At 44.1% G+C, this 139,894-nt stretch overlaps 1 protein-coding gene across 1 annotated transcript; it reads right to left on the reverse strand.

The window, feature by feature from the left end:
- Nucleotides 1–14,405: 14,405 nt before the first annotated feature.
- LOC137616455 (zinc finger protein Xfin-like) lies at nucleotides 14,406–120,545 on the reverse strand. Its single transcript, XM_068346233.1, has 8 exons — nucleotides 120,392–120,545; nucleotides 95,649–97,255; nucleotides 72,472–72,541; nucleotides 67,924–68,110; nucleotides 41,222–41,370; nucleotides 34,032–34,319; nucleotides 30,728–30,763; nucleotides 14,406–23,260 (listed from the first exon to the last, which is right to left on the reverse strand). Exons 1-8 carry the CDS (start codon nucleotides 120,441–120,443, stop codon nucleotides 19,251–19,253), a joined length of 6,399 nt encoding a protein of 2,132 aa, XP_068202334.1. The 5' UTR covers nucleotides 120,444–120,545; the 3' UTR covers nucleotides 14,406–19,250.
- Nucleotides 120,546–139,894: the final 19,349 nt, after the last annotated feature.

A 139,894-nucleotide genomic window follows, 5' to 3' on the forward strand; every position in this document is an offset into this window, starting at 1 on the left:
ACTCTGCAACAAATAAGGACCCTTCTGCCTCAAGGGGCCTACACGGTCTCCATAGACCTGGCGGATGCTTACTGGCACGTTCCAATGAATCATTACGCTTCCTCCTACCTAGGATTTCGACTCCAAAGGAAAAGTTACGCCTTCAGGGCTATGTCCTTCGGGCTCAACGTGGCTCCACGGATCTTCACCAAGCTGGCAGACGCCATCATCCAACAACTCCGTCTTCAGGGCGTCCAAGTGATGGCCTACCTAGACGACTGGCTAGTCTGGGCGACATCGCCCGAAGATTGTGTAAGAGCCTGCAACAAAGTCACCCAGTTCCTAGAGCATCTGGGATTCAAGATAAACACCGAGAAATCTCGCCTCTCTCCAGCTCAGAAGTTCCAATGGTTGGGAATCCATTGGGATCTTCAGTCACACCGCCTTTCCATTCCACAGAAGAAAAGGAAGGAAATAGCAGGGTCTGTCAGAAGACTTCTGAAATCCAAAAGGATCTCAAGATGACAGCAGGAACAAGTTCTCGGCTCTCTACAGTTCGCCTCTGTGACAAACCCAGTGCTTCGCGCACAGCTAAAGGATGCCGCGGGAGTCTGGAGACGTTTCGCATCCATCGCTCGAAGAAACCTCAAGAGACGGCTTCCAAACAGACTTCGCTCACTATTACAGCCGTGGTCGAAAGCAAAGGCCCTGAAAAGGTCCATTCCTCTTCAACACCCACCTCCATCGATCAACATCCACACGGACGCTTCACTGGAGGGTTGGGGAGGTCACTCCCACCAACGATAGGTTCAAGGAACATGGTCTCCCCTATTCAAGACGTTTCACATCAACATCTTGGAGGCCATGGCGGTTCTTCTCACCCTGAAGAAACTCTTCCCGCCTCCCTCGATCCACATCCGTCTGACTCTGGACAACTCGGTGGTAGTCAGATGTCTCAATCGTCAGGGCTCGAGATCGCCCCAGATAAATCAGGTACTTCTTCCGATCTTTCGTTTGGCAGAAAAGAAGAAATGGCACCTGTCTGCAGTTCACCTACAAGGATTCCGCAACGTGACGGTGGACGCTCTATCACGGACAAGCCCAATAGAGTCGGAATGGTCTCTAAACGGAAGGTCATTCTCCTTCATCTCTCACCAAGTCCTGGAACTTCAGATCGATCTCTTCGCAACGAGCGACAACAATCAACTTCCTCGATATGTGGCCCCGTACGAGGACCCCAAGGCAGAAGCAGTGGATGCCATGTCACTGGATTGGAACAGATGGTCCAGGATATACCTGTTCCCTCCCCCCAACCTTCTGCTGAAAGTCCTCTCCAAACTGAGAACCTTCAAAGGGACAGCGGCCCTAGTGGCCCCGGAGCAATTGGTACCCTCTGGTCCTGGAGCTGCAGCCCACGCTGATCCCCCTACCGGGCCCAGTTCTCTCTCAACAAGTACAGAAGTCGACTGTCTTCGCTTCATCACTGTAAGTCAGGGACCTTCATCTCATGATTTTCTCTCCTTAGCCGCAAAGAAAAGGTTTGGAATCTCGAAGAAAAGTCTAGACTTCCTCGAGGAATACAAGACTGAATCCACACGACGGCAATACGAATCTTCCTGGAGAAAGTGGGTCTCGTTCGTCAAGGCAAAAAATCCTACGGAAATCACCATTGATTTTTGCATGTCCTTTTTGATTCACCTTCATGGACAAGGCTTAGAAGCCAACACGATTTCCACCTGCAAATCGGCATTGACTAGACCACTAATGTACGCCTTCCAGATTGATCTGTCCAGCGATATCTTCAATAAATTACCAAAGGCATGCGCTAGACTACGCCCAGCACCTCCACCAAAACCTATCTCCTGGTCCCTGGACAAGGTGCTCCATTTTGCCTCTAACCTGGACAACGATTCGTGCCCTCTAAAAGACTTGACTCAAAAAGTTATCTTCCTTTTTGCTCTCGCCTCGGGAGCCCGAGTCAGTGAAATAGTGACATTGTCAAGAGAAGAGGGTCATATCCTGTTCGCAGATACAGGAGAGCTTACCCTCTTCCCTGATCCGACGTTTCTCGCTAAGAATGAACTACCCACCAAGAGATGGGGCCCTTGGAGAATCTGCCCCCTGTAAGAAGATGTCTCTCTATGCCCAGTGGAGAGTCTTAAGGTCTATCTTCGAAGAACTTCAGACTTCGGTGGAGGGCAATTCTTTAAAGGAGAAACATCGGGTAGTGACTTGTCACTGAAACAAATAAGAGTGAAAATCACCTACTTCATTCGGAGAGCGGATCCTGACAGTACACCCGCAGGTCATGATCCTAGAAAAGTCGCGTCTTCTCTGAACTTCTTCCAGAGCATGGATTTCGAAAGCCTCAAGAGCTTCACAGGTTGGAAATCGTCGCGCGTTTTCTTCAAGCACTACGCGAAGCAAGTGCATGAAGTTAAACATTTCATGGTAGCCGCAGGTAGTGTTATGAAACCTGCCGTTTAACTCTGCATAGAACAGTGAGTTACTTGGGACTTTAACTCTACGGGTGCCTGTGTTGACCCTTGTGTGATACATAGTGATTTCATGGACACTTAGTGTTTCTAATAGACTATTCTTACCAAGGTGAAATGTCATAGACTTCACATGAGTGCCACATGTCCTAGGGCATGATGTGTTTTCTTTGAAAAAGACTGACGTTCCTCTGGAACTTGTGTTTCTAAAAGTGAAATTTCTTTTCAGATTCAAGATTGAAGTCTTTTATTTTCTATGTACATTATTCTTTATTATTGTAAATAAACTTTACATTTATTATTGCAATTGTTATCACAATAATCTGCAATTTATGAAATAAAATGTCTATTTTATTACATGAGCGTCTCTCTCCGCTCCTATTATTTATTATGAAATATATGATTGTCATAGTTTCATTTACCCCTTTCCTTCTGAAAGAGAAGAATAATATAGATATACCTGTATTATATACTCACTTATGCTTTGGTAATATTCCTACCTGAATACTTACCTTCGTCCTGCCTTCGAGACCAGATTGATCTCTCCTCCAGGGAGTGTAGTAAATCTTAATCACTTACCTATGCTTGATAATATTCCTACCCGAATATTAACCTTATGTCTTTTGTCCGAGTCCTGCACGAACTCTCCGCAGGGTGAGTAGCTCTTCAATGATCGCTTCGAGATATTAGTATGGTTCTTCTCGGAACCTCTAGTAAGGACATGTTACATACCTCTATTCGAAGCCCTTGGCACTTGCATAAAAAAGGGGAAAATTTCCACGATACATTAATTCTCTGGTACACTTCCATCAGGACGTCATGGCTTGAGCCCTAAAAACGGACGCGAAAAATCTATTTTTGGGGGAGATAGCCATGACTCCTGATGGACCCTCCCGTCTATTCTAGTCCAGCCTTTCAGGCCCCGCACTGTCCTGCTGTATCATGGAGATTAGCAAGAAGCTGGCCTCAGGATGAGGACGGACGTGACGTCATTTAGCAATACCGCCCGTTTGTTTACGTTTCGAGTACCAAAAGCAGCCACGGATCAGTGTAACTGTGGAACGGCTCCCCAGTTATTCTCCACCTTTCCATATCGAAGTGTTAACTCTATATGGGGTGCAGATAGCTATGTGGTGTGTTAATACATGCGTCCCCTGTTGATATACGATATCCTAGAGGGAAACCTTTAGGGTACTCGCACCAGAAGTTAGAATTCTGTGATAACCTTTAGTTTAATTCTCTGGGAATATCCCTTTAGTTAAATATACCCTAGGAAGCTACTGAAGGAACCTTCCATCAGGACGTCATGGCTATCTCACCCAAAAATAGATTTTTCGCTTCGCTCAAAATCCGTTATATATAAATGCCAGGTAAGTATTCATAAAACTTTGTTTTATTATAAAAACTCCATTTTTGGGTGAGATAGTCATGTCGTCCTGATGGACCCGCCCTTCCTTTCATAAAAAGGGCTAAAGGCCCCCTCCCAATGGTACAGTATCTGTAGCACCTCGCTTATTTCTACAAGGAATAAACATGGCGCCGTTGATGACGTCATGTACGGACTCGGAGCGGGGAGGAGAGGTACCTTAATAACGGCTCCCCTTTTGTTTCTTGCCTCTTTCCCTTCTCGAAGCGTTAACGCTATTCGGGGTGAAGATAGCTATGTGGCGTGTCAAGAATATGTCCTCTTATATTATGCGATACAGTATCCCTATAAGAGTAAATTAGGGATATTCGCTCCAGGAGTTAGAATTCTGGGTACCTTAAGGTAAAATTCTCTGGGAATATCACTGTAGTTAAATATACCCTAGGAAGCTACTTTAAAGGAACTTCCATCAGGACGACATGGCTATCTCACCCAATCATAGATTTTTCGCTTTGCTCAAAATCGGTTATTTGGGCTCAGGCCATGTCGTCCTGATGGAAGGGTTCCTTTAGGTAGCCTTCTAAGGGATATTTGCTACAGTGATACTCCCAGAGAATTAAACCGAAGGTCTCCAGGATTCTAGCTCCTGGCGTGAGTATCCAATAAAGGATATAGCATAATATCAGGGGACGTATTCTAGATACGACGCATGGCAATCTCTCCCCGAATAGATTTAACTCTTTGATGTAAGGGGGAAGAGTGGCAAAAGAAGGGGGTGCCATTCTAGGTACCTGGTGGACTTCCTTCCCTAATACTACCGCGACGCCATTCCTTTTCTAGTAGCCTGCTAAGCGTGTTGTGCTCCCCATTAGCCCGGTGTTTTGTTACTAGTTTTTGGAATTTAATCATGCAATCTCCAGCATCTTCATCTTCTGGAAAGTCGAGTATTAATTCTTTCCTGTGTATAATTTTAGTCACCCTTTTCACTGTTAAATTCCAATAATTTAAGTGTGTTTGGGTGAGCGTTTCCGAGACCGGAGGCAGCCATTTTACGACTGCTGTCGCCCGTTACATTCGCATTGTATTTAGTCAGTAGGGCGACACTTCCCGGTTTTAAGCTATAATGTTAGCTAGTTAGGCAAATTATACAAGCTGTGATATTGCATACATGAAAATTGTTCCTCTTCCTATTATATGGCTTTACTTATCGTATGCGGCGGGAACCCCGGTGGTACCAACTACCTTGGCCAGGGCTCCTACCAGAGCTAGGCTACTCTTGTTCATATATACGTTAGTAAAGTAATTCCCCATGTTTAGCCTCACCCTATCGTTCCTTCTCGATTCGTATGAGAGTTTACATTCTCTAGAATCTTTAGACAAGTTACGATTTTCATTCTCTCTCAGAGAGAAGAGGCTAAACCCTTCCTCCCTCCCCAAGTGTAGCCGCCGTTATAGGCGGCAGCCACTGTGTCTCTTCATCGCCGTCGAGTAGAACAAAGTTCTTACCGCCTCCAACTTTGATTTAGATAGTGACTAACTCAGGGTGCCCTTGTCTTGCCGACGACGATGTCGTCAGCACAGGAAGCTATGCTTCCTCAGTTCATTGTTTGAGGGAGGCGGCATACTTGCCGCCACCCTTGATATCAATGAACTACAAGACCCTCAACCCTTCCCCCTCTGTCCTTTAGTGACGTCATGCCGTCACAACATCCTTCACCGGTATCCTGACAGTCATCCCTGCTAGGGTGACTGCGTTACCGGCTGGTACCCTGCCGGTAGCAGTTGATTCAGCCGTCTCTGCCACCTTCCCCCTTACTCTCTTCCTTCACAGGAAGTGAATAATATTGGGGAAGATTGAGACGGCTCCTGACGGCTGCCGGTGAGAAACCTAATACACTTTGGAAAGTCCTCAGCTCTCCCTTGAGCTGCCATCCACATTCATTGCCGGCAACAGGCCTTCTGTGGATGGGTGTCAGCCAGAATCTGATAGATTCTTTCCCCTTCCATTGGAACTTTCATTCCGGCAAGGAGACAGTAGGCGGTCTGATAGTCCTCCTACACTTCCAACTGTTATGTTTATTCATAATAGTAGGAAACTCTCCTTCCTTAATCTTTCTCTCTCTATCAGTTAGTACCGCCAGCTACTAACCTAACACCAGCAATGCCGCCGGAAAACTACTGTATACAACTATACAGTAGTACACATGCTATCTAACATACTCTGTGTTTCCTATCACAGACAATTGTTGGGACCATGATACTGTATTCTGTTGAGGTTGAATACTTTCTCAACACCCCGATGGTTTTCCTTGATCATCAGGGACTTAAAATACCCAATTGGTATTAATATATACTTCAGGTGGATAATGTTAGTATAAGACATTTACTAACTCTAACTCTAGTTCCTAGAGTTTCTCTACCTTATATCCTCCCTATCAGGGAAACTGAATATTAATACTGACGGAGATCTCAGCAATGGCCTGGGAGAGGAAATACAGATATGTGTCTTTTCTACTTCCTTTCAAACTTTCTATCCTTAGCTACCCTAAACAATAGTGATTACTATTGTTATTAAAAAACTGTATGCTTTTATATCACTGTTATAAAAAACATAGAATACTCATTGGCCTTTTTCCTTTACAGGAGCTGATGGAGAAGTGCGCAGCGTTGTTCTGCCACCACAAAGGGAAAGATTTTTGTGGTCACATGAAGTGCAGGACCCATGCCCCCTGCTGCATCGTGTCAGGAGTCCTAAGGTATTGGGACCCAAAGGGCTGCCCCACCTGCTCAACCCTGCTGGCTAACGGCTTTGGCGAAGCCCCCCTAGTTACTATAGAGACTAGGGACACAGTGAGGGACACCCTTCGCAAATGGGTAAGGGTAAGAGGGTTCCAAAAGAACTCTCCAGGACCATACTTACCCAACGACTCCCTAAGGTGCCTATTGTTCCCCAAGGCCCTGCCGAGTGCGGTGGTGCCTCAGGAACAGCTCTGGTCCCCCTTCATACAACTGAAGATCAACTCGGACATTAATAAGGCGCTAGAAGGCATGAACATCCACCAAGAGAGGATGTCAGAAGTGTCCACTGACACTGAACAGGACCTACTGCAAGGTGGCCCTGAAGAAAACGTGGACCCTCCACGAGCGGAGGAAGAAGGATCCGTATCAACAGCAACAGAAGACCCCCAGTTCGCCATGACGGTATACCAACCTATGCCGTCAACATCCTCGGCCCCAACTCCACAACCAGTTGCTCAGGTCGACAAAAAGGAAGAGATTCTAACATCTATTCAACGGATGATGGAATTGTTCCAAAGAGAACAAGAGACGATGCGGGAATCGCTCAAGCAGCAGCAAAAACTGTTGCAGGAGGGGATGGACCGATCCGGATCCACCAAGGGCACTGCTAAGAAGCTTCTTAGTGTTGGATCTCCCTCACTGCTCCAAAACTAATCCCTGGAGGTATGCGGAGTATATGCCTATGATGAATGGGAAACTGTTCGTCTCTGAGAAGTTGGGGGCCAGGCTGATTTAAGACCTTGAGTTCTGGCCTAACTTTTCGGCCTATCCAGAGTGCTACGTGAGACTGCGGGATGAAAACGCAGCCTGAGAGGAAACGGTACCTAAAGAGGTCATTGTTTTCAAATATGAGAAGGTGCAAGCCATCCTCCTGAAGGCCTTGAAAGGAGCCGGGTACACCAACTCTAAAGTCTCAGCACTGAACAAGAAACACCCACCTTTCTTGCCCCTTCCTCCATCTCTTTCCCCTTTTCCGAGAAAGCACTAGACTTTGCTGTCAAGGCAGTCGACGAGGGAAAACCCTGCCCAACCCTAGAGGAATGCAAGCCATTCTCTCTAGCACTGGATCCAGAGATAGCAGGCCAACAGTTCAATGAGAACCTTCCGAAGTTGCCAGACCATCTTCTGAGGAAGGAACAGGAGTTGAAGGAGAGACTTGTGGCTTCCCTCTCTCATCAGAACTGTCTGGAAATGAGTGCAGGTCAACATAATGCCCCAGAAATGTTCATCTTCCTGGTTAAGTCTCACATAGGTACCCTTGTGAAAGACATATATGCTTTCCTCAGAGCGAGGAGAGCCTATAAAGACTTCGTCTTGGCCTCAGCAACCATCAGACACAAACCAAGGAAGCTGATTACCTCGAGCATCTGGGGTAAAGATCTTTTCCCACAGGAACTGGTCCAAGAGATCATTGCCAGAGCAGCCATGGAGAACAGGAACCTTCTCCAAAAGTGGGGCATGACCCCGAAAAGGAAATCTTCTTCGGAGGGAGGTCCCCAGCCCAAGAATAAAAAGGCAAGGAGACCATGTAGACCTGCACAACTCCCCGCCATGACTATGACCACGATGCCTTAGACCACCTTCCAGATGGTCCCTCAACAACTGGTAGCCCAGTCACCAGTGTTTAACCCTACCTTTGAGAGGCAGTCGACTTCCTTTCGCCCCAGTCAGAAAGGAAAAGGCCCAAAGAGAAGTTCTCCAGGAGGAAACTTCTCTCGGGGCCGAGGAGGACGTGGTCGTGGAAACAAATCCGCAGGACCCCCAAGCAATGAGGGGTTCCAGTTGGGGTAGACTGCATCACTTTCGGGATCGCTGGACCTTCAATCCCTGGGCCCACAGCCTAATCACGAATGGACTCGGGTGGAAATGGAGCAGAACTCTAGCCTGTTTTCCAGAATTCTTCCAACACTCCACCCCCTTGTTGGAAGAATATACCTCGGAACTCTTGAACAAGAAGGTGATAAGGAAAGCAAGGTCCATCAAGTTCCAGGGAAGAAGAAGTTTGTCTTCAGAGCAATGCCCTTTGGACTGAACACAGCCCCAAGGATATTCACGAAGCTAGCAGACACAATCGTCCAACAGTTACGCACCGAAGGAGTTCAAGTGGTAGCATATCTAGACGATTGGTTGGTATGGGCAGCATAAAAGACTACTTGTCTGCAAGCAGCCAACAAGGTGATCCAGTTTCTGGAACACCTGGGCTTCAAGATCAATCGCAAGAAGTCTCGTCTCTCTTCAGCTCAACAGTTCCAGTGGCTAGGAATCCAATGGAACTTAAAGTCACACCACCTCTCCATTCCATCCAAGAAGAGGAGAGAAATAGCAGGATCTGTCTGGAGACTAATCCGTCACAAGAGGATTTCAAGACGCCAACAAGAAAGAGTACTGGGCTCTTTCCAGTTTGCAGCAGTGACAGACCCTGTGCTAAAAGCACATCTGAAAGATGCATCAGGAGTCTGGAGGAAATACGCATCAAACGCACGAAGAGATCAACTAAGGTTGACCCTGACCTTGTTACGCACACAGTTAAGGCCATGGTCAACAGCCAAGAGCCTAGCACGGACAATTCCCCTACAACCACCGCAACCATCAGTGGTGATAGACCCAGATGCCTCCTTGGAAGGACGGGGAGGCCATTCTCACGACAAAAAAGTGCAAGGGAATTGATCGCACCAGTTCAAAACCTTTCATATCAACATTTTGGAAGCTATGGCATTTTTCCTGACGTTGAAGAAACTATCCCCTCGCAGATCAATCCACATCAGATTGGTCCTGGACAACGAGGTGATAGTAAAATGTCTAAATCAACAAGGCTCGAGATCACCCCACATCAACCATGTGATGTTAGCTATCTTCTACTTGGCAAGGAAGAGATGGCACTTATCAGCAGTTCACTTACAAGGGATCCGCAATGTGACGGCGGACGCTCTATCCAGGCGAAAGCCCATAGAGACAGAATGGTCCCTAGACGCATTCTCCTTCATCTTGTGAAAAGTCCCAGAACTGCAGATCGACCTCTTTGCAACGAGCGACAAGAAACTATCTCGTTACGTAGCCCCTTACCTGGACCCTCAAGCAGAAGCGATGGATGCCATGTCCCTAGACTGGAACAAGTGGAATCGTATTTACCTGTTTCCACCAACCAATTTCTGCTAAGAGTCCTCGACTAGCTAAGATCCTTCAGAGGGACAGCAGCGGTAGTAGCCCCCAAGTGGCCTAAGAGCAATTGGTTTCCTCTAGTCCTAGAGTTGAATCTGAAGCTGTTTCCAGTGTCGAATCCGGTGCTGTCTCAACTGGTCCAGAAGTCGACTGTCTACACTTCATCCTCGAGAACCTGCAACCTACATCTCATGATTTTCTCGCCTTAGCGGCGAGCAAAAAGTTCGGAATCTCAAAGGATAAAGTTGACTTCATCGAGGAGCGCAAGTCACGTTCGACTAGGAGACAATACGAATCGTCATGGAAGAAATGGGTGACCTTTGTGACAGCAAGGAAACCAACAGAGATATCGATAGATTTCTGTCTTGCATTCTTCATACACCTCCACAACCAAGGCCTGGCCTCTACTACAATTACTTCTGGTAAATTGGCCCTGGCTAGACCACTTCTGTATGCTTTTGAGGTGGACCTCTCAGGTGAAATCTTTAATAAGATCCCGAAAGCATGCGCTAGACTCAAGCCAGCAGCCCCACCAAAGCCCATCACGTGGTCTTTGGAACTGGATAATGAGAACTGTACTCTAAAGGATTTAACACGGAAAGTCATTTTTCTGTTTGCAATAGCCTCAGGGGAGTGAAATAGTAGCCTTGTCTAGAAACGAAGGCCATATTCAGTTCCTGGACTCAGGAGAACTGAACCTGTTTCCCGATCCTGCTTTTCTTGCCAAGAATGAGCTACCCACCAAGAGGTGGAGTCCTTGGAGAATCTGCCCATTGAAGGAAGATGCCTTTCTGTGCCCAGTAGAGTGTCTTAAGGTCTATCTTCAAAGAACTTTAAACTTCAAAGGAGGACAGCTCTTCAGAGGCGAAACTTCAGGATCGAACCTATCTTTAAGACAACTGAGAGCGAAGCTCACCTACTTTATTTGCAGAGCGGATCCTGACACTACACCCGCGGGTCATGATCCAAGGAAAGTTGCTTCTTCGTTGAACTTCTTTCAACATATGGACTTTGAGAGACTCCGCTCGTACACTGGGTGGAAATCATCCAGAGTCTTCTACAAACATTACATTAAGCAAGTACAACAGATAAAACACTTTGTGGTGGCGGCGGGTAGTGTGATTAAACCCGTCGTCTAGTTCTGCGATGAACAGTGGACTGTTTTGGGACTTTACAGTGCATCGGGTGCATGGGTATACGTACCCACTTGTGCAGATCACAACTATGGTTGACACACTGTTCTATTGAGTGGCGTTATTCTGATAATGTATTTGTATATTTTTTCTACACGAGAAAATATGTGTTTTTGTGTGTTGTAATGCTGGATCAGATACATCCTTTATTGTAACTACATTTGATGATTTAGTTGCATAGTAAAATACTTAACCAGATTTGTGTCTTATTACTGCTCCCTCAGTTATAAGCTAATAAAGTATGTTAGAGTTTTACTAAAACCACTTTATGGTGTTCAGATTCTTGAAATCACAATAATGTTTTCTAAAGGAATAACCTTACATTCTTAATGTATGTAAAAATGTGTTTCAACTCTTTCCTTTTTGTTCCAATGGGAAATACAAACCTTGAATCCTTATTGTCGACATCGACATTTCCCTGCTGGGGGCCAGGAGGCACTAAACCAGCTGCAGGGTTAGTGGACGTGACAGATCTCTGGAATTTCACATATAGGTCTAGTAGACCAGATAAGGAAATCTATTCAAGGTAGAAGGCACATACACAAACCCACAGCTAATAGTAATGTCAAGACAATTCTCTAGTATACTTCCATCAGCACGACATGGCTTGAGCCCAAAAAACAGATTTTGATCAAAGTGAAAAATCTATTTTTGGGTGAGAGGGCCATGTCGTCCTGATGGAACCCACCCTTTTGCTGATCCCTCCCAAAATTACTTTATCTGTGGCCATTTCCGCTTAACGGCAAGAATAGGAATGGCATTGCGTTAGTAGTAGGGAAGGAGATCCACAGGGTACCTAGAACGGCACCCCTTCCTTTTTGCCACTCTTCCCCCTTGCATCGAAGCGTTAAATCTATTCGGGGTGAAGATTGCCATGTGTCGTATCTAGAATACTTCCCGATATTATACGATATCCTTTATCGGATACTCGTGCCAGGAGTTGGAATCCTGGAGACCTTTAGTTTAATTCTCTGGGAGTATCACTGTAGCAAATATCCCTTAGAAGGCTACCTATAGGAACCCTTCCATCAGGACATCATGGCCCTCTCACCCAAAAATAAATTTTTCACTTTGATCAAAATCCGTTTTAACAGTAAAAATACGTGATATGAAATTTTAAATACTCTGAACGAACAAGGTAAAACGACAGTGGAGGTCCTGTAGAGAGTAGGATTCCCCTGCTGTATGGGACCCGAAAAGCAGCCGTCAAAGTAAAGTAACCAATTTCAGAGGACAATGTTCCTTAGATATGGAGGAGGAGAAGAAGAAGCTTATGACTAGTCTAAGGCTGCAGCTAAGGTGGCAGAGGGAATGTCCTCATAGCTAACACACATCCAATGGTAGAAGAACTCAAGCTGACAAGACCAAAAGCAGTGACAGAAGGCGACACTTCTGCCAAGATAGACTAACCAAGCAAAGGAGTCAAGACTCCGCAGCAACAGGTACATAGCTTAGGATGAAAAGCTGCAGGCAACTACTAAGGCAGCAGAGGAGAACCCTAAGGGGTACCAACTCTCCGCCTGGATAGAGTTAGGCCATAGGAAAAAACTGTGCCAGCAAGCCTAGCCCAGCTAGCAGGTGAGGAAAAAACTCAAATGCTAAGGTAAGATGAATAGACAAGAGGAACTGTAGGTCCCAGTACAGTAAGGTTATGGCCTAATCAGGAAGAGGAAGGGGCAGAGAAACCTCCAAAAAGTGGTCTCTAAGGCGGCACTAAGGCGGCAGAGAGAATTAATTCAGGGAGGGGAAAATCTCATCCATAAAGGCCCAGGCTAGATAGCCTACAAGTTATCCCGTCCAAAAGTGGCAACGAAGAGTACTTCAGTTGCCATGGAACTAGACAAGGAGGGGTTCCACAGCAATTGCACGCACTAGTAGGCGCAAGGGAGAGGGGGTGGTGATGGGAGGCTCAGAAATTGGTAAGGCAACAGGACAGGAAGGCCTGACTGCCACGTTACAACAAGAATGGTGTTCCAAGGGATCTCCCGTGATAGGGCACAGAGGAACAAGTCCTCACAACCAATCGTTAGCCTACCAAAAACTAAGAAGAAGCCTAAGAATCTAAGAATGGGTAAGGCGGCACAAACGGGGTCTACCTGTCACCATTAGAACAGGGGGTAATGAGTTCCAATGGGAAGAAAAGAATTACACACAGGGAACAAGTTCCCAAGACCTGTGCCGTCTTGCCAAACATGCAGGCTAAGTGGAAATTGAAGGCGTTTGCCCTAGGACAACTGTAAAACCCTATCCAACTCCCAGAGGGACCTTCAGGACCGCAGCTCCCTGCTATGACGAATCAACAGCATGGGAGGATGAGCAGTCTCACGAAACTAGTAAGGTTTGGTGAAAGAAAGGGATGGTGCACAAGTGCATATTCACCAGTCATGGCTGCCGGCGAGGGTAGTTACCTTAAGTCAAGACTGATAAAAAACGCAAATGCAAACGCTAGTAATAAAGGGGAGGTACCCCGTAATCATACCACAATTGTATAAGAATATAAAACACATTCTTACAATAATAAGACTAAATAACTAAGAATTTTGGAGCGATTTGGATACATGATGCGCCGGTGCCGACCGTGCGCAGCCACAGGCAATAAAAGGCATGCACATCGAATGAAAAACTGGGTGAAGATGCAAAATTGTTCAACACACAAGAAAAGGGTACTCAACTTAGTCGATGAAGAAGAAGCTAAAGCATCCATGATCGCTAAATCACTAAAAAGGCTATGAAAACAAGCAGAAAAAACTCCAAGCAACTGTAATATGGCATCTGCAAAAAGGAATGGTTTTACAGGAAACGTGTTAACTGTAGCACACTGGGATCGTGAGTTGTAACGGCTCTCGCGCCCACGTATCCAATCCTATCCCATATCCTTTGAGACAAGGTTAACTCTATTCGAGGAAGGATAGGTATGGCTTATTTTAAACACGTCCCTGGTGTATATAAGATATCTCTCGGGATATTCGCTCTGGAGGTGAGAACTCCATGATACCTCTTCAGGTAAAATTTTCTAGTATATCACTCGCTGAAATATCCCAAGTAGAAAGCTGCCTTATGAGGAACTTCCATCAGGACGACATGGCTTAAGCCTAAAAAAGGGTATTATTACCTTATATAATTATTCTTCGTGCGGATACAAGTCGCCTATCAGTATTGATTTTCTGTGAAGTAAACAATTTTGTTTCACACAAGTTTCACAAAAGAATATACAGGCTGAGAACTGATGAGTAACTCCCATACTTTTAGCAGATGGGAAATCAATGCAGATGACAATTTGAATTCAGGACAGCCTGAGTTGTTGCTTGTAACCCTTGGATTAAAGTTAAAGTAGTATGTATAATAAAACAAGTCATTACAAAAATATATGTATTCTTTCAATCAAAAATCATTACAGAATATGGAATCTTTGAAGAATACATTTTCACATCAATAGAAAAAAATTTACTAGGATACAAATCAAATAGTAATAATAATAATAATTATAATGCATCACTAAGCAATGCATGTGCTGTATGTACATTTAAATACAAATGTACTCTTTTAAGCTATAGAGCAAAGTTACATCTCCTGATATATGTCATGAAAAAAATTTGAATTAGCCAAACCTTAATGATGGCACATTCAAACTAAATACCACTAAGAATTGTAAAAATAATAATTATTTATTAAAATTAACACAATTCTATAACCTATACAGACTTCGTAGTAGTTATTTACAGCACTGTATTTCATGAATTATTTTAACTTCAAAAGCTTCATATTACACATTTGTGATAGAGTTACTGTATATTTCATACAAGGAGAAAATGTACAGTAGACAGCAACCATACAATAGGTTGCATTGTAGCTATTGAATACGAAGTCAATGCCCTATTACAGTTACCTAGAAGCAGGATAGTTTGGCACAATTTACAGTGGTAATACACAAACTTGTTCTTAATTTTCATGACCTTTAGCACTCATTTTTACAAAACAAACATTTCGGGGAAAGCATGACCGGCTTTGTTCAGTCCCTAATGATTTTTGTCTTTGTTTTATCCTTTTTAGAAAACAATGGAAAAAAAAAATTCTAAAAATAGACGGTGCTTCGGAAAATTTCATAAAATCTTTAGTTGAATATAAAGTTATACACAACTTAAAAAAGGATTTTTACATGTAACAATAATTTTGCGGCAATATTAATTTGTTTGGTTACAGTGTACATAAAACATTGTTAAGATGCTGTATACTGTATAATAAGCTTGTTTCGAATAATCATCCTAAAATACAAAACACATTTTTTATGATTTTATCAATAAGTCTTAGGTGGCTAGTGATTAGAAGAGATCCTTGTACATTCATCTTCCATTTTTTCTGAAGAATATCTATATTAAAAACCAAGAAATATAATTTAGTTCATTATATAACCATACATATCTCATCACATAACATGCACTGCAGCTACAGCAAGTTTGAAAATCCCTCAGTCTGAAGGCAACAACACCTATCCATTTGATAAATACACCTCATGAAATTTAGTGCAGTATATAAAATGGTAAAAGAATATTCATATTTAATTATTAAGTTGAAAGAGACTTTTTTTTTTTTTTTACTATCTAGTGCAATTAATGAAAAAAAAACTAAATATTTCAATACAGTACATACTGTATATCACTTGTAGCTGATTCAAAACCAAACATTTTGATCATAGCTCATTTTTGGAAATTAAGCTGTGTACATTAGATTGGATTTTCACATCAAACTATCATCATCTTAACTAATGTCAGTGAAGTTTGAAATGTTTTAGAAGAGATTTATGATTTGTATAAACAAATCATCTTAAATCACTTTACTCTCCATTTTGAAGTCTTAAGACTAGATACTTTACTTAGAAAATGAATAAGTCCTCCCATTAGCCCAGAAAGTGAGAGATTACCCCACTGAAAAGAGGAAACACATTTATCCGACTTAATGAAAAGCTTGGCACTATATAGTGGCAGCATGAGTATACATGTTCGGAAGAAAAGCTGACTAAAGGCAATGGTTTGTTCAGTACAGTATGTACCAAATATGTTTAAAAAAAAAAAAAAACTATTAATGTACTTGTATTAAACATATTGAACTTCAAAAATTGTTACTAGAAGGGAGAGGAAGTAAGGAGAAGAAAAGTATTAGCCTGGGTAAAATACAATAGAAGGAAATTGCTGATCTGGAGAATAAGATAACTTTAATAAACAGAGCAAATAGATACTGATTCGGGGATATAATGTATTTTTGCTGATTATCTATTGAAGATGGCTTTATTTGAAGGGATAAATGACTTTTAATCGCATAACATGTACTGTACATTGAAATGACAGAGGTCAGGGCCTTACTAGCGGTAAAATCTTCAGCCACCTAAGTTTACTGAAGTGCAAGTACATAATATATCAGTGCATATTATGGACTGAAGCACAATTGTACAAGGGTATGGTTTGTTTAATACAAACTTTTTTTAAATGAAAAATATTTTCCTCTATGAGTGCTTACTTGAACAGTGCTATGAATTTGGTAAAATAAGCCTGACAATTTTTAACATACTTCATTTAAGGTAAAATCATAAAATTGAAGGATAATCAATCTAAGTGAATGGTTAACTATTTGAGATTCCAGTGATGTCAATAAAAAAATAATGTAGAAAAAAAAAATTACATGTCGACAAAATACAGTAAGGGTTTTACTTAGAATAGCATGGAAATTGTTTCTATATTTTCCATAAGTTTATGTATATGTAATAATAGGCATAAATAACAGTAATATACATTATACAACACATAATTTTTGTTAATAAAAATCTTGTAAATCTCTTTTGCTTAAAAGTAAACAAAGCAATTAAAGAAAAATATCTCTATAAGCTCATAAAAGGAACCCAGAAATAAGAGTTAAAACCACACATCAGTTTTGAACACCACAGGAATCTCTGTTAAATGGACCATATGCTTGATGTATTGTACGCCTAGGCTATATTCATGGATATGTTTACAATGACTAAGCGTCTTGGATCATAAAACCTGAATTTCAAATCCTTACATATTTTTTGTGGCTTGCTATTTTCCATTTGTGTCTTGTACTAGGGAAAGTTTATAAAAATAAAGTACAGTTTGACTAACAACTAAAGATAAACTACAAAACACTGTGTATTTTCTGATAGCACAACACAAAGCAATACCTTATTTTTAAGGCATATGTTTATATTTTAATACAGTATGCCATACTCATTAAAACATTTTATAGTCCTTGTATTAGTGAAATAACTAACTGGCTGCACACAGGAAAAGTGAGCTACATTTAAGTTTTAGATTATTTTCTGCTATTTTGGCACCTAGTTTAAAGTAAGATGACAAACACTATGTATTTAATTTTTTGTGAACAGATCACTGTTGCAACACTACAGACCTTTAAATTTAGTTATATGATTTTCATGATATACATTACAGTGGAACCTTGTAGAGTTTAAAAATTTCTTAATTGGAGCAATTAATTCTTCCTCAAAACTATTCTATTTTTTACTGTTATTTTTAGAGGTCAAACAAGAATAGAGACTCGTTGGAACTTGCACAAGGCAAGGCGCGTATCGCCAACAGCATGATGCCACTCAAACACGCAAAGCTACTGTGTTATATACTCAGTTTAAATGTAGATGTCTCCTAGAGCACACCCACAAAACTTTCTTGTTAAGTTTTCAAAAAATGTGTTTTGTTTGTTTTGGTACAGTATACAGTACTGTATGTAAATGCATAAAAAATAGTGCTAATGAAGGTTAGTGATAGTAATAAGGCAAAAACTATACCGTAGTTGTTATAACCACCATAATATTGAAACAAAAGATATAATTTCAAAGTCAAAGAATGGTATGGGTAGAGTGAGCTTGAAAGTTCATTCATTTCATTTACTGTATCATGTTTTATGTATGATTTTATGCAAGTATGTACTGTAAACTACACAAACACTTCACAATGAGAGTGATTTTTGTTGCCTTGAGCGCAGTACTGTACAGTAATCCAATAATGTACATGTTAATTATTTTATGAAAATATAACGATGTTTGAACATACTGTATTGTATCTGTGTTTGAATAGCCATCTTCAATAAACTAATTTTGATATCTACAATTCTACTGTACTGAATTAAGTGCTCCTTATACATTCATCTCATATTGCATTGGCAATTTATTACAATATTAAATAAAGATAAAAAAGAAGTTCAGAGCATATATTTTTATGTACATTAAAAGAGCCACTCCAATTTCCTATCTCCTTTGTACATGTTCTATTACTGCTGTTGTTATTGTGCAAAGATTTCAGTCAATTTGAGTTGCATTTGAAAAACCTTTGAAGCTTATCAAATATGTCTGTCATTTTATTTACTCTTATACAATTACAGCCAAAAATCTAACCATTTTGTCAAAACCTCATTGTAAAAATCAAAACTGTTCTAAGGTTTATAAGCTATCAGGTATTTTTTTCATCAAAAGATGAACATATTAGGCTTTAGATTTGAACTTCTTTACTATGGAACCTGTAACAATGAAATAAAGTTCTTGATCTGTTATATCAATATCAGGTCTTAGAAGTTCTCTAACCTAAGATTTGGGATACTGTAAAATAAACCTACTCTCTTTCTCTCTCAAAGTTCATGATGTAAGAAAAGAACTTTTTTGTTTACCTCCTAAGTGTGATATTTGTCATAATACTTACATTAAACAAACTAGATTGCATGGTTTTACAAAAGCATCTTAATTGAACTGGGTAGGAAACATTTATATTTCTTTGGTACTGTTCTGCATTATTCAAAGGATTTCCTTAATTCAAGAAATGTAAAACTGGTGCCAGTTAAGTACACAATATCTAAAACATTTACTGTAATTTTGGAGAAAAATCAATATGTAAGTCTTTGATGACATCTTTTCTAGCATAACTGCTTTTCAAAGTCTTAATATATGAATACTAAGCAGAATTCAATTCATATCTTGCACCACATACAAAAACAAATGAACATGAAATTAGTTTACAGATAACATTTTACTTGGAAAGTAAGGCTCTGTACATACTTCTAGAGCATTTATGAAAATTAAAAAAGAAATTCCACAAACAAAAGTCTTCAGTGTTTTAGTTTAAAAACCTCGTGTACAACATTTCATAAATAAACTATGAATATTTAAAGGCATAAAATACAGTACAGTATACTTGTATTTAAATTGTACAAAAGTACATACTTTGGCCATGTATTATTAAAAACTTAATCATCCATTGTGGACACATGGACAATCTGTGCATCAGATATAGTTTCACCATCATCACCTGCACCACGTCCTTGAAGAATAGACTGGAAGAGTTTTGGGTCCATTTCATGAGTAGCAACTACCTGCTGTCCGGCTAAGAAGTCTTTTAGGTAGTCAGGATGGACTTCTACAACAGAATATGCAGCTTGCTGGTCATCTGAGTTCAGTAAGTCTGCATCCATAGCAATGGCAGCAGCAGCTTGCTCTGCCTCTTCAACTCCAGCACGGCCACCATTTCTTCCATCTAGAGTAGCTTCTGGTACAGACAGCACTGACTCGTCTTCGCCTTCATCTATACTTTCCATGTTTTCAACTGCCTCTTCATTTTCAAGTGAGTTTACAGTGTCTAATTGATTAGGATCTTCAATATCGTGGTGCTTGGATAAATGCTTTATGAGATTTGTACGCTGAGTATAACCTCTATGACACAATGCACATTTATAGGGATGAGAACCTGTGTGGAGACTAACATGACGTTCAAGCTGTAGCTGAGTTGAAAATCCTTTACGGCAAACGGAACAAAGGAAAGGATATTCTCCAGTGTGACGCATTTTATGATTTAATAGGTTGACTTTGCTTCTAAAAGGTTTACGGCATATATCACACTGATAAGGACGTTCACCGGTATGTTTTATCTTGTGAACTGCCACCTCAAACTTCTGAGCAAATCTTTTGCCACATATATCACATGGATGTGGTTTAACCTCTCTGTGTCTGTATTTATGTTTGGTCAAGTACTGCTTTTTGGCAAATGATTTAGTACAAACTTCACATTTAAAGGGTTTCTCTATTACACGTTCTTCCTCCTCTTCTTGCTGTTCATCTTTCATTTCCTGCACCATTACCACTTCAGCTAATGGCAATGAATCTGATGTTACTGGTTCAGGATCTTGATCAGCTGATTCTGGTAATTCTGAATATGGGGTATTTGTTGGTTCTGGGAACACTAAGAGTGGTTGTGAACTGTCAACTAAAAACTGCTGTTGGTTATCAACTAAAAGTTGTTGGGTAGATTCCATGGCTTCACTTACTTCACCTACTGTCTCAAACACATATAAATGAGGAGAATTATCTGATGCTGATACACCATCAACACTTGGATTCATCATCATCATGCCTTGCATATGGTTGGCTTTATGTTGATTCAGAAGATCGGGACTGTAAAATGTTTCATCACAAACATCGCATCGCAATGCATCTTGAGTGACGTGTGTTCGTACATGCCTTTTCAGATTAGAGGAACTGCGGAACTCTTTTTCACAAAAATCACACTTGTAAGGCATTTCACCTGTATGTATTAGATTGTGATTTTTCAGAGCAAGCCGAGATGCTAATTGTTTACCACAGTATGTACAAGGGAAGTTTCGCTGGCGTGAATGAACATTATGATGTGTGTATAAATATTTCTTTTTATCAAACACTCTCCCACATATTTCACACATATAAAGATGAGCTTCAACATTGGTATCAGAATCTAAACCCATACTAACATTCTGATACTGCTGTTGCAAGTGATGAAATTGCCGATGCTTTGCAAGATGATGCTCCCTTCTAAACTTATGATTACACATATCACACTTGAACATTTCCTCTCTAATATGATCTCTCATATGCTGATTAAGACTACTGTTGTTGATGAATGTTTTACCGCAATTACCGCATTTGAAAGGACGTTCACCTGTGTGTATGCGCATGTGTATTTTCACTGATTCAGCATTAGCAAAATATTTCCCACAAATATCACATTGGTAAGGTTTTTCTCCTGTATGCATTCGTTTGTGTTTTAATAGTCTTCCACTCTGTGAACACTTGTAATCACATACATCACATTTGTATGGTTTCTCACCACTATGAATACGTCGGTGTGTATTGTAATTACCACTGGTAGAAAAGCTTTTTCCACACTCACACTTGAAAGGTTTTTCATCGATATGCTTTTTTTTGTGCATGATAAACAAAGACCTTTTATGAAAATTACGGCCACAAACATCACAAGTAAACATGAATGAATGCATTACTTTATGTCGTATAATATCACTCTTATGAACAAATAGTTTACTGCACAATCCACATTTCAAAAGTGGTGTGCCTGAATGAAGCAATTTATGGCGTACAAAATGACTTTTGTGAGCAAAGTCAATACCACATTCATCACACTTAAGAACTGCAGGTAGAGTGCTGCCACTGATTCCCTCGCCATTTTCTTCCTCCTCTTCTGGAATATACGGCAATTCCGGACCTGGTCTTAGTGCTTCTCGCAAATGTACATGAGAATGTCTGATTAATGTAAGTTTAGTTGCAAATGCTTTCTTACAGATGTCACACTTCCAACTCTTAACACCTTTATGAGTTAGTTTATGTTTCTGCAAATATCTTTTCTCACGAAACGTTCTGTGACATAAATCACATTTGTAAGATGCTGAAAGTTTATGAGTTAACTTGTGAGTCAGAAGGGCTACGTATGACTGGAAGCTCTCGCTGCAATATTCACACCTATGACCACTGTCCTCACTGATGTCTTTAATACCAGAACTATGTTGTTGCTCAGACTGCAATTCTTCAGCAGTAGAATCTATATTTTCTGCTGCCTCTGCTAGCCGTGATTTCACAGTTTCACCTGCATCGCCATGACTATCCAGATGATAAGTTAGAAGGGCAGGAGTGAAAAAGGTTTTCCCACACAGTTCACATTTGTTTTGATTCTTTAACCGGTGAGTCCATAATTTATGTCTGACTAAAGCTGCACTCTGGCGAAAACTCTTCAGACAAACATCACATTTAAATGGTCGTTCTCCAGTGTGAACTAATACATGCTTATCTAAAGCAGATTTTAAGGGGAACCCAGCACCACATAGCTCGCACTTGTAGTTTCTATCCTGGGAGTGAACTCTTCGATGGCGAATCAATTCTTGTTGTTTTCTGAAGCTCTTTCCACAAACATTACAAACAAATGGATATTCATCAGTGGGTGTTGTCTGGATTATAGATTGTTCCTCTTCAATAATATGCAGCTGTTTATGCTGGTCTAATTGTTGATCTGTTGCACAACCTACACTGCAAATGTCACAGTAAACTTCTTGTTCACCTGTATGACAGTTTGTATAATGATCGCATAGGATATCAACATCTGTGAATGATTCTTCACAAATACCGCATTTGAAAGGATTTGTTGGGTATCTGCTTTCTAATGTCTCTGACTGTTTAGGTTCATCATACAATTCAGATGTTTTTGGAGCATATCCCTCATTAAGTTGTTCTTGGAGTTGCTCGACAATTGATCCCTCTTCTTCTTGATATCCTTTAGTACTATCAGATTCATTCTCCTCTTTAATAAGAGTACCATCACCGTGTACCATATTCAAATGTTTAGTCAGTGTTCTTTTGAATGTAAAACTTGCTTGACATACACCACATTTAAGTTCATCCACCACATTATGAACAGGATCTGTAGATCTTTTATGAACTTTTCTATGGCGATTCAAACCACTGCTAGTCACAAAACCTAAACTACAAATATCACATATAAAAGGTCTATTTGAAGTGTGAGTTTTCATATGCGTGTACAAAGTGTCTCTATGAGCAAATGAACGATTACAAACAGAACATCTGAACTGGTGAGTTTCCTCATGAATAGCTAAATGTTTTTTAAGCTGAGAGGCTTGAACAAAAGTTTTGAAGCACTGTTGGCACTTGTGAGGCCGCTCTCCAGTATGTGTCAGAATGTGTGTTTTCAAGTGTGATGGGTCTACAAAGCCCTTGCCACAGTAGTCACATCTGTGTGGCCTTTCTAAACCATGCATTTTGTGATGGGAATCAAGAGCCGCATATGATGTAAATGTCTTGCCACACTGCTCACATTCAAAAGGTCGTAGGTCATGTTTCTGTTTTAAGTGTCGGATATAGTCTCTCTTGAACTGGATAATTTCTCCACATTCCTCACATTTATGGCCATTAATTCCCAAGTCATCTGAAATTAAGTATGATTTATAAGTTTTATATCATAACATGTTTTGTTGAAAACATTGTACTAGATTGAGTATTTTTTAATATACTATACTGTATAGGTGGAAGTCACACCTCATGTTAATTTATTATTTTTTTGTTGAGTCCTTTTTCATGTTGCTTTTTGTTGGAAAATAACAGAAAACTAAATGTGGAATTTTCACATTCCTAACAACTGAAATGAAAAAAGTTATTAGACAGTAAAAAGTTAAACCATCAAATGACTTTTTGACTTGGCAGTTATAAGGTTGCTTGTGACAGTTTACAGGGTGTCCATGTTGTTTTCAAAAGGGATAATTTGTGGTAAGTCCCTTCTTGTGTTTGATTGCAAGTCTTGGAACTAATTAAAAACTTAACATGAGCTATGACTTGCAAAGGCAAAAAATTCATCATTAATTAAGTTTTATAAAGATAATTTTACAACCTATTTCTTTCCTTAAGAACTGTAAATTAAAATGCAAACCAAGTTTCTGAAATATGTTATTTTTATTAATAAAATAAATTTATGAGTATACTTACCCGGTGATCATATAAGCTGTCAGCTCTGCTGCTCGACAGAAAAACCTAAGGACAAAATACGCCAGCGATCGCTATACAGGTGGGGGTGTACATCAACAGCGCCATCTGTCGAGCAGGTACTCAAGTACTCCATGTAAACACAGAACCAATTTTCTCCTCGGTCCACTGGGTCTCTATTGGGGAGGAAGGGAGGGTCCTTTAATATATGATCACCGGGTAAGTATATTCAAAAATTTATTTTATTAATAAAAATAACATTTTTCAATATTAAACTTAGCCGGTGATCATATAAGCTGATTCACACCCAGGGGGGTGGGTAGAGACCAGCATTACATGTTTACATTATTAAGAGCTAAGTATTTTGTATTTCATTTTAGCAGTTATTCAAAATAACAAACATAAAATAAATAAGTACCTGGTAAGGAAGTCGACTTGAACAATTACTCTGCCTTTTTTAAGTACGTCTTCCTTACTGAGCCTCGCGATCCTCATAGGATGCTGTGCGACTCCTAGGAGCTGAAGTATCAAGGGTTGCAACCCATACTAAAGGACCTCATCAAAACCTCTAATCTAGGCGCTTCTCAAGAAAAGAATTTGACCACCCGCCAAATCAACCAGGATGCGAAAGGCTTCTTAGCCTTCCGGACAACCCAAAAACAACAATAAAAAACATTTCAAGAGAAAGATTAAAAAAGGTTATGGAATTAGGGGAATGTAGTGGTTGAGCCCTCACCCACTACTGCACTCGCTGCTACGAATGGTCCCAGGGTGTAGCAGTTCTCGTAAAGAGACTGGACATCTTTAAGATAAAAAGACGCGAACACTGACTTGCTTCTCCAATAGGTTGCGTCCATTATACTCTGCAGAGATCTGTTTTGTTTGAAGGCCACTGAAGTTGCGACAGCTCTAACTTCATGTGTCCTTACCTTCAGCAAAGCATGGTCTTCCTCATTCAGATGGGAATGAGCTTCTCGTATCAACAGTCTAATATAATAGGAAACTGCATTCTTCGACATAGGTAAAGAAGGTTTCTTAATAGCACACCATAAAGCTTCTGACTGTCCTCGTAAAGGTTTAGTTCGTTTTAAATAGAACTTAAGAGCTCTAACAGGGCACAAGACTCTTTCTAGTTCATTTCCAACCAAATTAGAAAGGCTTGGAATATCGAACGATTTCGGCCAAGGACGAGAAGGTAGTTCGTTTTTGGCTAGAAAACCAAGCTGCAAAGAACATGTAGCCGTTTCAGATGAAAATCCGATGTTCCTGCTGAAGGCGTGTATCTCACTGACTCTTTTAGCTGTAGCTAAGCAGACGAGGAAAAGAGTCTTTAAAGTGAGATCTTTAAAGGAGGCTGATTGTAGCGGCTCGAACCTTTCTGACATAAGGAATCTTAGTACCACGTCTAAATTCCAACCTGGTGTGGCCAAACGACGCTCCTTCGAGGTCTCAAAAGACTTAAGGAGGTCCTGTAGATCTTTGTTGTTGGAAAGATCTAAGCCTCTGTGACGGAAGACTGCTGCCAACATGCTTCTGTAACCCTTGATCGTGGGAGCTGAAAGAGATCTTTCCTTCCTCAGATATAAAAGGAAGTCAGCTATTTGAGTTACAGAGGTACTGGTTGAGGATACTGATACCGACTTGCACCAGCTTCGGAAGACTTCCCACTTCGACTGGTAGACTCTAAGAGTGGATGTCCTCCTTGCTCTAGCAATCGCCCTGGCTGCCTCCTTCGAAAAGCCTCTAGCTCTCGAGAGTCTTTCGATAGTCTGAAGGCAGTCAGACGAAGAGCGTGGAGGCTTGGGTGTACCTTCTTTACGTGTGGCTGACGTAGAAGGTCCACTCTTAGCGGAAGTGTTCTGGGAACGTCCACTAGCCATTGCAGTACCTCGGTGAACCATTCTCTCGCGGGCCAGAGGGGAGCAACCAACGTCAACCTTGTCCCTTCGTGAGAGGCGAACTTCTGCAGTACCTTGTTGACAATCTTGAACGGGGGGAATGCATAAAGGTCTAGATGGGACCAATCCAGTAGAAAGGCATCTATATGAACTGCTGCTGGGTCCGGGATTGGCGAGCAATAATTTGGGAGCCTCTTGGTCATTGAGGTTGCAAAGAGATCTATGGTAGGTTGGCCCCATGTGGCCCAAAGTCTCTTGCATACATTCTTGTGAAGGGTCCATTCTGTTGGGATGATTTGACCCTTCCGACTGAGGCGGTCCGCCATGACATTCATGTTGCCTTGAATGAACCTCGTTACTAGAGACAGGTTTAGATCTCTTGACCAGGTGAGGAGGTCCCTTGCGATCTCGTACAACTTCAGAGAATGGGTCCCTCCTTGCTTGGAGATGTACGCCAAGGCCGTGGTGTTGTCGGAGTTCACCTCCACCACCTTGCCTAGAAGGAGGGACTTGAAGCTTTTCAAGGCCAGATGAACTGCCAGTAGCTCCTTGCAGTTGATATGTAACGCTCTTTGCTCCGCGTTCCAGGTGCCCGAGCATTCCCGACCGTCTAATGTCGCACCCCAGCCCGTGTCCGATGCGTCCGAGAAGAGAACGTGGTTGGGGGTCTGAACAGTCAGTGGCAGACCCTCTCTGAGGTTGATGTTGTCCTTCCACCAGGTCAGTGATGACTTCATCTTCTCGGAAATAGGGATCGAGACCGCTTCTAGCGTCTTGTCCTTTCTCCAGTGAACAGCCAGGTGAAATTGCAGTCTCCCTAACGCAATGAACTGGTCCAGTGATGAAAGCGTCCCTATCAGACTCATCCACTGTCTGACTGAACATCGGTCCTTCATTAGCATGTTCTGGATGCATCCTTGGGCTTGACTTATTCTGGGGGCCGACGGAAAAGCCCGAAAAGCTTGACTGTGAATCTCCATCCCTAGGTACACTATAGTTTGGGATGGGACCAGTTGGGACTTTTCCATATTGACCAGGAGACCCAATTCCTTGGTCAGATCTTAGAGTCCACTTTAGATTCTCCAGACAGCGACGACTGGACGAAGCTCTTAAAAGCCAGTCGTCCAAATAGAGGGAGGCTCTGATGTCTGCTAAATGCAGGAATTTGGCAATATTCCTCATCAGTTTCGTAAAGACAAGAGGCGCCGTGCTTAGGCCAAAGCACAGGGCTTGAAATTGGTAGACAACCTTCCCGTAAACGAACCTTAGAAAAGGTTGGGAATCTGGGTGGATGGGGACGTGAAAGTAAGCGTCCTTGAGGTCTAAAGAGACCATCCAGTCTTCCTTCCTGACCGCTGCTAGAACAGACTTTGTCGTCTCCATGGCGAACGTCTGCTTGGTGACAAAGACATTCAGAGCACTGACGTCTAGCACCGGTCTCCACCCTCCTGTCTTCTTTACCACTAAGAAGAGACGGTTGTAGAAGCCCGGGGATTGATGGTCCCGGACTTTGACTACCGCTCCCTTTTCTAGTAAGAGAGACACCTCTTGCTTCAAAGCTAGTCGCTTGTCCTCCTCTCTGTACCTGGGAGAGAGGTCGATGGGAGTCGTTGCTAGAGGGGGCTTGCGCAAGAATGGGATGTTGTACCCCTCTCTGAGCAACTTCACAGATTGTGCATCTGCGCCCCTGTTCTCCCAGGACTGCCAGTAGTTCTTGAGTCTGGCTCCCACTGCTGTCTGAAGAATGTGGCAGTCAGACTCTGCCTCTAAAGGACTTGGTACCTTCTTGCTCCCACGTTTCCCTTCGGCACGAGCACCTCCTCTGCTGGAGGCTCTGCCACGAAAGGGCAGAATGAATCTTGACGCTGGAGTATCCATCCTGGGTCTAGACACGGAAGGCAAAGGGGTGGCTTTGCGTGCAGATGACGCAACCAGGTCATGCGTGTCTTTTTGAATCAAGGAGGCAGCAATCTCCTTGATCAACTCCTCTGGGAAAAGGCACTTCGAGAGAGGGGCAAACATAAGCTCCGACCTCTGACATTGAGTTACTCCAGCTGACAAGAAGGAGCAAAGGTTTTCTCGTTTCTTGAGGACCCCGGAAACGAACGAAGCCGCAAGCTCACTGGAACCGTCCCGTATGGCCTTGTCCATGCAGGACATAATGAGCATGGAAGTTTCCTTGTCAGAAGGGGAGGTCTTCCTGCTCAACGCTCCCAAACACCAGTCCAAAAAGTTAAACACTTCGAACGCTCTGAACACTCCTTTCATCAGATGATCTAAATCTGAAGGAGTCCAACAAATCTTGGAGCGTCTCATGGCCAGCCTGCGGGGAGAGTCTACTAGACTTGAGAAGTCGCCCTGGGCAGAGGCAGGAACTCCCAAGCCGAGAACTTCTCCCGTGGCATACCAGACGCTCGATCTGGAAGCGAGTTTCGCAGGGGGAAACAAGAATGCTGTCTTCCCCAGGTGCTTTTTGGACTGCATCCAATCTCCCAACACCCTTAAAGCTCTCTTGGACGAGCGGGCGAGGACGAGCTTCGTAAAGGCAGGCGCGGATGACTGCGTGCCTAAAGCGAACTCAGATGGAGGTGAGCGTGGGGCCGCAGAAACAAACTGATCTGGATACAAGTCCTTGAACAGTGCAAGTACTTTTCTAAAGTCCAGGGAGGGAGGCGTGGTCTTGGGTTCGTCGATGTCCGTGTGCGGGTCGTCAAGGTGTGCAGCGTCGTCATCATCAGAGAGTCCATTGTCTGAATGCTGAAGAGGAAGCGGCAAAGGAGTAGGCATTGGCTGGTCAGCTGAGTCCGGCATCACGGGTGCATGCGTGACTGCACTGGACGCAACGTCATGGAACTGTTGGTCAGTCTGAGAGCAGGCAACAACCATAGCTGCGCGGGGGCGCAAAGCGTCTACTCCCGACTGTATAGTCTGCTGTGGGCGAGTAGGGGTAACCACAGTGGGTTGCGGAGGTTGACGCACCGCGTCAAAACAAAACAACTTAGGTTGTTGTTGTTGTAACTCGCGAACGTCAACGGAGGGTTCCGTGCGTCGGCGAACGTCAACATGCGGCTGGCAGGGTACAGTGCGCATGGGTGGCGGGACTCTCACAGCTGGAGTGCGGGAGAAGGTAGCCTCAGCGTCAACTGGACGCACAACCGTGGTTGGTTGTAGGCTAACGGGTGCAGCGTCAACCTTCTCCGCACGAAAGTCCTGCATTAACGATGACAACTGTGTCTGCATGGTCTGCAGCAAAGCCCACTTAGGGTCTACAGTAGCAGGTGCGGCAACAGACGGTGTTACTGCCTGTTGCGGTACCGCTTTGCCTCTCTTAGGAGGTGTGCAGTCATCTGAAGACTGCAGCGAGTCCGAACTGACCCAGTGGCTACAACTGGGCCGTTGGACTTGCGCGGAAGGGACCTTGCGTTTGAGAGGTCGTGAGACCTTGGTCCATTGTTTCTTCCGAGAAACATCTTCCGCAGACGAGGAATAAATGGGCTCTCTCGTCTTCTTGTGGGTGGGGCGATCTTGGCAAGATACGTCCGAAACCACGGAGGGAACGTCTGTCCGCTGATTAAAGCCTGTCGAACCCTTTGGTCGTACGACATTGCTTCTCCCCTGGGCTTGGGAGCTTGCAAGAGGTCCCGGACTGGGAGGACGACAGGCACGAACAGACGCACCCTCAAGCGCAACACTAACACTTTTCACAACACTTCCACTCACTAGGTCACTACCCACTGCACTCTTACCCTTCAACTCCCTGACGTCTGCCATGAGTTGGTTACGGTCACTCGCCAATGACTCGACTCTCTCACCCAGAGCCTGGATGGCACGCATCATATCTGCCATCGAAGGTTGTTGAGTGCTAGAAGGGGGATCAGGAGCAACCACTACAGGGGAAGGAATAGGTTGTGGGGCATGGGGAGAGGAAAAATCAACTGAGCGAGATGAACTCCTCCTGACTCTATCTCTCTCTAGCCTACGTGAATATTTAAGGAATTCGAGAAAATCGAATTCCGAAAGCCCAACGCATTCCTCACACCGATCTTCCCATTGACAGGATTTACCCCGACAATTGGAACAAATGGTGTGCGGATCGATAGAGGCCTTCGGAAGACGCCTTGAACAGTCCCTAGCACTACACTTCCTGTATTTAGGGACTTGAGAAGGGTCAGCCATCTTGAATTAGTCAAAGGGGAAATTCAAAATCTATCCAAGTCGTCAACAAATAATCCAAAATTCAATCAAAGAATGCAAGGAAGTATTGAAGATAACCTCTGCAAAGCGAAAGCTAATAACTAGAAATGAGTACTTCACCAAAATCTGTGAAAATCAATCCAGTAAGCAACAGCGTATTTAGTAGGTCTTGCCAGTGGCACGACAGAGAGAAAATTGGTTCTGTGTTTACATGGAGTACTTGAGTACCTGCTCGACAGATGGCGCTGTTGATGTACACCCCCACCTGTATAGCGATCGCTGGCGTATTTTGTCCTTAGGTTTTTCTGTCGGGCAGCAGAGCTGACAGCTTATATGATCACCGACTAAGTTTAATATTGAAAAATCTATATTTTTGTGCAAACTCATACAGCTACATCACTATTTATAAAAAAATAACAAGTGGTCAGTGGTAGATTTTCTGAATGACAGGAAATTTTTAACTTTCTGTGAAATAACTTTCTGTGAAATGGAAAGTATTTTGAGGGAGAAAGTACCTTATATAGGTCTCGATCACTCAATCTGGCCATGGGTTTACATCCCAGTAAAAAATGAAGTCAATTATAAAAACATTCAAAAGATAATACTTTCTAATCTTGTTTATGATGTGGAATTCTTTTCTCTGCTCTCGTAAAGTATAGAGAGCAGTAGGGTTCAAGTTAAATAAATTTTGTCTATTAAAAAGACATATACAAACCACTTGTAATTCAAAATTAAGATACCAGATACATTCCATTTCTACACCTTAACATGATTACTAGTTTGTAAAAGCTGCTGTAAAATAATAAACATGAGAAGTCACTTACCTAATGGGAGATCTGTGTCTTCAGTTTGTGTTCCTTCTGAAAGGACAAAAAATATGAAATAATTTTCAAGTATTACTTTTTTAATAAATAATTTCATAAGCATAACATTAATAACCAGCAGCAAGCTAATTGATTTTATTTTCACCCATCACTGGGTTGGAGTTTTGAAGTTCAGTAAAGAATGAAAATCTTAATTTTAGTATATTTCAGTTTAAAAGGTTTGCTGAAGGTAATCATCTACTCCCTAGTTTACAATTTGGTTTTCGTAAAGGCCTTGGAGCATGTGATGCCCTTCTCACAATCTCCAATGCTGTACAGAAATCCCTTGATTGTGGTCGGGAAGTTCGTATGATTGGCCTTGATTTTAGTGCTGCCTTTGACTGTCTTAATCATGAGGCCCTTGTTTTCAAACTGAAACAGTTGGGAGTGGGTGGGTCGTTTCTTAGCATTATTATTGATTTTTTAAGTAATAGATCTCAAAGAGTTGTTGTTGATGGGCACCATAGTGATTATAGGAATGTGATATCCGGTGTTCCACAGGGTAGTGTTCTTGGCCCATTACTTTTCATACTATATACACATGACATGTGGTTTGGCCTAGAAAACAAGCTTGTTGCAGATGATGCTACTCTCTTTGCATCAATTCCATCCCCTGAATGTAGATCTAGGGTTGGTGAATCCCTTAATAGAGATTTAGCTAGAATTAGTGCATGGTGCAAATTATGGGGTATGAAGTTGAATCCTAACAAAACTCAAAGTATGATTGTAAGTAGGTCAAGGACGGTGGCTCCTCAACATCCGGATCTCAGTATTGATAATGTTTCTTTAAATATGTATGACTCTTTCAAAATTTTAGGTGTGATTCTCGACAGTAAATTTACTTTTGAGAAACATATAAGGTCTGTGTCTTCTTCAATTGCACAAAAAATAGGCTTATTGAGAAAGTCTTTCAAGATTTTCGGTGATCAATCTATTCTGAAGAAGTGTTTTAATTCTTTCATTCTACCTTGTTTTGAGTATTGTTCTCCTGTCTGGTTCTCATCTTAATTTGTTGGACAGAAACTTACGGTCTATTAAATTTCTTATTCCTGATCTAGATATTAATCTCTGGCACCGTCGATCAATTAGTTCATTATGCATGTTGCATAAGATTTTTCATAACTCTGACCATCCTTTACATTCAGATCTCCCTGGACAATTCTATCCTGTTCGTAATACTAGGCAGGCAGTTAATTATACTAGCCAGGCCTTCTCCATCACGAGGCTCAATACTACGCAGTACATTACTCTAGAAGTTTTATTCCAGCTGTTACAAAGTTGTGGAATGATCTTCCTAATCGGGTGGTTGAATCAGTAGAATTTCAAAAGTTCAAAGTTGGAGCAAATGCTTTTTTGTTGACCAGGCGGACATGAGTCTTTTTATAGTTTATTTATGACATATTTGTTTTTGATGTTGTTATTAGTTTATATATAACATGTCTGTTTTGACGTTGTTACTTATTTTAGAATGATTTATTGTTAATTTGTTCTCCATTTATTTATTTCCATATTTCCTTTCCTCACTGGGCTATTTTTCCCTGTTGGAGCCCTTGGGCTTATAGCATCTTGCTTTTCCAACTAGGGTTGTAGCTTGGATAGTAATACTGTAATAATAATAATAATATATTTTGAATATAATGAAACTAGGACTTACAACCAGGTACTTAGTTTAAACCCTAAAGAGCATATCTTCACCATGCTCAACTATAGGGTTTTATGTACCAGAAAGAGGGCAGATTTTTTGACGTTATGATGGGAGATACCTCCAGAAGCAAAAAGTCATCCTGAATAAAATTAGGCATATAGGGCTAACCATTCGATACACTAGGGGGAGGCAGGGGAGATCTATGCATTTCTGAATAAAAAGGTACCAAGGATACTGGGACAGGATCTGGCTCAGGGAGCGGAGTGACCGTAGCAAAGGGATCTGTCACAAGCATCGACTCGGGATCACTTAGCACCAATATTTGGTGATAATATATTTATAAAATTATGAACATCAATAATTTAATTATCATTATGGCCGTCATCCTCCGTAACTGGAGCCTCAGAAGACTCAAGACACAAAGAAGCAGGATGGGGGATATCTTTCGATGCAGAAAAGAGCTTACACTTCTTACCATTGCTGGTAGATGAGGAGGGAGAACAATATCTCTCCCACTTGGAGGACATCCACTCCCTACATTACTCACATGGAGATTCCACAGAACATCATTTGCCACGGCATGAGTGGCAGAAAAGATGCAGATCAACATCAAGCAGACTCATGGTGCCACAAGGGTGACCATTATGGCCAGGGCAAGGTCACATGACACTAGATGCACTAGCCATTGGCCAGTACAATCGTAGCAATGATAATGATAAGGACAATTAGTGACAATGATAAAAAAAGACAAAGTACTATTCAGTATCAGGGTAATCCAGTGTGGATGATGTAAGTCGTGATCATAGAGTGAAGAGGGGACACCTATAGTAACAGCGACCAGAATAGAAGTGAGGCTTACCTTGCACCAAAACACAACACTGCCCAGCAGTGGAGTTGTAAGTAATCAGTTATGATGCAACCAAATCCTCTTTTATTATTGTCTGGTCGCAGAAAGAGGTACAGTACTAGGAGTAACCCATATAAATGACTCATTAGTTTGTATCAGCATAGGAATAAACAATTGTTTCAATTTATTTTAATTAATTATGTTCCGATTCATTATTCCAAATACTTTACCATTTTTATGCTAAGAAACACTTCATAGTGGTTACAAAATCCTTAACGGGAAGATTAATGTGATGTGGTAAATATATTAATCTAAAAATAATTATATATCTTTCATTGAATAACACTAAAAATGAAACAAAGTAAACTTTTTGGGTGAGTTCACTCTATTGCTATTTGGAATCAATGGCCCATAATTTGAATGAAGTTTAGCTTGGGAAGAAAATAACATAATTTTTAGACTTTACTCATTTCCCATTCTCCATATATACTTAATTTTCTGCAATATATGATGAATTGTTTACAGTACTGAATCACTTTTTATGTCTATGCTAATGTTTCTGCTGTCTGTTTCATTTTTTTCATTGTTTACCATTGCTTTATGTATCCTATAATATTTAAGTTATTTATTTACTTGCATACTAACAATATTAAGTAAAATATCAGGTATAAACATCATATTAGTATCTTAAATTCAGTTACTCTCATAAGTCCTCATTTACATTTACACTAAAAATACCAGATTATAAAAAATGTACATTACATCACACTTGCCTGTTGTTTGTTCTGGTATTTCCTGCTGGTGTTCAGTCCCAGGAGGAGGTGGCAACATGGTTATCACCATCTCCCCTGTTTCTGGCTTTTGAAAGGAGATCAGAAGATTGTGCTTTTCAGAGCCACTTAAATCAACTCCAGCCATTGTTGTCATGAGATCTTCATGAGCAACATCAGTAATATGTGTAGTTTCCACTGTCCCATCCATGATACTATGCTGTGAAATCCCTGGCTCAAGTTTTATAGATTCCGTAACTACTGGAGCAGGCCAGTTCTTTCTTGGGCGACCTGTTAATTTTTATAGAATATTAGGAAGTACTTAGCAACCAGACTATAGGTAGAAATCCTTATCAATTCAGTCATGCAAAATAATGCAGTGGTATGGCAGGAGTACTGTACAGTACTGTAATAACAGTAAGCACCCATGCATAAGACTTAAGGAAACACTGTCAATATCACCTCTAACCCTAAGAGAGGGAACAAGCTTTGATAAAACTCACAATATAATTTTTTAAGTCAGAAGTCAAGATTTACATATATTTATATATTTTTTCTCAATTTCTAAACATCTGATGGTTCAATTGCCAAATGCAGAACCTAGGAATGTTACAATTATTGTAAAATTTAGAATAAAATGATATTTTGATTATAAAATAAATTTTCGAATATACTTACCTGGTGAATATATAATAGCTGACGTCTCCGACGGCTCGACAGATTCCAAAAACTCGCGAGCGATCGCCGTGAAGGTTGCGGGTGTGACCACCAGCGCCGACTATCGGCTAGATACTGCATATACTTGTCAATTTCTCCAGTTCTTCTCAGTCCGCTGGGTCTCTATCGGGGAGGAAGGGAGGGCCTTTAATTTATATATTCACCGGGTAAGTATATTCAAAAATTTATTTTATAATCAAAATATCATTTTTAAATATTAAACTTAGCCGGTGAATATATAATAGCTGATTCACACCCATGGTGGTGGGTAGAGACCAGTATTAATACAATAAAGGCGTATATGCTCAAGAGTTTTTTGACAATTATTTCATAAAAAACCAACTTAAGTATAGGTACCTGGTAAGGAAGCTGACTCTGATGATTACTTTGCCTCATTAGTCTGCTTTCCTCACGAAGCCCAGCCATCCTCTCAGGATGCTGAAAGACTCCCAGGAGCTGTTATATCCAGGGCGAACACCCCTATAACAGGACCTCATCAATACCCTTAATCTGGGCGCTCTCAAGAAACAACATTTTGACCACCCGCCAAATCAAAAAGATTGCGAAAGACTTCTTAGTCTCCCGTACAACCCAAAATAAGATTAAAAATTTCAAGAGTAGATTAAAAGGATATTGGGATTAAGGGAATGTAGTGGTAGAGCCTTCACCCACTACTGCACTCGCTGCTACGAATGGTCCCAGTGTGTAGCAGTCCTCATAAAGAGTTTGGACATCTTTCAAGTAATATGAAGCGAATACCGACTTGCCTCTCCAAAAGGTCGCGTCCATAATACTTTTAATGGATCTATTTTGCTTAAACGCTACTGAAGTTGCTATCGCTCTGACTTCATGAGCCTTGACTTTAAGTAAATTACAATCCTTCTCACTTAAATGAGAGTGTGCCTCCCGAATCAAAAGTCTAATAAAATAAGACCACGCATTCTTAGACATGGGCAAAGAGGGCTTTTTAACGGAGCACCATAAAGCCTCTGAACAACCTCGTAGCGGTTTAGCTCTGGATAAATAAAATTTAAGAGCTCTAACGGGGCACAGCACTCTTTCAACTTCATTCCCCACAATCTCAGAAAGACTGGGGATATCAAATGATTTAGGCCAAGGACGAGACGGAAGTCCATTCTTGGCCAAAAAACCAAGTTGAAGAGCGCATACTGCTTTATTAGTGGAGAAGCCGATGTTCTTGCTAAAAGCATGTATCTCACTAACCCTTTTAGCCGAAGCCAAGCACACCAAAAAAAAGTGTCTTGAGGGTAAGATCCTTCAGGGAGGCTGAATTTAATGGTTCAAACCTGTTTGACATAAGGAACCGTAGGACCACGTCCAAGTTCCAAGCAGAAGTCGAAATATGACGCTCCTTGGAAGTCTCGAAAGACTTAAGCAGGTCTTGGAGATCTTTGTTATTAGAAAGATCCAAACCCCTATGCCTGAAAACAGAAGCTAACATGCTTCTGTAGCCTTTAATGGTGGATGCAGAGAGGGAGCGACCGTTTCTCAGATAAAGCAGAAAATCCGCAATCTGCGCTACAGAGGCACTTGGAAGAGGAAATAGAGGAGGACTTGCACCAGTCTCTAAATACCTCCCATTTCGACTGATAGATCCTGATGGTAGAGGATCTCCTAGCCCTCGCGATCGCTCTAGCTGCCTCCTTCGAAAACCCTCGAGCTCAAGAGAGTCTTTCGATAGTCTGAAGGCAGTTAGACGAAGCGTGGGGAGGCTTTGATGAAATCTCTTTACGTGAGGCTGTCGCAAGAGATCCATCCGCAACGGCAGACTTCTTGGAACATCTACCAGCCATAGAAGTACCTCTGTGAACCACTCTCTCGCGGGCCAGCGTGGAGCAACCAACATCAACCTGGTCCCTTCGTGAGAGGTGAACTTCTGCAGCACCTTGTTTAGGATCTTGAAAGGTGGAACGGCATAAACGTCCAGGTGAGACCAGTCCAGCAGGAAAGCGTCTATGTGGGCTGCCTCTGGATCTGGAACTGGAAAGCAGTAAGTCGAGAGCCTCTTTGTCAGTGAAGTCGCAAAAAGATCTATGGTGGGTTGACCCCATGTCATCCATAGCTTCTCGCACACAGTCTTGTGCAATGTCCACTCCATGGAGATGACTTGTCCTCTTCTGCTGAGGCAGTCCGCCAAGACATTCATTTTTCCTTGCACAAATCTCGCCAAAGGAGGGATGTTACTTGCCTTAAAAGGAGTTCCTTCTGATCCGTGGACCAAAGACCCGAGCATTCCAGACTGTCCAGTGGAGCTCCCTAACCCAAATCCGATGCATCTGAATACAACACATGGTTTGGGTTCTTGATCGCAAGAGAAAGACCTTCTCGAAGTCTGATGTTGCTGTCCCACCAAGTCAGACATGTCTAGACTGAGTTGGAGATTGGGAAAGAGATACTCTCTAAGCCCTTCTCCTTGTTCCAATGGTTTAGGTGAAATTGGAGAGGGCAAAGGTTGAGTCTCCCCAGAGAGATAAACTACTCCAGCGATGAAAGAGTTCCCACGAGGCTAGTTCAAACTCTTACAGAGCAACTGTTTTTCTCTTGCAAGTGAAGGACTTTTAACAGAGCTTGTTCCATTCTTGTGGGAGACGAAAAGGCCCGAAAAATCCGACACTGTATCTCCATTCCCAAATAAAGAATAGTCTGGGATGGGGTACTGTAAGTTACGACTTCTCTACGTTCACTATGAGACCTAGCTCCTTGGTTAGGTCTAAAGTCCATTAGAGGCTCTCCAGACAGCGATTTAATGACGACGCCCTGATTAGCCAGTCGTCAAAATAAAGGGAGGCTCTGAATCCTCAAAAAATGTAGAAAGCTTGCTACATTTTGCAAGGGCCTTGTAAAAACAAGAGGAGCAGGAATGAGGCCGAAGTACAGTGCTCGAAATTGGTACATTACTTTCCCGTCCACAAACCTCAGATGTTGTTGAAAGTTTGGATGAATCGGGATGTGGAAGTATGCATCCTGAAGGTCGAGAGAGACCATCCAGTCGCCTTCCCTTACTGCTGCCAAGACAGATTTGGTAGTCTTCATCGTGAAGTTTGTCTTGACAATGAACACATTGAGCGCACTTACATCTTAAGTACTCCTGCAGTGAACGTGGCTGACAGATCATTGGAGCCATCCCTGATAGCCTTGTTCCTGCAGTGAACGTGGCTGCCAGATCATTGGAGCCATCCCTGATAGCCTTGTTCATGCATGACATAATTGTACAGCAATACATTGACAGCTGGAGAGACCTTCTTACTTAAGGCTCCCAGGGACCAATCCAACAAACAAAAACTTCAAACGCTCGAAAAAACTCCTAACAGGAGATGGTCTAGCTCTGAAGCCGACCATAAAATCTTGGAGCATCTCATGGCTAGACGACGAGGAGAGTCCACAAGGCTTAAGAAGTCTCCCTGGGCAGAGGCAGGTACTCCCAAGCCGAGAACTTCTCCTCGAGCTTCTCCTGTGTCACACCAGATGCCCGAGCGAGAAGCTAATTAAGAAGGAGGAAAAGCAAAAGCAGACTTTCCTAAACTTCTCCTGGATTCCAACCAGTCTCCCAGTAAGAGCATGGCCCTCTTAGAAGAACAAGAGAGAACTGACTTCGTAAAAGTAGGAGTCGAAGAAAGTCATGCCAAGAGTAAACTCAGACGGCGGAGCAGCCGTTACAAAACGAGTAGGACAAAATTTCACTAAAGAAATTCATAATTAAAATACAAGGGATTGTTGGACCACCCTAGGTTACTCCTCTTCTGAATGACTCCCCAAAGGTACATTAGTTGAAAGGGGGGTCATCAACTTCTTCAGAAGGCACATCATCTGATAAATCTAAAGTCTTGCGAGAAGGAGATTTATATTCAGAATGACGTGAAGGAAAAGCCTGACAGGCTACATCAACTTGTATATGAACAGAAGTTAAAGTTGGAGGGTCGATGTTACGTTGTGACTGCAGAGAATGTTATTCTACTACACGTCGTGACAGAAGTAACTGACGTTCAAACGTCCCGTAGTAACAGCGGTGACTGCTGTTCGATGCTATATCGTGACTACGATGACTGACCCTCGACGTCACGTCATGTCTACGGTGTCTACCGCTCAACGTCACGTCGTGTCTGCGGTGTCTGCATCTCAACGTCACGCTGTGACTGCGGTGGCTGACGTTCAAAGCGATCAAAGTTACATCGAGATTTATGCTCCGCATCTCGTTTAACAGCAAAGCTGTGACTAGAGATAACGTCAGCGTGGCGTAACAAAGCTCGTATAGATGGTTGAAGACCCGAATCACGTATCCCAGAACCGTGACGTACAAAAAGCAAAGGATCCTTTTGCACAGGAACAGGATCGAAAGCTTCTATTGAAGAAGAAAGCTTTAACAGCATATCTTGCAAAACACTTAACTTCGGATCAACCTGTGACTGCGGTGGCTGACGTTCAAACGTCACGTAGTAAACAGCAGTGACTGCTGATCGATACTATATCGAGACTACGTTGACTGACACTCGATGTCACGTTGTGTCTACGGTGTCTACCGCTCAACGTCACGTCGAGTCTGTGGCAGAAACGTCTGTACATGAACGTCATCGCTATGAACGGGACTCTTATTATGACTACAGCTAGGACGTTGAACTTGTTCTGAAGGAACTAATAAACGTTTCAACCGTCTCGAAACTTTACGCCCAGGCTTTTAAAGAGACGAATCATCGGAAGACGAGGAGAAACTTCGTCTCTCATGTCTTATGGCAAGGACGTGCTTGCCGAGCAACGTCTGATACCTTTGAGGGAACGTCTGTTCGTTGGTTTACACTCCTCACTCCCTTAGGTCCTACGACATTCCTTCTCCCTGGTGCAGGGGAGCCTGAAAGAGGTCTCGGACTAGGCAAGTGACAAGCACGAACAAACGAACCCTCCGCAACATAGAACATGTTTTTTTGCACTTACTTCACTGATATCGCATTTTTTAATAATTTCACATTAGACATGAATAAAACTGATTTCTACCTGAAGCACGCAATTCTCCCTTACATCAAAAGGTTAGAATTGCGAAATGAGTCGTATAATGTAAGCACATTAGTACAAAATGAAACACATGCAAAAATCAATAAAAATATACATATATATCGAATAAAACGGAAATATATAAAGTTAAAAAGATCAGTGACTGGGGAGGAGACTAAACACTAGTTCACTAAGGACTACGTTTTCAATCTCTCACCGTACAGTGCCTTGGGACGAGAATAAAAACTAAAACGTTTTATCCTCTCTCCCCGTACAGAGACTTGGGACGAGAGTAAAAAACTGAATCGAGAACAACGTTACTCGCTCCCAAACTCCTTGTACAGAGACTTGGGACGAGAATAAAGATCGGATCGTTCTCTCTTTCTCTCTCTCTCTCTCTTGTCACTCACAAGAGAATGGCCCACTCACCCTTCGTCAATAACAGGTTATTTGACTAAAGGAAAAAACTGAAAGGACTAAGAAATTGAAAATTAACAAGTTCCTTTAAATTAGTATCTAAAACACTTCAGTTTGAAAGAAGAATGAACAAAACGTCAAAATCGATTTACTCTTTCTGCAAAGTGAAACCGTGATTCTCTCTTTCTCTATCGTAACGATAGAGCGCAAACTGCGTAGCATAAATAAACCAAACGTTAGTTCATCTTTGAAAAAACAGCACGAAGACTATTCAAAGAATATATTTCTAAAAAATATTCATCTCATCACTCTTACAGAGCAACTGTTTTAAACTAAACAAAAATAAAAGTTGAATGGGCTCAACATTGTTTAACTTCGTTTTCCAAGTTAGGACCGCCTACAAAGAATAGGTAAAGGCCACATATAAACAAAAAACATACAATTTATCTTGATGTTTAGTATAAATGGAAAGCTAATCGAAGAGGCCTAATAAAGGCGGGTGAGATATAAAATATAAAATATATAGAGGTAAATCTATAAATATCAACAATAATTTATAAAGTGATAAAATAATTACTAAAAGCCTTTAACACACTTCCGTACACTGAGGGAAGGGTCGGCCATCTTCTCTCTATGGAAAAACCAGAGATTAAAAAAAAAGCAAGGGCAAAACACTTCCTCTCCTTTCAAAAGCATTTCTTTTGAAGATAGTATTGAATAATCCAACACGGCGAAAGCAATAAAACCAAAACCAAGTACTTCATCAATTCGGTCGAAAACTCGAGGTCATAAAGCGAGCGGAACCAACTTGTCGACAAGACCGACAGAGAAGAACTGGAGAAATTGACAAGTATATGCGGTATCTGGCCGATAGTCGGCGCTGGTGGTCACACCCGCAACCTTCACGGCGATCGCTCGCGAGTTTTTGGAATCTGTCGAGCCGTCGGAGACGTCAGCTATTATATATTCACCGGCTAAGTTTAATATTTAAAAACAGCCTATACTGTAAAGACAAACATGTTGCTGTTTAGTGATGATACTGGGCTCATGCTTACCCCTTTTACCCGGTCCTGACGTTCCCTTTGCCTTGGGTGGAGGTGGAGCTCTTCGATGTGTTAGATAGTCAGGGGAAAAATCTTCTTCTTCCATTGAAAAATCATCTTCATACTCAGACTTCACGAGGGCTTGAATCATTTTCTCATATCTAGACAATACATAATACAAAAGATATATGTTAAGAGTACAGTAATGCATAAGAATAACCATGCATGAAATCCTATTAACTGTGAGGTTCAAACAGCCAGACTAAAAAAAACATGCGGTCAAGTTTATTGGTAACCTTGAATTAGGTGCACAATTCAATCAGGGGAAGAGCTCCCTCTCAGGTTATTTAGCATTTTCTGTAAAGTTTAAAAAAATGTTATTTTCATTAGTAAAATAAATTTTTGAATATACTTACCCGATGATCATGTAGCTGTCAACTCCGTTGCCCGACAGAAATCTACGGTCGGGATACGCCAGCGATCGCTATCCAGGTGGGGGTGTGCTCAACAGCGCCATCTGTGGTCAGGTACTCAAGTACTTCTTGTCAACAAGACCTCAATTTTCTCCTCGGTCCACTGGTTCTCTATGGGGAGGAAGGGCGGGTCCTTTAAATCATGATCATCGGGTAAGTATATTCAAAAATTTATTTTACTAATGAAAATAACATTTTTCAATATTAATCTTACCCGATGATCATGTAGCTGATTCACACCCAGGGTGGTGGGTGGAGACCAGCATACATGTTAACAAAGAAGCTAAGTATCCCGTATTTCATTTTATTAGTTATTCAAAATAACAAATATAAAATAAATAAGTACCTGGTAAGGAAGTCGACTTGAACCATTACTCTGCCTTTATTAAGTACGTCTTCCTTACTGAGCGTAGCGGTCCTCTTAGGATGCTGAACGACTCTTAGGTGCTGAAGTATAAAGGGCTGCAAACCATACTAAAGGACCTCATCACAACCTCTAACCTAGGCGCTTCTCAAGAAAGAATTGACCACCCGCCAAATCAACCAGGATGCGGAAGGCTTCTTAGCCGACCGTACAACCCAAAACAACAATAAAAAGTATTCAAGAGAAAGGTTAAAAAGGTTATGGGATTATGGGAATGTAGTGGCTGAGCCCTCACCTACTACTGCACTCGCTGCTACGAATGGTCCCAGGGTGTAGCAGTTCTCGTAAAGAGACTGGACATCTTTGAGATAGAATGATGCGAACACTGACTTGCTTCTCCAATAGGTTGCATCCATAACACTCTGCAGAGAACGGTTCAGTTTGAAGGCCACTGAAGTAGCCACAGCTCTCACTTCATGTGTCCTTACCTTCAGCAAAGCAAGGTCTTCTTCCTTCAGATGAGAATGAGCTTCTCTAATCAGAAGCCTGATGTAGTAAGAAACTGCGTTCTTAGACATTGGTAGCGAAGGCTTCTTGACAGCACACCATAAGGCTTCTGATTGTCCTCGTAAAGGTTTTGACCTTCTTAGATAGTACCTAAGAGCTCTGACTGGGCAAAGTACTCTCTCCAGTTCGTTCCCCACCAAGTTGGACAGGCTAGGGATCTCGAACGATTTAGGCCAAGGACGTGAAGGAAGCTCGTTTTTAGCCAAAAAACCGAGCTGCAAGGAACATGTAGCCGTTTCAGATGTGAAACCTATGTTCCTGCTGAAGGCGTGGATCTCACTTACTCTTTTAGCTGTTGCTAGGCATACGAGGAAAAGAGTTTTTAATGTGAGGTCCTTAAAAGAGGCTGATTGGAGCGGTTCAAATCTGGATGACATAAGGAACCTTAGGACCACGTCTAGATTCCAGCCAGGAGTGGACAACCGACGTTCCTTTGAGGTCTCAAAAAACCTAAGGAGGTCCTGTAGATCTTTGTTGGTGGAAAGATCCAAGCCTCTGTGGCGGAAAACCGCTGCCAACATACTTCTGTAACCCTTGATCGTAGGAGCTGATAGGGATCTAACGTTCCTTAGATGTAACAGGAAGTCAGCAATCTGGGTTACAGTGGTACTGGTTGAGGAAACTGCATTGGCCTTGCACCAGTTTCGGAAGACTTCCCATTTAGACTGATAGACTCTGAGAGTGGATGTCCTCCTTGCTCTGGCAATCGCTCTGGCTGCCTCCTTCGAAAAGCCTCTAGCTCTTGAGAGTCTTTCGATAGTCTGAAGGCAGTCAGACGAAGAGCGTGGAGGCTTGGGTGTACCTTCTTTACGTGAGGTTGACGCAGAAGGTCCACTCTTAGAGGAAGAGTCCTGGGAACGTCGACCAGCCATTGCAGTACCTCTGTGAACCATTCTCTCGCGGGCCAGAGGGGAGCAACCAACGTCAGCCGTGTCCCTTTGTGAGAGGCGAACTTCTGAAGTACCCTGTTGACAATCTTGAACGGCGGGAATGCATACAGGTTGAGATGGGACCAATCCAGCAGAAAGGCATCCACGTGAACTGCTGCTGGGTCTGGAATCGGAGAACAATACAATGGGAGCCTCTTGGTCATCGAGGTAGCGAACAGATCTATGGTTGGCTGACCCCACAGGGCCCAAAGTCTGCTGCAAACATTCTTGTGAAGGGTCCACTCTGTGGGGATGACCTGACCCTTCCGGCTGAGGCGATCTGCCATGACATTCATATCGCCCTGAATGAACCTCGTTACCAGCGTGAGCTTTCGATCTTTTGACCAAATGAGGAGGTCCCTTGCGATCTCGAACAACTTCCTCGAATGAGTCCCCCCCTGCTTGGAGATGTAAGCCAAGGCTGTGGTGTTGTCGGAGTTCACCTCCACCACCTTGTTTAGCTGGAGGGACTTGAAGTTTATCAAGGCCAGATGAACCGCCAACAACTCCTTGCAATTGATGTGAAGTGTCCTTTGCTCCTGATTCCATGTTCCCGAGCATTCCTGTCCGTCCAATGTCGCACCCCAGCCCGAGTCTGATGCGTCCGAGAAGAGACGGTGGTCGGGGGTCTGAACAGCTAAAGATAGACCTTCCTTGAGAAGAATGCTGTTCTTCCACCACGTTAGAGTAGACCTCATCTCTTCGGAAACAGGAACTGAGACCGTCTCTAGCGTCATGTCCTTTATCCAGTGAGCAGCTAGATGATACTGAAGGGGGCGGAGGTGGAGTCTCCCTAACTCGATGAACAGGGCCAGCGATGAAAGTGTCCCTGTTAGACTCATCCACTGCCTGACTGAGCATCGGTTCCTTCTCAGCATGCTCTGGATGCACTCTAGGGCTTGGTTGATCCTTGGGGCCGACGGAAAAGCCCGAAAAGCTCGACTCTGAATCTCCATACCCAGGTAAACAATGGTCTGGGATGGGACGAGCTGGGACTTCTCTAAATTGACCAGGAGGCCCAGTTCCTTGGTCAGATCCATAGTCCATCTGAGATTCTCCAGACAGCGACGACTTGTGGGAGCTCTTAAAAGCCAGTCGTCTAAATAAAGGGAGGCTCTGATGTCTGCCAAGTGAAGGAATTTCGCAATATTCCTCATCAGTCTCGTAAACACAAGAGGTGCCGTGCTTAGGCCAAAGCACAGGGCTTGGAACTGGTACACAACCTTTCCAAAGACGAATCTTAGGAAAGGTTGGGAGTCTGGATGGATGGGGACGTGAAAGTATGCGTCTTTCAGGTCTAACGAGACCATCCAGTCCTCCTGCCTGACCGCTGCTAGGACCGACTTCGTCGTCTCCATCGTGAACGTCTGCTTGGTGACATAAGCATTGAGAGCACTGACGTCCAGCACCGGTCTCCAACCTCCTGTCTTCTTGGCTACCAGGAAGAGACGGTTGTAAAAGCCCGGGGATTGGTGATCCCGGACTATGACCACTGCTTCCTTCTGTAGCAAGAGCGACACCTCTTGTTGCAACGCTAGCCTCTTGTCCTTCTCCTTGTAGTTGGGAGAGAGGTTGATGGGAGATGTAGCTAGAGGGGGATTGAGGCAGAACGGAATTCTGTATCCCTCCCTTAGCCACTTCACAGACTGAGCGTCTGCACCTCTGCTCTCCCAAGCTTGCCAGAAGGTCTTGAGTCTGGCACCTACTGCTGTCTGGAGAGAAAGGCAGTCAAAACTTGCCTTTTGCGGACTTGGAACCCTTCTTGGACTTGCCACGGTGACTGTCTGCACGGGTACCTCCTCTGCTGGAGGTTCTGCCACGAAAGGGCGGGATGAACCTAGAAGCAGGTGTATCAACTGCTGTAGGGCGGAAGGGTCTAGGCACGGAAGGTAAGGTTTTAGCCTTACGTGCAGAAGAAGCCATGAAGTCATGAGTATCCTTCTGGATAAGAGAGGCAGCCATCCCCTTAATCAACTCCTCCGGAAACAGACACTTGGAGAGAGGAGCAAACAGCAACTCTGACTTCTGGCAAGGAGTGATACCAGCAGATAAGAAGGAGCACAGATGTTCTCTCTTCTTGAGGACTCCTGATACATAAGAAGCCGCAAGTTCACCAGACCCATCCCGAATTGCCTTGTCCATGCTAGACATGATCAGCATGGCTGAGTCCTTATCTGAAGGGGAAGTCTTCCTGCTTAAGGCTCCCAAACACCAATCGAGGAAGTTGAATATCTCGAAGGCACGAAAGACTCCCTTCAACATATGGTCAAGATCTGAAAAGGACCAGCAGATCTTCGAACGTCTCATAGCCAACCTTCGGGGAGAGTCAACCAGACTTGAGAAGTCGGCCTGGGCAGAGGCAGGAACCCCCAAGCCAGGTTCCTCTCCCGTGGCATACCAGACGCTCGACTTAGAAGCCAGCTTGGGAGGAGGAAACACAAAAGAGGTCCTTCCCAGTTGCTTCTTGGAATGCAACCAGTCCCCCATAACCCTCAAAGCTCTCCTAGATGATCTGGCGAGAACAAGCTTGGTGAAGGCAGGCGCAGCAGACTGCATGCCCAGAGCAAACTCGGAGGGAGGAGAACGAGGGGTTGCAGACACAAAGTGTTCAGGATACAGATCCCTGAACAAAGCAAGGACTTTGCGAAAGTCTAAGGAGGGTGGCGAAGACTTGTGTCCTTCAACATCAGAGTGAGGATCATCCAGATGAGCAGCTTCATCATCCGATACATCATCATCCGAAAGTTGAGTTGTGAGAGGCAAAGGCAGAGCAGCAAGCTGAACGGCTGAATCCTGCAGAACGGGTGCATGCGTACCTGCGGATCCATCATCATGCCTCTGCTGGACAGTCTGCGAGCTGGCAACAACAAAAGCAGAGGGCTGGTGTGTGGGAGGGTCTGCAGTGGGCTGAGGAGCATGCGGTATGGTATGCAGAGCATGCTGTAAGGTATGCGGCTCATGCTGCATGGTATGCGGAGCATGCTGTAAGGTCTGCAGAGCATGCTGCATGGGCTGAGGAGAATGCCGCATAGTGCTGGAACCCGGCAACTCCTGATGCGGCAGCTCACGCATGTTAGCAGATGGTGCAGCAAGAACATGCGTCTGGCAGTGAGGACTGCGCATCGGTGGAGGAGCTCTCACAGGTGGGGTGTGGGAGCAGGCAGCCGCAGTATCTGCTGAGCGCACAACCTCTGAGGGTTGTAGGTTAACAGGAGAGGTGTTAACCTTCTCGGCATGATACTCCTGCATAAAAGCCGCAAGCTGAGACTGCATAGTCTGCAGCATGGACCACTTAGGGTCTACTGTGGTTGGAGCAACAACAGCCGGAGCAGAGGCCTGTTGAGGGACCACTCTACCTCTCTTGGGAGGTGTGCAGTCATCAGATGACTGCGGCGAGTCCGAACTGACCCAGTGGCTACACCTGGGCCGTTGGACTAGCTCGGAAGGGACCTTACGTTTGAGCGGTCGTGAGACCTTGGTCCACCGTTTCCTCCTGGAAACCTCTTCCACAGACGAGGAATGTAAGGGCTCATTCGTCTGTAAGTGGATGGGACGATCCTTAGCAGATACATCCGCAACCACTGAGGATACATCTGTGCGCCGATCAAGGCCTGCCGAACCCTTTGGTCCTTCGACATTGCTTCTCCCCTGGGCTTGGGAGCTTGCAAGAGGTCCCGGACTGGGAGGACGACTGGCACGCACAGATGTACCCTCATGCGCAACACTGACACTGACACTATGCACATCACTAGCACTAACACTTCCCACTGCACTCTTCGCTTTCAGCTCTCTGACATCTGCCAAGAGCTGATTGCGGTCACTAACCAACGACTCCACCTTCTCACCGAGAGCCTGAATGGCACGCAACATATCAGCCATACCAGGCTGAGCACTCATAGCAGGTTCGGGAGTCACCACCACAGGGGAAGGAAAAGGTTGAGGGGCATGGGGAGAGGAAAAATCCACAGAGCGAGAAGAACTCCTCCTATCTCTCTCCTTCTCTAACCTACGTGCATATCTGAGGAATTCATTAAAATCGAATTCCGAAAGCCCAGCACATTCCCCACATCGATCTTCCAATTGACAGGATTTTCCCCTACAATTGGAACATACGGTGTGAGGATCTATAGAGGCCTTCGGAAGACGCCTAGTACAAGTCCTAACACTACACTGCCTGTATTTAGGAACTTGGGAATGGACAGACATCTTGAATTTAGAGGTAGTCAAGGGGGAATTCCAAAATTAAGCAAAGATCGTTAACCAATGAATCAAATTAATTCCAAAAGCTTGCTAAGCTAAGGATAAAGCTTCCTGAACAGCGAAGGCTAAACTTCAGAGCAAATACATCACCAAATCGTGAACAAAAGACTCCAAAATCAACAGCGTATCCATGTAGGTCTTGCCGGCGGCACGACAGAGGAAAAATTGAGGTCTTGTTGACAAGAAGTACTTGAGTACCTGACCACAGATGGCGCTGTTGAGCACACCCCCACCTGGATAGCGATCGCTGGCGTATCCCGACCGTAGATTTCTGTCGGGCAACGGAGTTGACAGCTACATGATCATCGGGTAAGATTAATATTGAAAAAATGTCATACTTTTTGTGTATACAGTATACTGTTGCACCGTATACATTATATACAGTTACAGTAATACCTCACAACACAAAATTAATTGGTCCATAATGGCTTTTGTAACGTAATGTTTTCGTCTTGTTAGTCGCCTTTTACATGTAAATAGCCTAATTCGTTCCAGACCCTACAAAACCAACACATTAAATGATTATAAAAAAGGATACACACCACTAAACAGTACTAAATGTATGACAAGTACTGTATTTGGATCATTCAATAATAAATTAACCATTGGTAACCTGTAAAATAAGTGTATAATTAGAGCAAATAGTAAAATTACAGTAACAAAAATATGGAACCTTACCTTTGGAGTGAGTCGATGTCCGAGAGCAAAGTGTGGGGCGGTAGAGGCGGATGACAAATGGGGGAAAACATTAACAAGTGGCAGAAAACGTAAACTCTTAACTTTACAAAACAGATTTATAAATGACAGAAAACATTAACACTTAATTTTAGGAAGAACATTTACAAATGACAGGAAATATTAACATTTAACTTTACGATAAACCTAACTTTTTTTGCCTTTAGATTTTATGTTTTTATTTTTACTTTACGTTTTGTAATTTCTAAATTTAATTACACTATGTATTTTCTTCATCACTGCCACTTTTCTTTCGTTTTTTATCTGGCGCTTGGTCTGCTTCTACTGAAGGCCGTTTTTTTTTCTTTTTAAATAATCATCCAAAGAAGCTTGTTTCTGCCTGCTTCTTAAAATTTTCCTGAAATAACTCAGGCAAACTTCATTAGAGTACTCAAGCGCACGACCTGTGAGAATTTTTTCTGAGAGTCTCTTTTCTACAAGAGCCACCATTTTAAAGTAGCCATCTAGACCCTCCTTGATTTCTACCATTGTCAGTGGATCATCCTCCTCCCCCACTGTACTCTTCCTGAACAACGTTCACTCGCATGGCCTCCAAACTCCTTCAGGTCATCCATTGTAAGTTCCTCTTGGTGCTCCTTGATAAGCTCATCAGTGTCGGCCTCATCAACTTCCAGACCCATGGACTTCCCGAGTGTAACAATCTCGGTAACTTCAGATTGAGCAACAGGTTCAAGATCCTCAAATTTCCGGAATCAGCTTCAGCTTGGTCTGCGTGGAAGCCCTTGAAATCTTGTACAGAGGCAACATCAGGTCAAAGCTTCTCCCAGGCAGAGTTCAAGGTGCGCCTGGAAACCTACTGCCAAGCTTGATCGATGATTTTGAGGCATATGACAATATTAAAATGCTCCTTCCAAAATTGACGAAGGGTGAGGTTTGTGCTCTCAATGATTGCGAAACATCTCTTGAAAAGATATTTCAAATAAAGCTTCTTAAAATTTGAAATCACTTGCTGGTGATGGGAGAGGGGTGGTGTTCGGTGGAAGATAGAGAACTTTGATGAAGGAATATTCTGCTCTGATATCTTCCTCATGGGCAGGAGGGTAAGCAGGGGCATTGTACAGCACCAGCAGGCATTTCATAGGGAGGGGCTTCTCTTCCAAATACTTTTTCACAATCCAGCCGAAACAAACATTTATCCACTCAATGAACAATTGTCTCGTTACCCAGGCTTTTCCATTAGCCCTCCACAACACATGAAGATTTTCCTTAGTGACTTTGTGTGTCTTGAAGGCTCGAGGAATATCGGAGTGTTACACCAGCAGGGGTTTCACCTTTCAGACCCCACTGGCATTTGCACAGAGTGCAAGGGTAAGCCTGTCCTGCATAGGCTTATGCCCGGGCAGCCTCTTTTTCTTCTGCCGTGATGTACGTTCGACGAGGCATTTTTTTTTTCCAAACAAAGCCCAGCCTCGTCACAATTGAAAACTTGCTGGGGACTGTAACCTTCCCGAACAGTCAACTCGTCAAACGTCTTAATAAAGGCTTTGGCCGCTTCCGTGTCTGAGCTTGCAGCCTCCCCATGACGCACAACCGAATGAATACCAGAGCGTCTCTTAAATTTTTCAAACCACCCACAAGAAGCCTTGAACTCTGGGGGTGCCTGCTTCGATGTTCCTTCTCCTGTGTCGGCTTCGGACTGAGCATGCACGAGATCACCGAAAATAGCACTGGCTTTCTGGCAGATTATCGCTTCGGTGATAGTGTCTCTAGCTATTTCTTTGTCCTTTATCCAGATAAGTGGCAGTATCTCTATCTCATCGTGGACGTGGCTCCTCTTGCTGGAGAAAACAGTCACGCCCTTAGAAGGTGTTCCTGGTTTGATAGCTTCCTTCTGCTTCAGGATTGTTCCTATCATAGACGGTTTTCAGCCATATTCCTTCGCGATCACACTTAACTGCATGCCAGCCTCATATTTCTTGATTATTTCCATCTTCATCTCTATGGAAAGCATCATCCTTTTCTCTCCCTTGACATCAGCGACTTTCTTGGGACCCATGGCTAATAATGTAACGTAATATCACACACGATACAGTACAATTGTTACGAAAGTGAAATCACAAACACTAAGTCATTATGTACGATACTGCAGCCGGAACGAAAAGACATAGGAACGCCAGTGCGTAGATGCATGATGAGATACTGTACAGTAGATGCTGACCAATAGGAGAGCAGGATAATCAATGGGAGCGTGGGAGGATGGTAGCGGGTTTACGGGCTGGCGTCATGGAATTTTAAAAGCTCGAACACGGTCGAGCTTTCGCACCATATCTCCTTTCGTTTTCCGAAACATTTTTCGTGATGCGAGTCGTAAAATTCTTCGCATCTCGTTTCGCAGAGTGAAAATTTCGTAAGCAGATTCTTTCGTATCGAGAGGTCCCACTGTATTCATAAATCACTATTATCATACTCAAAGAATAAATAAAAAACATTATAGATTTTTTTCTCTTTAAATATGTAATAGCATTCATGATTATCTGGCCTTAGTATGATGTAAAATAATTAATTGACATCACTGGATGACTATGAAAAAGCTATAGAAATCAACATGTCGGTACTAAAGCCTAGGTATACCTCGACTTATGTCGTTTCGAGTTAAGTCACTTTCAAATTTACGTCGGTTATCAAAAATAATACATGGAAAAATAAAAATCCAGTTTTGAGTCATTCTGTTTGACTTTCTGTCTGTCCACCACAAGTATCAAAGTCATAATATTACTGGAATACCGTTAAAAGAACACAAAATATGTTACTTTACTATAAATAATAATTAAAGGATATAAAATCACATTAAAATACCTATATTTAACGTAAACATTCGCTTAATTAACATAAATCCTTGCGAAGGAACTATGAAAACAGCTGTGACAGTTTTTATTAGCTTAACTGACGTTTTCTATGCTAGTTCAACTATAAACTATGTATTGTACAATAAATAAGAATAAAAGTATATAAAATCATATGAAAATACATTTTTGTATGTTATTTTCTTAATGTCAAGTGCAACTTAACAATCAACAACTACTTTTTTTTATTTATGGTTGTGATCAGCTGATCTTGAGAGTATCGCAAATAACAAAGAATTATTTTTTAGCTTATTCAATAAAAATACATCAGCACCAATTTGTAATAGAATGTCATAGTTTTCATACATTTCGTTTATAGCTATTATTATAAGTTATCATTTGAATAATAAAGAATTATTTTTTAGATTATTCAATAGAATTACATCAGCACCAATTTGTAATAGAATATCATAGTCTTCATACATTTCATTTATAGCCAAAGTTATATGAATATGTGTTTATACAGTTTGTTTATAGCCATTATTATTAGTTATCATAAGAATCTCTCTCTCTCTCTCTCTCTCTCTCTCTCTCTCTCTCTCTCTCTCTCTCTCTCTCTCTCTCTCTCTAAACAGATTTAACAGAAATCTGTTTCCTTAGAAAGTGCCAGGTAAATACTACGCAAAATAAAAACTTTTACTTTGCATAAATCTATGTTTGATCGTAGACAGGGATTAAAACACCATTCAATTTTATCAGCTGACTTGTGGCTGTAGCTGACAGCATAACATATATGTACTTGAAGATTTCTACAATAATCCTAGTTTTCAATGTTATCTGAACCTTGTTTAGTAGTTTTTGTACTTTTCTATTATCATACAAGATGTATTTTAACAAGCAATTAGCAATTTTTTATTTTGGTTTTGTGTCGGCTGTTTTCAAGGTCACGACGGTATCATGATTATGTTCAAATATAGTTAAGTTTATTGTTGATATGATTTAGCCACATATCATGTAATCCTTGAAAATGAGGAACACTGTTCAACGAACTCTCGACCAGTTTATTGAAATGCGCATCGACCAACAACAAAATATGAATCAGTTGTTGGCGCTGATGATCCGCAGCCATCTACATAGGCTATGTGATGTAAAGAAAGATATTGAATGTAAATATTAATAAATGTAACATCTAAGTTTTTTATTTTGTAACATCTAAATAATTATAACTTAATTTGTTATTTAACCTTACAAAATCCTTCTATTTAATACTATCTTAGAGCAAACCACATTCACAAATAAACAGCCCGTGATGTACTGTAAACATGCTAAATTGAAAATATCTACCTTTACAAGTATAGATTACTTTTTTAGTACTAAATTAAAATCTAAAATCTACTTGTTTGTAAGCTTAAATAGATTTTTATTAGCCATATATTATTCTAATTGCATTTAGAAAATAAAATACAGAACTGGGAATTTTTTTTTTGGAGTTTAGCCTAGTGACAAGTAAATTCATAGAGACAAGTAAATTTAACTTACGTCATTTTTCAACTTGTCGCCTCTCCTGGAATCAATTACTGATGTAAGGTGAGGTATACCTGTACAGTACTGTACTTGGAAGCCATTTTACTATGAAAACTATGCAATGATATAAAACGGATTTTGAGCAAAGCGAAAAATCTATTTTTGGGTGATATGGCCATGTCGTCCTGATGGAAGGTTCCTTTAGGCAGCTTTCTAAGGGATATTTGGCAACAGTGATACTCCCAGAGAATTAACCACAGGTTTCCAGAATTCTAACTCCTGGCGCGAGTATCCTTAATGTAACTTTAAAGGATATCGCATAATATCAGGGGACGTATTTCTTGATACGACACATGGCAATCTTCAGCCCGAATAGATTTTACGCTTTGAGGGGGAAGAGTGGCGAGTGAAGGGGAGCCGTTATCAAGGTTACCCGGTGGATCCCCTCCCAGTACTACTATGGCGTAACTATTCCTTATTGCATTTAAGCATGGATAGCCGCAGATAGAGTAGTTTCGGGTGGGGTCTTTCGTTACATAGTTGTATACCCCTTTTTGAAAGAAAGGAGGGTCCATCAGGACAACATGGCCATATCACCCAAAGTGCCTTTACTTTGAATGAGTTCCTTATATGGTCTCCTAGACCTTTATATATGACATTATGTTATTTGTCATATCCACTAAGCTTAGAACTAGCTTAGGGCTTTCTGCCCCCTGCAGGGAAAGTGTCGACTTCGACTATAAGGATTCAAAGTTTGTATCTCCATAGAGACGGACGGTAAATCTCAGAGATTACCTTTTCCATCCCTTGGAAATCTGTACTCTGATTTCAAGTTGGGCCCTTCTAAGATTTAATTAAAACTCTAGTATGTTTTATTCGTCTGTTACTGAGATAGCAGCAATAAGACACAAAACGGATTTTGAGCGAAGCGAAAAATCTATTTTTGGGTGAGATGGCCATGTCGTCCTGATGAAAGTTCCTATAGGGTAGCTTCCTAGGGTATATTACAACTACGGCGATATTCCCAGAGAATTTACCTTAAGGTACCAGAATTCTAACTCCTGGAGCGAATATCCCTCCTGAAAGGGATATCGCGACATATCAGAGGACGTATTCTTGACACGCCACATGGCAATCTGCATCCTGGACCGAGATTTCGTCTCGTAGGAGGCGATTGGCAAGAAACGAATTCGGGAAAGAAAAAGGGGGAGCCGCTCCCAAGGCTCCCTAACATCCGATTCGTATGCGTGCCTGGCGCCAATCCTGGCGCCATCTGTATTCCTTGTAGCGTACACGAGGTGCTACAGATACTGTATGTAGGGAGGGGTCCTACAGCCCTTTCTTAGAAAGGCAAGGGCGGGTCCATCAGGACGACATGGCCATCTCACCCAAAAATAGATTTTTCGCTTCGCTCAAAATCCGTTTTTTGGGCTCAAGCCATGTCGTCCTGATGGAAGTATACCAGAGCATTACTGTATCTGTGGATTCTCAGAACGTGCCGTACTCCCCGGATGTAATTTTTCCCGGTCGACTAGACCTAGAGACCTAAGATGTTACCGTTATACATCTTTTCAACTAACTATAAACCATGTTAGAGCTTCCTGCCCCCTACAGGGAAGAGTCCTACTAGGCTCTGGAAAAGTCTCGAAGAGTACATATACCTATGTATGAATACCAGGCAAGCTAATATAGTGGTCTCGCCCTATATTAAGTAAAGCATAGTTTGTAAAGAATCACTGCGTCAATATGAAATATCGACCAATTCTCCGCACAATACTTGTATTGGACAAAGGTTTTATATTCGCATAGGAGGAAAACCAATGCAACATAGCTTGCATAAAGGAACAATTCTATTAGAATTATCCCAGATAAGGTACATAGGATGAATGCTCAATTATACCAATAAATTGACACAGGTGAAGGAGACGCAAGGTTCTCAAGAACCAGTTTATTGACAGGCAATAAATAGACAGGTTAACCACAATTATATATATATATATATACATAAGAAGAGGATAACCCAAAGCTTTAAGCATAAGTATGATAGTAAACAGAACTTGTTTGTCTGAAAGAAAAAACATTAAATGCCACTCTTAAGATACCGAGGTATCAAAGTCATAAAAGTCTGTATTACAAATCAATGACATTAGCGTTAGAAACGCTCGGCACACATGTCTGCACTTATGCTAAGTTCACCTTCGGAAATGGAACAGTCTACATGGGCAACACAGTGCCCTCACTTAGTTTGTAGTACAGTATGTAACTACACACTCACCCTGGAATTAATCGTCCCAATTAAGACCACTGTTCCTCGCAGAGTTAAACAGTAGGGTTAACACCGCGACCCACTGCTACCACAGATCTCTTTAGTTCCTCTACTTGCTTCGCATAGTGGCGAAAGAACACTCTGGAAGACTTCCAGACAGTGTATGAACGGAGATGTTCAAAATCCATACAATTAAAGAAATTTAAGGATGAGGCAACTTTCCTCGGATCGTGACCTGCGGGTGTACTGTCAGGATCCGCTCTGCGAATAAAATATGTGATTTTCGCTCCGAGTTGATTCAGAGATAAATTTGAGCCTGATGTTTCTCCCCTGAATAGTTGATCACCCTTGAAGTCTGAAGTTCTATGAAGATAGACCTTTAGGCATTCTACTGGACATAGAGATGCATCTTCTTTCAGAGGGCAGATTCTCCAGGGACCCCACCTGTTGGTGGGTAACTCATTCTTGGCGAGAAACGTAGGATCCGGAAACAGGTTCAGATGCCCCCCATCCAGGAACTGAACACGACCTGCCTCTCTCGAGAGGGCTACAATCTCACTAACCCTGGCCCCGGACGCGAGTGCAAATAGGAAAATAACTTTTTGTGTCAAATCCTTTAACGCACACTCTTCATTGCTCAACAGAGAAGCGAAATGAAGAACTTGTCTAAAGACCATGAAATGGGCTTTGGAGGTGCTGAAGGTCTGAGCTTAGCGCAGGCTTTCGGGACTTTATTAAAGATCTCGTTACCTAGGTCGACCTGGAAGGCATATAGAATGGGTCTTGTCAAAGCAGACTTACACGCTGAAATCGTGTTAGCTGCCAATCCTTGACCATGGAGGTGGAGAAGAAAGATAAGCAGAAGTCTGTCAAGATCTCCTGCGGATTCTTCGCCTTGACAAAAGGCCACCCATTTTCTCCAAGATGACTCATATTGCCTTCAAGTAGATTTGCACTTATATTCCTCAAGGAAGTCTATGCTGGCTTTCGAAATCCCGAAACGCTTTCTCACCGTTAGGGAGAGAAAATCATGAGCTGCAGGGTCCGGGTTTTCTGTAATAAAGCGCAGACAGTTGACTTCTGGACTCGCTGGGTCAGAACTGGATCTGGTAGCGGTACAAACTTCAGCTACAGTTCCAATGCCAGGGGGAACCACACGCTGTTCGGCCACTTGTGGGCCGCTATTGCCGCTACCCCTTGAAGGATCTCAGTTTGTTGAGGACCCTCAACAGAAGGTTGTGAGGAGGGAACAGATAAATCTTGGACCATCTGTTCCAGTCGAGGGACATTGCGTCCACTGCTTCCGCTAAGGGGTCCTCGTACGGGGCACGTACAGGGGCAACTTCTTGTTGTTTTTCGTCGCAAAGAGGTCTATCTGCAGTTCTGGGACTTGATTCAGAATGAAGGAGAATGATCCTGCGTCTAAGGACCATTCCGACTCTATCGGTGTGAACCTGGATAGAGCGTCCGCCGTCACATTGCGGACTCCTTGAAGGTGAACTGCCGACAGGTACCACTTCTTCTTTTCCGCCAATCGGAAGATGGCCAACATCACCTGGTTGAGAGGTGGTGACCTCGATCCTTGTCGATTCAAGTATCTCACAACTACCTCGCTGTCCATCACCAACCTTATGTGGATCGAGTGACGCGGGGATACTTTCTTTAAAGTAAGGAGCACTGCCATAGCTTCTAGAAAGTTTTATGTGAAAGGTCTTGAATAGCTTGGACCAAGTCCCTTGGACTTTTTTCCGATGAGAGTGACCTCCCCATCCCTCCTTCGAGGCGTCTGAGTGAATCGTCACCGACGGGGGAGGTGGCTGAAGAAGAACCGACTTCTTTAGATGTCTGGCTTGGGACCAAGGCCTGAGAAGAGTACTTAGCCGAAGCGGCTGGTCTTCTCAGATCTCTTCGCGCGTTTGATGCATAACTTCTCCAAACTCCGATTGCATCCTTTAGCTGTGCTCTTAGCACTGGGTCTGTCACCGAAGCAAACTGGAGAGAGCCCAGTACCCTCTCCTGCTCGCGTCTTGATATCCTTTCGGAATCTAGAAGTCTCTTGACAGAACCCACTATCTCCTTCCTTTTCTTCGCCGGGATGGAGAAACGGTGTGACAAAAGGTCCCAGTGGATTCCCAGCCACTGGAACTTTTGAGATGGAGAAAGTCGAGACTTTTTTCTGTTGATCTTGAAGCCTAGGTACTCTAGGAACTGGATCACTTGACTGGAAGCTTGCAAGCATTCTGTCTCGGATGCTGCCCACACCAACCAGTCGTCCAGGTAGGCTACTACCTGAATTCCCTTTAGGCGTAATGTTTGAGAGCTACGCTCGCAAGCTTCGTAAAAATCCTTGGGGCTATGTTTAGCCCGAATGGCATGGCTCCGAAGGCGTATAGTCTTCGTTGTAGCCTGAACCCTAGGTAGGGGGAGAGTCGATGGCTGATTGGAATGTGCCAATAGGCGTCTGACAAGTCTATAGAGACGGAATATGCCCTCTTGGGCAGTAAGGTCCTTATGTGTTGCAGTGTTAGCATTTTGAATTTGCAATTCACTATGAACTTGTTGAGTGGCGACAAGTCCAGAATGACTCTGAGCTTTTCCGAGTCTTTCTTGGGAACACAAAACAGCCTCCCTTAGAAATTGATGGGCTTCACCCTTCGGATCACCTTTTTTCTCCAACAGTTCTTGAACGTACTCCTCCATAACGGGGGTGGAGTGTTGGAAAAACCGAAGGCACGGGGGTGGAGTGCTATACCAGCTCCAGCCCAGTCCATTCTTGAGTAGGTTGTGGGCCAGGGATCGAAGGTCCACCGATCCCGAAATTTCAGAAGTCTCCCTCCTACCGGTATCATCTCACTTGGACTGCCGTCCGGAGGTGTTGCCTCCCTGACCACGACCACCCCTGAATCCCCTTCCCTTTGAGGGGCGCCTAGACGAGCCTCTGGCTGCTCCTCTAGGCTTTGCTCGAAAGGAAGTAGACTGCCCTTCGAACGCTGGGGTGAATGCCGTGGACTGTGTCGACACGGCCTGGAGTACCCACTGAAAAGTGGTCGGGGTTTGTGCCACGATCTGGGGCACTGGAGGCAATGGCAATTGCAGTTGCTGTTGCTGTCTAACAGGCTTGGCTGGCCGAGACGGTAGCCTAGTCCTCATAGTCTTCCTCTTTGGTTGAGGACCCTCATCCGGGGAAGACTTTCTTTTGATAGCCAGGCCCCACTTCTGGAGAAGGTTTCTATTCTCCAAGGCGGCCTTATCAACAACTTCTTTGACCAAGTCGGTAGGGAATAGGTCTTTTCCCCAAATGTTGGAGGAGATTAGTTTCCTTGGCTCGTGCCTCACCGTAGCCGAGGTGAACACGAACTCCCTACAAGCTCTCCTTGCCTTGACGAAGCCATAAAGGTCCTTCGTCACTGTGGCCAGATGAGTCTTGGCCACCACCATGAACATTTCATGGACCTTGGGGTCACTTGCCATCGTCTCAAGAGTAGTCTGAAGAGACATTGAGGCAGCCAGTCTTTCTTGTGTCTCGAACTCTCTTCGCAAAAGAAAGTCAGACAGCTTAGGGAGGTCCTCGCCGAACTGACGTCCGGCAATATCAGCCTCCAACTTCCCAACTGAGAACGTAAGATGGACGTCCTTCCAGTCTTTGTAGTCCATAGGCAGGGCAAGCGACAAGGGTTTACACTCCTCCAGGGAGGGGCAAGACTTGCCGGCCTCGACTGCTTTTAGTACAGCCGCAAACCCTTTCTGTAAAAAGGGAAAGGCTCTAGCAGGCGAGGACACAAGGGAAGGGAGCTTCTTGCTCAATGCAGCTACCTTTGAGTTAAAGAAGCCCCTCTCTTTCATCGAGGATGAAAGTAGAGCTTGAGCCTTAGCGTGGTCCATCACTATGACCTCCTTCGGCTCTGTCTCCTCCTTTGAAGCTGGTTCCTTCATCAGCCGGACATAACAGTCCGGATATGATGCCTTGCTGGGCCAGAATTCCACCTCCTCCAGGGGAACTGAGCCCAGCTTATCCGAGATGACGATCTTTCCAGTCGTCATCGGCATGTGCTCAGCATACCTCCATGGGTTAGCATCTGAGCACAAGGGAAGGTCTTTCACATTGAGCTTTTTCTGGGGCCCATGTGATTCTGCAAGGCACTGCATCCGCAGTTCCATTGCAGCCGCCTTCTCCTGATTCTCCTTCTGCATTTGTTGGATCATTCCAACAATAGAAGAGAGGGCCTGTCCCAGCTCTACTGGGAGACCGGCCGATGTTGAGGGAATAGGCTCCGGAATCTGAACCGGAGTAGCCGACACCTCGTCGACCTCTTTCTCTACAACTTCTGGGGCTTGAACTTCATCCTGGGCTTCTGCCAGGAGGTCTTCCTCCAGACGCTCGTCCACATCAGACATCCTGTCATGTAACTGGATGCCTTGCATCGCGACTGCGACTTCAGCATCCACCTGGATCTGAACTTGGGGGATCTCCTCTTGAGGCTGGGGAATCACTGCATCAGCTGATGCCTTAGGGAAAAGATACGCCCTCATCTTCTCACTTGGAAGATAAGGGCCAGAGGTGTTCTTTTGGAAGCCCCTTACCCAGGTACGAAGCTTTCCCCTTGCTATATCCCTTGATTCCGCCGTCCTAGGGGAATCAAAGGCCTCAGTAATCAGGTTAGTGCACACAGTACATACCTGAGGGTCCCAATACCGGAGATCATCCTTGGAGACAGCGCATGCTGCGTGTCTCCTACAAAACTCATGTCCGCAGAGGTTCTTGCTGCGGACGTTGCAGAAAGCACTTCGGAGGGTCCTTCTGTAAAGAGAAGAAATTTCCATGAGTATCAAGTGAACTATGTATCACAGGATATGCAGTGTATAGCATAACAATTCAGAAAGGAAAGACACACACTTGTGTTTCCCTCACAACCCAATGCTGCAGCCTTCCAGATAATAAAATCAAATGGTTAATCTCTTCTAGAGTAACCAATGCAAAGTTTCCAGAGGAAACAGGTGGAGCTCACACCTAATCAATGATTTTAAAATCCTGGATAATAGACAGGAAAGAACTCACTTTCCTATCTGTAGGGCAACAGCAAAGGACTGTGCAAGAAAACACAAAAGTGTTAGAACACACAGTGCTGTACCAAAACCCATACTATAGTTTTCTTCTTACTGTATATGTTATACTGAAGAATACTAGTACAGTATAGGAGGATACGTGCCGGCCGGCACACACCATAACTAGCTTTAAAGTATACTACTTAACAGCTATAAGGCGGCAGAACTCTGGTTCAAATGCATGTGCCGGCCGGCAACAGCCAATGTCGGCCGGCAATGGCTGCCGGCTGGCAACTATACAAGGTAGTACCCAGCTGCCGGCCACACTCTTGGTGACCGGCAGACAAGGGCTGACATTAGCCGGCCGGCAAAGGTACAGGACCGATGCCAGCCGGCAGCAAAAGAACCAGAGGACTAAACCTGCCCGGCTGCCGGCCTCATAGGCCGGCAGCTGGGTCGGGTACAGCACTAGAAGAAAAATAGAATGGATGCCGGGATAAGAGTGTACACTACCTCCAAGCCCGGCAATCCGAAAGAGTGCATATAAGGAAGGGGAGAATCTAATTCAGGCTTCCTGACCAATGCCGTCTGGCTCTACAGGCAGGCATGGATGAGGGACCAAGGGAGGTCCGGGCAGCACTCAAAATATAAGACCCTTGCCGGCCGACAGCTCTGCCGGCCGGCAATGGGCTGTGTCAATTCCACATCCTAACCTATACTAGGTCCAGATGTAGAACGACGTACAGTACTGTAATGGCTAGGCCATTACGGAGATAGAGGGGGAAGGGACAAAGAGGGTCCTACCAACCTTGCTTTAGTGACGGATCACCCGCAGCCAAGAAACTTATCTTAGCCTAAGGGAGATCCAAGGGGGGAGGCCAGCAATACTTGCCAGCTCCCAGAGCACCAAAGCAAGGAAGGTGTTGCCACTCCCAGGGAAAGAAACTTATCCTCCCCCGAGAACAGCAACAAGGACTAGTCTGGTAGATCACAAAAGAAGGAATCATATCCACAGAAACCTTCGGTAGTGACCTAAGGAGGCTAAGCCACCTTTGTCTGTGTCAGGCCAGCGAGGGAGACTCTACCCCAAGCCAGACAAGCACAGACTCAGACTAAAAACTCTGTTGTTCTGTCCCTCTTTGAACCAGACTTACTGGAACAGGAAGGTACAGTAACACCCCAGTATAGTTTTATCGAAAATTAATTCGGAAAAAACCACTTAGGGATAAGCCCAAGGCTTAACCAGAGGGAAAGGGATTGCATACCTTCTCCGAAGAAAAGAAAGCAACCGGGAAGTATGAGAAAGTATACTAAGGCTCCATAAGCAACTTAGCCTAGGCACCAAGAGAATCGATTACCTAAATCACCGAAACTCAGTCGTATACTATCTTGGAAATATTCAACACAATCTTAAATGTATAAAACATAGCCTAAAGCTTCAATAAAATTTTATTACACTCGGAAAAACCAAAATCATGCATGAAGTACTAGGACCAAACGACTAGGCTACATGGCCTAGCGTAGGCCAGAATGGCGAATACTTCGCCAAAATAATACTAAGCACGAAAGGAAATCCTATGTAATGCTAAATAGCTAAAATTTATTAAAGCAAAACAACCGGGAATGTCGCTCTGACTAACTAAACTTATACCTAGCGAGCGACAGCGTCCATGACGCCTCCGGTAGGCTACGGCTCTTGTAACAAAGATTAATCCTATTAATCACTCAAAAATTTACCAAGAGCCTACATTTATACATAAAAGACATGGTACTCAACTTATCAGAGGCCGACGAAGACGGAGAAGCCATGAAAAGTAGAATAAATCCAAGATTTGCGAGAAACACAGGAAAAAAACACCGAGTTGTTAAGCTACGCAAAAAGGAATACAGATGGCGCCAGGATTGGCGCCAGGCACGCATACGAATCGGATGTTAGGGAGCCTTGGGAGCGGCTCCCCCTTTTTCTTTCCCGAATTTGTTTCTTGCCAATCGCCTCCTACGAGACGAAATCTCTGTCCAGGATGCAGATTGCCATGTGGCGTGTCAAGAATACGTCCTCTGATATGTTGCGATATCCCTTTCAGGAGGGATATTCGCTCCAGGAGTTAGAATTCTGGTACCTTAAAATAAATTCTCTGGGAATATCGCCGTAGTTGTAATATACCCTAAGAAGCTACCCTATAGGAACTTCCATCAGGACGACATGGCTTGAGCCCAAAAAATACATTTAGTATTTTACCTTGTAACTAGATTATCAATTGTAGTGACAATCAGGTATGAATCTGATCCGGCATTGAAAACACATCAGGGTCCATATTTTCTCCTGTCGGAAAAATATGTAATTTCATCGAAATGATGCCACTCAATGGAGATATGAAACCAAATCTGACTGATTTGTACAGATTTTGGAAATGCTTGAACACCGTGACACAACGTTCACTCGGCACTGGTATTATCAGTCAGATATGCACCCATTTTGAACATTGTGTTAATCATCGTTGTGATTTGCACACCCATTTTGAACATTGTGTTAATCATCGTTGTGATTTGCACTCAAGGGTAAATGTACCAATGCACCCGATGCACTGGAAAGTTCCAAAGCAGTGCACTGTTCGTCGCAGGCTTAGACGAAGGGTTTTTTAAAACTACCCGCCGCCACCACAACATGTCTTATTTTATGTACTTGCTTTGTATAGTGTTGGAAGAAGTTCTGGGAAGAAGCAATTTTCTTAGGATCATGAACTGCGGGTGAGCTGTCAGGATCCGCTCTGCGAATAAGTAGGTGAGTATTGCTCTGGGTGAGCTGTCAGGATCCGCTCTGCGAATAAGTAGGTGAGTATTGCTCTGGGTGAGCTGTCAGGATCCGCTCTGCGAATAAGTAGGTGAGCATTGCTCTCAGTTATTTTAGGGATAGATTTTGATCCTGAGGTTTCGCCTCGGAAGAGCTGTCCTTCCTTGAAGTCTGAAGTTCTACGAAGATAGACCTTAGCATAGGGAGACATCTTCCTTCAGTGGGCAGATTCTCCAAGGACCCCACCTAGTGGTGGGCAACTCGTTTTTGGCGAGAAAGTAGGATCGGGGAAAGGATTCAGTTCTCCCTCTTCTGTGAACTGAATATGGCCTACATCCCTGATAGGGCCAATATTTCACTAACTCTAGCCCCTGAGGCTATTGCGAACAGAAAATTGGCTTTCTGTGTTAGTTCTTTTACAGTACAATCCTCATTGTTTAGGTTCGAAGCATAGTGCAAGACTTTGACCAACGCCCATGTAATGGGCTTTGGAGGGGTTGCCGGCTTGGGTCTAGTGCATGCTTTGGTACCTTAAAAAAGGTTTCGCTTATGAGGTCCGTCTCAAAGGCGTATAGAAGAGGTCTAGTCAGGGCCGACTTACACATGGTTATCGTAGTGGAAGTCAGGCCTCGTTCAAGTAGGTAAAAGAAGAAAGAGGCAGAAACCTGTTGAAATTTCTGTTGGTCCCCTTGTTTTCACGAGGGTTACCCCTTTCTTCCAAGACAATCCACATTGTCTCCTGGTTGGACTTGACTTGTACTCTACAATGAAGTCGGCCACATTCTTCGAGATCCCAAACTTTTGTTCACTGCAAGGGCGAAAAAATCATGAGATGCAGGGTGTTGGTTCTCGAGGATGAAATGTAACAGCAGACTTCTGCACCAGTTTGGATAAAACTGGGTACGGCAGAGGAAACAGTTACAGTTTCAATTCTAGAACTAGAGGAAACCAATTGTTTTTGGGCCATTTGAGGGCCACTACAGGAGCTGTTCCTCTGCACGATCCTAGCTCTTCGAGGACTTTTAGCAGCAGATTGGTTGGTGGAAACAGATAAATTTGATTCCATCCGTTCCAGTCGAGAGACGTGACGTCTATCGCTTCTGCTTAAGGTTCTCATAAGGGGCTACATAACGAGGTAGTTTCTTGTCGCTCGTTGGGAAGAGGTCGATCTCCAGTCCCGGGACTTTTATCGAAAATAAAGGAGTATGAGTCTGCGTCTAGGGACCATTCTGTCTCTATCGGCTTTCGCCTGGATAGAGCATCCGTCGTCACATCGTGGAACCCTTGAAGGTGAACTGCTTGATAAATGCCATCTTCTCTTTCTTGCCAGGCAGAAGATGGCTAACATCACGTGGTTGATGTGAGGTGAACTCGAGCCTTGTTGATTAGACATATTACTATCACCTCGCTGTTGAGAGCCAATCTGATGTGGACTGTTCTGCGAGGGGATAGTCTCCTCAACGTCAGGAGGACTGTCATAGCCTCCAAGATGTTAATGTGAAAGTTTTTTGAACTGGAATGATCAATTTCTTGCGAATGGCCTCCCCATTCTTTCAGGGAGGCTTCCGTGTGTATCGCCACTGGTGTTTGTGGTAGTTGCAAGAGAATTGTCTGTGCTAGGCTCTTATTCGTTGACCACGGCCTTAATGGCGTGCGCAATTGGCTCTGTGTCAACCTTGTTGATCTCTTTGAGCCTTTGATGTGTATCTTCTCCAGACTCCTGGCGCATCCTTTGGCTGTGCTTCTAGCCCCGGGTCTGTCACTACTGCGAACCGGAGAGAGCCCAGTACTCTTTCCTGTTGGCATTTTGAAATCCTCGTGTTGGATTAGTCTCTTGACAGATGCCGCTATTTCTCTCCTCTTCTTTAATAGAATGGAGAGGTGGTGTGACTGCAAATTCCCATGGATTCCTAACCATTGAAACTTGTAAGCTGGAGAAAGGCGAGACTTCTAGCGATTGATCTTGAGGCCCAGGTGTTCCAGGAACTGGATCACCTTTCCGGCCGCTTGCAGACAAGTAGCCTTGGATGCTGCCCGCACCCGCCAATCGACTAGTTATGCTACTACCTGTACTCCTTCGGAGCGTAGGTGCTGGACGATCGTGTCCATTAGCTTTGTAAATACCTTTGGAGCTATGTTTAGTCCAAAGGGCATGGCTGTGAAGACAAATTTTGTCTTCTGTAGCCTGAATCATAGGTAAGAGGAGAGGGGGCGACTGACTGGTAGATGCCAGTAAGCATCTGCCAGGTCTATTGAGACTGTATACGCCCCTTTTTGGTAAAAGAGTCCTTATGTGTTGCACTGTAAGCATCCGGAACTTCTTGTTCTCAATGAACTTGTCGAGTGAAAACAAGTCTAGAATGACTCTGGGTCAGTCTGAGTCTTTCTTGGGAACACAAAACAGCCTTCCCTGGAATTTTGATGGACTTCGCTTTCCTCATTACCTTCTTGTTCAAGAGTTCTGAGGTATATTCTTCCAATAAGGGGGAAGTGTTGGAAGAATTTTGGAAAGGTGGATTTTTGTTCCATTTCCAACCAAGTCCATTCATAATTTGGCTGTGGACCCAGGGATCGAAGGTCCAATGATCCCGAAAGTGTTAAAGTCTACCTCCTACCTGGAACCTCTCATTGTTTAGAGGTTCCTGAGGACATGTTTCCATGACCACGTCCTCCTCCACCCTTGGGGGATTTCCGGAGGATCCTCTTTTTGGGCCCTTACCTTTGTAGGGCCGAAAGGTGGTCGAGTGCCTTTCAAAGCCTGGATTAAATACAGGTGACTAGCTACCAGCTGATGAGAGACCATCTGGAAGATGGTTTATGGCTGGACTACCATTTGAGGCACCGTGGTCATGGTCACGGTCGGAAATTGTGCAGTTCTAATGATGATTTCCTCTTTGAGGACATGCCCCACTTTTGGAGCAGGTTCCTATTCTCCGTGGTGGCTCTGGTAATGACTTTTTGGACCACTTCCTGTGGGAGAGGGTTTACGCCCCAGATACATGATGAAATCAGTTTTCTGGTTCGTGTTTCACCGTTGTTGCGGCAAACACATGCTCTCTACCGGTCCATTTTTGACCTGAGAAGAGCCTACAAATCCATCACAAGGGTGGGGCGTTATTAAAGTCCTGCACACATTTCTAAGCAGTTCTGATGAGACAGGGAGGCGGCAAAACTATCTTTCGTCTCCTGTTCCTTACTCAAAGGATTGTTTGGCAACTTTGGAAGGTTCTCATTAAACTGCTGGCCTGCTATCTCCGGATCCAACCTCGAGACGGAGAAAGTTAGATGTACCTCTTTCCACTTCTCGCAGGTGGGCATAGCTAGAGATAATGGTTTGCATTTCTCTAGGATTGGGCAGGCTTTCCCCAAAAGGGGGAAGGCTGCGGAGGAAGGAGCAATGAAGGTTGGATGCTTCTTGCTCAATGCTGAGACTTTTAGAGTTAGTATATCCGGCCCCTTTCTGGGTCTTGGTAAGGAAGGCTTGTGCCTTGTCATGTTCGAGGATAATGACTTCCTTCGGTATAGTCTCCTCGCGGGATGTAGGTTCATCTCGCAGTCTCTCTGGGTACGCTGAAAGCTAGGCCAGAATTGAAGCTCTTCAAGGGGATTAGACCCAAACTTCTAGGAGATATCAAGTTTTAGTTTTCCATTCAACATGGGCATGTGTTCCGTCTACCTCCAGGGGTTGGTTCGGAGCAGTGAGGGAGGTCAGATATTTTAAGGGGCTTAGCGGAGCCCCTTCAAGCGCCAGGGCGTTTCCTTCCCTGTACCTCTCTCTTTATTTCTTTGAGATCTTGCTTATTCTCCTCTCGTTCCTTCCGGAACAGTGTTGGCATCTGCTGGATCGACTCTAGGAGCGTTTCACTCCTGCCAATCTGTCTAGCCAGTTGGGGAGTTGGGGCTGAAGAGGTTGACGGCATAAGTTGATATGCCGGCACAGTGAGCTGAGGGACCTCAGTCACCGTCAAAACGGACCCTTCTTCCTCCGTGGGTGGTTGAACCACTCCATATTTAGGGCCTTCTTGCAGTAGGTCCTGTCCGGTGTCAGTGGACACCTCTGACATCCGATCTTGGTGGATGTCCAAGCTTTGCAGTGCCTGTTGATATACCTGTCTACTGTCCGTTGGATAGAGGGATGCTGGATCTGTGCCTGAGGCACAGAGGTATTCGATTGAGCCTTAGGAAACAGTAGGCACTTCAAAGATTTGTAAGGTAGGTAAGGTCCCGGAGAGTTCTCCTGGAAGCCTCATACTCACCTTTGGTGGGTTTCCCTTGCTGTATCCCTTGACACCGTAGTGTCGGATATCTTTTACAAAGCCGTCGGTCAGCAAGGTCAGGCGATTGGAGCCAAAAATTATACACAGAAAAGATTAAATACTCAACTTTACAGAGGATGAAGATGCTGGAGATTACATGGTAATATTCCTTGAAAACATTAAGAACACCGAGAGGAACATGGGAGAACACTGTGCTTAAATGGCTACGTTTAAAGGAATAGATACGCCATAGTAGTACCGGGAGGGGATCCACCGGGTAACCTTGATAACGGCTCCCCTTCAATTTCGCCACTCTTCCCCCTCAAAGCGTAAAATCTATTCGGGGTGAAGATTGCCATGTGTCGTATCAAGAAATACGTCCCCTGATATTATGCGATATCCTTTAAATTTATATTAAGGATACTCACGCCAGGAGTTAGAATTCTGGAAACCTGTGGTTAATTCTCTGGGAGTATCACTGTAGCCAAATATCCTTTAGAAAGCTGCCTAAAGGAACCTTCCATCAGGACGGCATGGCTGAGCCCAAAAAAACTGTAAATATCTTAATCTAGTAAAAACAAGTTGGACTATATATCTAGAATATCAGATTTTAGAGCTTAGGATATAGTGTTTCTAATTAAAAGATTAAAGAGCATTTCTCTATCAAATTAACAAGTACTGTGTAGTAAAGTATAACCTTACCTTGCTCCACGTCTCCTTGGAGGAAGCTTTCTTTTATTGGGATCTATAACATCCTCCTTCCTTGTCTGAATATCGATTGGTTCCTGCTTAAGGTTCCCCATATCTAAGACCTGCATTTCCTCTAACCCATCACTGACATCAATGCCAGCTAATTCAATGGATGTAACATCTGATGGCAACTCATTTCCTACAAGGCAAAAAATTTACTTAAAAGAAAAAATGAACTTCACATAGTCCTGTATTGTCTGTTATAGTAAAGTAAGGAGCTACACAAGACTGCAAAAATGAATTGCCCTGATATATGCTGATGACCTGTTGTTATTATGAAAGGTCTTGAAATTTTTTTTTAAATTGAAGAATTGAAAATAAAAAGAGTAACAAAGCCATGTCTCTGGTGTCTGAAAAGGATTTGTTTAACACTTTATATGCATCATAGTTCTTAAAAAATCACAAAATTGTAGAGTAATTTGTATTTTTCCTTTTTCCTAATAATACAAACCCAAGTTCCAGAAAAGCTGGAATGGCCGTTAAAATCTAACAAGGTAGTTATAACTATCAGCAGGTGACCGGGGAAGCTAGAGGTGGGAGGATTAACTTGAAGGAAAAAGTTATTAAAATACAAATTACTTTATAAATTTTTTGGTGTTGGGATAGAGGAGGGCACACATCTCCTCCGCCAGAATATATGGCTGCTTCGCCTTTACGTTACGGCCAAAGCCACCAACCCAGGTCTTGAGGGTCGTAAGGGAAGCACTATTGATGGCTTGAGAGACCAAAAATAGCCTAAATAAAATTCAATAATCATGCTAAAACACTGTATAAGATGTCTAGAGCCAAATAAATGAGACTACAATTAGTATGAGGAACTAATTGAAAGTCGTAAACAACAAAGAGATCGGGAGGTAGCGACACCAAAATGGCTGCCAAAGATACCTGTAAGGGAAGGCATCACATAAAGCCGCTAAGGCTAAAATTAACAATATTATTAATTTAACGAGTGTGTCTACCTAGAATTATCAAAATAGACAAATATAATACTCAACTTGGGAGCAGGGATCTCCAAAACGTATGACATTCAAAACACAGAAACACAAAAGCTATGAAAACAAACAAGTCTGGATATCAGTGGTGCTAGAAAGGAATTAGGGAAGAAGCGTGGGTAGTGGTAGGGGTGGGGGAGGGTAGTTGTAGTACAAGGCAGTAGACGGATGTAGAACGGCACTTTGTAGTATCGGGGGATATTGAGGAAGGAGAGGACTAATTGGTAAGGGACCTCTGGTAGTGGTTCTAACAAGCACCAGTTATTATACCGACACTGTTAGAGTGAGCGAGCTGGGTTTATTCCTGGCATTCCATGCAACTTTTTTCTCTGGTATATTTAGCAGTATTTATACATTAGAAATGGTGCTATAAGGAGCATTTCACTGGGCGACACAGGTCTCTTTAGCTATGGTAAGCATCTCTTCTAGGAGAAGGACACTCCAAAATCAAACCACTGTTCTCTAGTCTTGGTTAGTGCCATAGCCTCTGTACCATGGCCTTCCACTGTCTTGGGTTAGAGTTCTCTTGCTTGAGGGTACACTCGAGCACACTCTTCTTTCTTATTTCTCTTCCTCTTGTTTTGTTAAAGTTTTTATAGTTTATATAGGAGATATTTATTGTTGTTACTCTTCTTAAGATATTTTATTTTCCTTTTTTCCTTTCCTCACTGAGCTATTTTCCCTGTTGGAGCCTACACACACACTGAATAGTCTGGCCTATTCTTTACATATTCTCCTTTGTCCTCATACACCTGACAACACAGATTACCAAACAATTCTTCTTCACTCAAGGGGTTACTGCACAGTAATTGTTCAGTGGCCACTTTCCTCTTGGTAAGGGTAGAAGAGACTCTTTAGCTATGGTAAGCAGCTCTTCTAGGAGGACACTCCAAAATCAAACCACTGTTCTCTAGTCTTGGTTAGTGCCATAGCCTCTGTACCATGGCCTTCCACTGTCTTGGGTTAGAGTTCTCTTGCTTGAGGGTACACTCGAGCACACTCTTCTTTCTTATTTCTCTTCCTCTTATTTTGTTAAAGTTTTTATAGTTTATATAGGAGATATTTGTTGTTGTTACTCTTCTTAAGATATTTTATTTTCCTTTTTTCCTTTCCTCACTGAGCTATTTTCCCTGTTGGAGCCCCTGGGCTTATAGCATCCTGCTTTTCCAGCTAGGGTTGTAGCTTAGTAAGTAATAATAATAATAATAATTAGGCCCATACTAAGAGTACTGTAAATGGTAATCGGCCAGAAAAGAACCTATATCTTCGTATATGATATGTTGCCTGTTGTATAAACATTAAGAAATGAGTTTGCATATATTCTATCCATCCTCTCCCTTGTCTGGGAGGATGGGGGAGATACTTCTTAACAGACTTTGTGAAAATTGCCCACCCAATCTTGAACTGTTACCCATAGATATATTTTTCTTTGATTTAATATTAATTATTAATTTTCAATTTTAAACAAAGTGATTTTTAGGAAATATGTTTAATGATTTTAATTGTGATATATGCTGAGGAACTATTATAGACCCTGTAATTTCATGGACTACATTGAGTATAAAATACTGTAAATATCCCGATATGTATAATAGATCATGTTAACAGGTAATTATGTTTATTGTAATTTTTAATGTAGAATTTGTGGTTAATAAAGATCTATCTATCTATCTGATAAGGAAGGTTACTCGGTTATGAAGCTCTTCGGTTATGAAGCTAACATGCATCAGATATCAAATCCAACTCAGCAGCCATGACTGCTGCACCCCTAAGAGATGGGGAAGAAAGAGGGGTAGATCAGGCATTTTATCTTTCAATGTACACTAAGGTAAAAACTGCTAACTTTGGCCAAAGTGTAATTTTTTCTTGAGAGATCTATTCTGGTTACATCCTGAAGAGCAGCCACCAAAGAACTAAGGGTAAAGTCACCTCCAGGACTTGAGGTATACTGCCACAAGTAATGGATAGTGAAGGAAATTGTATCAGCAGACTCCTGTCTAAATACCTAAGCCACTAACAGGTTCTTCCTGAGTGCTAAGGACGACCTGATATCACTAAATTTTTAGACCCTTGCCCAAATTGAATCCCCAATTCCTTCGCTGGTGGGTATAAGTAACTAATGAATGGTATCTTTAATATCTTTCTCTTTATCCTGCTGGTGCAAAGAAAAATCTTAGAAGCTCATGGCCACAGTTGAGTCCTCTTCAAGACAGCACCAAAGACAGAGAAGCCATTCACTTTGATGCCCTCTGGATGCCTCCTGAGAAGAGATGGAAAAGGACTCAGCCTGGTATCATGGGCAGCTGGGTCTTGGCCACAAAACAGGAACAAGCAAAAGAGACCCATTCTTCAGAATGACTAGTGACATAAAAGATGTTATAAGCTTGCCAATTCACTTTTCCAAACCTAGGGGCAAAACTGAGTAGAGAATCAGATCTTTGTCTGACGCTCATTTCAAAGGCTTGAATAGAGTAGCCTAAAAAACTTGATGGTCACATGGGACTCCGGCTCCAGAGGAACCGGTGAGGGAAAGACAGCTTGAAGCTCCTCATGAACACAGGCAGTTCCCGTAAGGAGAAAGGTCTAAGCCTATTAGAAGACCTGGCTGAAGGCTGGGAGATACCCTTTTGCCATAGACTGAGAGGAACATTTTTTGGCAAAGGAAGGCAAGAAAAACAGCTATTACATGCAGAAGCTCCGACCAGAGAAGTATCCTTTTTATGATACTAATTGCAAGCGATGGCACCTCAACAAAGAGCATCAGCAAATCTGGATTCCATTAGGTGTGTGGTTACATGGGAGCCACCAGTGTTACCCTGAGACTATTTTTAAAATTACTGAAATAAGGAGAGCCAAATTAACAGAGATTGTGAAACCATTGCTAACCAATCAGCTAAAAGCAAAGGTCATGCCATAGCAGTGGGTGGAGCTTCTGACTGCAAAAGTAGATGATTATGGCAATAGTAATAAAGCATCCAAAATTGTTAATGAGCCAAGAATCATTCGTTGAAAAACCTTTGCCAATATTCAGGAAAACAACAAAGTTTATCAATACATCTTGATCACAAATTTAATGAAACAACACATACAATACTGTAGAAATTTGTGATAAACCAGCAGTGAAAAATCTCACTCGGTATGATGATAGCACCTGAAAATGTTAATTATGTGATGAAAAACTTTCACCAAAGTACCAAATGAAATGGAGAGGAATCCAAAAAATCAAGTAATAGGAAAACCTTGCAAGCTATGAACAGGTTCTTAGATATACAGTGAGTGATCCAGTTTACCTTTGGTAGGCCGTAAAATTGGTTGGGCAGAGGCCATATACCAAGAGGAAGCCCTAAAATGGAGGAGTCCCTTGCATTTTCAAACTCACAAATGGGCTATGTATGAGTAACAGGTCTGAAGCAAAGTAAATTAGGGTTCACATTTATTTGTTGTTACACATGGCTATAAATAAACTCATATATCACTTAGAACTAAAACATTATTCCATTAAGCTCACCATCTAAACGTGTATCTGGACCGGTATGAATCATTCGAGCTCCGTGAGGTCCTTCAAGTAAGGTTTCCACCTAAATAAAAAAAGCTGAGTGTTAGGTTACCCCCAAAATATTTCCCAAAATATTATTAAAGTCTACACAAGTTTAATTCTTAAATTCCATTTAATTGAGTTTTGAGTTTTAGCTGAAGTCCTTTTACCAGTCTCGTTGTAAAAAATATACAGTACAGTAGCATTTACATACTTTGCCTTGCTAAGTTTTTGTTAAGGCTTATCATCAATCAAATCACCCAATGGAATCTTGACCATTGACACTCTTAGGCCCATTTTTTGCATGATGAATCTGATAAGATTACAGTTTTTCTTACTGAATTCTATTTCCTAGAATATATTTTTATATGTAATACAGTATAGTATGTCCGAATTATAATTTTCATGAAAATAACATTCTTTCCCTTTAATGCCTAATAAAAGTTTGTAACCTTGTTAACAGGAAGAACTAGAAAAATAATTTAAACAGTAAATTTTAATTCAAAGCAAGTGTTTAGCGAGGATCATTTACTAAACACCGAGAATATATTAAAACTTCAACTAAGCAGACACAATAATCATGTAAAACAATTGCTAATTATTTATAGCATGATGAATATAATTGCAGTCATAATGTTTAAATAAGTTTAATACCCTATATTGATTTTGATAACAATAGTAATATGAAAGAGTATAGATTTTCTTTCCGCATCTCCAGCTGTGCATTGCATTTGGACTTTTACTCCCAAATTATTCCCTTAGTTCTCTTCCTACCTACATGTCTGACTTCTTCCATTATACCTTGTTTCACTTACAGTACTACCTGCTTTTCAAACCTAAGATTCCTACAGATGGCTTAAGGGCATAGCAATATTTTTCTTTAATCATCCACTGCAAATTAATTTCCCTAATACTGTATAATGCTAGTTATGAAGTCATTTTGAAGTCAAGTACTTTTACTTTATTGTAGTACATTCAAAACTGGACAACAAAAAGTTAATCGTAAATTTACATGAAATTTAAGATCATTAGAATTTCAAGGGCTGAAAACTTATATTACTGTAAATAATGTAATCAGAATTCCAAAATTTAAATAACAAAATCTTTGGGCTTCTCTTATTAGAGTATAGAAAGGACGTAATTGGCCGGCCAAAATATTTAACCCCTTGAACACCATTGAATGTATTCTGCGTCCAGATATTTCTTACTTCTTTCGGCACCATTGGACCTATTTTATGTCAAGTAATTATAATTTTATTTCTCTTATATAACTTATGTATATGAAAATTTAACAAAATATGTAAAAATGATAAATTTGTAAGTAATTTGAATTTTTCCTTGCTTACAAACCTGGAGCTATTTATAGGGGATTACCTTTCGGCAAAGCTGAAAGACGAGCCAAGAACAATTTTTAGCGAGGGGTAACCATCCATCCCGCTAGTTAGCGGGTGGGATAGACCAGCTACCCCGCTCACTCACACACCTGGGTTGAGTAACCACTTTGCTTTATGGCATAACTTCTTGGGGAATAAGGCTGGCGGGCCAATTTGTATAAATAGCTCCAGGTTTGTATGTTAGGAAAAATACAAATTATTTATAAATTTGTCATTCGTTCCGTCACCAATACAAACCCTCCACTATCTATAGGGGATGACTTAGCTCTTAGGTGGGAGGAAGTCTTCACCAACTGGGTTTGGCATTTGACCCAGGGTTCTCTCTCCTTCGATATGGATCGAAGGTAGTAGGAACCCTACCCTTGCTAAGAAACTGGTGCTATGCACCTTTAGCGGCCAGCATAGGCTGTGCGTTCGTGATACTAGCAATGTGGCTGCTTTAGTAATAGGATCTCGAGTCATAAGAATTTGAGAGTACTGAGACTTTACCCAATAGCCACCCTCGCAGGGGTTTTGGGGAGGCAACAAGTATTTCTATACTTAGGATACACAAGTGAAATGAATCTTACCTGGAAAGAGGTGAGGTTAGCTGTGCTGAGGACCATGGTGCTGAGTTCCCCAATGGGGGAGAAGGTGAAAGGAAGAAAGAGGCTAGTCATTCTTAATCATTCACCCCAGACTAACCTGGGTAACCTCAACCTTCTGCTACTATCAAGGAGCTTGAGGTGTTTTAGACCACTTGTTGTGCAGCCACCATCAATGGAGAATGTATCCATGTTCCTGTGGGTTACATCTTGCAGATAGTGGGCGGTGAAGGTCGTCTGATGCTTCCATACGCCTGCTTGCAGTACCTATGCCACAGAGTAGTTTTCCTTGAATGCTATGGACGTTGCAATGCCCCTGACGTCATACGCTCTGGGTCGTTTTTGAGGAGGAGGGCCGAAATGGAGTAGAGAGTCAATGACCCTACGGATTCAGGAGGAAATAGTATTCCTCGTGACATTCTTCGTGCTGACAAACAGGGCTGTCACACGGCATTGAGCTGCTGCTGTTCTCTTTAGGTAACACCTTAGACTCCTCACTGGACAAAGTACCAGTTGGTTTGGATCTTAGGTCACAGAACGTACTCTCTCTATCCTGAATGTGCTGAACCTAGAATCCAGCACACATGAATTTTGAGTCTTAGCAATAAACTCAGGGACGAAGCTGAGAATTACTTCACCCCATCTCCTAGAGTGGGAGACGTTAAAAGATAGACCATGCAGCTCACCAACTCTTTTGGTCGAAGCCAAAGCAAGTAGGAATACTGTCTTCCATGTCAGGTGGCGATCTATTGCCTGGCGAAATGGTTCATAGGGAAGACCCTTCAGAGACTGAAGGACCTGAAACACATTCCTAGGAAGTCTAAGCTCCGCCTAAGGAAAGTTCAGTGGAGGAAATATCTATCCCTTTCAGTTTAAAGGCGAGACTCAAGGCTGAACGGTAGCCTTTGAGAGCTGAAACCGAGAGAAGCATTTCTTCTCGAAAGTGTACAAAGAACTCCACTATTGTTGGAATAGAGGCATCGAGGGGAGTGATACCTCTTCAAAAACACCAGCCACAGCAAACAGACCACTTCGCCTGATAGATTGACGCTGAAGAGCGTCTGAGGTGTCCAGCCATTCTTTCCACAACTCGTTGCGATAAGACTCTCTGTGTGAGAAGGTGCTGGAAAGTCTCCAGGCGGGTAGTCGAAGTGAAGCTACGGCTTTGTGGTAGATGTTGGCATGTGGCTGTTTTAGCAAATTGTGACGTGGAGGAAGTTCCCTTGGGATCTCTGTGAGGAGCTGCAGAAGGTCCGGTAACCATTCTGCTTGATGCCATAGTGGAGCTATTAGGGTCATTGATAAGCTCTTGCTTATTCTGACCTTGTTGAGGACTTTTCTCATCAGACAGAACGGGGGAAATGCATACGCGTCTATGTATTCCCACAGTTGTTGGAATGCATCTTGCCAAAGAGCCTGGAGATCTGGGACTGGGGAACAGTACAGCGGGAGCCTGGAATTCAGGGCCATTGTGAACAGGTCCACAGTCGCGGAACACCACAAAATTAGGACTTTGTTGGCTACTAGATGATCCAAAGACCACTCTGCTCAGACTGTCCATGAAAACATTCTGTTTGCCAAGAATGAAGCGAGCTGATAGAGTTACTGAGTTGTCTTCTGCCCATTTGAGTATCTCTACTGCTAGATGGCACAGCGGGTGCTAAAAGGTACCGCCTTATTTGTTCAGGTAAGCTACTATCATGGTGTTGTCGCTCATCAATACCACGGAGTGCCCCGCCAGGAACTAGTGAAACACATTAGGTCTGTGTCTTCTTCAATTGCCCAAAAAATTGGCTCACTGAGAAAGTTTTTCAAGATTTTTGGTGATCAATCTATTCTGAATAAGTGTTAATTCTTTCATTTTACCTTGTTTCGAGTATTGTTCTCCTGTCTGGTCTTCAGCTGCTGATTCTCATCGTAATTTGTTGGACAGGAACTTACGGTCTAGTAAATTTCTTATTCCTGATCTAGATATTAATCTCTGGCACCGTCGTTCAATTAGTTCTTTATGCATGTTGCATAAGATTTTTTATAATTCTGACCATCCTTTACTTTCAGCTCTTCCCAGAAAGTTCCATCCTGTTCGTAATACTAGGTATGTAGTTAATTTTAAGTCAGGCCTTCTCCATCATGAAGCTCAATACTGCACAGTACTCTAGAAGTTTTATTCCAGCTGTGACCAAGTTGTGGAATGATCTTTCTTATCAGTTAGTTGAATCAGTAGAACTTCAAAAGTTCAAACTCGTAATAAAAGTTTTTTTATGTTGAACAGGCTTACGTAAGTCCTTTTATAGTTATATATGAAATATCTGTTTTTATGTTTTTAAATATTTTAATTGTCCTTTGCGGATCCCTTCGCATAGGAGTTCATTGGGACTGGATCCCGAGTTAGTGGAGGGAGAGATGCTATAGTCTGAACTAATCACATTGACTGTCCGGGCATCGACCCTGTGGAAATGCCACCTCAGCCAGCAGCTTTGCAGGCATCCCCCCACAGGTGGATATGTGGAAGGATTGCCCTTCCTAGCGGAATCAGCCTTGGCCAGATCCCCTCTTTCTCTTCCCTCCACGGAAGGACTTCTTAGACACTTTAGGACTCAGCTGTTTAGGGTCCCTAGCCCTATTTGTCAGCAGTTTGAAAGCTGGTCGTTTCCTTTGTGGCTGATGTTAAGGCTTTTAGGATGAGGGAGTAATGGTTAGACTTCCTCCATCTCTCAGCTACTCGCTCGACATCCTCTGGTTCGAATGAGGAACTTACCCCGAAGGGGGAGTTCGTTGTTGATGGAATTTTTGGATGACTGAGTCCTTTCTCTTCAGGATGGGGTTGGCCCAAAGGTTAACCACCTAATGGGAGAGGAATTCTAGTACCCCGGTGCCGGACAAAAGGAAAGTTTCCATCGACTTACTTATGGACTCACAAGACCAGTGCTGAGACTGGGTCAGTTATCCCACTGATCCCAACCAGAAATCAAGCCAAGACGCTGCCTGCATGGTACACCTTGCGACCTTTTCCTGGTTAAGGATCTCAGAATCCAAGAACAAGACAAAGTCCCACTAGTTTCTCAAGGGGCGTACCCTTCAAGAGTGACTCAATAGAATGATCCTGAGGCAAGATAGCTAGTTCATTTAAGATCTCATAATACCTCTTTTGCTACACATAAGGCGGTGGAAGGAGTTTATTGGGAGCATTGGCGCAAAGAGAAGAGAACAAAGCAGTGGCCTGGGCCACCGCCTTCTGTTTGGCACTCCTCAACCCCTTTAACCAGGGCAAAGCTGCACTGGCCCCCGGGGGTCTATAATTGCCGTATACCTGGCCAAGGACAGTGTCCTTGCCTCAAGAGGGGCCTACCGATAGATCTGGCAGCCCATTGATGGTACAAATGCAGGCTATAACCTGCCAGAAGGTGCTCCGTCTCTTTTTGCTCTGCTTTTGTATGCTTAGGGCTAGTGGCAGTTGGCAAAAGATCGTCCTCATGATCAGTTTGCTCATCCACCTCCGAGCTCTCAACCATAGGAGCATGGGGTGGGTCGATGTCGTCACTGGGATCGACCATTAACGGGGGCAACTCCTGTTGGTGTGTTAGGAAAGATCTCTCTCTGCCACTGTAACCGAGTGGTTGGAGCTCTGACCGAGGACTTAGGAACGGTAAGTAAGTCCTTTGGTTGTCTGCGCTGAGGCAGGAGTTCCTCCATTAGAGTAGGCCTTGCGACTTCCTCTGTCCTGCGAGGGCACTATTCCTTTACAGGAGGAAGAACCAAGTCAAACACTGGTGGAGGGCGAGACTCCCTAGGAATCACCTCAATCGGAGTGAGACGGAAGGAGTCCGTAAAGGAGATTGCTTGTCCTCCTTGGGAGGATGGTTTGATCCTTTTCCTGAGGAACCCTGAACTGCAGGGGACTCCCTTAGGATTCTGAAGTGCTCTCTTCCAGTGGTCTTTTAAGAGGAAAGATAGGTTTATCCCTCCGAGGAGCTTCTGCAAAAGCAGATTCCTCAGGGTTACTCCTGGGATCACTAGGAGGAGAGGCACCTGGAAGGAGAGCTACTGCAGTCAGCCATAAGGGGTTGTGAGCTCCCAATATTCTCGGAGAGGGATCCTTGGAGCGGCATGGAACCTTAGGCTTAGAAAACTAAAAAGATTTCTTAGCACCTCTTACAGGCAGAATTGGTACTGGCCTTTCCCTTGGGGGAGGAACTGGGTGTCGGAACCTCTGACAGGGTAGCGAAGGCTGTCTTGGGGCAAGTAGAGGCTCATGAGCAGTAAGGTTTCCCTGTGCAGGGATACTTCTTGCTGCCAAGAAAGGTGACGGAATCTTGTCCAGGGATGAGGCAGGCGCAGTCGGTAAAAACTGAACTAAAAGGTAAGTGACGAGGCAGATCGCATGAAGGTGGAAAACCACAATCAACTGTTTCGTCACTCAATGTTCCGTCACGCGATGCTATTCTGCCACGCGTGGCAACACTAGAATGAGCATAAACTCGATGACCAAACCCGGGGGAGAGGGTTCAGTCCTAGATCATGACAAATCTAGGTCGTGCGAACCGTAAGAATTGGCGCGACGAGAACCCATGAGTTCTACATCATGGAAGGTAAGATTTTTACCAAAAACCATGTCACGCCAGCCCGAAGGGTTCGTGCGACGAGGGCCATGAGGATTACGAGAGCCCGGAGGTTCAGCGTAATCGATGAAACAAGAGTCCGAAGGCTAAGCATGACGCCAGTCACGAGAGACCAAGGGCTCAGCGTGACGAGGGAGAAACTCTGAGTTACGAGAGCTACAAGGCTCGTTGTAACCAGGGTTACGAAGCCCAAAGGCTCAGTGCAACACCGGTCAGAAGAGCCCGAAGGCACAACGTGATGCAAGTCCCGAGAGCCTGAAGGTTCAGCGTGATGTAGATCACAAGAGCCCAAAGGCTCAGTGACCAGGGTTGCGAGAGCTCGAAGGTTTCATGCAACGGGAGACAAAAGACTCCGGGTTACGAGAGTCCGAAGGTTCTGTGTAACCAATGGCACGAGAGTTCACAAGCCCTACGTTCCCTGCGACACGAAAGCCCGAAGATTCAACATGACGCGGATTACTAGAACCCGAAGGAACTATGAGAGCCCAAAGGTTCAGCGCAACAAGAAACCGAAGGTTCCTGGTCACGAGAACCCGAGAGTTCAGTGAAACCTGGGTTGCGAAAGCCCGAAGGCTCAGCGCAACTGAAACCCAAAAATTCTGGGCCACAAGAACCCGAAGGCTCAACGTGACTAGGACCCGAAAGTCCCTGGTTGCGAGAACCCCAAAGGAACACCGAAACCAGAACCCGAAGGTTTGGTGTCTCGTAAACCCAAAGGCTTAACGAAATGAGGACCCGAAGGCCCCAGGTTACGGGAACCTGAAGGAATATCGCAACCAGAACCTGAGGGTTCAGTGTCTCACAAACCCGAAGGCTTAACGAAATGAGGAACTGAAGGTTCAAAGTTACGGGAACCCGAAGGAACATGGCAACAGAAGTCCGAAGCTAGATCGTCACAAGACCCCAAAGGGAGATCGTGGATTGAACTTTGGAGGTTCAAAAAGGCGTCTCCTCACTGCAGGAGGAGGAGCACGACCTGGATGGAGAGATGTCAGAAACCCATCCACCCGACGAACACCCGAAGGGGAACGTCTAGCAGTAACTACATGAGGGGTAGACTTTTCAAGACGCTTTCTCTTCCGAGGGAGAACATCACCTAGGACTGAGCCCTGCCCTCACCCTTGGGGGAGAATTGTAAGCGTAAGACTGCTGTAGTACGGTTTTTTCTCGCGAGCGAGAGGTGTTCCCCCAAAGGGAAAACAAGCTTTGGACTTTGTTCCTTCACCGCCCCTAGTGAAGTTACATTGTCCTCAGCTTCGGGTGACCAAAAGTCTGACCGATGGACAGCTGCGTCTGCGCCCGAGGTAGTAGCATAGACTTCCAAAGGCGACGAGAGCCTCCACTCAGCACCCAACTGAAGGAGTCCAAACAGGACATCCTTAGAAGGGGGACCATCCACGCCCAGTGATGGCCAGAAAGACATGAGATCAGTAATAGAGCAGGCGCTCTCTGGAGGACAGGGCCGGACCGAATCGCTAGGGAAGTCGGGACCGTCCTGAGGCATACGGAGTTGACCCAGAGTAACATGGGCTGCGCTTCTACTCGGCCGTTCCTCAGAAGAGACAAGCGGAGGAGCAGCTCCGAGAAGAGGTTGGGGGGGGGGAAGAAGAAGACCGTGATTTCTTCGACTTCGAGGAAGACCATTTAGCCTTCTTCTTCTTCCCTCGCCCGAACCTCTTTCACTTGGAGGCAAACCACTCCCTACACTCACTACAGGTGTCATCCCATGAACACTTTCGGCCCTGGCAAGTAGGACACAACAGGTGGGGGTCCGTCTCTAGGGAGGACATGAAGACACCGCATGTACGGCGTTCGGGACCAGGACACGTTCGTATTGCAGGACTGCAATCACTCAAACACACGCACTGGAAAGAAAAAGAAAAAGTATTATAATGGCAACTCAAACGGGAGAGAGCGGCAGTATGACCGATATCCACCAAACCAAAAAGCAAAGTGGTTAGTCAACCTAGGTGTGCAAGTGAGCGGGGTAGCCAGTCTATCCCCAACCCCCTAACTAGCTGGTTGAGTGGTTACCCCTTGCTAAAAATTGTTCTTGGTTCGTCTTTCAGCTTCGCTGACAGGTAATCCCCCATAAAAAGCAGAGGGTTTGTATTCGTGACGGAACAATTATATATTGATTGAAAGGAAATTTATTTAGCTATATGAGAGAAATAGTAGTAAAGCCATTTCTGTGCTATGATGAGTTAAGTAAAATGTTATTTTTATAATAAAATAAATTTTTGAATATACTTACCCGGTGATTATAATAGCTGCAACTCTGTTGCTCGACAGAAAACTCTAAGGTAAAATTCGCCAGCGATCGCTACACAGGTTGCGGGTGTGCCCAACAGCGCCATCTGTCGTCCAGATACCCAGTACTCAATGTAAACAAAGAACTCAATTTTCTCCTCGTCCCACTGCGTCTCTATTGGGGAGGAAGGGAGGGGCCTTTAATTTATAATCACCGGGTAAGTATATTCAAAAATTTATTTTATTATAAAAATAACATTTTTCAATATTTAACTTAGCCGGTGATTATAATAGCTGATTCACACCCAGGGGGGTGGGTAGAGACCAGCAAAATATGTTTACATTATTATGAGCTAAGAATTTTTATTTCATTTTAGAAGTTATCAAAATAACAAAAACAAAATAAATAGGTACCTGGTAAGGAAGTCGACTTGAACAATTACTCTGCCTTTTTAAGTACGTCTTCCTTACGGAGCCTCGCGATCCTCTTAGGATGCTGATCGACCCCTAGGATCTGAAGTATCAAGGGTTGCAACCCATACAACAGGACCTCATCAAAACCCCTAATCTAGGCGCTTCTCAAGAAATGACTTTGACCACCCGCCAAATCAACCAGGATGCGAAAGGCTTATTAGCCTTCCGGACAACCCAAAAACAACAATAAAAACATTTCAAGAGAAAGATTAAAAAGGTTATGGAATTAGGGAATTGTAGTGGTTGAGCCCTCACCCACTACTGCACTCGCTGCTACGAATGGTCCCAGTGTGTAGCAGCTCTTGTAAAGAGACTGGACATCTTTCAAGTAAAATGACGCGAACACTGACTTGCTTCTCCAATAGGTTGCGTCCATTATACTTTGCAGAGATATATTTTGCTTAAAGGCCACGGAAGTTGTTACAGCTCTAACTTCGTGCGTCTTCACCTTAAGCAAAGTTCGGTCTTCCTCACTCAGATGTGAATGAGCTTCTCGTATTAACAATCTGATAAAGTCTGACCAAGCATTCTTTGACAAAGGCAAGGATGGTTTCTTAACTGAACACCATAAAGCTTCAGATTGGCCTTGTAAAGGTTTAGTACGCTTTAAATAGAACTTAAGAGCTCTAACAGGGCATAAGACTTTCTAGTTCATTGCCTACGATCTCCGATAAGCTGGGGATATCGAAAGATTTAGGCCAAGGCCGAGAAGGCAGCTCATTTTTGGCTAGAAAACCAAGTTGTAGCGAACAAGTGGCTTTTTCTGACGAAAATCCTATGTTCTTGCTGAAGGCATGAATCTCACTGACTCTTTTAGCCGAGGCTAAGCATACCAGGAAAAGAGTCTTAAGAGTGAGATCTTTCAGGGAGGCTGATTGTAACGGCTCCAACCTGTCTGATATGAAGAATCTTAGTACCACGTCTAAATTCCATCCAGGGGTAGCCAAACTACGCTCCTTGGTGGTCTCAAAAGACTTAAGGAGGTCTTGCAGATCTTTATGTTTGGAAAGATCTAAGCCTCTATGCCGGAAGACCGATGCCAACATGCTTCTGTAGCCCTTGATAGTGGGAGCTGAAAGGGATCGTCCTTTTCTCAGGTATAAGAGAAAAACAGCTATTTGAGCTACAGAGGTACTGGTCGAGGATACAGAAAAGGGATTTTGACGTAGGAAAAATCTATTTCTGGGCGAAGGACCTGTGCCGCCCAGTGAATAAGCTCCATTTAGCACTTATTCTTAGGTAATTTACTGCTAAATATACCAGAGAAAAAATGTAAAGGAGTGCTAGGTTAACTAGCTCGCTCACCTATTGGTGTCGGTATAAAATTGGGCGTATAATCCAGAGGTCCCGCACTATTTAGATTCATCCACGACAGAAACCCCAATAGAGGAGAGCCGTTCAACCTCACTCGGTACTACTAACACTGCATCCGCTCAGAACCCAACTCCTTAGCACCCAAAGTTTGGGGACTCCAAGGGAGAGGAGCTGGGAGGGTTCACTGGGCGGCACAGGTCCTTCGCCCAGAAATAGATTTTTCCTACGTCAAAATCCCTTTTCTGGGCTCGAACCTGTGCCGCCCAGTGAATCTATACAAGAGAATATGTCACCAAACTTGCAAAATAAAGGAAAAAACATAAGCGTAAGGGAAATACAGGATGCTTTAATCAGAGATGAGTACCAAAAAACAATTATAAGAGTATCTTAAATATGAACATAAATCCACTTGGTGGACAATTGACAAATAAGGTAGGTATAATAATGCCGTGAGTGATAATATATACAGATACTCAGGAGTTTAAAAATTTACAAATATAATAACAGTATTCAGGTGCGAGACCAACGAATACAATAGGGTATAAATGAGGCAGGTAAGAGGGAGAGATAAAGAGACAAGGTATTAACCTGTGAGTTACCTGGGAGTAACTACGCTCCCTGCAGCTACTGTAGAAAATTTTAGGGCTTCCAAATGTTTAAGGTAGTGTTTCTTGAACACTGACGGTGATTTCCACCCTGTATACCTGGAAAGGTCCGTAAAATTCATGTGGTGAAAAAAGTTCACCGAAGTAGCAACCGCTCTGATATCATGTGCAAGAGGAAAAGAGTCAGGGCTAGCTTGTTTAATAAAATACAAAATTTGTTGCCTGATCCCTTTAATAGTAATGGTACCGCCTTGTTCTCTAACGAATAGAGGCCCCGAGGAGTTAGAGGAGGTCCGGGATAAATAAGACCTAAGAGTAGTAACAGGGCACAGAGACGGGTCTTGCGTGAGGGGAACAATTTTCCAGGAGGACCATCTGTTCTGAGGGTCTTCGTTTTTAGCCAAAAAGAATTTGTTAGGTGAAAGAAGGACCTCTCCCGAAGGCAGGAACTCAATATGACCCGGGTCTCTCGACAAAGCTGCCAGTTCAGAAATTCTTGCCCCGGAAGCCAAGCTCACCAGGAAAAGTGTTTTCCTGAGAAGGGGAATGTAATCACAAGAACTGTTAAGGGTATCAGAAGCCAATTTGAGTACATCATTAAGGAACCAGGTCACCGGGGTAGGACGAGTAACCGGTTTCAGTCTGGCACAGGCTTTCGGAATTGAAGCTAACAAAGAGTCGGTTAAGTCTATGTTAAAACCCACTAGGAAGATCTTTTTCAAAGCAGATTTAATAGTGGTGATAGTATTGGCTGCCAGACCTGATTCTAATAAAGATCTAAAGAAAGTGACTGTAAGGTTCAAGTTCATACAGTTCACGTCTGAGTCTATCAAAAATTTTGCCAACTTTTTAACTGCAGAGTCATACTGGCGGATGGTGGAATCCCGTTTATCCGATTCTAGGAACAGGGTGTTTTGAGGATCAATATTGGCACCATGCATGGCCGCAAACTTCATAAAGTCCATAAAGTTAGGGCGCTCTGAATGTTTGAGAAAGCGTACACAACGCGTGTTTGTACTATCTGAGACAGAACCGGATTGGGTATCGGGTGAGGGTATAGTCTCAACTCTCGCAGGAGAGGATACCAGTTGCTCTTGGGCCAGTTGGGTGCGACCAAGGCTACTTGTCCCTTGAAGGATCTCAGCTTGTCTAGAACTTTCAGCAAAAGATTCACCGGGGGAAAGAGATAAATCTTTTCCCAGATGTCCCAATTCTGTGACATGGCGTCTGTGGCGTAAGCCTGAGGGTCTAGATTGGGAGCCACATATACTCTCAATTTGTGGTTGGACTCCGTGGCGAAGAGGTCCACTTGGAGACCGGGAACCTGAGAGAGAATCCACCGGAATGACTTTAGATCGAGTGACCATTCCGATTCTAGAGGGGAGGTCCGGGACAGGGCGTCTGCCACTACATTCCGGACTCCCGCCAGGTGGACGGCTGAAAGATGCCAACGGTTCAAGGCTGCTAGGGAAAATATGGCTACTAGAACATGGTTCAGAGGCCCTGACTTTGACCCGCCTCTGTTGAGGCAGCGGACCACCACTTCGCTGTCGAGGACCAGACGAAGGTGTTGTCTCTTGGGAAGAGCGAGACGTTTCAGGGTTAGAAGAACTGCCATGGCCTCCAGCACATTGATGTGAAATTGGCGGATCCAGGGAGACCAAAGACCTTGAACTTTCCTGAGCTGAGAATAGCCGCCCCAACCTGATAAGGATGCGTCCGTGTGAATGATTAATTTCGGAGGCGGAAATCGAAGGGGAACTGACTTTGACAGACTGTTTGCTCTTGTCCAAGGAAGAAGTCTTTCCCGTAGAATGGGAGGAAGGCGGACTTTCCTGTCCCGGAACTTCCGGTTCGCCCTCGAACGCCAGACACGATTGATATCTTTCAACTTTGCCTTCAGAAGGAGATCCGTCACTGAGGCAAACTGAAGGGACCCCAGAATCCTCTCTTGGAGTCGTCTGGAACTTACTTTGTCTTTGAGAAAGCGTTTGGTGTTCCTCGCAATCTCTAACCTCTTGGGTTTGGGAAGACACAGAGTATGAGATATAAGATCCCATTGCAGGCCGAGCCATTGGAACTTCGATTTTGGAAGAAGACGGGACTTCTTGAAGTTGATCTGGAAGCCTAGAGATTGAAGATAATGGATGACTTTGTGAGTGGCTTTTAGGCAATTTTGGGAGGTGTCTGACCAAATGAGCCAGTCGTCCAGATAGGCTACTACTTGATTTCTGAGTTCCTGAACAGCGACTTCTGCTAACTTTGTGAAGATCCTTGGGGCGATGTTGAGCCCGAAAGGCATCACCTTGAAGGAGTAACTTTTGTCCCCTAAGCGAAAGCCTAGGTACGGACGAAAGTGTCTCGCTATCGGGACGTGATAATAGGCGTCTGTAAGATCGATAGAGGTGGTGACGGCCCCACGGGGAAGTAAGGTCCGCACCTGCGAGACGGTAAGCATTCGAAACTTGTCGCATTGAATGGACAAGTTGAGAAGGGATAGGTCTAGAATCACTCTTCTCTTGTCTGAATCCTTCTTCGGGACACTGAACAGCCGACCTTGAAACTTCAGGTGTTTCGTTTCTTGTATGGCGTTCTTCTGTAAAAGATCCTGGACAAATTTGACCAGGTCCGGAGTGGAATGTTGATGAAATTTGTTCGGAGGAGGAGGTCCTTGAATCCAACTCCACCCCAGTCCCTTGGAGATGATACTGAACGCCCAGGGACTGAACCTCCATTTGTTGCGGAAGGCATAGAGCCTCCCCCCTACCTGCTGCACCTCAGTATTGGTTTGAGGAGTTGCCTCCACGTCCGCCTCGGAAGTTCTTTCCCCTGCGAAAGGCTCTTCCCCTGCCTTTGTTCTGGTTAGAACCACGGTGGTAACCTCTACCTCTACCATAACTCTGGGAAGAGCTATGAGCCTCATAAGACTGGTTAAAGGCAGGAGAGGTGGCGGAGGCACCGGAAAGCTGGCTCTTAGGGAGCAGAACGGTGACATAGTCATCCGAAGGAGCCTGAGAGGTGGAAGGCTGTGCAGGGGCAACAGGAGATGGGGGAAGAGGCAGCCGGAAAATGGACGAACCACTCTGCTGTTGCCTGAACTGGGTGGAGGTATATGGACGGAGCTTCTTCCTACCCCGGGCTTGGTAATTTGCAGGGTCATATTTACGTTTAGGAGTCAAACCCCAACGGGCTTTAAGGCTCTGGTTGACTCTAGTGGCCTCCGCCAAGACTTCCTCTACAAGATCCTCAGGGAAGAGATTTGAACCCCAACAGGAGGACCGGATAAGCTTATTAGGTTCATGCCCAATAGTCGCCTCTGCCAGGACATGTTTGCGACACCTGCGTTTAGCAGTAGCGAAGTCATACAGGTCATAGTATAATGACTGCAACGTAGCCTTGTTGAGAGACTTAAAAATACCCTCAGTATCGTAAGTCAAGGCTATCGACTCCGTGGAGGTGGCCAAGTTCAGAGTACGGCCAACGCGTAGGCGGGAATCATATTCCTGTTTAATGAGGGATTCCGGGAGACGGGGAAGCCGCTCACTAAACATTACTGAAGCACAGTCTGCTGCTAGCTTGCCAGAGGTAAAAGTTGTATGGACGTTGTCCCAACACTCAATGCCTGAAGGAAGAAGGAGGGAGATTGGATCCACCTCTCGGATGGGAGGCAAGGGCTTCTCCTCCAGAGCATATTGGAAGGCAAGCTCTGCTACCTTATTGACACATGGAGTCACGGTGTTTTTGTCCATTAAGAACATTGTGAAGGAGCTCTTATAAGGCGTCAACATGGTGTTGGTACAGCCGATGTCATTTAGGAATATGGCCCACACAGATTGGGCTTGCTCCTTAGGGAAGATGACTGTCTCTTTGGGGACCTTGTCTAACCGAACCAAAGCTTCCTCGGTAAGCCTGGCATAACCATGAAATGGAAATGCCAGACCAGGAGGAAAGAATTCAAAGTCCTCTAGGGGACGAGTGCCAAGACCCTCCAAAGTTAACATTCCGTCTGAGAACGGGGAATGAAGAGCCATACGCCAAGGGTTATTCTTGGCAAACGGCGGGAGCTTAGAGGCATCCGGGATGAGAGAGCTTTGGACTCGCTCCGGAGCACCTTGCTCTAATGCCCCAAGTCTCTGACCGATGTTAGAGAACATCGTGTCCATCTTAGACTGCATCTCTGATACCAACTTGGCCTGCATCTCCGACACGATACGAAGCATGGCTGATTCGGAAAGGCCCGGGCTAGCAGCCGGAGTGGCGGAATGAACTCCCGGGTCGCGAGACTTAGAGGAGGAGCCAGAAGCCTTAGATGACAGGTTTGTATTCTGCTTAGAACCATGAGAAGCCTTATGAGGCTTATGAGCTTTAGGTAAGGTTCTAGACTTATTCTTGGGGGGAACCGAGTGTGATCGTTGGGACGATTCACGGTCCCCAGAAAAACCATGAAAGGAAGAGCGATCAGATGAAGAAGAAAGAGAGGGGCTGAGGATAGGAATCTCAGCGCCGGAAACACCTGCCTCACTTATCACCCTACCTGTATCTGGATCATCCAATAACATGGGTTCCACGTCAAGGTTCATGGAGGCAACATTGTCTTCTAGATCCCCGGGGGCGTCCGACGGATCCTGCTCTGGATCAATGAACCCCGCTATGGTGGCATCAATGTGGGCAATGATGGGAGCTGCAACATGCCTAGCCACAGCGGCTGAAGACTTGGCGTTGGGGTAAATCAAGGAACAGTAGTCCTCGGAGAGGACGTACGGCCGCTTAGACTTCACGTTCCGGGCAAAACCACCAACCCATACTTTGTGTGGCCCGAGCCGCAGACTTTTGCTCCGGGGATGCCTGAAATAATAGTGGGAATTAAAAAGGGAAGGCTCCCAGTGGTCCTTCAAGACCATAGATATCTTACTAAATAGTGTATGTATGCTAAAAAAGGTAAGATAAATAAGAAGGCAACATAGCCAACGGGACTCACCGAGTCAGATCCAAGGGTGGTAACGAGGTCAAAACAGACCACACAGTTATCCGGGTGCCATACCACGACATCCTCCAGCTGCACTCCGCAGAGGGCGTGAGACCGACAGACGGTATGGCCGCAGGGCTGATGTAGAACAGCTGCACAGGCCGTCGTCTGACAATGCACCATCTATAAAAAGAATAGTATATGAGAAACTGTAATTCTCTTAAGTAGGGGCGGGTCCGGAGGACCCGGGCCTAACATAAGCCTAACACAAGATTAGGGCTTAACTGTAATATTCTTAAGTAGGGGCGGGTCCGGAGGACCCGGCCTAAACATAAGTCTAACTTAAGACTAAAGTATAGCCATCCATTCCGGTCGAGCCGGGAGCATAAAAAAGGATGCAACAACAAGAAATTAAGACACATGGTGTCTGATTTCCCGGGGCGAGGCTAAGCCCCGGGCCGGGAAATAAAAGTATCCAAAACCAATTCGTATAGGAACTCCGGGATAGTGATCTGTCATATAATCATTATATATAATCATAGGAACTGTTATAAATTAATAGGGGGACGGAACTGTAGATAAGAACCGCCAACCGAACCCAGAGGGTTTCATATAACATAAACCAGTGTGATAAGTGAATATAAAATAGGGTGCACCGGGATCCAACTCTGTTGACCGGTGGCCAACCAGACTAGACAGAGACGAACCCGCCGGGACACCCGGAGGACAAAGTCCATAAACACTGAACTACCCCCTCTAAAAGGAGGGAAGGCAACGGTCCCCTAGGGGAGGGGGGGAGAGAAGCCTAGCCGCCCACCTAGCGAGAGGGGGAGCATGGGGGAGGATCACGTGATACGGAGCAGCAGGGCTACCAACTGACGATCCCCAACCAGACAGATCAAACGGAGTAATAGCACAATATTCATTATAATAGTAATAGCGTTGATAATATAAAATAAACACATAAAAATTTTTGGGCAAGGCATGCAACATAATAATTAAATCACAAAAGACACACCTGGTGGCTTAAAAAATAACATTGCCGCCTAGCAACGAAGGTCGGCAGCCATAACGATACGTAAATGATATCGGCCCAAAAAGTGAACCACGAGGGTTCTAAACGCTAAATAATGAATATCCACAATAACAAATAAAATTTAATAATAAAATTAATACATATAGTAACACCGCGAGAGAAACTAAAAGCTCTCAAAACAGGAGTACCAACTGTAAGTGGGATCAAGCAAGATCGATATGAACGAAGAGAATAAACTCCTATAATTCAAATATTAAACGATCTAGGTTGCTCAAAACACAGCAAAACCAAGCTTGGTACTTAACTTAGACGGTGTCTCCAGGGAAACCGACGAAGAAGCCATAATCCAATGAAAATAAGTGGAAAAACGAGAGCACAACAAAAATGCGGGTTACAACACAAGACGTGCTAAAAGGAGTTGGGTTCTGAGCGTATGCAGTGTTAGTAGTACCGAGTGAGGTTGAACGGCTCTCCTCTATTGGGGTTTCTGTCGTGGATGAATCTAAATAGTGCGGGACCTCTGGATTATACACCCAATTTTATACCGACACCAATAGGTGAGCGAGCTAGTTAACCTAGCACTCCTTTACATTTTTTCTCTGGTATATTTAGCAGTAAATTACCTAAGAATAAGTGCTAAATGGAGCTTATTCACTGGGCGGCACAGGTTCGAGCCCAGAAACTGACTTGCACCAGTCTCGGAAGACTTCCCACTTCGATTGGTAGACTCTAATGGAAGAAGCTCTCCTTGCTCTAGCAATCGCACTGGCTGCTTCCTTCGAAAAGCCTCTAGCTCTCGAGAGTCTTTCGATAGTCTGAAGGCAGTCAGACGAAGAGCGTGGAGGCTTTGGAGTACCTTCTTTACGTGTGGCTGACGTAGAAGGTCTACCCTTAGAGGAAGACTACTGGGAACGTCTTCTAACCATCGAAGTATCTCGGTGAACCATTCTCTCGCGGGCCAGAGGGAAGCAACTAACGTCAACCTTGTCCCTTCGTGAGAGGCGAACTTCTGCAGTACCTTGTTGACAATCTTGAACGGTGGGAATGCGTAGAGATCCAGATGTGACCAATCTAGGAGGAAAGCATCTATATGTATTGCTGCTGGGTCCGGGACTGGAGAGCAATAGATTGGAAGCCTCTTGGTCAGCGAGGTTGCAAAGAGATCTATGGATGGTTTTACCCCAAGTGGCCCAAAGTCTCTTGCACACATCCTTGTGGAGGGTCCATTCGGTTGGAATTACTTGCCCTTTCCGACTGAGACAATCTGCTATGACGTTCAAGTCGCCTTGGATGAACCTCGTTACTAGGGAGATGCCTTGACCTTTTGACCAGATGAGCAGGTCCCTTGTGATCTCGTACAACGTCAGTGAGTGGGTACCTCCTTGTTTGGAGATGTACGCCAAGGCCGTGGTGATGTCCGAGTTAACTTCCACCACTTTGCCTCGAAGGAGAGACTTGAAGCTTTTCAAGGCCAGATGTACTGCCAACAGCTCCTTGCAGTTGATATGCATGCTCCTCTGACTCGAGTTCCACAGTCCTGAGCATTCCCGACCGTCTAGTGTCGCGCCCCAGCCCACGTCCGATGCGTCCGAGAAGAGAACGTGGTTGGGAGTCTGAACAGCCAGGGGAAGACCCTCTCTTAGGTTGATATTGTCCTTCCACCAAGTCAGACAAGACTTTATCTTTTCGGAAACCGGGATCGAGACCGCTTCTAGCGTCTTGTCCTTTTTCCAGTGAAAAGCTAGATGGTATTGAAGAGGACGGAGGTGTAGTCTTCCTAGTGACACAAATTGTTCCACGGATGACAGCGTCCCTACCAGACTCATCCACAGCCTGACTGAGCAGCGTTCCTTCTTCAGCATCTTCTGGATGGATAGCAGGGCTTGATCTATTCTGGGGGCTGATCGTCTTGTTGTTCAGCAACGTCCTCATCAGAGGGTTCCTCATCCGAAAACTGATGAGGAAACGGCAACGGAGTGGGCAACGTCTGGCTCGCTGAATCCGGTCGCACTGGTGGATGCGTGACGGAGCCGGACGCAATATCATGGAACTGCTGCACAGTCTGTGAACTGTCAACAACCATGGGTGCGCGAGGAAGCACAGCGTCAACCCGAGACTGTCTAGACCGTCTGGGTTGTGCAGTCAACACCCTACCGGGTTGCTGAGGTTGACGCACTGCGTCAAAACAAGTCACCTCTGCTGGTTGTTGAACGTCCTGAACGTCAACAACCACCTCCGAGCGTCGTTTAACGTCAACGTGCGGCTGGCAACCCACACTGGGTCGCATCGGTGGAGGAACCACCTCAACTGGCAGACGCGAGTAGGTTACCTCAGCGTCAACAGGGCGCACAACCGACCGGTTGGAAGGTTGTTGGCCAGAAGGTTCGGTAGCAACCTTCTCCGCATTAAAGTCCTCTATCAAGGTCTACGGGAGCAGGTGTGGCAACAGACGGGGTTAGCGACTGAGGCGGGTACCGTTTACCATCCCTGAAAGCCTTGTTATGCGTGACATAATTGTACAGCAAAACTTCAAAGGCTCGAAAACAGCTGTGAAGTTGACCTGTAAACAACTTGGAGCGTCTCCTGGCCAGGCGCCAGGGAGAGTCTACGAGAATTGAGAAGTCTATCTGGGCAGAGGCATGAACTCCCAAGCCGAGAACTTCTCTCGTGTCATATCAGACTCTCGCTCTATAAACCAGTTTAAAAGAAGGGAAAGCAAAGGCTGTATCCCCCAAACTCCTCCTGGTGAAAAACCAGTCGCCTAGCTAACGTAAAGCTCTCTAGGAGAGCGAGAGAGCACTAGCTTAAAAACAACGGCTTCGAAGTAGCTAGGCCTAGTGTAAGCTCTGACGTTTAGGCGAACGAGGAGCAGCAGTTACAAAAAGATCCGGACAAAGATCCTTAAAAAAATCATCATGATTTAATTAAAGTCCATAGGAGGCTAAGCAGCTTTAGGCTCCTCTCCATCTGACAGAGTCCTCAAGGGAATATCAGTAGGAGGGGGAACAGCAACTTCCTCATCTACAGGAACCTTGTCCGATAAAAGCTGAGTCTCAAGCAAGGGAGAGACCTACCGTGGTGGCAATGCTTTACAAGCAGAGTCCACACTCACTGGTGCATTAGTAGCGGACCAGAACGCAACGTCATGTAACTGCTTGACAGTCTGTGAACTGTCAACAACTGAACTGTCAACCACAACAGGTGCGTGAGGACGCACAGCGTCCACTCGAGACTGCTTTGACTGCCTAGACTGAGCAGTCAAAACAACTCTAGAATGCGGAGGTTGACACACAGCGTCAAAACAAGTCAACTCTGATTGTTAGTGAACGTCTTGAACGTCAACAGGAGCCTCAGCAAGTGGCCTAACGTCCAAATGCGGCTGAAAAACCACACGAGACCGCATCGAGTGTGGTTCTAAACAACCTGACTGACGTGACTAAGCTACGCCAACGTCAACAGTAAGCACAAAGGAACGTTAGGTTGGCTGAAAGCCAGGATATCGATGAGATAAACGGCTAGACTCAACGGACTAATCGGCAGAATAGTCTTCCATAAGGGAGGCAAGCATATACTGCATGTCTTGCCATACAACCCATTAAGGATCAACGGAAATGGTTGTGGTAAGAGACGAGGGTAACGTCTGTGACCGCAACACTTTGCCTACAAAAAAAGACTCTCGGAGTCTGTGTTACGCTTTTGTTAGGCGGCGAGCAGTTATCCGATGACTGCATAGGGTCAGAGCTGTCCTAATGGTTGTAACCAGGACGCTGGACCTGTCCTGAAAGGACTGACTTTCGCTTAAGGGCTTCGAAACCTTGTGACAGGTTTCTTATGCGAAAAGCCTTCGGATGACGAGGAGAAACAACGTCTCTCTCGTCTTATGGTAGGGGAGATCTTGGTAAGATACACCCGATACCATAGTGGGAAAACGTCTGTTCGTTGGTCAAGGCCTCTCGAACCCATAAGTCGTTTGACATTACTTCTCCCCTGGGCTTGGGAGCATGTAAGAGGTCCCGGACTAGGTGAACGACAGGCACGAACAGACGAACCCTCGGACGCAACACTGTAACACTTTGCGCATATCACTTTATCACTTCGATTTTCTGTTTTGCACTTATTTCACTGAAATTTTTACTGATTTCTACCTGAAACACGCAATTCTACCCTTCATTAAAAGGTAGTAATTGCGAAATCAGTCGTATAATGCAAGCTCATTAATACCAGCAAAAAACAGAAAACATATTTAAAGATAAAAAAAAAATCAGTGGCTGGGAAAGAGACTAAACACTAGTTCATATAACTACGTTTTCAATCTCTCACCGCACATAGCCTGGGGACGAGAATAAAAAACTAAAACGTTTTATCCTTCCTCCCCGTACAGCGACTAGGGACGAGAGTAACACGAGAACAACGTTACCCGCTTGAACGGAACGTTTTCTCTCCTCTCTCTCCCTCCGTCTCTATCTCTCTCTCTCTTTCTCTCTTGATTTCGCACCTAAGAGAAGAGCCCAATTATATTTCGTCAAAAAAAACATGTTATTTGACTAAAGGAAAAAACTGAAAGGTTTTTCAAATAAAAAGTTCCTTTTAAAATAGAATTTAAAACATTTAAGCTAAGAAAGAATGAACAAAACGTCAGAATCGATTTACTCTTACTGCAAAGTGAAACCGTGATACACTCTCTCTCTATCGTAACGATAGAGCGCATGTTGAACGTCCTGAACGTCAACAACTGCGTAGCATAAATAAACTAAACGTTAGTTCATCTTTGAAAACAGTACGAAGACTATCAAAGAAATTCTTTCATAAAATATTACATTTAAAAAGTTTTAAATCCTTAGCTCTTTAAAAGCTAATTACGATATAAAGGGCTCAACGTTGATTAACTTCGGTTTCCAAGTTAGGACCGCCTACTCTCAGGAAAGGTCTATATAAACAAAACATTAAAATTATTTTTATATGTTTATAATAAATGGAAAGTTAATCGAAGAGGCCTAATAAAGGCGGAGAGATATAAAATATATAGAGGAAAATCTATAACGTGATATAATTACTAAAAGCCTAAACACACTTCCGCTAAGGGAAGGGTCGGCCATTTAAAAGTGAAAGAAAGTCCATACTCTCTTTGTCATCATAATTAAATCTATCCAAAACGAGTTCAAGATTTAAGATGAAGATAAAACACCTGCATAGCGAAAGCTCAAAACTAGAATAGTGTACTTCACCAATTAGTTGTGAAAACAAATCCAGTTTAGCAACAGCGAATAAGCACGTCTTGTCGGGAGCACGACAGAGAGAAAATTGAGTTCTTTGTTTACATTGAGTACTGGGTATCTGGACGACAGATGGCGCTGTTGGGCACACCCGCAACCTGTGTAGCGATCGCTGGCGAATTTTACCTTAGAGTTTTCTGTCGAGCAACAGAGTTGCAGCTATTATAATCACCGGCTAAGTTAAATATTGAAAAATGACACATAAAAGGGGCTGAGGGTTGAGTGCCAAATTTTTGGTAAAGTGGTAGCACTCAAAAGGTTAAGAATAATAACTATAGTACAGTTAATTAAATTACGAGATAAATAAAGCAAACGATGTGCTATTTGCAGTGGAAGGTCTAACCTAACAATGTCTCCACTTTGTTTACATAAAAACAGGAAATTACTGTACCACTTATTTCTTTCACACCTATTTATCATTAAACAATAAATAGTTTCTGAGAAATAAGTGTCATTTGATGTAAGGCACCTATTTTTCTTAAAAACCACTACTACTGTATATCATTGCAAAAAGCCAAAAGCACATGGTACAAAATTGTAAAGAAAGTATGACAATATTATCTTAAACTTTTGGTTCAACTTGAGCCTTGTGGGTTTACTATACTTCATTAATTGAAAAATACAAATATTCTTACCTTTCTTGGCCTTCCTGGTCTTCTTCCAGTAGATGAAATAACGTAAGTTCCTCTAGGTCTTCCTCGACCTCTCTTTTTACGACGCCCGCGACGAGAAACAACCGGCATTGGAACACTAAATTCTGGCAATGCAAAATCATCATCTTCAGGTGGTCCTTTGACTAATACTGCTGAAGCTGGGGATCCCCCAGGAAGTGTCATATCTACTACAATACCTTCACCATCTGTGTCTTCTAACTTTACACAGGCACCAAAGTGATTTTCAACTGGCATTTCAGCAAGAAAAACTGCATTGTGAATATCTTTTTTAAGTAATGAAATGGATCTATTTGTATCATTTTGAAAATTTGTCTCTTTCATTTCTTTAATTATGTTTGGTGGTCTCCCTCGATTCCCTCCCCGTCCTCTTCTGCCAAACCTTTGATGTGGTCTTACTGGAACTGGCACCCTTCTCGTCCTTTGACCTTTGAGACCATTGAAATCACTGTTTGCATCTCCTGAGCCTTTGACGCTTAGTATCAAAGACTTGCTGTCTTGAAGCCTCTTAAGATCTTCTGGACGGGGTAACACTGTAACAAGACGGTTACCTATTTTCTGAACAACTCCCTGTGCAGAAATAGCCATAGGACCAGTACCAATGAGCTTTTTTGACTGATTATTTGAGGCCTGCTTATTCAAAATATTATTTGTTTTAAAAACAAGAGACTGTCTGTTACCAATAGAGGAGGCAGATTTTGAAGAATTATTTGAACCAGAAAGCTGGGATGCAATAAGCAAAGACTGTTGTCGCCGATTTGCACTTTGAGAATGTGTAGTATTACTGATAGAAGTTGTAGCCACTGGTGATGTTAGTTCTGTCAATGTATGACTCTGGGGATCATCTTGCCCACTAACTGTTATGTGCTCAGAATCAATTGTTGATGCTAAAGTTACAGACTCTCCTGTTTCACTCATTAGTGGTAACTGTAAATTACTTAGTCCTTGCAAAATGGAAACACCTGACCCATCATTTAGAATTGATAGGGGCAAAGTTATGGTATGAGATGAGCCTGACTGATCATTTGCTGGTATCTGAATCAAATGTTCTCCTAGTAAAGCAGTAGGCGATCCAGCAACACCATCCTCCGTAGCTGTTAGGTATGTGATTGTATGAGTTCCGTCACCACTCCCCATTGTCATAGTTGAATGTTCAGTACCTTGACTAAGTAGAGAAAACTGTTCACTAGCATCTTCTGCAGCCACAATTGTGACTGGCCCCTCACCAGTAAAATCCTGTTGTAAAATCATACCTGCTTCACCACCCAAAGCTCCTTGATCTAATTCCAACTCTCCATGAACTCCAGGGAGTTCAACAAAGTTTACTAGGCTTCCATCAGCTGCTCTTAAAAGAGGTATGGTGGACTGGGGATAGACAATAGTAACTGCCTGGCCTGTCTCGTCAGTAGTAACGTAATGTACCTCATCTTGCATTCCGGCATGATCCCCATTATGAGACATTACAGATGTGACTTTCAGGACTTCTTCAGCCTCACTCATTTCTCCAACAACACCAACATCAGTGTCTCCAGCCATCTCAACTAATTGATGACTACCAGCTTCGTCGTTTCCTAGAAAAGGGGAACACCTCATTATAAATCCACATACTGTATATATTATCCATAAAGTACAGTAGGCTATAAGTATTTCATTTGGAACAACCAATTTAGGGGAAAACTTATACAGTACACAATGAAAGCCTGTACTGTATATATACAGTGATTAAAATCTAAGGTTACATATAAAAGTACAGTATATTCTAATTTGATAGTTGGAAAATATGAATAATAATGATTATATTTTGAACATGATTAAATAGCCAGTAATAAATTAAACTAGAAGGGCACTCAGTAAAGAATATGACTTTGCCACACCAAGAAGTCTTATTTTGTTCTTAACTCCACTGAATAATTGCACTTTGATGTATTTTTTTCAAAATCTAATGGATTTGTTCTTGTGACATACCCCACGTGTACACCAAGTTTCGTTGAAATCGGTTGTGTAGTCTTTGCATAATGTTATTCACAAACAAAAAAATAAACTAACAAAATATTTGCCATAATCAAAGTACTACTGCATACTTGTACATTAATGTACTTTATCCAAAATGTTACGGATTCATCCTTGGGTCATACCCAACATGACTACCAAGTTTGGTCAAAATTGGTTTAGTAGCTTCTGTGTAAAGCAGCTCACAAATAAACAAAGAAACAGACGACAGGTGTGAATACATATCCTTTTCTGGCAGAGGCAATCAATATAAAAAAAGAGAAGAATGTTAATTTAAGGCAGTATTGTAGTCTCATCTTTTGAATTTCAATATTGTAGACTTCATAGAACTGCCTTATGGAAAGGAGTAATTACCTAACTAATACCTTGACCTAATATCACAAATTTTAAAATCAATATATGCTTTTCCTAGCTATACAAACCCGAGTCCTTTTCCATAGGGAATGTCTTTAATAGGGCTGGAACAGTTATTGAAATTGCTCCTACATGTTTTGGTCTTTTAAAAAGAGACTCACTTATTGGTGAGTAGTTAGTCCTTCTAGAACTGAACTGGTTGATTGTTTTTCTTCTCTGGAATGCTATATATCAACTGTATGTCAGTCTCCTTGGTCCCATGTGGAAGAGAGAGAACCTCAGCAAGCTCCTATCAGCCTAAAGATGAGTAGGCTGATAGGGCCTGAAAGATGGAATACTTTAGTTTTAAAACAGATCCTTGAATTCAACTACTTGGGATCAATAATAACAGAAGAGGGATGTACTGAGAGAGCAGTGAGACGGAGAGTGAAAGAAGCATGGTAAAAAATGGAGAAGTAACTAGAATAGTTTTAGACAAGAAAAGGCCATCAAGACTTGAAATCAAGATTTATGGGACAGTCATCAGGCCTGTATCATTATATGGGGCAGAAGCTTTGGTACTTAGAGGAAAGAGGAGGGACTCTTAGAAAGAACCGTAATAAGATGATGAGATGGATGGCTGGAATATCACTACTAGAAAGAAGGTAGAGTCAAGATATATAAAGAATGCGTGGTAGTGTATACATACTATAATGTTAAAGAGAAGGCTAAGAAAGCTCTCCTGAGATACTACGATTCTGTAATAAAAAGAGAGGAGGTTGAACCAATCAAAAACATGACAAATTCGGAGATAATTTGTATTTTTCCTAACCATACAAACCTTAGCTATTTACATAGGGTATTACTTTCGGCGTAGCTGAAATGACGAGCCATTAGAATTTTAACGAGGGTTAACTACCCTCTCGCTAGTTAGCGAGGGGGTAGGGGAGGGGTAGCTAGCTACCCCTCCCCCCTCACACACCGGTGAGCTGATTCACTTCACTTAGAGGTAGGACTTCACGGGGGACAGGGCTGGCGGGCAAAATATTTGTAAATAGCTAAGGTTTGTATGGTTAGGAAAAATACAAATTATCTCCGAATTTGTCATTTGTTCTGTAACCGAAATACAAACCACGCTATTTACATAGGGTGACTTAACCCTTAGGTAGGGTGGAAAGTCCCAGCCTTACTGGCTTTGGCTTTTGCCCGGGGACTCAGAATCTGAGTGAGTAGCACTCGAGAAAAGGAGTCCCTGCCCCTTGCAAATTCCTTGCTCCGCAAGGAACGTGCGGCCTACATAAGCTTGTGTGTGAAGGAATGAAGTGTGACTCGTCCTAGGAAGTTGACCTGAAGTCCTTTAGATGGAATTCTAGGCTAGGACGTTCCCTATACCACCTCGTCAGGGTATGGGGGACGTGACAGAATTATATTAATACTAGGAACACAAGGAAGCATGGTTTACCTGCAGTGGTTTGAGGTCAGCTATGCAGAGAACCCAGGATGCTGCTTTCACCAAGAGAGGGGAGAATGAAGAAAAGAGTAAGGGCCAGACATACTTTTTCATTCATGCAGTCTAAAACCGGGTAACAATGCCCTTAACCTTCTGCTACCTGTCCACTAAGGAGCCTGAGGTTAGACCAGCTGTTGTGCAGCCACCACAGGGCCGATAGAGAAAGTATCGAGGCTCCTGTGGGTCACGTCCTGCAGGTAGTGGGCTGTGAAGGTCGTTTGACGCTTCCAGACCCCAGCTTGTAGCACCTGCGTCACAGAGAAGTTCCTCTTGAATGCCAGGGACGTTGCGATGCCTCTGACATCGTGTGCTCTAGGGCGACGTGACGGAGGAGGGTCTGGATTCAGGGCATGATCGATGACCCTTCGAATCCAAGCTGAGATGGTATTCTTGGTGACCCTCCTCTTCGTCCTTCCTGTGCTCACAAACAGGGCTTGCACGCGAGGACGAACTGCAGCTGTTCTTTTAAGATAACGCCTCAGACTCCTTACTGGGCATAGTAGGAGATGGTCTGGGTCATCTGTTACAGAACGAAGACTCGAAATCCTGAAGGAGTCGAACCGTGGGTCCGGAACTCCAGGATTTTGAGTCTTAGCAACAAACTCAGGGACGAACCTGAACGTTACCTCCCCCCATCCCCTTGAATGGGAGACGTCGTACGAGAGACCATGAAGTTCACTGACACGCTTACCCGAAGCCAGAGCGAGCAGGAACACCGTCTTCCAAGTCAGGTGACGATCAGAAGCCTGGCGTAATGGTTCGAACGGGGGTCTCTTAAGAACCCTGATAACCCGAACCACGTTCCATGGAGGAGGTCTCACTTCCGACTGAGGGCAGGTAAGTTCGTAGCTTCGTATGAGCAAAGAAAGTTCCAGCGAGGAAGAAATGTCTATTCCTTTCAGCCTGAAGGCCAGGCTTAAGGCTGAGCGATAGCCTTTCACCGCCGAGACCGAAAGGCGCATTTCCTCCCGCAAATATACAAGAAACTCCGCTATTGCTGGAATAGTGGCATCAAGGGGAGAGATACCCCTCCCACGACACCAACCACAGAAGACTCTCCACTTCGCCTGGTAGACCCCTGCAGATGACTTTTGCAGGTGTCGAGACATCCTCTCTGCAACTTGTTGCGAAAAGCCTCTCTCTGTGAGGAGATGCTGGATAGTCTCCAGGTGTGAAGTCGAAGCGATGCTACGGCTTTTTGGAAGATGTTGCAGTGTGGTTGCTTGAGTAGCTCGTGTCGTGGGGGGAGTTCTCTCGGGAGTTTCGTCAGGAGCTGCAGAAGGTCCGGGAACCACTCTGCATGATGCCATAGCGGAGCTATCAAGGTCATTGACAGGTTGACTGATAGTCTGGTCTTGTTGAGCACCCTTCTCATCAGACAGAACGGTGGGAAGGCGTAGACGTCGATGTTGTCCCACCATTGTTGGAAGGCATCTTGCCAGAGTGCCTTGGGGTCCGGGACTGGGGAGCAGTACAGCAGCAGCTTGAAGTTCAAGGCTGTCGCGAACAGGTCCACTGTCGGGGAACCCCACAAAGTCAGGACTTTGTTGGCTACTAGAGGATCCAAAGACCACTCAGTACTCACTATCTGCAAAGCTCTGCTCAGACTGTCGGCGAGCACATTCCTTTTGCCCGGAATGAAGCGAGCTGATAGTAGTATTGAGTGGACTTCGGTCCATCTCAGTATCTCTTCTGCAAGATGGGATAGCTGTTGTGAAAAGGTATCTCCCTGCTTGTTGATATAAGCCACTACTGTGGTGTTGTCGCTCATCACCACCACGGAGTGACCCGCCAGGATCTGTTGGAACTTTTTGTGGAGGGCCAGATATACGGCCTTCATTTCTAGCAGATTGATGTGGAGGTACTTTTCTGATTCTGACCATAGGCCTGAGATCCTTTGGTTCAAAACGTGGGCCCCCCACCCTTCTTTTGACGTGTCCGAGAACAGCATCAAATCCGGGGGGAGGACGAGAAGATCCACTCCCTTTCGAAGGTTTCCGTCGGTCAACCACCACTGCAGGTCCATCCGTTCCGCAGGCCCCATAGGGACCAGAATGTCCGGGGAATCGTTGCCTTGATTCCACCGAGACTTGAGCTACCATTGCAGGGATCTCATCCTGAGGCGGCCGTTTGGAACTAGACGGGCCAAGGACGACAGGTGACCTAGGAGACGTAACCAAGATTGGGCTGGAAGGTCTTCTCGTCTGAGGAAAGGCTCTGCGACCCTCCTCAGCCTTGCTATCCTGTCGTCTGATGGAAAGGCTTATTGGAGATTGGTGTCCAATATCATGCCTAGATATACCAGTTGTTGAGATGGAAGCAGAGAAGACTTCTCAAGATTTACCATGATCCCTAGATCTTGGCAAAGTCCTAGAAGCTTGTCTCGGTGTCGAAGAAGGGTCGACTCCGAGTCTGCTAGGATCAGCCAGTCGTCCAGATAGCAAAGGAGACGGATGCCGATCCTGTGTGCCCACGAAGATATCAGGGTGAACACTCTGGTGAACACCTGTGGTGCTGTGGAGAGACCGAAACACAGCACCTTGAACTGGTAGATCTTGTTGTCTAGGCTGAATCTCAAGTACTTCCTGGAAGACGGATGGATTGGGATAAGGAAGTACGCGTCCTTCAGATCCAGTGTGCACATGAAGTCTTGCGGTCTCACTGCAAGTCTGACCGTGTCTGCTGTCTCCATGCTGAACGAAGTTTGTTTGACAAACTTGTTCAGGGCTGAGAGGTCGATGACGGGTCTCCAGCCTCCAGACGCCTTCTTTACAAGAAAGAGTCGACTGAAGAAGCCTGGGGAGCCGTCGACGACCTATTGGAGAGCATCCTTCTTGAGCATGGTCTTGACTTCTGCCCGAAGGGCTAGCCCCTTTGCCGATCCCATGGCATAGGAGCTCAACGACACTGGATTCGCTGTCAGGGGAGGTAGAGATGTTATGAACGGGACGCGATATCCTTGGCTGATCACGGAGATCGTCCAGGAATCGGCCCCGAGTTGCTGCCACCTGAATGCGCAACTTTGCAGGCATCCCCCCACTGGTGGACATGCAGGGGGATTGCCAATCCTAGCGTTTGCGGCCTCGACCGCTCCCTCTAGGATTCCTGCCTCCCCTCCCCTGGAGGAATTTCCGCCCGTCTTGTCTTTGACAGGAAAGGGCTGCTGTTTGGACACCTTTGCCTTTGCTGCCGGAGCCGGTTTCGATGTCCTAGACTGACGAGGCTGTTGTTGTTGAGGTGCTGGAGGCTTGTAGGGTCTGGATGTAAGAGCCCTTTGGAGGAGAGAATCGTGATTCGATTTCCTCCACCTCTCAGCTGTCCGTTCCACATCCTTGAGCTCAAACAGGCTCCTTCCAAGGATGGAAGAGTGTCTGAGCTTGCAGACATCCACGGCTGGGACCTTCGAGTGGAACATCTCTGTCACCGCATCACGACGCTTCAGGATCGTGTTTGCCCACAAGTTCGAAACTTGGTGAGCCAGAAACTCGATGGTGCGTGTACCCGAGAAGAGGAAAGTCTCCATGGCCTTCCTGGTGCTCTCCTTGGACAAGTCCTCGGATCGCAACAGGATGCCCAGAGACCCCAGTCAGACATCCAGCCACGAAGTGGCCTGCATGGCACACTTTGCGACTTTCTCCTGGCTGAAGATCTCTGTAGCTGAGAATATCACCTACCGGGCGGAGAGTTTCTCAAGAGAAATTCCCCTGGTAAGCTCTTCCACAGAATGGTGGAGAGGAAGAGCTAAACAAGGCTCCCCCATGATCTCGAAGTACCTCCTCTGTTGTACACGAGGAGGTGGGAGGAGTTTGTTACCGGCAGAGGAACGGCTGGAGGAGGCGAGTTCGGAGAGCTGGCCCTCTTTACCCCCTGGGACCAGGGCAGAGCCGCGCTGGCCTTCGAGGGTTTTTGAGTGCTGTAGACTTGGTCCACGACCGTATCCTTGCCTTCGCGAGGGGCGGTCTGCGGGTCCTTGAACCTGTTGAGTTGCCTCATCAGATTCAGGACCTGCCAGAAGGCATGCTCCGACTCATGCAGCTCTCCTCCTGGTGGACTGGCAGCAAAGTCTCCTGTCCCCAACTGCTCTACTTGGGGGGACATGTGGACGTTCTCCTGGGGTCTTGCTGGCTCTGGTCGAATCCGGGAAGAAGACTTTGGGACGGTCTTCGAGTCCTTGGGCTCCCTCCTAGGAAGGATACAGAACTCCAGTAAAGAAGTCTGAGGGCTCCTCTCTGCCCCCACACGGGACGATTCTCCTACTCGAGGTGGGGTTCCTCCCATTGGTGCCGTGGGAGAATGTCTCACCTCGCTGGATTCTCCTGAGGACAGAAAGGCTTCGTCCACAGGAGGAAAAAACGTTTGAGAGGGGGAAGGGGCCTTCCTGACGGACTTCTTAGGAGCCAGTTTAACCCTAGGAGAAGTCACCACGAAGTCTAGTCCTCTCTTCCTCTTCAGCGGAGACGAGGCTGCCGTTGGTTTGAGGCCCAGTTCAGCGAGGGCCGGCTTAACAGCCTGGACGATCGCTCTGATCAGGGACCCAAACCAAGGCTGACGGCTGACAGACGCAGTGTCAGCGACTCCCGCTAGAGGGAAGGGGATCGGGTGATCCTTAGGAGTAGACACCAAAGGGCCTGCCTGAAAAGAAGAAGTGTGTTGTTGCCTAGACCTCTCTGAAGATTCTTCCTCCTCCTGCAAGTGCCCTGTTCTGCGCTTACGGGGTGGAAATCGTGAAGACGATGATCTGGATGTACGCGCTCCAGAAGACTCACAAGGTTGCCCGTCCTGCGAAACCCAAGGGGAATCGCTGTCGAGATCGTGCTGGCGCTCGCGCGATGGTAAAATCGCGGGTTCGCGCATGGGCGAACGTTGGCGCACATGCGCGCGGGGGAGGGTGCAAGTGGGCGCGCGGGCGAGCAAGGGAAAGTGCGCGTGGGGGCGCAGGCGAAAGTTTGCGTGGGGGCGCAGGCGAAAGTGCGCGTGGGCGCGCAGGTGAGGGTGCGCGCGATTGTAAGGGCGAGCGCTGGCGGCCGGGAGAACGACGGCGAGCGATGGCGCGTTGGCGCGAGAAGGCGACCGACTGCGCACAGGCGAGTTAGCGCGTGGGTGCGTAGGAGACCTTCGGCGATCTGAAGTATGGGCGCGCTGGCGCATTGGAGAGCGCTTGCGCGCAGGCGAAGGATCGCGCGGGCGGGCAGGAAATCGCTGGCGCGCAGTGACTCGTTCCATTCTAAAAGTGCGCACAGGTGAGTGCGCGTGATGGCGCGCAGGCGATGGCTGGCGCGTGGGCGAGTTCTGAGGGCGCGCAGGTGATCGTCGGCGAGGAGGCGGAGATCGTGGGCGCACGGGCGAACGTTGGTGCGCAACAGGAACAGGGCGCGCAGATGTGCACTGGCGAGCAGGAGATCTCTGACAAGCAGGAGAGCGCTGACGCGCAGGTGAGCGCTGGCGCGCAGGTGAGCGCTGGCGCGCAGGTGAGCGCTGGCGCGCAGGTGAGCCCTGGCGAGCAGGAGATCTACGGCGAGATGACTCAGCTACAGGAGATCGCTGGCGCATTGAGTCCGAAGAGGTCTGGTCCACACCTACAGCAGGAGAGCGCTTGCGCGCTACTCGCGCGCAGGTAAAACCTGGCACTTAAGGGACTTACTCACATTGTGAGATAAGCCCTTTTGCCCAGAAGGGACAGGTGCCCGTTGGATAACGGGGTGCGTTGGCGCCCACTGCGCATCTGCGTCCAGGAACGGAGAAGGAAGACTCCCAGGTCTGGCAAGCGTAGGAGATCGCGAACGATCTGCTGAGAGGTCTAGCGATGCAGCTGCAATGGTCTACTCACGTCGAGGGGGCTCCTCTGCGGGGGACGTCGAAGGCGATGAACCGAAGAGGCGCCTCCTAACTCCCTTGTAAGGAGAAGGAAGGCCTCTACAGCGAAGAGGAGGGCGAGCCTTACGGCGAAGACGACCTCGAGGGGCAGCAACACCATCGTCGGTCCTCCGAAGAGGAGTCTCTGTCAGTGAACTCCCCCGAGGGGGAGAATCACCCGCAGGAGAGACCGTTGGACTCAGCTCCTCCCTCGAAGGATGTTCGGAGGGGGAAACTGAGCCTTCAGCAACATCCGCAACAACAGCAGGGGTTTGACCCGACCCGTCGGAAGCCTCTGCCACAACAACGTCGACAATAGACAGAGGATCTACCTCTGCTATTACCGGTAACTGTTTGACAGCTGCACCCAACTGGATCAGGTCAAACAGGGCTTCCCTGGAGGGCGAGCCCTTAAGCCCCAAGGAAGCCCAAAGCTGCAAAAGATCATTATTAGCAACAGAGTTATCACTATCAATATCCTCCCCCGGAGGAGAAGGAGGAGCTGCCTCGCTATGGGAGGCAACTCCCTCTCCTGAACCCCGAGGTTGGTCAACAAAAGAATGGCCTACGCTACCACTCGACGGCCTCTCACGAGAGACCGATCGAGTGGGAGCTTCGGAGGAGGTTTGGGCAACGGAAGAAGAGTCCTTGGAACCTTCCTTCTTCAAGGAAGCCCTTGAAGGAGAAAGTTCACGCCTAGACTTCTTCTTACGTCGCCGGGAAAACCTCTCCCACTGGTAGGTAGACCACTTCCTACAAGTTTTATCCCTATCACACCGTTGACCTCTCCAGTACGGACACAAGGTGTGAGGGTCCGTCTTGACTACCGACATGAACGTTCCACAAGGGCGGTCGGGTAGTCCAGGGCACTTCCGCATGATAGAGAGAAAGAGGCCAACTTCAAACACACAAGCTGTAAGAAAAAGCAAAAAGACTAAGGCTGTCAAAAATGCGAGGGTGAGACAGACACGTCTGATCATCACCCGAGCCAAAAGTGAAGTGAATCAGTTCACCGGTGTGTGAGGGGGGAGAGGTAGCTAGCTACGCCTCCCCTACCCCCTCGCTAACTAGCGAGAGGGTAGTTAACCCTCGTTAAAAATCTAATGGCTCGTCATTTCAGCTACGCCGAAAGTAATACCCTATGTAAATAGCGTGGTTTGTATTTCGGTTACGGAACAATTGTATTTTTCCTAACTATACAAACCTTAGCTATTTAATATGGGTAATTACTTTTGACATAGCTGAAATGACGAGCCATTAGAATTTTAACGAGGGTTTACTACCTCACCGCTAGTTAGCGGGGGGTAGGGAGGGGTAGCTTGCTACCCCCCCCCCCCCTTACACACACCTGTGCTGAGTTCACCTTGCTTAGAAGTAGGACTTCACGGGGGATAGGGCTGGCAGGCAAGTTTGATTAAATAGCTAAGGTTTGTATAGTTAGGAAAAATACAAATTACCTACGAATTTGTCATTTGTTCCGTAACTGAAATACAAACCACGCTATTTAATATGGGTGACAACCCTTAGGAAGGGTGGTAAGTCCCAGCCATTACTGGTTTTTGGCTTTTTTGCCCGGGGACTCAGTATCTGAGTGTGTCAGCACTCAACAATAAGGAGTCCCTGCACCTCGCTAGCACCTTGCTCTGCAAGGGCTGCGGCCTACATAAGCTGTGTGTGAAGGTATAAATTGTGACTCGTCCTATGAAGTTGACCTGAAGTCCTTTAGATGGAAACTTTAGGCTAGGACTCTCCCAATACCAACTCGTCAGGGTATGGGGACGTGACAGTATTAGCTTAATACTAGGAACACAAGGAAACATAGTTTACCTGCAGTGGTTTGAGGTCAGCTGTGCGGAGAACCCAGGATGCTGCTTTCACCAAGAGAGGGGAGGATGAAGAAAAGAATAAGGGCCAGACATACCTTTTCATTCATGCAGACTAAAACCGGGTAACAATGCCCTCAACCTTCTGCTACTTGTCCATTAAGGAGCCTGAGGTTCTAAACCACCTGTTGTGCAGCCACCATAGGGCCAATAGAGAACGTATCGAGCCTCCTGTGGGTCACGTCTTGCAGGTAGTGGGCTGTGAAGGTCGTCTGACGCTTCCACACCCCTGCTTGTAGAACCTGCGTCACTGAGAAGTTCTTTTTGAAGGCCAGGGACAGATGGATTACCCTACGAATCCATGCTGAGATAGTATTCTTGGTAACCCTCCTCTTTGTCCTCCCAGTGCTTACAAACAATACTTGCACGTGGGGACGAACTGCAGCTGTTCTCTTAAGATATAGCCTCAGACTCCTTACTGGGCACAGTAGGAGATGGTCTGGGTCATCTGTTACAGAACGAAGACTCGAAATCCGGAAAGAGTCAAACCGAGGGTCCGGCACTCCCGGATTCTAAGTCTTAGCAATAAACTCAAGGACGAATCTGAACGTTACCTCCCCTATCCCCTTGAATGGGCGATGTCATACGAGAGACCACTAAGTTTACCGACTCGCTTGGCCGAAGCCAAAGCAAGTAAGAACACCGTCTTCCAAGTCAGGTGGCGATCTGAAGCCTGGCGTAATGGTTCGACTTCCGACTGAGGGCAGGTAAGTTCATAACTTCGTATGAGTAGGGAAAGTTCCAGCGAAGAAGAAATGTCCACTACTTTGAGCCTGAAGGCAAGACTTAAGGCTGAGCAATAGCCTTTCACTGCCGAGATTGAAAGGCGCATTTCTTCTCGCAAATACACGAAGAACTCCGCTATTGCTGGAATATTGGCATTGAGTGGAGAGATACCCCTTCCACGACACCAACCACAGAAAACTCTCCACTTTGCCTGGTAGACCCCTGCGGATGACTTTCGCAGGTGTCCAGACATCCTTTTCGCAACTTGCTGCGAAAATCCTCTCTCTGTGAGGAGATGCTGGATAGTCTCCAGGCGTGAAGTCGAAGCGAAGCTACGGCTTTGTGAAAGATGTTGGCGTGTGGTTGTTTGAGTAGCTCGTGTCGTGGAGGGAGTTCTCTCGGGAGTTCCGTTAGGAGTTGCAGAAGGTCTGGAAACCATTCCACGTGATGCCATAGCGGAGCTATAAGGGTCATCGAGAGATTGACCGATATTCTGGTCTTGTTGAGTACCCTCCTCATCAGACAGAATGGGGGAAAGGCGTATACGTCGATGTTGTCCCGCTGTTATTGGAAGGCATCTTGCCAGAGTGCCTTGGGGGCCGGGACTGGGGAGCAGTACAGCGGCAGCTTGAAGTTCAACGCTGTAGCGAACAGATCCACAGTCGGGGAACCCCACAAAGTCAGGACTTTGTTGGCTACTAGACGATCCAAAGACCACTCGGTACTCACTATCTGAGACGCTCTGCTCAGACTGTCAGCGAGCACATTCCTCTTGCCTGGAATGAAGCGAGCCGATAGTGGAATCGAGTGGACTTCGGTCCATCTCAGTATCTCTACTGCAAGATGGGACAGCTGCTCTGAAAAGGTACCTCCCTGCTTGTTGATGTAAGCCACTACTGTGGTGTTGTCGCTCATCACCACCACAGAGTGACCCGCCAGGTATTGTTGGAACTGTTGAAGGGCCAGGAATACAGCCTTCATTTCTAGCAGATTTATATGGAGGCACTTTTCTGATTCTGACCACAGGCCTGAGGTCCTGTGGTTCAGAACGTGGACCCCCCACCCTTTCTTTGAGGCATCCGAGAACAGCATCAAATCCCGGGGGAAGGACGAGAAGATCCAATCCCTTTCGTAGGTTCTCATCTGTCAACCTCCACTGAAGGTCCATCCGTTCCGCAGGACCCATAGGGACCATGACGTCCGGGGAATCGTGTCCTTGATTCCACCGGGACTTGAGTCGCCATTGCAGAGATCTAATTCTGAGGCGACCATTGGGAACTAGACGGGCCAAGGATGAGAGGTGACCGAGGAGACGTAACCACGATTGGGCTGGGAGTTCGTCTCGTCTGAGGAAAGGATTCGCGACCCTCCTCAGCCTTGCTATCCTGTCGTCTGATGGGAAGGCTTTGTGGAGATTGGTGTCTAAGATGATGCCTAGATATACCAGCCTTTGAGTAGGAAGCAGAGAAGACTTCTCGAGATTTACCATGATCCCCAGATCTTGGCAAAGTCCCGGAAGTTTGTCTCGGTGTCGAAGAAGGGCCGACTCCGAGTCTGCTAGGATCAGCCAGTCGTCCAGATAACGGAGAAGACGGATGCCGATCCTGTGTGCCCACGACGATATTAGGGTGAACACTCTGGTGAAAACCTGAGGTGCTGTGGAGAGACCGAAACACAGCACCTTGAACTGGTAAACCTTGTTGTCTAGGCTGAATCTTAATTACTTCCTTGAAGACGGATGGACTGGGATCTGGAAGTACGCGTCCTTCAGGTCCAGTGTACACATGAAGTCTTGCAGTCTCACTGCAAGTCTGACCATGTCTGCCGTCTCCATGCTGAACGGGGTCTGCTTGACAAACCTGTTCAGAGCTGAGAGGTTGATGACTGGTCTCCAGCCTCCAGACGCCTTCCTTACAAGAAAGAGTCAACTGAAGAAACCTGGGGACCCGTCGACGACCTCTTAGAGAGCGCCCTTCTTCAACATGGCCTCGACTTCAGCCCGAAGGGCTTGCCCCCTTGCCGATCCCATGGCAAGGGAGCTCAACGACACTGGATTCGCTGTCAGGGGAGGTAGAAATGTTGTGAACGGGACGCGATATCCCTGACTGATTTTGGAAATGGTCCAGGAATCGGCCTCGAGTTGCTGCCACCTGTTTGCGCAACTTTGCAGGCATCCCCCCACTCCCTCTAGGATTTTTCCCTCCCCTGGAGGACTTTTTGCCTTTCTTGTCCTTGACAGGAAAGGGCTTTGACACCGTTGTCTTTGCTGTTACTGCCGGTTTCCTTGTCTTGGACGGGCGAGGTTGTTGAGGTGCTGGAGGTTTATAGGGCTTCGATGTTAGAGCCCTATGTAGGAGAGAGTCCTGGTTGGACTTCCTCCACCTCTCAGCCGCTTGTTCCACGTCTTTAGGCTCAAACAAATTCCTCCCCAAGATGGAAGAATGTCTGAGCCTGCTGACCTCGGTGCTGGAGACCTTCGTGTGGAATCTCTCAGACACCGCATCTCGACGATTCAAGATGGAATTAGCCCACAAGTTCGAGACTTGGTGGGCTAGAAACTCGATGGTACGAGTGCCTGAAAGTAGGAAGGTCTCCAAGGCCTTCCTGGTGCTCTCCTTGGACAGGTCCTCGGATCGTAACAGGATGCCGAGAGACCCTAGCCAGATGTCCAGCCACGAAGTTGCCTGCATGGGACACTTCGCCACCTTCTCCTGGCTGAGGATCTCTGTAGCCGAGAAAGACACTTGCCGGTTGGAGAGTCTCTCTAGAGGGAACCCCCCGGTAAGCTCTTCCACAGAGTGGTGTAAGGGAAGAGCTAAACAAGACTCCTCCATGATCTCGAAGTACCTCTTCTGATGGACACGAGGAGGCGGGAGGAGTTTGTTGCCGGTGCTGGAACGGCTGGAGGAGGCAAGCTCGGAGAGCTGGCCCTCGACCTTATCTCTGGCACTCTTAACCCTTTGGGACCAAGGCAAAGCTGCGCTGGCCATAGAGGGTTTTTGAGTACCAAAGACTCGGTCCAAGACCGTGTCATTGCCCTCCCGAGGAGGAATCTTAGGATCCGCGAACCCATTGAGATTCCTCATCAGGGTCAGAACCTGCCAGAACGCATGCTCTGACTCCTGTAGCTCTCCTCCTGAAGGGCTGGCAGCAAAGTCAACTGTCCCCAAAGGCTCTTCTTGGGGGACTCGTGGACATTCTCCGCGAGATTGGCTGGCTCTGGTCTAATCCTTGAGGACGACTTTGGAACAGTCTTAGAGTCCTTCGACTCCCTCCTGGGAGAGATACAGGACTCCAACAGAGATGGTGGGAGGCTCTTCTCCACCCCTACCTGAGAAGACTTCTCTGCGCAAGGTGGGGTTTCTCCCATTGGTGCGATGGGAGAACGCCTCACCTCATGTGAATCCCCTGAGGACGGGAAATCCTCGTCCGAAGGGGAGGGAGAGAAAGTCTGGGGGAGGGAGGGAGCCTTCCTCCAAGACTTCTGAGGAGCCAGCTTAGCCCTTCGAGAAGTCACCACGTCATATACTCCTCTCTTCCTCTTCAGGGGAGTCGAAACTGCCACTGATTTGAGGCCCAGCTCAGAGAAAGCAGGCTTGAAGGCCTGCATGACCGCTCTGACAAGGGACCCAAACCAGGGCTGCTTACTGACAGCAGCGCTGTCAGAGACTCCCTCTGGAGGGAAGGGGATCGTTCAATCTCTAGGAGTAGAAACCAAAACAGGGTCTGCCTGAAAGGAAGAAAAAGAAGGAAAGTTCCTGGACCTATCCGGAGTTCTCCCTCCCTCCGGCGAGTGCGCTGTTCTGCGCTTGCGGGTGGGGGTGGTGGGGGGGGCGATGACGATGACCTGGACGCGCGTTGTCCTGCAGCCTCGCACATGGGATCGCGCTGGGAGTTGCGCTGGGGGTCGCGCTGGCGCGATGGGATTTTGCCTGGATCGCGCGCAGGTGAGCGATGGCGTGTGGGCGAGCGATGGTGCACAGGCGAAGGAGTGCGTGGGCGATCGATGGTGTGCAGGGGCGCGTTCTGGAGAATGCAGAGGGCGCGCAGCAGGCTGGTTAAGCGTTTGCGCGCGCGGAGGCGATTGCTCGCACGCGCAGGTTCTCGAAGAGCCCGTGAGGGCGATAACGTTGGGCGCGCGCAGGGGATGACGATGACCTGGCCGCGCGTTGTCCTGCAGCCTCGCGCTGGGGGTCGCGCGATGGGATTTTGCCTGGATCGCGCGCGGGCGAGCGATGGCGTGCAGGCGAAGGACCGCGTGGGCGATCGATGGCGCGCAGGGGCACGTTCTGGAGAATGCAGAGGGCGCGTAGGAAAGCGCTGGCGCGCAGGAGATCGTGGGCGCACAGGTGAGCGCTGGAACTGCAGCTGGTGATCGCTGACGCATTGTCTGAGGAACAGCAGCTGGAGAGCGCTGGCGTGCAGGAGAACGTTGGCGCGCAGAGGATACCTGGCGCTTAAGGGACTTTAACCCAATGTGTGAAAATCCCTTTTGCCCCGAAGGGACCGTTGCCCGGGGGGACGCGATGACGATGACCTGGCCACGCCTTGTCCTGCAGCCTCGCGCGTGGGATCGCGCTGGGAGTTGCGCTGGCGCTCGCGCGATGGGATTTTGCCTGGATCGCGCGCGGGTGATCGTTTGCGAGCGATGACGCGTGGCCGAGCCATGGCGCGCAGGCGAAGGAGCGCGTGGGCGATCGATGGCGCGCAGGGGCGCGTTCTGGAGAATGCAGAGGGCGCGCAGCAGGCTGGTTAAGTGTTTGCGCGCGCGGAGACGATTGTTCGCGCGCGCAGGTTCTCGAAGAGCCCGTGAGGGCGATAACGTTGGGCGCGCGCAGGGGATGGCGATGACCTGGCCGCGCGTTGTCCTGCAGCCTCGCGCTGGGGGTCGCGCGATGGGATTTTGCCTGGATCGCGCGCGGGCGAGCGATGGCGTGCAGGCGAAGGACCGCGTGGGCGATCGATGGCGCGCAGGGGCACGTTCTGGAGAATGCAGAGGGCGCGTAGGAAAGCGCTGGCGCGCAGGAGATCATGGGCGCGCAGGTGAGCGCTGGAACTGCAGCTGGTGATCGCTGACGCGTTGTCTGAGGAACAGCAGCTGGAGAGCGCTGGCGTGCAGGAGAACGTTGGCGCGCAGAGGATACCTGGCGCTTAAGGGACTTTAACCCAATGTGTGAAAATCCCTTTTGCCCCGAAGGGACCGTTGCCCGGGGGGACGCGATGACGATGACCTGGCCACGCGTTGTCCTGCAGCCTCGCGCGTGGGATCGCGCTGGGAGTTGCGCTGGCGCTCGCGCGATGGGATTTTGCCTGGATCGCGCGCGGGTGATCGTTTGCGAGCGATGACGCGTGGCCGAGCCATGGCGCGCAGGCGAAGGAGCGCGTGGGCGATCGATGGCGCGTTCTGGAGAATGCAGAGGGCGCGCAGCAGGCTGGTTAAGTGTTTGCGCGCGCGGAGACGATTGTTCCCGCGCGCGTGGACGCGCAGGATCCCGAAGAGCCCGTGAGGGCGATAACGTTGGGCACACGCTGGGGATATCTCCCTTGCGCAGAGGGCGCACATCAGCAACAGGAGAACGCGCAGGGCGTGCGTTGGTGACTGCGCGCGATGGCGCGTAGGTGAAGGATGGCGAGCAGGCGGGGTCCGGTGGCGCGTCGGCGTTTGAGAGCGCTGGCGAGCAGGGGAAGAAGTTATCTTCCCTCTTGCGCCCAGATCCGAAGATCGTAGGCGCTCAGGAGATCGTTGGCGCGTAGGAGAGTGCTGGCGCGCAGAAGATTGTGGGCGCGCATCAGGATGAGGGCGCGCATCAGGATGAGGGCGCGCAGTGGCGCGCTGGTGAGCAGGTGAGTGCTGGCGCGTTGTCTCTGGAACTGCAGCTGGTGATCGCTGACGCGTTGTCTCAGGAACAGCAGCTGGAGAGAGCTTGCGCGCTGGCGCGCAGGAGAACGTTGGCGCGCAGGGGATGCCTGGCGCTTAAGGGACTTTGACACAATGTGTGAAAGTCCCTTTTGCCCCGAAGGGACCGTTGCCCGTTTAAAAACAGGATTCGTGGGCGCCCACAGTGCATCAGCGGCCAGGAACGGCGATGGCAGGTCGGCAGGTCAGCAGGTCTGGCAGGCGAAGGAGATCGCGAACGATCTGCGGAGAGGTCCAGGGATGCAGCTGGAACGGTGGGTGAACGACGGCGAAGTTCCTCTGCGGCGGACTGCGACGATGATGAACCGAAGAGGCGCCTCCTAACACCCTTGTGAGGTGAAGGAAGGCCTCTACGGCGAAGTGAAAGGCAAGCTTTACGCCTTATACGCCCTCTGGCGGCTGTGGGGTCAGCAGGTTGACTATCAGCAGTCCTCCGAAGAGGAGTCTCTGTTAGTGAACTATCCCGAGGGGAAGAATCACCTGCAGGAGAGACCGTTGGACTTAGTTCCTCCCTCGAAGGATGTTCGGAGGGGGGAACTAAGCCTTCAGCTACATCAGCAACTTCAGGAGCAGAGGTTTGGAACAACTCATCAGAAGCCTCTGCCACAACAATGTCGACAATAGACAGAGGATCAACCTCTGCTAAAGTCGGCGACTGTTTGACAGCTGCTCCTAACCTGATTATGTCAAACAGGGCTTCCTTGGAGGGCGAGCCCTGAAGCCCCAAGGAAGCCCAAAGCTGTAACAGATCATTATTAGACACATTTACATTAGATGATAAATTTAAATCCTCCCCGGGGGAGGAGGAGGAGCTGCCTCACTATGGGAGGCAACTCCCTCTCCCAAACCCCGAGATCGGTCAACAGAAATGCGGCCTACGCTTTCCACTCGACGGCCTCTCGGAAGAAACCGATCGAGTGGGAGCTCCGGAGGAGGTGTGGGCTACGGAGGAAGAGTCCTTGGGATTTTCTTTCTTCAAGGAAACCCTTGAAGAAGAAATATCCCGCCTGGACTTCTTCTGCACGCCGGGAAAACCTCTCCCACTGGGAGGTAGACCACTCCCTGCACTCACCACATACATTATCTCTCTCACACCGTTGGGCCCTACAGTAAGGACACAAGGTTTGGGGGTCCGTGTCGACCCCTGACATATAAGTTCCACAAGGGCGGTCAGGTAAACCGGGACACTTTCGCATCGCAGGGGCCAACTTCACAAACACACTGTCAAAAAGAAAAAGCAAACAAAAGATTAATGGCTGTCAGAGTAGGCGAGGGTGACAGCGGACACGTCCATCTAGCACCCGAGCCGAGAGCAAAGTGAACTCAGCACAGGTGTGTGTGAGGGAGGGGGGGGGGGTAGCAAGCTACCCTTCCCAACCCCCTGCTAACTAGCGGTGGGGTAGTAAACCCTCGTTAAAATTCTAATGGCTCATCATTTCAGCTACGCCGAAAGTAATTACCCATATTAAATAGCGTGGTTTGTATTTCAGTCACGGAACAAATATTTATTTCACTTTTGTTTACATTTTGCGAACCACATGTATCTGCTCCTGTTTGTAAAGTGTCCTAAGTACAATTCTGAGTTATCTTTTAGGGAAGACCAACATGTTTTTTCATTGTACGTCGACTGTGAATTTTGCAGGTTCTCGAAGAGCCCGTGAGGGCGATAACGTTGGGCGCGCGCAGGGGATGGCGATGACCTGGCCGCGCGTTGTCCTGCAGCCTCGCGCTGGGGGTCGCGCGATGGGATTTTGCCTGGATCGCGCGCGGGCGAGCGATGGCGTGCAGGCGAAGGACCGCGTGGGCGATCGATGGCGCGCAGGGGCACGTTCTGGAGAATGCAGAGGGCGCGTAGGAAAGCGCTGGCGCGCAGGAGATCATGGGCGCGCAGGTGAGCGCTGGAACTGCAGCTGGTGATCGCTGACGCGTTGTCTGAGGAACAGCAGCTGGAGAGCGCTGGCGTGCAGGAGAACGTTGGCGCGCAGAGGATACCTGGCGCTTAAGGGACTTTAACCCAATGTGTGAAAATCCCTTTTGCCCCGAAGGGACCGTTGCCCGGGGGGACGCGATGACGATGACCTGGCCACGCGTTGTCCTGCAGCCTCGCGCGTGGGATCGCGCTGGGAGTTGCGCTGGCGCTCGCGCGATGGGATTTTGCCTGGATCGCGCGCGGGTGATCGTTTGCGAGCGATGACGCGTGGCCGAGCCATGGCGCGCAGGCGAAGGAGCGCGTGGGCGATCGATGGCGCGTTCTGGAGAATGCAGAGGGCGCGCAGCAGGCTGGTTAAGTGTTTGCGCGCGCGGAGACGATTGTTCCCGCGCGCGTGGACGCGCAGGATCCCGAAGAGCCCGTGAGGGCGATAACGTTGGGCACACGCTGGGGATATCTCCCTTGCGCAGAGGGCGCACATCAGCAACAGGAGAACGCGCAGGGCGTGCGTTGGTGACTGCGCGCGATGGCGCGTAGGTGAAGGATGGCGAGCAGGCGGGGTCCGGTGGCGCGTCGGCGTTTGAGAGCGCTGGCGAGCAGGGGAAGAAGTTATCTTCCCTCTTGCGCCCAGATCCGAAGATCGTAGGCGCTCAGGAGATCGTTGGCGCGTAGGAGAGTGCTGGCGCGCAGAAGATTGTGGGCGCGCATCAGGATGAGGGCGCGCATCAGGATGAGGGCGCGCAGTGGCGCGCTGGTGAGCAGGTGAGTGCTGGCGCGTTGTCTCTGGAACTGCAGCTGGTGATCGCTGACGCGTTGTCTCAGGAACAGCAGCTGGAGAGAGCTTGCGCGCTGGCGCGCAGGAGAACGTTGGCGCGCAGGGGATGCCTGGCGCTTAAGGGACTTTGACACAATGTGTGAAAGTCCCTTTTGCCCCGAAGGGACCGTTGCCCGTTTAAAAACAGGATTCGTGGGCGCCCACAGTGCATCAGCGGCCAGGAACGGCGATGGCAGGTCGGCAGGTCAGCAGGTCTGGCAGGCGAAGGAGATCGCGAACGATCTGCGGAGAGGTCCAGGGATGCAGCTGGAACGGTGGGTGAACGACGGCGAAGTTCCTCTGCGGCGGACTGCGACGATGATGAACCGAAGAGGCGCCTCCTAACACCCTTGTGAGGTGAAGGAAGGCCTCTACGGCGAAGTGAAAGGCAAGCTTTACGCCTTATACGCCCTCTGGCGGCTGTGGGGTCAGCAGGTTGACTATCAGCAGTCCTCCGAAGAGGAGTCTCTGTTAGTGAACTATCCCGAGGGGAAGAATCACCTGCAGGAGAGACCGTTGGACTTAGTTCCTCCCTCGAAGGATGTTCGGAGGGGGGAACTAAGCCTTCAGCTACATCAGCAACTTCAGGAGCAGAGGTTTGGAACAACTCATCAGAAGCCTCTGCCACAACAATGTCGACAATAGACAGAGGATCAACCTCTGCTAAAGTCGGCGACTGTTTGACAGCTGCTCCTAACCTGATTATGTCAAACAGGGCTTCCTTGGAGGGCGAGCCCTGAAGCCCCAAGGAAGCCCAAAGCTGTAACAGATCATTATTAGACACATTTACATTAGATGATAAATTTAAATCCTCCCCGGGGGAGGAGGAGGAGCTGCCTCACTATGGGAGGCAACTCCCTCTCCCAAACCCCGAGATCGGTCAACAGAAATGCGGCCTACGCTTTCCACTCGACGGCCTCTCGGAAGAAACCGATCGAGTGGGAGCTCCGGAGGAGGTGTGGGCTACGGAGGAAGAGTCCTTGGGATTTTCTTTCTTCAAGGAAACCCTTGAAGAAGAAATATCCCGCCTGGACTTCTTCTGCACGCCGGGAAAACCTCTCCCACTGGGAGGTAGACCACTCCCTGCACTCACCACATACATTATCTCTCTCACACCGTTGGGCCCTACAGTAAGGACACAAGGTTTGGGGGTCCGTGTCGACCCCTGACATATAAGTTCCACAAGGGCGGTCAGGTAAACCGGGACACTTTCGCATCGCAGGGGCCAACTTCACAAACACACTGTCAAAAAGAAAAAGCAAACAAAAGATTAATGGCTGTCAGAGTAGGCGAGGGTGACAGCGGACACGTCCATCTAGCACCCGAGCCGAGAGCAAAGTGAACTCAGCACAGGTGTGTGTGAGGGAGGGGGGGGGGGTAGCAAGCTACCCTTCCCAACCCCCTGCTAACTAGCGGTGGGGTAGTAAACCCTCGTTAAAATTCTAATGGCTCATCATTTCAGCTACGCCGAAAGTAATTACCCATATTAAATAGCGTGGTTTGTATTTCAGTCACGGAACAAATATTTATTTCACTTTTGTTTACATTTTGCGAACCACATGTATCTGCTCCTGTTTGTAAAGTGTCCTAAGTACAATTCTGAGTTATCTTTTAGGGAAGACCAACATGATTTTTCATTGTACGTCGACTGTGAATTTTGCTTAGACAAAAAAAAAAAAAAGACGTGTCAATAAGGAAAGAAATTATTTGTGATTTACTTTTAGTTTGTGACCTGGCTAAATCTGTTACCTGGGAAGGCGGTCGGGGTACTTGCCCCCCAGCTAGGTCTGTGACCTGGGAAGGGGTGGGTCCAGTTAATTCTGTGACCTGGGAACAACTAGATTAGGTTAGGTGGGGTTGTTACGTTCTGTGGGCTTTTACGAATCTCGAAAGTGTTATATAATAACATTTATTTCTGTTTCCGCAAACCCAAAGTCCCAGGTTCCCACCTGTGTCCATTGGGAAGGGGGGATAACGGGAGAATTTATTTGTAATGAAAATAAAAGTAAAATTTGTTTAAAGCAAAATATTTACTGTAGGAAGTTTTTTTTTATTGGAAAAGTAGTGGTGTTGTTCTAAAATTTTATCTTTGAAGCAAAACTTAATAACGAATAATGAATATCATAAGCTATATGTTTCTAATTGTTTTACTCCTGTAAATAAAATGTAATGCATTCCATGAAAAATGCAACAACAAAATCATTCATAGTCATTCTTTTGCTGTAGGCACAAATTCCTGTACCAACTCTCAGCTGTTTTAAGGCAGTCATAAGGTGGTGAGTTAACCTAGCTTGGATGGCCATGAATAGGCTATTAACATTCAAACCTATTTGCACAATATAATAAATAGAACAAACATACACTTCATACACAGTCTATTTAGGCTAAAGCCTAACTTTGGCTTTAAGAGCATAAATAATTATGGGAGCACCTGCACATAAGGCGATGTAAGTATCAATCCAAAGCACGTTAATCTAATCTAATTACTAACACTACAGCCCACGTCCCACATAAGAAGGTGCAATCATAAACAAACCTAATTACGGGTGATAGCATCCTCACTTCGAGGCTTTGCTACCGCAAGTACCGTTCATTTGCCAGTCCTGAGATAACCAATATCTATTGATCTGTAGACAACCCTATTCCTGTTAAAACAAAGAAGGCCTACAAAGAAAAAGAAACCATCGGAGCAGAGTTGGTTTTGCATACCATAGCCTAATAGAATTGGTAGGTCAAGATACAGATAGCTTTACCTAATAACCAAGAAATTTTTGTATACATTTACCCATGCAGTATTCTGATACTTTTATGTCAAATGCGGGTTGCATTGAGCAAGGCCAGTGCTTTAGATATGGTAAATGAAGAGTGTGGTTTTTATATCTACTAATGCAGGCCTGCAGTTTCAATATAAGTTTACTTACACGGCCAAAAAAAATTAACTGTAGTTTCAGTATCTGCATAAAGACTAAGTCATGATATTACTGTCAACCGCAAGTCTTTAAAGACCTATAGTGGAATCGTGTATGGGGTAATTTAGGGTCATCTTTTAGCACGTGAAGATACTGTAGCCTAGCCCAATAACTTTAACCTTACCCCTCGGTCCATAACCATTCTAAGTCTTCCTGAATATTATACTTAATAGTTTAGCTTTTCAGTGAAGGGTATCATGCAAATGTGTACTATAGGTATGGGTATCTCTGAAATTGCTAGTATGGGCTCAAGAGATAATGTGTACCATTAGATAAAGTTGTTCAGGATTGGATATAGGATATTCAACCAAAGACTTTAGATGTTACAGGCTTATTAGTAACATTTGAAGATGAAGATTTGTTTTAGATAATAGTAATTCATAGCTGTATGTTGGGGATTAGAAAAGTGTGACTCTTTAAATCATGGTCTTGTCATCAGTGAAGCAATTACCTATAACCACGTTCTGGTATTTCAGCTATTGCTTTCACCTCCCAGATATAAGAAAACTTTATTCATAACATCTAGACTTCTTTGTTTAGTTGTGCTTGAAACGACATGGCCATTAACACACTCCTCGGCCTTGGAGTTATTCGTCTGTTGTTATCTTTTCACAAGATGTTTATACTTCATTACTAACTAAAAGAAGTTCCAAAATTCGATGCCAAAACTAGATTGAGAAGCATAATTGGAACGCTTAAGATTGACCATATTTTATAATCGTGATTACCTAATATAAACATCAGAATGACCTAGAATATTACCTTGGTTAATATGTCGGGTAGACTCTCCTGTTTGAATTTCAGAACTCGCCATTTCTGTAATATTTTCCTAAGGCCAAAAGGCCTTTCTTCACAAAGGGATATCCGCCATGTTTGAAAGCCTGGACATCATCGACCAATCATTTGCCTGCGCTGTGTTCTGACGTCACGAGGCAAAACAGCGGACTTTACGAGTTTATTATTGTTTTCTCATCTCCCCATCATACTAAGATTCCCGCATTTAAACGCCTGTGAGTAGATTACAGATGATGTACGGTAAATTCCTTTATGATTGACGACATGTACTATGTTGTCTTTGGATTCATTTCCCAAATGAATATTAATTTCGACACCATGAACTTTGTACTCAGGGGAATGAAATGGCACAAATCTGTGCATGGTGAATGATTGTGCACCCTATCTTGTTTTTCTTTTAAATCATCCATGTACACGGAGCTGAGATTTGTTGGTAACTTGGCTGGTATTTCGAAGATAAGAGAAACCATGATTTGTTGAAAAGTTGACGTTATAGGATAGGTAAGCTACAACAAGGAGACAAAGTTAAGACACTGAAAGGGTTAGGGTGCCATATGCCATCTAGGCCGCCTGTTTACGCACTATAGGATCATTAATGATAAACTTTTTAGGTTATTTGGCTTTATTGCACCGTGTTTTGCTGCTCACTACACCATTAGAACCATTAGCAAAGCTTCACGAATGCAGACTGTTTCGTTTTCACATTTCTTTTTTTTTTGGGGGGGCGCCTATGTTTTTCGGTCATTTCATCTTAATTTATCTGACACCGATATCATTTATGTAAAGAAAAGAAGTCATCCCAAATATGTGCTAATATAAAAAGCTGAGTTTTTGAGAGCCCACTATGGTCCAGTTTTTTTATGGTCCAGGTTTATATTTTATATGAAATATTAGATGATAATTATTTTTTAATAAAATTATATTTTTTATAAATTTCCAAAAGCTTCTTTTCAGATAATATATGTCATTTATGTTTAATTATAATCTAATAACTATATACTGAAATGTTTGAATATTGTTGTCTTTCTCGTTCGTACAGTTATAAGTCTGCATTAGCTTTGGTTGCTACCATATATTCCACTGTCTCCTTAGTTTTTAAACTTAGTTCTCCAAGGAATGAACTATTGGGGCAGGTTCTTTGTATTGAATAATCTGAAAAAATGTAACTGCTTGTACTCCCAAATCATGGGCTGCTCGTAAATTTGGTTCTTTATTTCAATAGATAATATATGTTGAGGAATTGTAAAAGTCAGTTAATTGAAATTTTGGCTTACAGTAATTGTTCCAGAAGTGTGCTTTCGCATCGTGGAAAGTGAATTATTGGATCCTTTGACTGGCCAGACAGTAATACATCGGACCCCTCTCTCTGGTCATGGGTCATTTTGTCTTTTCCTACGCATATACCGAATAGTCTGGCCTATTCTTTACACATTCTCGTCTATCCTTTTACACCTGGTACCACTGAGATTACCAAACAATTCTTCTTCGCTCAAGGAGCTAATTACAGTCTGTAATGTAATTATTCAGTGGTTACTTTCCTCATGGTATGGATAGAAGAGACTCTTTAGCTCTCTTAGGAGGACTACGTTTCAAAATCAAACCATTGTTCTCTAGTCTTTTGTAGTGCCATAGCCTCTGTATCATATTCTTCCACTGTCTTGGGTTAGAGTTCTCTTGCTTGAGGGTACATTCGGGCATACTATTCAATAGTTTTTTTTTTTTTTTTTTTTTTTTTTTTTTTAATGGTGTGTTGGGCAGGCTTAATAGAAGGGCCATGGATGCCTGGTGGTTTATCAAGAGGTTGTCTTTTCCTTATTTGATTCTTTTTCTTCTCAAAACCATCCTTACTGTCCTCCCTTCAGTAGAAGTGGCTATTCCAGAGGGTGTTTAGCCTTGCATGGTGTATCGGCTCCTCCATGGTGACCAGTTTTTCCGACTTTTCTTCTATAGTCTATGGGTTTGATCAATCACTTTATTTATATCTCTGTAAATATTATTTTTGTTATCAATCTTGTTAATTTAGTTTTTAAGTATGATGCATCTTTTTATTACCGTTAATTCTTATGCTGTCTGGAGACATTGAGCAAAATCCGGGACCAGTATGTCCTAGATTTCGTCAATGTCGTCTACTGTATTGCAATATTCGTAGTCTTCATGTAAATATTCCAGACCTTACAGTTGCGTCCAGACAGTATGATATTCTTTTTGGGTTCAGAAACTTTGGTTTCTAATATGAGGAACTCATCTGAGCTCCTTCTAACTGGTTTAAAGAAGCCAATAATTTTGAAATGAGATGCCATTCCTAGGGCCAGGGGAAGGACGGTGTATATTAGGACTGAGTACCCTGCTTCTCATAAGTCTTGCTACGAATATGGATGTCATGAGATTTGAGATTCGGGTAATAAAAGTTTGTGGCAGGCATAACATCTATTTGTGTTCGATCTACCGGAATCCTGACATGGATGATTCTATCTTCGATTGTCTTCTTACCATTATGGCTAAGATACAAGAAGATGATAGAAAGGCCTCTTTTGTCTTTGTGGTGATTTCAATGTTCACCATAGGGAGTGGTTGAATTCTGTTTCTCCTACCGACCGCCAGGGCTTAAGAAATTTAGACTTTCCCTCGAAATCAGGCTGTGAGCAAATCATAAGTGAAGGTACTTACAGGTCTGGTAACATTTTGGACCTCGTATACACCGACTCCCCTGGCGTTATAACAAGTAAGGTTGGTTCTCCAGTCGGGACATCTGATCATGCCTTGATTTCATTAGTAGTGAAGATGTATCATACTCATGTAAGATTTACATGAAATCTCAAGCAGACTGGAATGGGATTTTGAGTGATCTTTTAGACTCAAATTGGTCACAATTGTATAGTAGTGTTGATCCTGTTGTTCCTTTAAATGAGAATATAGTCCATAATTGATAGGCGTATCCCTTTCCTGTGCTAAGGTACTGAATGAAGGACAACCGTTGTTCAATGATGATTGTAGATGTGCTTATTTGAAGGAGCAGTAGGCCTATCATCTTTGGAGGGGTAACAGATCAGATTTGACTTGGAACAACTATACTTGGCATAGAGCTTTTGCTCAAAGAGTTTCTGCTTTAACGGAAAAAGAATACAATTTAACCATAAAAGAAACACTTTCTGGTACAACTCAGGAACATGAGAAGGACTTTATCTTTCTCATTCTTGTTTTCCTGAGGCTAAACTTACTAGTTTAGCTTTTCGATCTCGTGAAATTTAAGCTTAAATGATGAACCTTGATGTTTATGGAGGTGTAGACCCTAATGGTATTTTTCCTTTGTTTTTATAAAGAATGAAGATTTCTTAGCTCCAAAGTTATCTGTTATTTTGCACAAGTTAGCAAGAAGAGGAGCTTTTAGCACTTGTTGGAAAATTGGTAATGTTACTCCACTATGTAAATATGTTTGTGGTAGCTCAAGTCCAACTGATTATTTTAATTTTTTTAACGTCTTTTTGGCAAAACGTCCTAATAAGTTTGCTGAAGATAATCATGTGTTTCCAAGTTTGTAATTTGGTTTTCGTAAAGGCCTAGGAGCATGTTATACCCTTTTTAAAATCTCCAATGCTGTACAGAAACCCCTTGATTGTGGTCAGGAAGTTCGTATGATTGGCCTTGATTTTAGTGCTGCTTTTGACCGTGTTAATCACGCGGCCCTTATTTTTAAACTCAAACCGTCGGGAGTGGGTGGGTCGTTTCTTAGCATCATTATTGAATTTTTGAAGTAAAAAATCGTAAAGAGTTGTTGTTGATGGGTACCATAGTGAGTATAGGAATGTATCTGGTGTTCCTCAGGGTAGTGTTCTCAGCAAAGGTTTGGGGTCTTCGAACATTATCGTGTTATAATATGAATTTCTTTGTTATTTTGCTGCTCGTTTTTATAAACGCATCTTTTCTTGTTTGTCCTTTGATAGTCTTTGTTACTGAATAGCTGCTATTAAAATATATCTAATATTTTCGTAGCGGTTTTCATTGCTTAAATATAAGTTTCTTCATTAGGCTATTACATACTCTGTAAACAGAGTATGTAATATACCATGTCCTTACTAGTTTTATAATTCTCATTATTGCCTTTTAGTAGTTATTGTTATTAACTTTTTTATTACGCTAAACTTCATGACTCATAATTTCTTTTGCGTTGTAAAACAGGTGGCAATAAGAATAATTGTTTAATTGTTGATTTTGATTTGGAAATTTATTAAAAACATTAAGACTATTGTTTATGGTCCCAGCACCTATATATTAAATGATAGGTGTCCGCAAACTACTACTACTACTACTGTTGTCATTATTATTATCATCTTAATATTTAGTACATCTGCGGAGTTAGCCCATTAAATAGTAATCGTAAAGAATATGGCCAATGTAACTTATAAAAACTAATATTTTTTATTCGTACTAAGATTAGACTGACTCACTGCATAAACTAAAATATAAGGGACACATTAAGAAAACTTGAATTTCAAGAACTGTATTATTATTGTTGACTGTGTTGTTGTGCAATCGAAGTAGATATGCGAATCAAGCTTAAAAGCGTACAAACCTATTTCTAACAGTTTTAGACTAAGCTCTGGCGAACGTTTGTGATTTTATTGGCACTTATTACTATTGAGGCATGACGCTGAATTTTCAGGTAATCAGTATGTTCACCATAATGCAATTTTAAATAGGAGTAAATAGAAATTTTTGGAGGAGGCCAAGAATCCCCCCAGAATTATTTTGCAGCTATAATGATATAAACAAATTACTAATACTCACCCGTGACGAGACTGAATGAGGTACTACCAGATGGAAATCTGGGCTAATGATCAATCTTGGTATGATGATTCACCTAGAAGAGTAAACAACAAGGAAAGAAATTAATCTAGTTAAGAATGTAAGAGGAAAAAAATCTTAGATAGTTGAAAGACATGAAAGTCACCAGTAAACAGCATATAAAATTGCCGAATGAAATGATGAATACAATGATAGTATGTAAAATAAACTGCCGGAAATTGTTCCACATTTTTGTTAGAGCGAGCCAATACCATTCAAAATAAACTGCCAGAAATTGTTCCACATTATTGTTAGAGGGAGCCAATAGCCTTTACTTTAAACTTGGATTTAGTAAATTCCTCCTTTGCTTTTTTTTTTATAAAGCTGTTGGGAACCTCTAAACCCCCAAGAGTTTTTTTTTATGATTTCGCCACAGAATAGATTACTCTTCCGTTGAAATAAGTTATCAAACGCCATGTCACTATATTTATTCTTTGTAAGGGACACAAGTATTGTACATCGTTCGTGATTCAGCCATCGGTGTTGATGAAGATCTTGAGGAATTTTCTCGTATTTTAACATGAATCTCTGGTACGTTTTTCAAGAATATTGGTTTTCCAGGTGAGTAGAAATTATGGAACATAGTTCTAATCCTAAAGGACGGTATATGTGATGGTTGGAACATTACAGGCTAGTTTATCCTTCGAGAACTCTATAGTACTGTATGTCAAAAGTTTATCATGGAGTTTATATAAATAATGATAGGCCATGCATATGCTTCCTGATAGACAATAATTCAGTATTCCTACGGAAAATACCTCCCACGTATTTCTAGATTATACTAGTTACATCTAAGACAATCTTTGGGAATGATCATTGGTCCAGACTTGTTCTCAAACTTAAACAAATGGGAGTAGGTATGTTTTGCTTAGCATCATTATTGAATGTTTAAGTTAAAGATTGCAAAAATGCACTACTGTACAGTGATTACAGGGATGTAATAGGTGGTCTGCCTCAGGGTATTGTTTTCGGCTCATTACTTTTCATACTATATATATTAGTGTGCTACTGTTATTAACACACATTGAGTATGTGTTGTTTGAGATGTTGAGTCTTGAAATAAAGTTCATCATTGTCACTTTAAAATGGTTTATTCTCTAAAAACAACAGTGTTAAATATCTCCATTACAGGAGTGTAGCTGGTTTGATCGGATGACCAATTCAGGTGAAGTATAGATATGGACTGCCTAAATTATCGATATCACAGATATCGTATGTTTAGTTGTCTCAGCATTTAAACACAATATGTAAACTTTACATTCGTCTCGGAAGACACCTGCATCCGGTGACGACACAATCTTTCACACGGTATGCATTTGTGTTGATGCTTCAGAAAAATGTTACATTGCCGAGGGATGCAAAATACATCCTGTTATGATTTTATCTGACTACAGCAAATCTCACGCTAGCATCTCCATCCACAATGACATATTACGTCATGTGTTTTAAACATGTAATAACTAACTATTTCATTTATTACATATACACATGTGGTTTGACCTGAAAAACAAGTTTGTATATGCAGGCGATACTATTTTTGCATTAGTTCCATCTTTTAACTGCAGAATTGTGGTTGCTGAATCCATTGATAATGATTAAGATAAAATTAATGCATGGTTCAAATTGAGGGTGAAGTTGAAATCTAACAAAACTGAAAATATAATTGTAAGTAGGTTGAGGACAGTGGCTCATCAACATCCAGATTTTTGCATTGGCAATATCTCTTTAGCTATATATGACTCATTCAAAGTTCTAGGTGTGATTCTTGATTGCAAATTTACGTTTAAAAAATACAGCTAGTCTATTTTTTCTTAAATTGCACAAAAAATGGCACGTTGAGAAGTCTGTTAAGATTTTTCGGTGATCAATTTATCCTGAGGACATTTTTCAATTCTTTCTTTTTGCTTATTCCCTGATCTGTGCATTAATCTTTGGCCCGTCGTTCAATTAGTTCTTTGTAGGCTGCATGTTGCATAAGATTTTCCATAACTCTGTACATCTTATGTATTTAGATCGGCTGCGGATGTCTACCTTTAAAAGAGTGAAAGGTGTTTTAAAGGAAAATATTCAGCATGCTATTTGAAAATGCATTGCATACTTTATTTCAAAGTTTTAGTTCACATAAAACTCTCTCTCTCTCTCTCTCTCTCTCTCTCTCTCTCTCTCTCTCTCTCTCTCTCTCTCTCTCTCTCTCTCTCTACAACTCTAGTTGGAAATGCAGGATGCTATAAGCCCAAGGGCTCCAACAGGGAAAAGTAGCCTAGTGAGGAAAGGAAATAAGGAAATAGATAAACTACAAAAGAAGTAATATACAATTAAATTAATATTAAATATTTTTATAACAACATTAAAATAAATGTCATATATTAACTATAAAAACTTAAGATAAAAATAAAAACAAGAGGAAGAGAAATAAGATAGAATATTGTGACCGAATGTAACCTCAAGCAAGAGAACTTTACCCCAAGAATGGAAAACCATGTACAGAGTCTATGGCACTACGCAAGACTAAAGAAAAATGTTTGATTTTGGAGTGTTCTAGAAGAGCTGCTTACCATAGCTAAAGATTCTTATTCCCCTTACCGAAGAGGAAAGTAGCCACTGAATGATGACATTGGCGTAGTTAACCCCTTGAGAGAAGAATTGTTGGGTAATCTCAGTGTTGTCAGGTATAAGAGAACAGAGGAAAAGTGGAAAGAATATGCCACACTACTCGGTGTTGTGTAAGCAAAGAAAAAATAAAAGCAGTAACCAGTGATAGAGATCAAATGCAGTACTGTCTGGCCAATCAAAAGACCCAATAACTCTCTAGCGGTAGTTTCTCAACGGGTGGCTGGTGCCGTGCCCTGGCCAACCTACTATCAATCGCAATTCATTGGTCGGAAGCCAAGTTCAGTTGAAGCCTGATAGTGTCCAGTAGTGTTTCAATCTTATTTCTCTTGTGGGTTTGCCTGGCCATAGCTTTGGTGGGAAGGGAGCTTGGTCACTATAGTCTATTTTTTATGGCGGTGCATATTTGCACTTGACTCACAGGGGTGCCCTTTTAGCTCGGAAAGGTTCCTGATACCTGATTGGTCAGAAGTATTTTTGTCCGAACACCTTCATTGTTCTCGAATGATTACCAAGTAATGTGAATCGAAACTTATTTATTAACCTATATTTCTCCATCATATATATATTTTGTCAATAAACAATGTGAAAGAATAAATGTATTATAAAGAATCGTCTTGGTAAGTCTAAATTTAATAACACAATCCGCCGAAGTCAACGACAGCAGCTTGTTTTCGGATGCACGCTTTGTAATTTTGTAATTTTTCACATATTTTAACACAAATTGGGATAGATTACACTCAGCATAAGTTAAACATGTTATTATAAACATTCTTTGAATACCAGAACTTACCAAAAACATGGAATTAATAAAACCCGATATTTGTGAAAACTTATGGGGAGGTAAAAGAACAGCCTGTAGCGGCCTGGCGGAAAAACGATTCCTTCTGACTGTCGTAGACACAGTATTTTTTTTCTTTCGTAATATAGTTCGGCCTATTCCTTTCAGTTTAAATAGTCTTACATTGTTTCTCTTCGTATTATTTTGCTTAGTATTTTTCCACATTCCTGTTCCTCACCGAATATCTATCTATTTTCCCCGATATCCCTTCTTTCATATAGGCCTATGTGATATCCGCACTACGATTCCTTATGTTTTGCACCTTACGTCAGTAAGTATGTAAATAATAATAACAACATAAATTTTATGCTGTGTAGCAAGTATAACTTATTCTGTAAACCTGATATTAAGCATAGTATATTTTTATTCCCGCCTCTACACTATTTTAATGAGACTAGCACTCGCTTCCCTGCAAGCCATCCCTTTCGACAGAGGATAAGAAATAAGGAATCGTAGTGCGGATATCCCATATATGAAAGAAGGGATATCGGGGAAAATAGATAGATATTAGGTAAGGAACAGGAATGTGGGAAAATACTAAGCAAAATAATACGAAGAGAAACAATGTAAGACTATTTAAACTGAAAGGAATAGGCCGAACTATATTACGAAAGAAAAAAAATACTGTGTCTACGACAGTCAGAAGGAATCGTTTTTCCGCCAGGCCGCTACAGGCTGTTCTTTTACCTCCCCATAAGTTTTCACAAATATCGGGTTTTATTAATTCCATGTTTTTGGTAAGTTCTGGTATTCAAAGAAAGTTTATAATAACATGTTTAACTTATGCTGAGTGTAATCTATCCCAATTTGTGTTAAAATATGTGAAAAATTACAAAATTACAAAGCGTGCATCCGAAAACAAGCTGCTGTTGTTGACTTCGGCGGATTGTGTTATTAAATTTAGACTTACCAAGACGATTCTTTATAATACATTTATTCTTTCACATTGTTTATTGACAAAATATATATATGATGGAGAAATATAGGTTAATAAATAAGTTTCGATTCACATTACTTGGTAATCATTCGAGAACAATGAAGGTGTTCGGACAAAAATACTTCTGACCAATCAGGTATCAGGAACCTTTCCGAGCTAAAAGGGCACCCGTGTGAGTCAAGTGCAAATATGCACCGCTATAAAAAATAGACTATAGTTTCATCATTGTATACTGTATAAGGTTCGTCTTAAGGATATTGTCATTTACCTTACCTCTGCTACTTTCTAGTGACCTATAAATGTTGATTTACATATAATCCTGAGTGTAGTAGGTGTACTATCAAGTCTTCCATCTCTCTCTCTCTCTCTCTCTCTCTCTCTCTCTCTCTCTCTCTCTCTCTCTCTCTCTCTCTCTCTGATTTTTATATTTTGCTGCAAAGTTTTACCATGTCCTTCCATTTTCAGTATCTATCTAATAACATACTTGCTATATTCTGTGACCAAATATGAGAATTCATCAGATTTTAGGTAGTAGGTTGGCCAGGGTACCAGCCACCTGTTGAGATACCACCGCTAGAGAGTTATTGGATCTTTTGACTGGCCAGACAGTACTACATTGGATCCTTGTCTTTGGTTACGTCTCATTTTAATTTTGCTTACGCTTAAGCCGAATAGTCTGGCCTATTCTTTACATATTCTCCTCTGTCCTCGCTCAAGGGATTAACTACTGCAATGTAATTGTTCAGTGGCTACTTTCCTCTTGGTAAGGATAAAAGAGGCTCATTAGCTATGGTAAACAGCTCTTCCAGGAGGAGACTCCAAAATCAAACCATTGTTCTCTAGTCTTGGATAGTGTTATAGCCTCTGTACCATGGTCTTTCACTCTCTTGGGTTAGAGATTTCTTGCTTGAGGGTACATTCAGGCACACTATTCTATCTTATTTCTCTTTCTCTTGTTTTTTTTAAGTTTTTATAGTTTATATATGAATATTCTAATGCTGATACTGTTCTTAAAATATTTTATTTTAATTGTTAATTACTTTTCTTGTAGTTTCCTTGTAAGGACACCGATCCCTTCGTCGTCCAGAAAATCGACAAATTACTTATTTATTTGAATTCTCTTTTCGCCACACTGTGGTTTCCCATGTATATATATTCCGCTCTACCAGAGCTACATTTTGACATATGTATCATTTCATAACATGTTTCTGTTAACCCATAATTCATATATTTGTAAGTGTAAGAAAACACATATATTTTGGCGGGCACTTCAATCTGATTTGGCGCCAGCGTCATCCTACCTTTCCGTCCGCACTTTGTAATATACTCCCATGCACATTCGAATAAAGTATCAGTTGATCTTGGTGACGCTTGTCTCACTGTCCTTACAACTGGTGACCCCGGAGTTGAAAGTAGCATCAGCGGTTTTGGCTTTGCCATTAACGGACTTATTACGGCCGTGCTACCTTCTCCATACTCTGTTACCTTAGGCACGAGCCTGCCTTTGGTTCTCCCACACTTCGGTGAACGTAAGGCAGTAGGATGAGCTTAATCGACATATCAACTTCTCACCTCTTCGCCGACTCGTCGTCTGGCCACGATGCAGGAAGCAACATGCCCATCGCACCCAACGGCCTCGCCTCCACGCCCAAAGTCAAACTGCCGCCCTTTTCTCAACACAACACCGCTTCCTGGTTCCTGAGAGCGGACGTACTCTTCCGCGTCGCTAGACTCAGCGACTCCTGCGCCAAGGCTGACATCGTTCTCACCTCCATACATGAAGAAGTATTCGACAAGATTTCCCCATGGCTCGACGCCCAGGCCGGCCAAGTTTCATACGACGACCTGAGAACGAAACTCATCGGTATCTACTCCCTCTCCGTCTCAGCAAGGGCACAGAAAGTACTGGACCTCGCCGGAAAGCCCATGGGTGACACCTCTCCTGTCGAGGCGTGGGACGAGCTAACCGGCCTGCTTATGCTCCCCGAAACAGACAGCAACGGCCGACGACGTGAGATTAGCTTATCTCGCGAAATCTTTCTTCGACGCCTACCACAGGACGTACGGGCCCAATTGACAGACGCCGACACGCTCCCGATGAATGAACTCCTGTCGAAGGCTCAGAAGCTCCACGAGGCCGCCAAAGCATCTCGCCTCGGAGCATCATCGTCAACACCGCCTCCGTTCTCCTCCTTCAGCAGCTGCTCTTCCATAGACTCCTCGGCAATGGCCCTTGAGGACGACGAGATCAACATTCTATCAAGAAAGAAACCACCGCAACCGACGCGACTGAACCCTAGGCCTAACCCAGCATGGTGCTTCTACCACCAACAGTTCGGCAGTGACGCCAAGAAATGTAGAGCACCATGCAGTTTCCCTAGAAGATGACGCCAGAAGCATCCACCTGCCACCATCGCAGCCGCAGTTAACCAAAACAAGAATGGTTTCTATATCCTCGATACCATTTCCAACCGTAGACTCATGGTGGACACCGGCGCAATGCAGTCAACGTTCCCTCCTTCAAAGTCTGACCTTATCGAGGTCCCTACCGGGTAATTAAAAAGACAACGAAAGCCTTCCTTCTCGACGTCCATGGCCAAGAGGACTGGGTCTCAATAGACCGCGTGAAACCAGCGTTTCTCGAAGGAAGCGACACCCGCCTCCGCCGGACCTGGCAGATCCAGAGTTCCGCCTCAAAACAAGCCGCCCAACAAAAGAAAAATCATCAAACGACGACAAGAGGAAGAGATCCTTACACCGACCGCCAGCGCGCCCCTCCGTTCAAAAACAAGAGGAACCCTCCGACGCCCGAAAAGATACGAAGATTGATCATCAGCCCTCTACGCCGCCCGATGTCTTGTGGGGGGAGTACTTGTAAGGACACCGATCCCTTCGTCGTCCAGAAAATCGACAAATTACTTATTTATTTGAATTCTCTTTTCGCCACACTGTGGTTTCCCATGTATATATATTCCGCTCTACCAGAGCTACATTTTGACATATGTATCATTTCATAACATGTTTCTGTTAACCCATAATTCATATATTTGTAAGTGTAAGAAAACATATATTTTGGCGGGCACTTCAATCTGATTTGGCGCCAGCGTCATCCTACCTTTCCGTCCACACCTTGTAATATACTCCCATGCACATTCGAATAAAGTGTCAGTTGATCTTGGTGACGCTTGTCTCACTGTCCTTACATCCTTATTTCCTTTCCTCATTGGACTATTTTCCCTGTTTCAGCCCTCAACCTTATAGCATTCTGCTTTTCAAACTATGGCTGTAGCATAGCAAGTAATAATAATAATAATGATGATGATGATAATAATAATAATAATAATAACAGCGGACAAAAAAAATGAGTTGTATTTTACTAAAGTCTATCATGAAAACGCACCATTTTCTGAATATAAAATATTTGAGAGAAAACGTATTATATAATATGAATGAGTAACTTAATCAAATGAAGTGCAAAATTGTTTAAGTATTTCATCTCCCATGGTGAACATTTAATTTTGATGAGCCATTGCAGTGCGATCTGTGTGTTGTTTATAGTAGCAGTTTAAGGATACAGTTTGAATGATATAAAGAGTTTCTAATGAAAAGCTGTGCCACTTCCCTTATTAAAGTATGAGGAATTTCTGTCCTTATACAACATGTTTATTCAATATGTTCATCATTCAAGTGTATTCCTTCGAAGTTCAACCATGATTCAATTGCTTATAATATTGTTTGATATCAATATTTTAACATTCTTTGTGGATTTTTCATTCGTTCGATTTGTTGTTTTGAATAGATTACCAGCTACCTTATCAATTTCACCCAGAAAGTTTCTTCGTAATCCCTCATATCGAAGAATCACCGTAGCTGCGATTGCAATTTCAATAGATTCAGATTTTAAGGGGTCATCAATACCCCCAAGTTCCGGCTGTTTCGTGGGCCTATTGTATAAACACCACCTCCTGACGATAATCCTATTTCCGAATGACTAGATCTTGTATATCATAGAACGAAATTCATGCCCCGTAGTCTGTTTAATGTGTTAATATGGGTTTTCAATAGAATAGTTTATTTAGAGAGAAGTGGTTATTTATGTTTTTCCCTGTAATGTCATTAATTCAAAAGGAATATGCTTTGGATAGTTAATGGAAATGGTATCTTTGCCGTTTCAGACTACATTTATTCAAAGGCCTCATACATGTCCTTCCATTCGTGTCTGTTTGTGGTCTTTCTATGCGAATTTATACCCACATGCATAGTATATACTAAATACTTGGCTTTTCTTCCTTTTTTCGTGTAATGAGTTCTTTAAAGGCATGATACATGATTAGACAATAGATAGATGCACATCATAGTAACAGCATTCGTAATGGCGTAAATATATTCTCCATGAAGATAGAAGTTTGTGGCTGTTGAATTCTCTCAAAACATAAGTCAAAGTACAAATTAAATCTCGTTTGAACTGTTTCAAGACGAGGAATCATGAAACAAACGTTTGTGGTGTATGTAGATCGACAGACCAGTATAACAACCTTATATTTATCCCAAATATATATATATATATATATATATATATATATATATAGATATATATATATACATATATATATATATATATATAGAATCGAAGCTGTTCAGTGTGTTCTAAAATCCAGGAATATATACTGGAAAGATTAGGCATTTTCTGAAAATCGTCAAAATTACCGTAAAATTGTATGTCGGCCGAGCTTATTCCTTTCACAAGATTTATTTTTCTCCCATAGTTCCTATAATTCCATGTAGATGACGTTTTGATCACTTTACCATCGCTTTAGTAGTGAACCGACAAATTGATAGTGGATACGGGTAATTTGAAACGATCCAATCGACCTCGCCTGCCCTGGGCAACTGTTGAAGGATATTTTTTTTTTTTTTTATCCAGTCAGAAGTCAGTAACTTCGAATAATGTAAGCATAACAATACATTTGTTTATATTAGTATTTATTATATTGAGCTGAATGATTTATATACTTAAAGTAGCGCCAAAATACTTGCCCACACGATTAACGAGTGTAGCGCAACATATACTGCTTTCCATAACAGAGGAGCAATAAGATAATGTTAAATTGCAAGTGAAGCGAGCCACAGTGGAGTGAATATCAACTCAGTGATCAATTATATAATTGAAATAATGCCAACATACTTGCCCACGATATTAATACATGTAATCCAGCATGTATTTCTTGCCAGAACTTGGGGGCAATGATATAATGTGGAATTGTGAGCAAATCGAGCTATGGTGGAGCAAAGACCATTTGAACTAAGTGATTAATTAGATAATAACATCAATATATTCGCCCATTTCTCGAACTTGTAAAGCGTAACAGAAATAAATGTTGGAAATTACTGAAATATATAAGATTTACTCATAGATTTTCGAAGCTGTTTATCATTCATTTATCCTTATTTCGTCTTTTTATAGTTTGTCAGGAAGTATTTCGTTTTATATTTCTTGTATCATCATAATTTTTGATATCGTATTTTGTACACTATAAAATTTAAGTTGACTGTAAACTATACATCTATTAACCTTAAACCTTATTTCGGTCGTAATGAGTGTATAGGGAGAAATGTCTTCAGTCCAAAAGATACAAAGGTGTGGTGGTGTTTTATGTATTGTTAAACTATTCGTTATCATCTCATCAGGCATTTCCTTGGGTGATAGTATGATGAATATCTCATTTAGGAACGTCTAAAGAAGATAGTTACAATTTCATTGAAGGTGTTGAATTCGACAACTCCTTTTAAAGATCACTGTTTCATGCCATAATGGATAAACGTTAAATGTAATAATTAGAAGAATTGCATCAAAATAGTTTCTTATATTTACAGATTATAAGAAATTAGAATGAAATTGTACTCTAAAGGTAAAGTTTATTTACCTCTACAAATAAAGAGCATATTTAAAGAGTCGGTCTTTAAAAGAGGAATCAAGTTCGTCTATTGGGAAAAGATTTTTACACCAGAACCAACATCTACATTCAAGTTACTCAAGTGATATTTATAACTGATGAACAGAAGAGCTGTCACGCTTGCATCACATACTACACGATTACGCACAAGTTAGTGGTTATTTATGTTTTGCGAAATGAATTGTCACGGCTGGATGACCAACAAACAATTTACGCGTACTTACGTGCGGACGCAATTTATCAATCCACCGTTAATGTAGTACGACGCGAAGGACCTCGACATCATTCTGCCAATCAGCCTTATTTGCTCGGTCATGCATATCCTCATAGCATTCACCTGACCACCCCTACTCTCTCTCTCTCTCTCTCTCTCTCTCTCTCTCTCTCTCTCTCTCTCTCTCTCTCTCTCTCTCTCTCTCTCTCTCTCTCTCTCTCTCAAATTTTGATGTCTCACAGCAAAGAATGTTAACACATACACGTACAATTATGCTCTCGGTACATTTGGAAATGTTAATAATGAAGCAGACTAATATCTTTATAGTGATGATTTTGATTCCATATGGGCCACATGTTCAATATGACGAATAATTATTTTATAAATGAAAACTTTTTTAATTTTTCCACAATAATATTTCGGTTATTCCCGTGTGGTTCCAGATCATTTACGAATCGAGGTCCAGCTGTTTTTTTTTTTTTCTGCAAATTCACGGCAAAGTCAGATGCTGGAAAATTTCCTATGCTTTTAAGTCACTTCGTGATAGACGTTTCAATCTCAACACTATATGCACTTTTGCATTCTATGTAGTTTCTTTTTTTTATTTTAGAATCATTATTTTCGTTTTTAGATGAGTGCTGTACTAGTAGATGCCGCTATTTTAATCGAGGATTGCCATTACTGGAAGACACGAAATTTGTCTGTAACTACCTTTTATAAAGATAGAAATGTATTTTCATACATACTAATATTTTCAATATATCTTAGCATAATGCTATCAGCAACATTCTGAGTACAGAAAATCCTTTATAGATATGCATAAGACGCAGCCAAATGAATTTATATGAAATTTCCCCACGACACAAACCTGACTAAATACTTCCGTCTGGGTTTAAACCGTTGCCTTGAGATTGAACACCGGTAATTCATTTAACATGAACACGTTTACTATTCAGAACTCAATTTGATGGTTTCTTCTGTTCTGCCGGCAAAGAATTGAGCCGTATGATAATTTTTTCCTGATATCTTATTGTTTAAAGATCCAAAGAACTTATCTGAAAACTTCTGTTTACATTTTTTTTGGGATACATGAAGATTTATATGAATACTAAAAGAATAGCATGGAGATAAATATGTAAATTAGACACACACACACACACACACACACACATATATATATATATATATATATATATATATATATATATATATATATATATATATATATATATATATATATATATATATATATATGTATGTATGTATGTTCAAATAAGCCATATATATTTTTGATACATTAATGTCTGGATTCTCTTAACGACCTCGGGATCAGAGCCCAGGCGAAATCACACAAAGACAAGAGCTTGTGACCGGCCGGGAATCGAACCCTGGTCGGCAAGCTTGTATAGACAGTGACTCAACCACTTGGCCACGAAGAAAGATTTCTCACAGATGCACGCACATACACACACACACATATATATATATATATATATATATATATATATATATATATATATATGTATATATATATATATATATATATATATATATATATATATGTATATATATATATATATATATGTGTGTGTGTGTGTGTATGTATATGTGTGTGTATGTATATATGTGTGTGTGTGTGTTTGTAACTTGGACAATTATTCCCGTGTTATAGTTGGACAAATGCTCATAGCTTTCATAGATGTTTTGGGTAAATTCTTATGCAGTTTTGCAGCAATAACTTTCTGTCATATTGACATCCAACTTCCCTTTGCGTGTCATTTTTCCCCCAGAAACATCTAAGGTCTGTGTATTTTTCAATTGCACAAAATTTTGGCTTATCGAGAGTCTTTCAAGATTTTCGCTGATCAATCTATTCTGAAGAAGTGTTTTAATTCTTTCATCCTACCTTGTTTCGAGTATTGTTCTCGGTCTGGTCTTCAGCTGCTGCATGTCATCTTACGGTCTATTAAATTTCTTATTCATGACCTAGATATTAATCTCTGGCACCGTCGTTCAATTAGTTCGTTATGCAGGTTGCATAAAATTTTTCATAAATCTGATCATCCTTTACATTCAGATCTTCCTGGACAGTTCCATCTTGTTCGTAATATTATGCATGCAGTTAATTCTAGTAGCCAGGCCTTCTCCATCATGAAGCTCGATACTACACAGTATTATAAAAGTTTTATTCCAGCTGTGACCAAGTAGTGGATTGATCTTCCTAATAGGGTAGTTGAATTGGAAGAACTTCAAATGTTGAAACTTGCAGTTAATGTTTTTATGTGGAACAGACTGACATAAGTCTTTTTACAGTTTTGTATGAAATATCTGTTTTGATGTTACTGTTTTTGAAATATTTTATTTTAATTGTTCATTATTTCTCATATTGTTTATTTATTTCATTATTTCCTTTCCTCTCTGAGCTATGTTTTCCTGTTGGAGACCTTGGGCTTATAGCATCTTGCTTTTCCAATTAGGGTTGTAGCTTAGCTAGTAATAATAATAATAATAATAATAATAATAATAATAATAATAATAATAATAATAATAATTTTTCCTTCTTTATAAGAAGGAACTTGCAAGTTTTGGCTAGAGTTTGATTTAGGGGATCCTTCATTATTATTGGCAAACAGATCACATGTCTGTATGACATTGGAAGGGGGTACTAACGTTTTATAAATAGTATTTTGAGATCACCACTAATAATGACACGTGTATAATTTACTCAGTAAGACCACAACTGTCCATGGAAGCTGATCACACGCTACCTATCCATTATGACGTGTAATTGTTACCAAAGCGTAATATTTTGTTCGTTTGGTTTTTTTTTTCATTGATAAATTTTAAAATGACAACCATGAAAATGGTATCCGAGAGGCCACATATGAATCATTTTTGTATAAGATGATTTTTTATTTTATTTTCGGGTTACGAGAAAGGAATGCGGGTATTCTTCATTTACAATGATAAATTGCAACATTTTCTAATCTTAACCACTATAAGAAAGCTACGTTTTCTTTGCAATCGATGTGTGCAGTGGTCTTATTCAGTAGTCGTTGGCGAATTTAGCAAAAACTTAATATATTAAACCAATTAATATCCCAGATTTATCATCACAATTGTGATATTTTTTATAAAATTAGAGAGTTGGGAAAGTCACATTTAACACGTAACGGATGATACCAGATTGTAATAAAAATACCTTCTATAGATACGTGTAAGGTTACTAAGATTAGTATTAGTTGTTGATTCAGTGAGACTTGAGGATTTTTATAAGCATTAACCTTTATTATAATTTTGGTTAGATTTTCAATCTTCAGCTTTCATAAAAGCCTTTGGTCGAAATATATCTTTATAAAGAGTAATGTTAGGTAACCCACACTCTCTCTCTCTCTCTCTCTCTCTCTCTCTCTCTCTCTCTCTCTCTCTCTCTCTCTCTCTATGGCACCTCTTTAGAGTCTCGGACTGTAAAAGGTGAAAAGATGGGCTCGTTCCTACAAATTGACATGGGCTCTGTTCATCTAAGCTGCAAATTTGGTACCTAATATCTAGCAGACCGTTGAGGATCGTGGCTAGGGTGCAGAAGGAAAGAGATAAAGAGAAAAGGAAAACTGACGTGAGAGTCTATTTCCGTCATAACACTTGTATACCATAAAAAGGCGAAGCCATTCAAAAGATATATATACAGTATTTTCTCTCTCTCTCTCTCTCTCTCTCTCTCTCTCTCTCTCTCTCTCTCTCTCTCTCTCTCTCTCTCTCTCTCTCTCTCTCTCTCTCGTGTGTATCTTCAAATGTCATTTGAATATGGGGTGGCGTGAATTTCTAAACATTTGAACGCATGTATGGATGTGCAGTATGTGCATGTATGAATGAAAGAAATACAACAATTTGTATAACACATATACATTAATCAAGTGCTATCGTTAATGAACTTAGTTGCTTTAATTCAAGATATTGGTTATTTTTCTATTCATTATTGACAAGAAGAGCAATTGGCTGTTTTTTCAAGCTATCGTACACATCAACACACAAACCCACATATGTACACACACAAATATATATATATATATAT

The sequence above is a fragment of the Palaemon carinicauda genome, chromosome 22 (assembly GCF_036898095.1).
Source record: "Palaemon carinicauda isolate YSFRI2023 chromosome 22, ASM3689809v2, whole genome shotgun sequence".
In the NCBI taxonomy this organism is placed as follows: Eukaryota; Metazoa; Arthropoda; class Malacostraca; order Decapoda; family Palaemonidae; genus Palaemon; species Palaemon carinicauda.

Excerpts from the sequence above, each read along its gene's own strand:
- LOC137616455 (XM_068346233.1), bottom strand. The coding sequence starts at position 120,443 with ATGGCGAGTTCTGAAATTCAAACAGGAGAGTCTACCCGACATATTAAC. Across the intron at positions 34,320-41,221 it reads GTCAGGACCGGGTAAAAGGG|GTCGCCCAAGAAAGAACTGG; the intron begins GTAAGCATGAGC and ends AAAAATTAACAG. Across the intron at positions 23,261-30,727 it reads AGACACAGATCTCCCATTAG|ATGACTTGGGAATTAATGGC; the intron begins GTAAGTGACTTC and ends ACTTAATTTCAG.